The following is a 121,896-nucleotide window of genomic DNA, read 5'->3' on the forward strand; positions in this document are numbered from 1 at the left end:
TGCAGAGGATTAGATGCACAGGATGGGCTCAGTGAGCTCTTGTCTTCCCCTAACTTGACAGCTCTCAGCGTTAAAAAGGTATTGTGACTTCCTGAGGCTGCAGTGCAAGACATACAACTTTGAAGAACCCTTCACTTTTCTCGGCTTCACCTGTGTCCAGGTAGTGAAACAAGTCCTCTCAGTTTTGGATTTCCACATCTTTCCTCTCAGTGTAGACTGAACCTCCCTTAGCATCAATAATATCTCCTGTCTCTGCTGGGGTTACCTCAAAGTAGTTGCCTTGATACAACCAGGTGTACTACCATGAACACCTGAAAAAGGAAGTGGTCTCATATCAGGCTCTGTTGGCTCCTAATACCTGGTATGAATTGCTTGTCTTTCTAGCCTAGCACAGGGGCTGGCAACCTTTTCCAAGCTATGGGCCAGAAGAACCGATTCCAGCCCAGCATTGGCCAGTTGGTGTTAGTGGCATGGGGGCTTTCCCGGCACCTCTACCGAGCTACGCAGCTGGGCGCTGCACCTGCACCACTGCCGCTTTTCCTAGCTCCCCACTCCCTGGCTGCAGTGCCAGGGGAACTGCACCAGGGCTAGGAGCTGGCAGCTGCTTGTGATACTGCTGCTGCCGCTTCCCTCTATGAATCCAGCCTGTGGGCTGTCCACCGCTGACCCCTGGCCTAGTGCATTCCTCTGAAGATATTTTGGAGTGGATAGTGTCACAGGATGACCGGTTGCAGGGGTTGGAAAGAGACCTTGTTAGGTTATTGTCAGGGACGGGAGATGTTTGTTGTGTTGGGCAGAGGAAGAGGCAGACTTCTGGGCTGGTGGTCAACATCTACGTTGGGAAAGCCCCCGTTAATGGTGAGTCAGAAGCACACAGAGATAAGGAAGGCTGCCTTTTTCAGAACAACTGGAGAATCCTATTTTTAGTGGACTTGGATGCCTAAGTGACTCTGTGGAAGTCCCAGAAAATCAGTAACGCTTTTTAGGAAACAGTTAGAATCAGGTTTGGACTGGTCCTTAAAGGTTCAGGAAACAACCTTTCCCAATTTCCAGCTTTTGGCCTGGCACCAACAGCACTCCTTTAAAGTGACAGCCTCAGATCCAGACATCAAGGGAGGCACAGGGATTTCTGATGATTCACGACTGTGCTCAATAGCGCCAGGAGAAAAGTAAGAAGCAAACTCAGTAAGGATCTTACGCCTTGTACAATGTTATTCCATTTTCCTGCTGCTAACATGCTGAATTATTGGGGGTAAACTAATTAAGTCTTTGCAGGTTGTCTAGGAATGGTCCCCGAAGAGGTAATACTCTCCTCCTTTTTCAGCCATATCAGTTTGGTTAAGTGGCCAGTAATCAATGCACGACCACAATTAACACCATTATAAAATGCTCTTTTACAGCACCTGTTTCTAATGGACAGCTTGTTCACTGGTGGGTGAGAGAATTCAGCTATTCATCATGCCTGCCCAGGCTGCTGGGTACATAATTTAATCTGTTCTGAAATACCTCCTTGATTGAGAAGCGCTATGTCCATGTTACAGCTCTAATCTGCTCTGAGTGAAAGGGCTAAGTGATGCATCCTGCCAGCATGTCGCACAGTGTAAATCTGGATTCAGTGCTGTAAAGTCATTTAGTGCAGCAATAGAGTTGAATTCAGGCATGACTCAGAATCATAAAAAGTGGGGTTGGAAGGGACTTGGGAGATCATTCAGTTCAACCCCCTGCTCAAAGTAGGACCATCCCCAACTAAATCATCCCAGCCAAGGCCTTGTCTACCCATGTCTTAAAAACTCAGCTCAGGACAGGATACGGCTCTTTGACTGAGAATGCCAAAATGACTAGTGAGTGTGACTGTCGCAATGTTTGGGTGCCTGGACAGTGAGACAAGCCAGTCTTCTGTGTTTGCAAGCGCATATTTGTCCAAAAGTATGCACAGGAATTTCCACGCTAGCCCCTCTCACACGCTGTACCTAACTGGACTCGTCAAAAGTAACATCATGTTAATGTCCTCAGTAACTGTATCAGGAGGCTTTCAAGGGAGTGAGAGAAAGCTTAGTGTGTTTTCTCTTTTGGGTGAGAAATGATTCTTGCACGACTAGTTAGACCAGTTATTCTCAAGCAGGGTGCTGAGGCAATACTAGCCTCAGGAATCCTTTCAAAGGTGCCATAGCACCTGTGCAATATTAGCACACTTAGGTGTGCAAGCACCTGTATGATTCATGAGATAAATTCAAGATATTTCAAATGGGAATCCATAGTGTAAAACATGACCTGTTATGGTCTTTCTGAGTTTTTTGCACCCGAATTGCTCTATTATTTTTCCATAGTCAAGAAACAAGTGAAACTTAAGAGCTGGCATTTTCCAAGGGATGACGTAATGTCTAACTCTATGTCCTAAGAAGTATAGAGTTCAACATATTGCTTAGCCTTCCAATGTCATGCTCCTTGCCGTGGAAACTGCAACCACAGAAGATCTTTACTTCTGTATAGCATGTTCATCCCTAGATGTGTAGCTAGATCTAGAAGTAAAAAGAGACTGTGTGCAAAGGAGGACAAAGAGACTGAAGACCTGCTTCAGCAGGCACTTCTCTTGGGACAGCTTCAGTCAGTGTAATGCCATTTCTGGGTTCTAGAGAGAACTGCTGGCTGATGGGAGCAGTTTGTGCTGCAGATAGGGATGTTTAATGGTGACTGATGAATATCAGGCTAACAAAAGTATTTTCCTGGAGATCAGCAGAAGCAGCACAGCAACAGGAGACCTCCTTTCCTGTTCAGAAACGTACTGCTATCAGGATCTGGAAACTTGCAATCCCCCACCATTATCAGTCAGTTCTTAATTAATTTGGAGTCAGCAGTTCATTGTTGAGGTTCCTGTGGTGGTGGTTTGTGTTGCTATTGAAAGGGTAGGTTCACTGCACATTAGAGTGTCTTGTGTCTGAAATGAATGGTGTCTCCTAAAATCCAGTAAAGGTAAATGCAAGCTTGTAGCAATGAACAAGGATCGTCTTACTAAGAATAATGTACACCTAAATATCTACATGTATCCCTGTAACCTGCAAATCCCCACCAGATTTCATACACAATATGCAAAATCTTGTGACGGGCTAGCTGGCAGTGACTTAGCCCAGGGGGTTTGCCAGGGTAAAAGATGATTGGAGGACTTGGGATTCCCTTTCCACATCAGTCTGGTGATGATTTTGCCCAGGGGTTTTGAAGGGGCAAAAGATGATTGGAGGACTTGAGATTCCCTTTCCTCACCAGTCAGGCCCCAGAGACTCACCCTCCATGTCCCCTGATTGGCCTCTTGAGTCACCTGGAGGAGGATAAAAGGGGCAGCACAGCTGACTCAGGAGAGACCAGTGAGGGACCACAAGGAAAGAGTTCAAGGAGCTGGGCCAGCGGGGTGGGAGCAGTGGAAAGGGTCCACTGTGTTTTCTCCCCCTCCAGGTACCTAGGCCCTATACTTCTTGTCATTTGACATTTTGTATTTTGTGCCTTTTATATTTCACCAACCAGCATTGTTTGTTTTGCTGTTTGCGTTTTATATTTTGTTAACCCTGTCTTTCGTCAACTGGATGAATATGTCTAAGATTGTACGTGTCTAACCTTTGTTGAATCCTGCCCCCTCGGGGCCTTGTAGTGTCCCCTATACCCCCTGGTTTATACTGGTTATGGTCCCAGTACTGTTCTCGCATTAAAAGGTATATGGTTAAGTGCCCATTGGTGGTCTGGCTCTGCTCTATAGGGGGAGGAGAGTCCCTACACCCCCACAGCGCTTGTGCACCTGCTCTGATCCCCCCAATTGGAGAGGGGGTACCTCTTGGAGTACCGCCTGGGTTACAATTTCATGGGTTTTCTCTGAAAACTGGGGATAATAAAGTGATTAACTTCACAAAGTACTTTTCAATGTGAAGGTGACAAGCTTTTATTTATTAATTTGCCAGGGAACAGGGCAGCCCTGGCAGGTGAAACATCTGCCCTCTATAAATAGGACATACAAGCTTTAATGAGCATGACTCCATTCTCTACATGCAGCCAGACCCTAAGGGCATCCTGGGCAGACTTCTAAACAACTCTTCATTATTAGTCTTGATATATATTCTCCCTGTTCATTCATTCATTTGTTCAGTTTGTATGTCACCCCTCAGGCCCAGATTATAGCAGGGGCAGGCAATTATTTTGGGTGGAGGACCGCTTACTGAGTTTTGGCAAACCATCAAGGGCAGCATGACAGGCAGCCAGGGACAGATAAATATTAATTTTCTAAATTTGGGGGGGCCCTGCGGGCTGGATAGAATGGCCTGGCAGGCAACATCCGGCCCGTGGGCTGCATTTTGCTCACCCCTGGATTATAGCTTTGAGGACAGCCACAAAAGGGCAGAATGTTTTTAACACTACAGATTCCTATTGGAAATCTCTGGGTTTATTGTGTGAATCATGTTTGCACACCCAACAGTGCTAACATTGCATTGCTCCCTGTGGCACCCTTGAAAGAATCACTGATTTAAGATCTTACAGATCCAAACCAACACCATGGGTTGTACCTCAAAAGTTATTGGGAGCCAGTGTCCTGGGTATCACCCAGCTGTGACCAAAGCAGAACTGTACCCTACACCTTTGCTCCCAGGAGGGGGAGTGGAGGGTGGACCAGGAATGGCTGCAGCTTCATCCTGATATGCCCTGCAGGTCCTCCTTGCACACAGTAGAGGTGCTGTGGCACCCGTTGAGAACCACTGATATAGTCATTGCACTAAATCATTAAGGAGTGATTTCAGGAAGCTTTTTGATTTGATGGGACAATTTCTCTTTGTTTATAGTGTTGGCCCCCAAAGGTGTTCCAGGAGTAACTACTTCCCCTGGGTTGTAAAGAGTTAAGCAGAGGGGTGGGGCCACTCCAAACCCAGGAAAGCCAGACCTAGATAGCTACAAGGCTACTTTGAGGGCTAGCAGGAAGGGAAAAGGGAAAGAGGAGCTGCAAATTAGAGGCCATTTTGCCTGGAGCCCTATGAAAGAATTTGGAGAGTGGCGTTGCTCCCTGATACGCTCCATGCACCCTTGAAGGAGGCCCAGGGAGACTGTGACCGACTACTGCTAAAGAGTGAGTGACATTTAAAAGGCAGCAGAAGGTAGTGAGGGAGGTCAGGGTGACTGTGAAAGTCCTTGAGGCATCTGGGACAGCTTGTACTATGCACAAGGTGAAGACTGTCACCCTAAAGGGTCTTTGCAAATGTTGGGGTTTTAAGTTGCACTGATGACAAAATTACCCCTTTCAAAAGGTTTCCATGCTGGGCTTCATGCGTTATATTACAGTTTTTGTGCTAATGCCTATGGGTATAAATAAGTCCGACTTTTTGTATGCTCTTATTAAACTGAGGTATTGTTGTGGACCCTAGGCCACCGCAGCTATACACCCCCTTGCAAGAAGGATTTTCTAAGTCGTAGGGACTAAGGAAGATTCAAAACGTCTGTCCCAGTAAAACCAAACACTCCAAGAAACACAGTGAAGGATATTTTAATATGATTTTAGCACTAAATAAGTGATGACAATACAGGTAATGATTAAAAATAATATAATGCTCATTATCAAAATAATTACTCATATCTAAAATAGAAAGATATTAATCTTAAATATATTGAGTCCTAAAGTGTTAAAAAATCTCTAGATGAGCAGCCTGACAAGGAAAAGGAACTTTTTCCTAGATTTCAAAGACTAAGTTTGAAAAAATCCCTAACCTTAGTTCATCTGCAAATGAGCAGTTCAGTAAAAATCCCTGGGTGGATCTGAGCTCTATGCTTGCTTACTTTGCCAGACTGTAAAAACTTATGAAATAAAAATATTTCAAATAAGGTTAGTAGATGTTTGGATATACCTAATATGTTATCTACTCAATAATATGAAGCTGCATTATTTTAATATGGGAATCAAATGCACCTTTTTGTTGTCAAGTAGAGATCTCTTTGCAACCACTAACATAAACCTAGTTTTATTGTAGATGCAGTTTACCTGGCATAAAATCATTAAAGTAGCTCTAAGTGACCCAAAATTGATGTACTTTAACCTAGGTTCCTCTCTAAAATCTTCTGAACGATAGCATTCCCCCACCCCCTTCACCATTCCCTTAGCTTAGCTCTAGTCAAGCAAATGCTATTTTAGTCTAAATTATCACTATTTAGCGGTCAACTAAGGTCTATACAGGGTAGAGAGGGAGGAGATGGCAAGGAGGTTTAAGGTAGAGGTTTTCAAGGGGAGTGATAGCTGGAGTCCATGTTGCAGTAGATTACCAGATCAGCTGGGTAGTGTGTGCTAGGTTCTGAAGGTCCTGATGCAAACTTGAAGTGAGGAGCCCACAGAGGCGCCAAGGAGGAGCTCCATCTAGTCAGAGCAACAAACCAAGAAAATAATCTTAGTAACAACGTTCCGGATAGACTTGATGGGTGCAAAGCTTCCAGAGATGAAGCCAGAAAACAGGAGACTGCTGCAGTGACAACATGAACTCATGAGTGCTTGGACCAGTTTTGGCTGTACAGACAGGGACAAAAGACAGATAGTATTCACATGAAAGACAAAATAGTATCAACAGTGGAGGGTCAAGTCAAAGATGACACAGGCCAGAGGCTGGAGTGACAAGGAAAGTGTAAGTAGTGTCTGTAGTGAAAAAGAAGAGTCTGGGAGGGGAGATTGGGAGCTCAGTTTTGGCCAGCATAAGTTCAAGATGACATCAGAAAGGAACATCAGAAGCCCCTCTTTACTTACACATATGAATACAGAGAAGGGGAGACCCACCCCATCTCTGTCCCTGGCTGACCCAGGGCTGCAGGAGCCTCAGATGCGCTTCTATCCTGCTCCAGCTAGGGCTGTGGGGAGTGGGAGCTGAGCTCAAGTGGGGACAGCAGTAGCAGTGGTAGCATGTGGGCTCCCCTGCCTTGCTGGTCCCACCAGATGTCCCCCACCAGTTGGGGAGCAGGCATAGGGAGGGGAAACCCACCCATTGCCATTGGTGTCTACAGTGCAGCCTGGCTCCCTTTGCAGCCGTTCCCTGCAGCCCCAGCTGGAGCAGGCAGAAGCAGCAATGGCACATGGGTCTCCCATTCCTGTGCCCCAAAGCATAAGTGAGAGTGGAATGGGGGGGGACTGGAGGTCCTGCTGAGCACACAGTGAAGAGAGGGGACACTGAGGGTTGGGGATGGGGAGATTCTTACCTAATCTGGGAACTTTAAAAAATCCCTGGATGCTGCTTATGGTGTGGGGGAAAGGCCAGGAGCAGAGGGTGCAGCCACCCCCGACGTGCCAGTTTTTACTTTGGACCTCCCCCGCCCCGCTTTTAAAAAATCCTGGAACCACCTATGATGGAAGCCAATAAAGGGCAGAATTTTAAGATCTGTAAGGTGTAACCGCCAGCATCAACACATACCAAGGGATCAAGGGGTCTAAGACTGCAGTATAGGCCTTGAGATGGGCCAAGAAGAGGTCATGGGAGTTGCTACTTTAGTAACAGACAACAGCTTCAGTGCAGTGCAAAGAACAGCAGCAGGATGGACAGTCATGGGAGTAATTCCAGAGAGTTGTTGCAGACAACACCTTCAGCTTTGCCATGAAGTTTTCCAACCTTACACTATCTTTCATACAGCAAATGAAGCTGTAAATTAGCTCGGGATGCAACACATAGTAACAGGTTTTCAGAAATTGCCTCATAGGTAGGGACAGAATTGATACCCAATATGATGCATCTTTCCAAGCCAGAAAAGCGACGCATGCTGTCAAGAACGATGCCATTTCTCATCATGTCTTCTGCTGTTGTGAAAGATGCCTCCAGCCTGAAATGCCTCATTTTGTTTCTCATTAAGGATGGCAGAATTTCTAATAGCTTTCCTTCTCTCTCACTGTACAGCATAAAACAGCAATGTCTTTCCCTGAGTAACCATTTTTTTAAATATTGGAGACACTTATCAACCACGTAATGTGCTATTTGCCTCTGACTCAAATTATACTTTATGCTGTAAGAACCTGGCAAGCAGTGGCCACATTCTGCTTCATCTAACAACTCTCTCAATTGTTGACAAGGGATATTTAGCTGTGAATCTTCTTCATCTGTTTTGCCATGATATTGTATAACTGTGTTGCATTCCAGACCCCTTTAACGAATAACATTGTGAAGAACCAGGGGAGATGGGATTAAACATCTTCCTCCCACTTAAGAACTAATCATCATCAAAGATGTGGCAGGCGAGACCCCTGGGGAGCTGACCCAAGGCTGTTCTCAGTAGCCTGGTCGTGCAACCCAGGTGGCGGTGGCGAGGTTTGAAGGAGACCCAGACATGTGACGCTTGGGGAGAGAGGCACGGGAAACTACAATGAGTAATCATAGCAACACAGGACTGTGTAATAACAAGCTGTGGTTATACCAACTCCATTATATCCTGGCTCTGGTTCCTACCAGCCAAGACTTCTACAGAGCACCCTGCAAAAACCCATAACTAAAAGGGGGTAACTGGGTCATCATCCCTGGGCACTGACTGGGGGGCAGGGGTACAAAAATAGGAGCTTCTAGCCCTGCTGCTGCCAGGGCACAAAACTGCCCACTTATGTCTCTACAGAAACCAAGGCTGAACAAGTATATAACCAAATGTAAGCATAGGAGTAGGTCCATTAGGATGAGCAAAAGTTTAACAGTATGCATAGATCTGTGCCAGGGTTCGAAATCACATAAATATGTTTATATTGTTCATGGTGAAAGGGGCTGCATGTTAAACTAAACTGGAGAACATATAAACCTGACAGTGAGTGGTCATAGTAATACAGGGCCATGTAATAGCAAGCCATAGATGCATCAACCCCATCACATGATGGCTATAGTCAGGGATTCCTTACTATAGCGTTCCTTGGGGAACTAAGGCTGAACCTTCTGATTTAGCCGCTAGGCAAGAGGCTACTAGTTTGAAGTTTGTCTGTCCTCCACAGGGGCAAGTCTCCCAAATGGGGCAAAGGGGATAGTTGATTTACAGCAGAATAATTGACACAACCCTGGAGGGTGAATCTGGCCCCAAATATTTCAAGACACATGGTCAAGAAAAGCTTTCTGAAGTGTCTATACTGGCCTAAAACATGAAAACTACCCTCCCTGCTGTGACATCTTCTCAAGTGTTGATTCTGCTCTCCTGGAGGTAGCAGGAGTACAAACTAGAAATGTGGATGAGGACCAGAGGTTTTTAACACCATCTCATCTCCCCCTCATTAGTATGGAACTACATTGCTGCTGAACTATGAGCCTGCCAGCTCATACTGGAAAGAAGGTGTCAGAGAAGTAAAGGCTTCCTACAAGTTTGGGAAAGATTTCTGGCTATCAAGTTCTCCCCAGTCTTAATCCCTTTCATGTGTATTACTGTATTTTCCCTGAATCCAAGATGACCTTGAATTGAAGATGATGCCCCAATCATTAGGTTCTATACATGGAAAGCTGTGTGACAAGCAAGCTGTGTGGGGAGATTAAACAGTTTGCCCCTTCTTGTGCCTGCCCCCTTGCCACTTCTCGCCCTGCCTGTCCCCCTCTCCTCTCCCTACCAAGCTTTGCCCACCCATCTCCCTCCCCGTCAGCCTTTGCTCTCCTCCTGCCTCTGCCTGGCAGTTCCCTCTTCCCCCCAGCCTTTGTTTCCCACCCCTCTCCTTACCCTTCCTTCGAGCTGGCAGAGTCCATGCCTATTCTAGCCTGGGATATTGAGCACAGCCACAGTCTAGCCCTGATAGCAGCTGTATGGGCTGCATGCCTGTACTACATGGCTGGGCTGTAGCAATGTTCAATGCCCCAGGTGGAAGTATGGAAGAAGCCTGCCAGTAAGGAGCATGGGTAAGGGGAGGGGGTTGTGTGTGGAAACAGAAATTAAATGCGGGATGGAAATGTGGGGGAAGAGGCTGCAGGGGGCAGATAGCAGGGTACAGAAACAGATGTGGTGGGGCAGGAAGCAGCTGCACCTACAGCCCTGACCCTGAGTAGGAGCTGGAGCTGCAGCTGGTGCTGGAGCTACAGCAGTCACTTGGCCCCCGACAACCCTCATACTTGGTTCCAAGACAAGGGGCTTTTTTTTCATGCTAAATGGAGAATAAAAACTCAGAATTGAGGAGATAAAGTATCTAAATAAGTTTGGAGGGACATCTGTAATGCTTACATCACCAATTCTCTCAGGGGCTGATTCTCACAAATGTAGAGAATTTCCTTCATTTCTCACAGAAACACATTCCCTAACTTCTCAATGATTTTCAGGGTCACAATTGTTTTCGCTTTTCCTTGCAGGTGATACATAAACAGCTTCCTGGTTTTGCAGAGGTCCATGGTCACTAACTCATATTGTTTAAGAGTCAGATGGTTGAAAAACTCACAGGAAAGGTGGTCACTTAAAAAGGACCTAAAACTCAGCAAGCCAATCACAAGTGCATCCAGTAATTTTTTGATGACTTCATGGGATATGATATAACTATTGTGATACATTATTTGCAACATAACGTATCCACTATCACTAGTGTCAAGCGCATCAGGGCAGTTGGCACGATTCTCTTGGAGGCGCTGCTGGGGGGGATGTCTGTTAGCAGGGTTTTTCAAACACTTGAGATTGAACCTCTGCTTTGGTTACTTCTTTTGTTGACATCAGTCTGTGGCCGTACGGATGGACGTAATGAAATGGATCAAACAAGAATCTATCCAGCAACCTTTGGGGCTAGTCTTCTCCTCCTCTTCTACACGTGTCCCACCTGAGAGAGCTGACGATAGGGATTCAGCAGAGTCTGAGGATTATTCAAATCTGAGCGGGCCATGACGGGAGTAGGAGTCCTGCACTGCCCTGCTCGTGAGGCATCCTCAGCCCTCTGTACTTCTGTGCTAGGATACCACTGTGTCGTGGAAACACACACAGCATACTTTTGGGTCAGGTCAGCAGAAGCTTTTATTCAAAAGAAACTACAGCTGTAGGGGGGATTCCAAAGTGACATGGATTTCCCAAGCACTTGGAGAGAGTCCCCCACCAAGAGCAAAATCAGGAGGCTTATATACTTTTTAACAGTCGCTTACAACTCACGTGATCATATAGTGAAATTAGCATGAAAAGCGGCTATGACATTACTTCATTACTTCTTTGCTGTAATCAGGATGGGAACTTATGGGGGAGGCGAGGTTAGTTCACAAACCTTCTTGCACCTGGAAATCAGAGTTGTACATACGTTTTGCTATCTTCAAGACTGCGGTGAGTGAAGCAGTTGCAGAGGAGTTACAAAGAACAAACACTTTCCTTTATCTGTTCTACTGTACAGAGCCAGCAATTCTCCACAAAGCGGTTATGTCATCTTCTAACTCAAATGATCAAAGTTTAAGGCATTTATTTTTTTCTGATTCCAGTCTCCACTTTGAGTCTATTTAGTCTCACTTTAGCCTTAAACTTGCATTCTCATGAGCCCCTCTATTTCATCATGCAGCCTTTCATGTTTTCTTTCAATTTGCTCACACTTTTGTAACACCATTATTCTAGACTATGCCATGGGTTTTCTTTCCTTGCTAAAGCTTCTATTGTGGCTGAAATGTTAATTATGGCTAATTCCAATTCTCTTACTCCAAGCCACGGTATGAAGGTTCTCACAAATTGATGGAACCCTGTGTTTCTGGTAGCTAAGGGGTTAACCGCCCTTTTCATGTGATGGTTGAAATTTTTTACTTGTTCCAGATATATTGCACTATGCATTTCGAAACCAGGGATAACATGTCCAAGAGTGCATGCCCCCACCCAATTCCAGGGGAAGATTTTATGAGCCCTGTTTCCTCAGATCCAGTAAAGGCCCGGGGCAGAAAGGGTACTCAAATCTGGACAGGTGTTGTGCCATATCCGGCACTTTCGATTGATATGCATCCTATAGGGCGGACCACGTTTGGCTGCTATCCTGCTGGACTGAGATATATTACAAGAAGTAAAATTGGAGTGAATGTCAAATTCCGATCTGTTTGCAATGAGAGCAACATGAGGTTCCTTAGAAAAGTTGTAGACCATGAATCCTGTACAATTGAGAGAGGGTACTTTATCCAACAGGATTCCACTGGTGCTATTAGGGCTATAATCAAGAGTAGTTAGGCAATGAGGGTAATGTCCTACAGGTGTGGCTTTATTGTAAGCTCCGGTGTTGTTGGATCTGTAACAGAAAGGCGCCTCTACTCTTGGGGAGATTATCCAGTTAGCAGGGGCGGCCCTCCATTCCTTAGGAGCGGACCGAGGTGCAGCTAACTAGTAGTATCTAACAAAGCCACCGTTTATTTTTCCCCATTGCTGGAGGGATATTGGCACTCCGATGATTGGGATTCCTTGGTGTAGGTGCGCTGGGCTGTGAGAACATATCCAGCAGTCACTTTTATTTCCACCTTGAGCCACCGTAAGGGAGATCTGCAAGTACTAATTTTTCTCCCACCCCCCTTGGGTGATACTAAGATACCCAGATGTGATGTATCAGGATATCAGTGCCATTTTTAGAGACAGGAGGGACAGAGAATTTCAACAACAAACATAACCAGCACGAGTAAGAAAAAGAACACAACCAGCCAAACCCAGGATGGCAGCCAAAGTCTTTTTTCGTCCTCTGGACTCAGGTTACCTAAAGGACTGAGAACGTTGGCTCTTGGTCTTGATCGAGGTGGTGATCTTCCGAGTGGGAGCATTCACTTTCTTCGAGGCCGAAGATGATATCTTTGTTCTTCAACTGATGAATCTGGCTGGGCTGAGGTGTTGGGTTCAGGAGAGAGGTTACTAGCACTTGCACCCTGATGCTCCTCAGTTGCCTGAGTGAGGTCCTGAGGGTCTTTGTCCTTGGCCTCAGGGAAAGGTCCCAACCTGGGTTGGAATTCAGCTGCTTCGGGGTGCAATGGAGGTGATACCTTCTTGCAGTGTAAGGCGTGAGTCCACGTTTGGTGACCTTGGCAATGAACAGCAGAATTAGCGGTCAGAAGTACCTGGAAAGGTCCCTTCCATCTGGGTTGAAGTGCGTTTTTGCATTGATAGACCTTTACGTAGACCCAATCTTCTGGTTCGAGGTTGTGACAGGGAACATCCGGTGGTTGAGGTAAGGCTTCTTGGACCTGGGCTGCAGCCTGATGTTGAACCGGTTGTTGCTGATGTGGGAGTCTCAGGAGAGCAGGGTTCGAACAAAGGTCAGCGATATCCTCTGCTGGCTCCGGCGGTGGGGGCACCCCGGACAATGCTGGATACATCAGAGCGGTGGCCGGCGTGTAATTTGGGGGAGCAGCCAGTTTCTCCCGAACAGCTTTGAACTGCTGTTTTAATTTTTCTTGAGAGTCTTTTAGACTTCTAGTTTGAGATTCTGTCCGCCTTTTGGACATTTCATCATACCAATAAAAGTATGCGTCCCACTGGTTTTGTGGTGTCTTGGATCCATGGGACTCTAAAGCCCCTCTTAAGTGCACTATTTTATCCCGATCCAATGTTCCTTCCTGTGGAAAATGCTTCACGGGATCATCCCTAGTATCCCAGTTCCACTTATCCAGCTACTTGCAAGCCTCGGGAGAATAGTGTGTGTACATGAAGTACGCCGGAGTCCCCTTAGGGGGGACGGGAACTTGTTTAGACTGACTTGTTCCCATTTGCAGTCACACAGGGAGACGTAGGAGAGGCTTATTTAGGATGTCCGGGCCGCTCAGTGCCTTGCCCCGCAGTTTTTCACCGCCCAGACAAAAGGCTTCTGACCCGACACCAGCTCATAAAACGGAAATGGGGAGGGAAACACAAGAGGGATCCTTTCACTCCTGCTCTCGGCAGAAGCTACTGGGACAAGGGGTTTGGAAAAGACAAAATCACTCAGACGCCCTGTCCACTGGGTCACGAGGTTCCAGCTGGGCACCTTGCTTTCGACGCTACCTTTTTAGGCAGAATCGGGGCAGCTAGACCCAGCCTTAGTCCCAGACCTGGTCAGTGGCTCATTTTTCTAAATGCACACACGCACATTCATTCAATAGCCAGATAGAAAAAGACCAAATCACTGGGAAGCCCTGTCCACTGGGTCACGAGGTTCCAGTTGGGCCGCCTTGCTTTCAAAACTGCCCTGTCAGGCAGAATTGGGGCGGCTGAACCCAACCGTAGTCTCAGACCTGGTCAGTGGCTCATATTTCTAAATACACACACACACACGCGCATTCATTCAGTCAGCCAGACCTCCTCCCGCACACCGCCTTAGCTAATTAACTACAAGCCCCATGTGCTGTTGGATGAAGGTGCTTCAAACTCTTTCTCCCTGAATAAAACGTACGTTACCAGACACAAAATTGGATCCTTTACCAGACAGAAAAGTTTAGCCGGCAGTAAGGTTCAGACTGACCTGGGTCTTGTCATTACCCCTGGTGACACGTCGGCATGACGATCTTGTCTTTTCTTCTCTCTTAGGTGTCTGGTGAGAATTGAGACCCCAAGCATTCTGCTTCTGCCTTTTATGTTCAAATTCACAGCTCAACAGGTAATGGAAGTTAAATGGCTCATACTGGCCAGCCAAGTAAGGCAACGATGCTGCAGAAGCAAGATGGGTGTGAACTGCTTCCCTGGGCATGCTGGGCTTGGGAAAAACCACCAGATCCTTCCTGGCTGGGAGGAGAGCATCTAACAAGTTGACAGTGTCCCAGTAGAAGCTCCCGGGGGTTCCTCCATCTGCAAGCCCACTTTTCACCCGTTGCAGCCAAGCCCTTGGCCAATGGGCAAGGCTCCACTGTTCACCGTGACACTGGATGATTGAATGTCGCTGGGCCACCTGAGTGGCAGTGCTGAGGTGAGTCGGGCGGGGACCTGTGACAAGGTTACATGAGAGTGAGGGGGCAATCTCAACATGAGGACTACCAAGCCCGTCTGTTGGAGTGCGCGGGCCCAAGGCAAGGACACAAGAAAAGAGGCTGCAGAAAACTACAAGGAGTGAGAAGCCACTTACCTGCTCAGATAGGCAGAGGCACCAGCGCTGTCATCCCATGGACCCATCCCGGCAGATCGGGCAGGGGAGGACGCAGGGAGGAGACGACAGAGGTGGGCAAGGAGGGGAGGAGTGCAGGGCTTCACCTTCTTAGGGTGAAGCAGCACGGGAGCAGCCAGGCGAGCTGGAACCTGCAGAAGAAGGGCAGAGTCAGGGAACGCTCAGTGTGGGGTCCTTCTGCTCAACCCCGGGAACAACCACGGGGTAAGGGAGCATCCCCCCAGCAGGCAGCAGGACGTTGCTCTCACACATGGCTCAGTGGGGCTTTCTGTCCCAGCGGGCCTGGCCTGGGCCAGAAACTCTGATTCCCGGGTTGAACCCCTGGCAACAGGGTCCTGAGGCCCAGAGGTGGGCAATGAGGGGCCAACCCAGGAGATAGCTGGTCCATGCAGGGCACTAGGGCCCTGGCAGAGAGGTGGGACGGGTCATCCTGAGCGGCCTGGAGGCAGGGGGCACCCGATCATCATGTGGGCTGGTGGAGGGGCAGCCCCTCAGGCCTGGGGCTGGTTGGGGTGCAGGGGGGAAACTCACCTCCTTGCTGCCTCCGACCTTCTCCTCCTCCCCTTTGCCACAGTGTCAGCCCTGCAGGTGGGAGGCAGAGACACTGGTCACCTCCCATTCACCCCATGCCCCCAGGCTCCGGCCACTGCCACCACCCCATGCCCAGGCCTCCCCTCTCTCCATCGCTGCCTTTGTACCAGGGACTGGCCCTGGGTGTCCTGCCAGACCCACCTCCCTTCCTCCCGCTGTGCTGCCTGCGCCTAGGTCTGGTTCCTGGCTGCCGTCTGGACATACACAACAGGGACGGCTCCCAGCACAGAGAGCCCAGGCCTGCAGCGCCCCTGTCCCAGCCCTGTCCCACCTAGACACCCAGGACGCTGGAGGGACTTGCGGGCAAGGCACTTACTGAAGACACACTAGTCATACCCTTTCACTCACCTCTTCCCCTCCTGGGCTCCTGGCCCCCACCCCTTCTCCTAACCTGCGAGACCCTTCCCAGGACCAGGAACGGGCTCCTGGCTCCAGCCCTCCTTCAGCTCCCCTACTGATCCCACGCTCACAACCTAACGCTAGTGAAAGCATCATGTTTGCTGCTTGTAGGGCCACTTATGGTTCTGGACTGACTCACGGAGCTGGCTGATTTGGCTTGGAGCATGAAACATTTCTTTAGAAAAAAACCCCAAAAACTAGGCACATCATCATACCTTTCCCCCTGTCTTGTCGTCTTTGGACCCTGCAAGGCTTTGGTCCCCAGGGGCAGGGGGTCACAGCCCACGTCTACCAGGCAGAGGGCCCTTGTCTGTGTGGAGGCATCCTGATTTTGGGGGCCCTCTGCCTGGGTGCTGGCTTCCACAGTGGGGGGAGAACTTGTGTGCGTCCTGGCCTCAACCCCCTGGGAGGAGCGTTTCCGCCTGATTGCACAAGAATCAAATGTTCAGAGATGGATCATGGACTGAATTCAAGCCCAACAGGCCCTTTGATGGAAGCACTCCCTGACCTGCAAAAACCCCTGCTCCCAGCCCCGCCAGCCTGCCCTGCAGGGGGAACACTGCACGTGACACTCCCAGCACCCCCACACACTAGCAGTATAAAAAGCATCAAACCTCTCCCTGTGCCCCAGTCCTTTTGGACAGCAGTGAGCCTCTGTTTGTGTGCTCGCCACTGTCCTGGCCAGGGGTTGCCTCTGGCAGCCCGTATTGGCCAGGCAGAGGACCCTGGTCTGGTACCGGCGTGCTCGTGGCAGGGGCCCTCTGCCTGGGTGCTGGCTTCAACGGTAACGGGCAGGCACTCCTTCACGACCCCCTCCACGGGAGGCTGTTGCAAATGAAAAAACAGTGGCAGTGAGGACAAAATGCAAGCCCCTGGTGCAGTGCTGGCAACCTGGTGGAGTACGGGAGAGGGGACAGCCAGCCACGAAGCAAGGGAGGTCGGTGCAGCACAGACCCAGACCTGTCACCCCACCAGTCCCACAGTGTGACACCCACAAGGCTCACGTAGTGCCCAGCACTGCACACACACATGCCTCCCCCCACAGAGCCGGGGCAGCACCCAGCCCCTCGACTGCACGGCCTGGCACAGCGGGGCACAGCCTTGCCCTGGGCGCACACAGGTGCACACACACTCCCCGTCTCCCTGGGCAGGGGCATGCAGAGCAACTCACCTCTGTGGGGCTGTCCTCCAGAGCCTGGCCCTGCTCCCTGTGTGCCGGGAGAGCCAGCACCAGGGTGCGATTCTCCTGTTGCAGCTCTTCCACTTGAGTCTGCACCACAATCACCCCAGCCCATCAGACCATGCCCATGGCTGCACCGAGCATATTGGGCACCCAACAGCGGCACCTCCTGAGGCACCTGTCAGGCCCCACCTGTCCCCACACGCAAGGTACCAGGTCTCTGGTTCCCACTTTCATGTCCTCTGGGATATACACACCTGGCCAAGCTCAGCCTCAGCCTGCTCCCTCCCCTGCCCCACACCGCTGCAGACCTTGCCCCCCCCGGCCAACTCACCAGGAGCTGCTCTTCCCTTTGCCAAGTACTGTGGGGACAAAGCACATTTGTGGGCTCAGGGAGACTGAAGGCGCCATCCCACAAAACAGACCTTCCCCAAAGAGAGGCTCGCGCAGAAGCAGGGACGGGCCCTGGGCTTCAGCCCCGAGCCCTGTGCCGCACCCCAGGAACAGCCCGGTGCCCCCCAGCCCCACACCTACCGGGACAGGAGGGCTGCTGCGTCCTGCTCCTGTTGAGCCAGGCAGGCCCTTAGTGCCTTCAACTCCAGCTGCAGGAAACGAGAGTGTGTGGGTTAGAGAGGCCTCACGCCACTGCCTGTCTGCGCATGGAGCCACCTCTTGCCCCACCTGTCCCTCTGGCCCTGCCTTTGCCCTCCATCCCGCAGCCCAGCCCCAGGCTTGTCCCTCTGGTCCACACCTCTGTGCAGCCATCAGCCAGCGCACTTGGTCTCCTCACAGCCCCCACCCCCCTGGGACCCGCTCACCTGCTGCTGGTGGTACCCGCTGCAGGGTTTGTCCTCCTGGAGAAAGAAAGAGCGTCTGGGGCCATGGGCTCCCTTGGGCAGCAAGGTCCCATCTCTCCGTGATGCAGGGTTGGTGGGCCTCTGAGCCCCGGGGCCGGGCAGGGCTCCTAGAGCTGGGCCCAGGGATCCCAGGGGTTGGTTGTTACCCCCTGTCCCAGGTGAGTCCCCACCTCCAAGCTCCAGGTCCCCCCAGACACTCGGATTCGGGAAGGACTGTCCCTGCGATCGGGGGATGAGCCCACGACCCTCCCTTAGTCTTGGAGGTCCCCTGGAGTTGGTGGGAGACGGAGACTGTCCCCCAGAGTCCCATGTGCTGCATGGGGCTGGGAGGGGCATGGGGCACCTGGGGAGAGACCCCCACCCTCAGAGCTGCCTGTCCCACTCCTTGGGCAGGGGAAAGACTCACGGCAGCGGGGGGGTGCGGCCACGTCTGGCCCCTCACCTCTCTTGCCACCCGCATGACTCCCGGCCCTGTGGGGAGACAAGGGGCCGCCCATCAGCTGGGCCCATGCTGCTGCAGGGCGCAGGGCGACCAGCCCCTCTGGGCCACAACGCATTGGGGCACCTCCGAGGAGTCCTGCGTGCCACACGCACAGGGCCTTCCTCCACGGTGGTAGGGTGGGAGTCCGTCCGGGGAGAAGGACCTTGTCCCCTCCCCATGCAACCACGCAAGTCCCTCCACCGCTCACGCCAGTCCCAAACTCACCAGGTGCAGGGTCCCTCCTCTCCTGCACTTGTCCAACGGAGGGGACACATGAGGACCCCTTAACGGGGGGCAGTTTTCTTTTGGCCCATCCGTCTGCGCCCAGGCAGGCATCTGGTGCTGAGAGGACATGAGAGCTGAGCATCAGGCTGGGTGGCACTGAGCACCACTTTTAGGATGGGGATCCCAGAGCCCGTATGAGCACCACCTTGCAAGGGAGCAGAGGGCAGCAGGGCCATTGCCAGGAGGAAGGCTCCAAGGGCTGTGGCATGGGCAGGGGCTGCAGGGCCAGGACCTGGCCCAGCATGAGGAGCCCATGGGGGCCAGTCCTGTTCCCCTTCCCCAGGGAACTTGCTGGTGAAGAGCAGGGGGTGACAGCTGGGGGGGGGGGGGCGTGGCACAGGGCAGGGGCTGTCCAGATTGCACCTTGGACAGCGTGGGCTTAGCCTGCTAGCCAAACCCTGCCGGGAGGGGAAGCCACACAGCCCTGTGGACTCTCGTGCTGCCCAGCACTTCTGCCTCCCATGGCGGGGCACGTGCCCAGGTCTCACCCAGGTTGCTGGAGCGCAGGCGCACGGGGGGCAGCTTCTCCCGCCGGAGCATCTGCAAAGAAACACAGCCCTGAGCTGAAGGAGGGAAAGAGGAGCCGGACTGCTGAGAGCAGGGACGAGGCACGGGGCCGAGCGCTGGGCCCTTACCCAACCTCAGCCCCCGCTCACAGCTCATCACATCTCCCAAAAGTCCCCGGGACGGACCCGCATCGTGTCCCCAGGGCCAGCCCCACAGCTGAGTGAGAAAGGGCACTCATGTCTGCAACTGGTGCTCGCCTCTGACACCCGGATAGGAGGATGGGCTAAACCTAACTACCTAACTAATGCCTAAGGAACTACTAATCTAACTAAGACACAAACAAACAACTAACTAACGAACTAATGAAATAACTAACTATTGAACTATCTAATGGACTAACAAACTATCAAACTATGAACTAACTACCTAAATAACTAAGAAACTGACTGGCTAACAAACTAACAATCTGACTAGCTAAGGAACTAAGAAGCTACCTAAAGAACTAACAAACTACCCAACAAACTGCTAAACTAAGACACTAACTAACCAACAGAGATAAGGCAGGAGGACGAGGAAAGGCAAGTGGTGCGGGTGAAGCACGGGAGAGCACTGGGAGGAGCCGGTACCTGAGAGTGAGGCTGGGCATTGTGATGTCACTGGGCACAACAGCTCTTTTGCCATGGCAACCAGGGGTCTCCCTCCCACCCGGGCAAGGTGCTGAGTGCGGGGGCTGTGGGCGCCTTTGGCCTGGCCTGGCCTGGGGGTGCTCCCGTCCCAAGACGACCTGACACCCTGAGCTCTTTGGGCGCATTGTCCGTCCTTGTCCGTGTGGCCCAAGCAGTGACCGTCCTGGCTGGAGGGTCATAGCAGTGACCGCCCTGGTCCAGGGGGTCCTGGTTAAACAGTAGCCCCCTCTGATCACTGCCCAGTGGGGTCAGGGCACATCAGGGCAGTGACTGTGGCAGGGAACAGAGACCAGCTGTACCTTAGCCCCTTACTGTGCAGGGCGGGATGACAGGATCCCGGGAAGAACAAGCTGGCCGGAGCAAGGCTCAGCATGCACCTACTTCCAATGCGGCCTCCCCTACCCGGCGCTGCTGGGCCTGGTCCCGGTGCAGCGCGTAGACAGTGCCCTGTGCTACACATAGCAGTAACACATCTGGAGGTATACATGCATGCACACTGCCCCAGCCCCCCAGTGACACTTGCATGCACACACACGGAGCAGTGACACCCTTGTGCACATACAAACAGATGCGCCCTGCCCCATCTGGAAATCCAGAGTTGCAAAGGCCTCCGAAACCTCCACCCCTGCTTCTTTTGGAGAGAAATAGTTCCCATTCCTTAGACTCTTACAGGAGCCCCCCAACATGATTCCTCGTGGGGGTTTCCTCTTGCCCCTGCTCAGATACAGCTCAGCTCCCCAGCACGGTGCAGTCACTAGGAGTGGACTTTCCTGATGGTGCTCTTGCCCCCGTCCCCACCCCCGCCCCCAGGAAGGGGATGGGGCGAACACGTGCAGCTCAGAGGGACACTCCCTGGGCCCTTTCACTCCACATGGGGAAGGGGGAGCAGGGACGGGCATGCTTATAGATTTGGCACAACCGAATGACCAACTCAGGACGCTGTGGGGTCCTCACATGAGCCCAAGTGTCAGGGATGGGCCCAACGATAGTGCTTGCTGTATGGCATGGGTCCCAGGGATGGAGCACTCACTCAGACCTCCATGCCTTTGGGGTCTGTCCACGAGTCACCTTCAGCTGAGACCAGCAGGGTGGCAAACAGCTTGATCTTTATTAGGAACAGGATTAAGCAACTCACAAGCTCACAGCTTGCAGGGAGAACTACAACTACCCACCAGCACAAACCTCACCTACAGGGCATCATGGGGAGAGACTGGGTCATCCCACTGCTGACCCCTTGAAGGGACCTCCCATATACCACATCCCCATCCTTTACTCAGGGAGCTCCCTCTTAACTACTTGGATGTTCATCAGGTGCTACTTTAACTGGGAATGTTTCAGGATCATGACGCCAGAGGTTCAGCTCTAGCAGTGGGCTCTACCCTTTACTGCTATCCCATTATGGTCCATGTCTTTACAGAGCAGAAAAATCCCAACAAAAATGGCAAGAAGCCTTTAGCGTGAGACAAGCCATTACAGCGCTGGCTAGCTCTGGCAAAAAGCCATGAAAGTGAAACCGCTTTAGCATTCTTTGAGGCACATTTTATTTCTTAAAGACATTTTTCATGTTCTAAGCCAAATCAGCCCAGTGAAGTCCAAATCAGTGAGTCAGTTCAGAACCATAAGTGGCCCTACAACCAGCAGGCCCAAGCCCAGAGGCTTGGGGTTCAGATGCCCCCAAGATTCACCTGCCCTCAGCCTTATGGCCACAGAAGCAAGCGAGGGAGGAGCCTCCCATTTCCATAAAGTGGACTTTAAGCCCTAACACGTTGGCGGGTACTAAACCATGCCAGAAGAACAGTTATCCCCAGGAACACTTAAGGAAAACTGCCTTCATGGACCCAGATCCATGGCATTTCCCCTGCCAGGAGCAGCCTCTCTGCAGTCTGCTAGAGCACCCCATGTGCTTCCCCCTTCCTGGGATCTCTGCCTGTATCAGGCCGGGGAGCTGGACCTCAGAGGGCAAAGCTCCCTCATGAACCATACCTGCACAGAAAGAGGAATGGGATCTGCCATCTGAAACCTGAGCCTGTTCCAGCCTCAGGAAGGGCTCAGCCTCCTCTGGCAAGTGGAGGGATAAAAACCCTCAGGGAAAATGGAAAGCAAAGACTGGGTAAATGGGCAGAAGGATGTGCTATACCAAACCCAAGCAGCTTCTTTACAGTGAAGCCCTTAGGTGAGTCCATAGCAATGCGATGCTGTGGCTAGTAAAGCGACCAAAATGCTGGCTTGCATCCATAGATGCTTCTCAAGCAAATCCCGGGACATCATTCTCCCCTTGTACTCGGCCTTGGTGAGGCTGCAGCTGGAGTACTGCGTCCAGTTTTGGGCTCCACAATTCAAAAAGGATGTGGAGAAGCTTGAGAGAGTCCAGAGAAGAGTCACATGCATGATCAGAGGTCAGGGAAGCAGACCCTACGATAACAGGCTGAGAGCCCTGGGGCTCTTTAGCCTGGAAAAGCGCAGGCTCAGGGGTGATCTGATGGCCACCTATAAGTTTATCAGGGGTGACCACCAGTATCTGGGGGAACGTTTGTTCACCAGAGCGCCCCTAGGGATGACGACCAGGTCGAACGGTCATAAACTACTACAAGACCATTTCAGGCTGGACATAAGGAAGAATTTCTTTACTGTCCGAGCCCCCAAGGTCTGGAACAGCCTGCCACCGGAGGTGGTTCAAGCGCCTACATTGAACACCTTCAAGAGCAAACTGGATGCTTATCTTGCTGGGATCCTATGACCCCAGCTGACTTCCTGCCTTTTGGGCAGGGGGCTGGACTCGATGATCTTCCGAGGTCCCTTCCAGCCCTGATGTCTATGAAATCTATGAAATGTCAGAAGGATTTGCAGCACTAATAAATTCTCCTGTCTTTTTATTACGTTACACACTGACTCAATGGTGGCTTTAGCTAACACACACATGGGTGAGATGAATTCTTCCCCTACGTGTGCAAAACTGTCCATGTGGCAGGGTCCATCAAGTGACTGATCTGTACTGAAGGTCACAAATGTGGGCACTTCTATTTGGAGCTGATGTCACTGTGTGCTCTCTCCATTTGGAAGGCAAGCATTTCCCAATCATTCTCACTGAACCAGTCCTGAGGTTTCTTTGTGAGGAAGCCTTGACATTTTTGGCACGCCTCACGGATGCCTTTCTTGAAGCTCTTGCTCTTCCTCGAGTGAGCAAACCCGAGTCTGCAACCTGAAACCTGACATTTTCTTCTTATCCATTGGTTTGAAGCTTGAGGAGTTGTGGAATCACACATACCTTCTCCGTGTATCCCCCAATATTTACCAGTGTTTGCTTTAATGTTTGAGCAGAGTTTCTTGCATAATCAGGCATGGCTGCGGGATGGCTCTTCTCAGTGACTCTGTACAGCGTAGGGTGTTTGCCTGTGGCTATTAAGAGGACATTGTGGACAACATGCTGGTTCTCTGACAATCCAACATCAACAGCTCAGCTTCTGGAAAATATCAGTAGTCTCTGGGAAGTCTCCAGAGCTTTCCTTTGCTCTTTTATTAAATCCTCCACGTCCTGATATTCTGAGAACAGTTCTTGGCTGAGTTTTTCTGGACTGTATGTTATCCCACTAGAATTCACTAGGGTTTCAGGAGAGAGAGGGAGAGAAAGAGACAGTGGAAAACAATAATAAAATAACATTAGCATCTTTCCAAGAAAGATGTATGTAGGACTGGAAAAGCCACCGCGGTCATAAGCCCAGGCATCTGTAATCAAGGGCAATTAAGATATTACATCCAAGAAGATCTACACTGTTATCCTCCCCACAGATAGGAAACACCATGCGACAGAATATGACAAACTAAGGGTCTTTAGTGTTAAACAATAAATGCCTCAAAATTGGCAATGTGTCAGAAAAGGAGAGCAGAAATGACAAGGCTCTTACCAATGCCTTGGGCCTGTGCAATGGCAAGGAATTTTTTGGGCCAGTATGTCCATACTAGGGATGTGAATGTTTAAATGTTTACCCATTCACATATTGATAATCGGTAACACCTTACTGTTTATCGTTTGCCATGGGGTGGGAGCAATCTGGCAGGGAAGGGGCAGAGGAAGAGGAGTGTAGTGCCCTGAAGGTGGCAGGGCAAACAGGAGGGAGGGAAAAGCATGGAGGAGGGGAGAGGGGACTAGTACCTAGTATAGCCGGGAAGTGGCGGGAAAGCTGCAAAATAGCAAGGGAGGAGCCACCACTGCAGGGGCTGTCAGAAAGTGAAGTCAAGCTGCTGCACCGCTCCAGCCCTTCTGCAAGCTCGGGGGGCGGTGTGACTGGCCACACATGCCACAGCCGGGGCTGCCCCTGCGGCTGGGCTGGGCAGGGCTGAGGGAGCCACTGTGGGCCAGATACAATCCCTTGGTGGGCTGAATCTGGCCCATGGGCCATATTTTGCCCACCCCTGATTTACAGCCTCAGGGTTAAAGCCAACAGTTTGTGATTGGAATATATAGTAGTAGTCTCTTCTCCCCTTCCCTTTCCTTCCCTTGCCAATCATCCAGCCTCTCTTAATTTCCAAAAACTTTTGAAACATGCTCACTCCACTGTACCTGCAAAAAGATGCTTTTGCAGATCTTCCAAACAGCTGAGGCCTTGCTTTAAATAGATTGGTTTGGCCACCGGAGGTGCACCTGACACACTTAGCTGAGTCATGAAGTCTGCAGCCAATTTGGAAAGATCTAGGAAAAACAATTAAAATTCATGTTAACACCCACTTTTCATTGCCTCAATCCAATCACCACTGGAAGGTCAAATGCCCAAATACCTAGTCCTGAATATCTCAGATAAGAATCCTGTCTCTGGCAATAGGAGCTATATAAGCCAAGGGTTACTCCTCCCAAGGGAGTCCTGTAACCACTACGCTACACAGGCAGGCTCCCTTTTGCTTATTTTTCTGGCCCCATGACTCTTGGCTGTCTATTGGTCCAGCTTCATCTATCCCAGGGGTTCTCAACCTTTTTTGTATCAGGACCCATTTGTAAACATTGATGGCCTGTCCTGACCCAGTGCCCCTCCTCCTAACCCACTGCCCTCTGCTGTCAGTCCGCAGTGTGTGGGGCAAGGGAGGCCCCAAACAGCCCCTCGTAGGCTGGAACTCTGCCAACTTGCAGGGGAAAAGCCACAGTTTCCCACATTTTTCTCCTTGAAAGGAGAATCCATTTTTAAAGTTTGTTGATCCATTTTTAAAGTTTGTTTCATATATTTTTGTGACCCAGGTTGAGAAACAGTGATCTATCCTATTCTGTAGTCTAGTGGTGAGGGCATTCTCTAGGGAACTGGATTCAAATCCTCTAGGGGTAAAGAAGGCCTAGAACTCAGGTCCCTACTTCTTGGGTAAATACTGTAAATACTAGGGTATTGGGCTCCACCTGTAACCTGGTAGTTAGAATGCAGTGCGGTTGATTTTAGATCTGAACTGAATACCTTGTAGTTGATTTTAGATGTAGGTTTTTAATAACTCTGCCTAACTTCTGGGTCCTCTCTGAGGCTGCAGGCAGAGTTCATGCACCTCCTGCAAGTGCTAGAAAAATCTCAAGTGGAAGTTAGGCTTGCAAGTGGCTGCTTCAGGTCAGGTCTCAGCAGGCTCACTGGCCTGAGTAAAGACACTTTGGGAACTTTGCCCTCCAAAATGGAAATGTATAAGGCATATGAGCACATAATGAGTGTTGTGCATGCTGGCACAAAGTGACTTTGAATCACTGCTTGGGATGTAGGTGGGCAAAGTATCCCTTATGTGCATAATGAGACATTCTGAATCCAGCCTTAGATGTAGTCCTCTTCACTTGACTGTAAATACATCTCAAGGCCTTTGTGTGCCTCCTCTCTTAGGGCTCCTATACATGTGCAGAGAGCCTGCTCCAATGCATTGGAGCAGACTTGATTAATAATCGAGACGTTAATTCCATGCTCTGGCAGACTCAAATTAATGAGCTCCAGCAGACGCTAGCATCATGTGCATCAGCATCTCTGTGCTGAAAAATGGCAGTGGGGTACTTTGAACTAAAGCTCATTCAATGAGTTTTAGTTCAAAGCGCCCTGCCACCATTTTTTAGTGTGGAAATGCTGATACACGTGATGCTCGGGCACTTTTAATTAGCACAGCTCGCTAATTAAAGCACCCTCCCATGCCTTCCAGAGCACGTGTAAAAACGCCCTTAGTGCCTGAACTAAAATCAGTAGGAGGATTCCCATTGATTCCAATGGCATCTGGATCATAGATCACTTGAAAATGTCCCACAGGTTGGGTTGTGGAAAGAAAATCCTACTACTTGGAAAGACATAAAGTCGAACTCCTCGTGCCTGGAAGATGTTTGCCTTCCTGTTTACTTGTACCTAAGTTGAAATACTGTGGGGCCCATACTACTGTATTCTCCTAAATCCACAAACCAGGTCCCTAGTGCTTCTCATACAGCTTGGCCTTTTTATGTGGCTACTCCTTTTTTTCTATTTAATTCAGGTTCTTAATCAGCCCTCACCCACAATGTTTGTCAGTGCTTCATACATGTAAAGCCCTGCACATGTCCTTGGCAGGATAAAGGCAGAGTTTTTTAGAGCCCTTTATATTATCATTTCAACAACAGACATCTGAAAGGTGGATCACCACCCTAGAAGCACGAAAGCCAAAGATCAGGAGGAATTCGCTATGAGACTTTCCTTCTTTCATAAGACCTGGGTCAGCAGCCACCATCATGTCTGTCCATTCCGTGACTCTCAGTCTCTTGGCAAGCCGGGCCTTCACAATCCATGAATCAGGATTGCATGAAAACACAACACAACAAAACAGCTCAATTTTCACAGCACAAACATAACCGTATTTTCTTCTAGATGCATCATATACATCCAAGATTTTGATTTCATATTTCGCTTTTCCCCCTGCTTTGCAGAAATGATAGATAGGCAAATTCCCGATGCCATGAATTACTTCCATTCGTAACCTGTCAACATTCACATCCTCTTGACATCCAACCACACTGTCCTCTTATCATCCGCTCCAATAATTAAATAGCCTTATGTGTTTGCAAATGCAGATACATAATTTGGAAGAGTGCTTTTAACATATTTCAAGACATTCTTTGTTGCAAAGCCTTTAAGTTCAATATGCGTAGACTCAGTGAATGGCAGCAGTTCATCTCTTTCAAAACATTTAGCAGTAGCTTCAAGTATGTCATTTTTCTCCTGCACATTAGGTTCCAATGTTGCTTGAGTTTTGCTCTATCGGGCTCTCTTGGCTGTTGGACCTGTCTCTTCTTCATATCTTTGCCTAGAATTAGCTTTCCTCACCTCAAGAAATTCAAAAGCTTCATCTGGTTTCAGGCTAACAACAAAGGCGAGAGATTTTTGACACAATCCAGAATTTAGGGAGCAAATATGTGGCTTCAAGAGAGCTGGGGCAGATGACAACTTCTCACTGCTCCAAGATTTAATAAAAATCAGAAATTTGCTGTTTTGCTGCATATAGTTAAAATATTTTGTCAAATCTGGAGATTTAATAACAGTTCCTAAAGGAGGTGTCTATATCCAGTCCAATGCCATAATTTTTGTAGTTGTAATCCTCATTTTCAATCTCTAGTGTTATCACACCACCTCCAGAATTTAATAGTGCACACGCTGCTGGGATAAGGACACTGTTTTGTGTCCTTATATGATCACCTGCCATTTTTTTCCTCTTCTCACCCAGAGTTACTTTTCCTACATCTACAACCACATCAGGATAGTCTGTATCATAAATACGCAGCGGTTTCTCCTATTGGGTCATCCTGCTTCTTCAACAGCCAGAACTTTCAGAAACCTTTGGAAACACATGGTTATAATCAATACCACATCTTCACACTAGATACAGTAATATGGACTCTAAGACTCTGGGAAGAATTTTCAAAGTAACATCAGAGTCTTATGGGATGGACATACAAACAACTTTGAGGTAGGAGGGAGCAGGGCTTTAGTGCACATAAGCTGTTCTGCAATAATGGCACATGTAAACAGCCTTACCCCGTGGTAAATGGAATTTAAATGTGGTAGCTTAGCCCTCAGTGAAGGAGGGCTAAGTAATCCAGTGGTATCTCCTATCTCAGGGGTTCCCAACGCCGTGGGCTGTGGGCCGGTGCCGGACCGTTAAGGGTTGGCTGCTGGTCTGCAGGAGGGTTGGCTGCCAGACCAGAAGTGACCACGGACTGGCAAACTGTGGACTGGAAATGACCAGCATACTGCAGACAGGCAGCCAACCCTTTTTTATACTGAGCCATTTCTGGTCCACTGTTTGCCGGACCTTAGCATAAAAAGGTTGGGAATCCCTGTCCTATCTCTCCAGAACATAGACTCCGATTTCTGAAAATAAAATAATACCAATTTAAAGTACATGCCAACACAACTGTAACTCTGCATTTTGGGGTGGGCAATGTGCACTGGAAATTATCTGCATGCACTCCAGCAGTATTCAGTGTGTTAATTGTAACTGCCTTGGGAGTGCTGTAATTATAATGTGGAGTGCAATGGGAAAACTGTCTTCTGGGTTGGGAAGGGGGTGAGACCTTCTCCCCTTAATCTCTGTGTGTGATCAAAGCAAAGGGGTATATGTATACAATGAGTGATCCAACATGCCTCCTTTCACCACTCCACTGTATGGTTGGGGTGGCCAATTTGTGATAGGTGGGTCCTATGTGGCATGGACAGCCTCTATGCAGAGCATGCAGCACATCAGGGAGGGGACAAGGGCAGGAAGCAGAAGGCAGCGCTGCGGAGAGAACTGTTAGGGTGACACTATTTGGATCTTTGGGAGTGCTGGATTTGCAGCTGAATAAAGGCTTCTTTCTGTCTCAGCAAAGCTGCAGACCACAAGGCAGAATGATATATTAAAAGTAACACTGCAGATGCTTAGGCAAGCAGTTTTCTAACAATGTCCTAGTGTTGTAAGTTCATGGTGTAAGGAAATAAGATGCAGCCCACCAGCTATTGTTAGGAGATAAAGCCAAAGCAAGACCTTGGAGATGAAGCAGAAGTCTGCAAGAAACAGCAATTGACCGAGAGAAGCTGAGTTCACAGTCTTACGCATGCGCTCATAGCAAAAAGATATGTAAATAAATGAAATGCATAGGCAACCTTATGCTAATGAAGTAAACCGTAAACACAGGCAGAGCTTGAGATAGGAGGAGATATGGGTAGAAGAAAGGAGGGGCAAAGGTGGAGTAAATGTTAATGAGTATAAACCAAGATGTATAAATGTGAAAAGAACTAATGTTTACTGCAGCTCCCTGGTATTTTTTGGGAGCTCCCCCGAAGCCGTCTCCATTCTGAACAAAGCTGTTGTCGTGCAATGCGTGCTGGCGTTTGCTCCCTGCTTGCTCTCTGAGCAACTGGATCCACCCTGTCTCCCTAGTCATTGGGCACCGCATGGAGTCGGGGTCTCACAGGAACAGGGAGCACAGGGCAGGAAGCAGAAGGCAGAGCAGCAGATCAGGCATGGTAGGGGATTGGAGCAGCACTAGGGGAGCATGCGGGGCTAATTTGTGGCACACCTGCCAAAAACATTGCCCCCTGTGGTATGGGGCAGTGGCTGGCTACTGTATGGACTGTCAGCAATTACATGGGAGAAGGGTGTGATATGTGGGTTTAACCAAGGGTATGTGAAAACCTAGTGCCAGGTGGCATCTTGTACCCCAGACTGAAGCAATGGGGCAGTTTAGCAGGTACTGGCAGTGGCAGAGTGCAGACAGGTCCTATTTAACATGGCTCAAAGCCATGCAAGAATGGGGGGCCTTGGGCCCTTCCCATCGCCTGAAAAACGAGGGGCTGGCAGCCGCCCACCCCGGCTGTCCTCGCGTGTGCTGCGCTGCGCTGCGCTGCGGGGAGGACCGCGCTCTCGGCGCGGCTCGGTTTTCTCCAGTGATCTTTTGGAGTTTCCTTCCCAGGGTAACAGAGCGAAGAGCAGGCGAGGCCGGGGCTGCACGACACGACTCCGCTCCCCGGGGGCTGTCCAGCCCGGCGCCCTCCAGGGAAGCTCGAGACGCGCGGGCGGATGCCACGGCGGAGCGCCCCAAGGCAGGAGCCCGGAGCACGGGGGCTCCGCAGCCGCTGCCCCGGCATCCCCGCGCCAACAGGCCCCAGCGGCGCGGGCGGCGCCAAGCCCGAGCCGCGTTGCGGACACCCGCGGGGTCAGGCGTCGGGCGGGACCGCCACGCGGGACAGGCCGCTTCCCGCGAGGCGCTGCTGGGGGGGAGGGGACGCCCCGCCCCGGCCTGGTCCGGCCCACCTCACCCGCGGCTCCACAGCCCTCGAACCGCCCGCGCCGCCGCCGCCGCCGCCGCCGTCCCCCCCGCGGTCTCCAGGTCCTCCCGCCGCCGGGTCACGGAGAAGGCAGTGCGCGTGCGCACCCCTGCCTCAGGCCACGCGCTCGGCTCAGCCTGGCGTTCTGGTGCAGTCAGGTGATCCGTGCGGGGCGCCGTGATTGGCTGCTGCGGGGAGGGGGCGGGGCAACCGGCGGCGGAGCGTGGCAAGGTGGCGGTGTCGGGTCGGGGCGGCTGCTGCGGCCTGAGGTGGGGCCGGGCCGGTCGGGACTGCAGGCAGTGCGTTTAAAAGTGGACCTAACCAGAAGCGTGCTTGGGTTAGCTGGAAAGAAAAAGCAGAGTTTAAGGATGTAGACTTGTTGTGTGTGTAGTTGTAGCCATTGGGAGTGTGGGGAAAGTTGGGCCACAAGTCTCAGATAGTATGTATGTGTTTTTAAAATATTATGGGTCTCTTCTTGCTGCCCCTTGCCAGTCCTGGTGAAATCTACCAAAGGAGGAAGACCCATGCACTTTTCTCACCTTTGTCCTTCACATGACTTCCTCTTGGGTTTATATGATGGTTTATATGATGGTTGCCTAGTTATTTCCCTTGCAGCGCTCGGGAAGAGCTGCCTCTTGTGAGTCCCAGCTCCTGTCTCCAGGCTGGCTGGGCCTCACCTGAGCTTCCCCGTACTCTTATTTGGTTGGGAAACCAAATGATATGAAATACCTAGGGAAATTGCCTTTGACAGCGTGTGTGGGGCAAGCTCCAGCCCAGAAGGCAGCAAAATGTCTGTTCACCCCAGGGACGGGCAGCCTTAGACCAGGTTGCACTTGGATGGTGGAAGCTGTGCTGCTAACTAAAATAACAGTCAGATATTGTTTGGATCTGCTAACAGTGTTGTGAAGGCACACGCTGTGATTACATTTAAATACGGGCGAGCTAATTTAATGACTGCTAATGACACTTGCAGGTACGTGAGCAAAAATAATAAGGGACTGAAGTGTTCATCTTCAAGGCATAAAGGTCTCCTTGGATGTTTAGCAAGGAATTTTCCTCTGGCATTGCACAGTCAGGTGGGTGCGTCTTGGGTGTCTGGCCTTTCTCTGAAGTACCAGGGGTTGGCTGCTGTTCATTGCCAGACTACATCAGCCAGCATTTCTGGCCCACACTGCCAAATCCTGCGTGTAATATAATGAAACTGAAGCATGGGAAGAAATTTACATTACATCTCTTTTGGATGGTGTTAGGCCTTGTGGCCTTGTATATAGCAAAACATCTGAATCTTCTTTCAACTGGGCTAAAATCCTAAGCAATGTGTCAGCAAGAAGATTGCAGTGGAAAGTAGGCTGGGCTTGTTTGATAATTAAAAAGACTGTGGCAGCTTCCTCTCTTGGAACACTTACAGTTTTGCTTGAAGGGATTGTTGCCAAGATTGGTAAGCTTGAGGGGTTTACATTTGATTTGATCTGGGCAATGCTATATTTCCATGTTTTTTCTAGGTGTTTCCAGGCTTCATGAATCAAAATACTCTGTCCTGCAGTAGACTTGCACTTGGCGTTGTGTTTAGCTCAGCCGAAACAGACCTGGAATGAAAGTAAATTGCCCTGATCACTATCATCCTGTCCTAACTGTTGAGTTAAGGACAGGTAACGCAAAAGGTACAGTACAAGCACAATCTTTAAGGGGCACAGGGAGATAGAGACTAACATTTGCCTTTCCCACACTGAGGCATTTGGACATCACAGTCGTGCCCAGAGTGCTCCCTCGAGAGCAGACTGAAACTAACCAAGACTTGCTTACTGCTTCTCAGCTGCTGCTTCTGTTAACTTTATGGCTGAACCAAGAGCAGCAGCATTAGTCTAATCTTAGGGGTGGAAGAAAAGAAACAATCTTTGAGAGGAAGAGACGCGCTAAGATGCAGGGTGTGTCTAGGGCAGTGGTACTCAACCTTTTTAGATTCAGGGCACCCCTTGTTAAATTTGGGGCACCCGCCAGCTCTTACCTTCACTTGTTTCTTGATGGGAAAAGTAGCAGAGCAATTTTTTGCAATAGAAGAACTCGAAAGACCACAACAGGTCAGAATGGTTTTGATTTTATGGGTTCCTATTTGAAATCTTGTGAATTTTACAGGTGTTTTTACACCTAATAGTGCAGCGTGCCATGCAATATCCTAAAAAGAATCTAATGGCACCCCAGGGTGCCACGGTACCCTGTTTGAGAATCACCGGTCTACGATTTGGAAGATGAGGTCCACAAATGATATATGGTGCTGTGTTGCTGTTCCATGCCAAATGTGTTCCCATGATTTCTGGGGCTGCAGTGTCTGTGTGCTCCATGGAAGCAAAGCAACCAGACCTTAGGAGAAAGAGATCTTATTTGTTTACTAGCCAATACTTTAAGCCAACAGAAAAAGGAAACAGGCTCAGTATCTTACTGTAGGTTCTTAATTTGTTCCTCTTTAGCTAGGCAGAGTCATTGAGAAAGCAGGGATATCCCAGGAGATGTCTTTAACCCAGAAAAAAAGGAAGAAAAATGAAATTGGGGTCAAGTAGGGCGTATTGCTCCAATATAGCAAGAGAGAAACAAAGGGAGGAGAGAAGTGTGCAGAAAGTGAGAAAGAAGATCAGGCAAAAATTGAAAGGAAAAAAGTGATTATGGCATTGTGGGGATAGATCGGATTTCAGGTTTTTGGTTGTTACCCTGATGTAATAAAATAATCAAAAGCAATAAGATCTCTTCCTCCAGTGGTCATTTCTTTCTCAGCCCATGGTTGCAAGTTTGCGAGAGAGTCAGTTTCCTCATCCAGCTGGCAGCAGTCCCATTTAAGAAAAAGTTCAAAATGGGTCTGCATTCATGGGAAGTTGGGGCAGCCCATCTGATCTCTATATTTTGTTGTTAATCAACTTAGCTTGGTGGAAGAAAAAAAAAGTGAACATCAAAGTCATTCTGAAATTCCTACAGCAGTAAATGAATGTGTGCTCCTACAGTCTAGTTTTCATGATCAGCCTATCCACAGTAGCTGCTGAATGTGAGACAATAGCACTACAGAAGAGGTTCCCAATCTGTGGCGCGGGTACTACTAGTGATACACAAACAACCCGTAAGTAGTACACGTTAACAGATTTATTATAAGTAATTTATATGACAAAAAATTTACTGGTGGTGCTTAAGGTTGAACTGAAAAAATTGGTGGTGGTAAGGCTGTATCATTTTAAATTGGTGGTGCTCAATCTATCAGAGTTTGGGAACTGCTGTACTACAGTAATAGGTCAAGGTGTCTGTGATAATGAGGGTGGAAAATGTTGGTGTAGAGAGCGATGGAGAGATTTCAAGCTTCCGTAAGGTTACTATAGAGCAATTTATTTTTCTTAATGTTGGGGGATTGCCAGTGTCATCATGATTCAGGAAACAAAGTGATTAAACAGCCTTGTGGTGTGTATAGAAACTGTTTTTACAGTCCTTTGTGTGGTGCTGCAACTCCTGAATATACCTGTAGGGGGAGTCCTACTTTTTTTTCTGTAGAGTCTGCCATTGTTTGAGAAGAGTCGTGAAACCTGGATTTCTTGCTTTTAGGAATCAAAGCCTTCTTTGATACTGTCTTTTTTTTTTGATACAGAATATATATATATTCTGGAGAGAGAGAGAGATGGATGTATCTCTATAAAAATACTCTGTGATGTCATTTGTTGGTGTAGTGTGAAGATTGTGAAACTTCTGGGGAATACATCTGCAGAGCAGCTATCTTCTATTATGTACTCTGGCTAAATTACGGTTCTTTTAATGCATGGCTCACATATTGGGGAACAGTGGCTACAGCGTTTGTCCAAATGTTCCTTGTTCTTGCAGGTGTTCTAAGGAATTGGAACCATGACAGACTCCAAGTATTTCACAAATAATAAAAAAGGTGAGCTTTAAACTATTCTAGTGTATTGGAGGCTCCTGGGGACACTGAGTGCCTATTTTAAAATGAGGTTTTTAACTCCATACAACAGAGTTTGTGCTTTCTTATGTGCTGTGTCCCCATTTCTCTTCTTAGTCATCCAGAAGCTGTTCAAAAGTAGGCCATAAAACAGTTCCCGAACACCCAGCCCCCTCCCACATGATGTCAAAAGACAGGATTGATGAATTGAACATGCTTGCAGTATGCAAACAAGGCAGCCCCACTTACCTTTTCTGGCTCTGTATTACTTTCTGGAAGGTCAAAAACAGAACTTTGGGATTTGAAACATACAGCAGCCTTTTATAGAGATTTATATACACGGCAAAGTGGTCGGGACTGCAGGCAGTGCATTTAAAAGTGGACCTAACCAGAAGCGTGCTTGGGTTAGCTGGAAGGAAAAAGCAGAGTTTAAGGATGCAGACTTGTTGTGTGTGTAGTTGTAGCCATTGGGAGTGTGGGGAAAGTTGGGCCACAAGTCTCAGATAGTATGTATGTGTTTTTAAAATATTATGGGTCTCTTCTTGCTGCCCCTTGCCAGTCCTGGTGAAATCTACCAAAGGAGGAAGACCCATGCACTTTTCTCACCTTTGTCCTTCACATGACTTCCTCTTGGGTTTATAGTAACTATGTTGGCTGCCTAGTGATATACTATAAACTGTGTTGAAAAGAGAGGTTTTTTCTGAGTAACTTGATTCATGGGCATAAAAAAGGCATAATGCACACATCAGGGTAGCTGTGGACTTCCTCCATCATTGTGAAGTCATTTTTTCTTAGTTTAACTTCTGGCATAAAGGACTAATGGAAATTATGGAACATTCATGCCAAACCCACTGAACTTGGCCTTTTCTAGTCCCAGTGGGCCTGTCGAACTAATCCTACATTGGATGCTGCCAAGATCAAAGTCCTGATTGAGGGGAGAATGTTGGTTTGATTATGTCGTCCATAGCCCCTCTACAGTGACAGAGTAGCTAGATGTTTCTGTTGACCAGTTACTAGTAACTGTGTGATGACATTGATGTCATTATGCTTCAGAGTCAACACACCCTTGGATCTAATGGAGTTCACATCTTTCTGAGAAACAACAGCACTCTCAACTTACTTCCCTTTGACTGAATCTGCAGGTTCTCACTGAGATGATTATACGAGGCCTCAGAACTGTACATCCTTACTCAGCGCAAAGGGAAAATGCTGGTGATGCATACCGACCGGTTCAGTCAGGCTCCTGGGCAGGATCTCAGCCTGTTTATGATCTGGATGTCTTTTTCAGGTAGCTGGCAATATAAACAGACACCCCAGCATTCCTCAGAACAATAATTTCATTCCTTTTCAGGAGCCCTGCTAGTGAATGCTACCAAGGAAGAGAATGTACCTCACTGTAAAATACTGTGTTCATTTATAGCCCTGTAGAAGTAATTCATAACAACTCGGCAATCTTCTAGCAGCTAGTTTTGCTGCTGCTGTTTCCTATGGAAACAGTGGCTTGCTATTACCTGGGCCAATCAGCCGATGAAGCAAGAGGGCCAGCATCTCTGCAGCACTTTCCTTTTTGATTTTCTGGCCTTGCCTAATTTAAAACTCTTGGCACCCAGTACATTCATGACTCAGATGGAACAAATGGCTGGGCCTGAGAACCTGAGGCAATGCTTAATGAGAAGAACAGGATTTATGCACCTCTCTTCTCTCAGCAACCCTGGCTGCTGCACCCTGTTTCCAAACATGCCAGCCCACTAGGCTTCCTTAAAATTGCCGTTTGGATTAGAACATTTTTAAGGATATTTGTTGCATCCTTAATTTAAAGGAGCTGGCAAAAAATCCCAAGCAGGCTCCTTTATCCAGTCTGTGGTTTCATTGGCCTGTTTCATTGCTGGCTCATAAACTTGACCTACAGTAGTCCCTGACACTAACAAATCCAGTTCCTCGTGTATTCTTTATTGTTTTCAACTCCCTTTTCCTGTTTTGTTTGCCTTTAGAGAATTGTGCTCACTTCCTTCACCTGTAGTTTGGCATGGTGGAATCAACAATAACACATCATACCCCCAGGGGACTGTTGTCACATGCTGATTTATCTGTTCCTTTTCCTGTTTAAACGGTGATCAGGAAAAGCTGGAAAACTAGGGTGGGAAATGTTTCTTTGGTTTCAGAGCTGCCCGCTCGGATCCAGGAGTCTCATCCACATACCTACTAGAGGCCCAAAGAATATCTTCTCTGTTGGCTGGTTCTGTATCTCTGCTAATCGTTAAGGGAATAGGTACCTGTCACATTATTCAGCCCTCATACTGCAGTTGTAGGTTCTGTAGAAGACTCCTATGATAGATGGGACCATACCGTATCAGTGGTATATGGGAAACAATGGTTCAGACCTTGCAATGTAGCCTTGAAAGAGGTGTTTTGTCCCCAAAAGCTCATCTCTGCAGTTAGCCTGGACTTCTGCCATTCTGTGTGTCCTTATCGGATAGCTTGTATCCAGTGGTGATGCTGCCTTCTCTGTGTTCCTGCAAACCATCTCCAGTTGGAGGGAAAGTTATTTCCCTTCCCAGGCCAGCTGGATTCTATAGATAGATACTGTCCAAGCAGGTTCAGGAATCTGGTGTGGATTGAGGTTTACTTTATGGCTGCAGGGATCCGTCCTCAATTGATTTCTCTACACGGTAACAGCCGGAAGAGTTAATCTCACAGAAGGTCCTTCAGTCACTTTATGGATGGCATCAGGAATCCAGGCCTTGCACTTCCCCGGGTTTCTGTGCTTGTTAGCAGTAGTTCTCCCTTTTTTAACCTTGCATGTATTTTTCTGTTGGAGTAAAATTGATGCAGCTGTTCCTGCAATGTCTGTATTGCACTGTGACCTGTGTCATCTGCTGTTTCCTCATTTGTGCTTTGAGGAAGCAAATGATGATAACTAAAGGTAGGACAGTCCAGGGAAAATAATTAGCTGAACTGAGCCACTGTTTCTTACATTTTCTGTTCCAGGATGGCCTCTCTCTTCCCCCAGGTTTTTGTTTGATCCTTGATATGCTTCAGTGGCTAATTTAGAGATGCTGATCTAATGTTCCTTGAAAGTGGCAAGTTTTGATTGTACTTCATTACTTTTATTAAACATTTTGAAGCCACATCCTCCATATTATTATTACTGCAGCTCTGAAGATTGCCTTATCACTGTATCATAACCTCCATACATTTTGCAGGCCCCATGTGCTACTGCACCAATTCTCTGACTGTAGCGGACTGAAAAGAATGTCCTTAGGATACCATCAGCACTGCTCTTTAACTCAACAGGTTAGCTCAGTTAATCTTTCCTTCTTCTTGTCACAGGCTACCTCAGCTTGGATTGGAAAAGTCCAGTAATCAAATTGGCACACACATGGTGGTTTTCTGGTTTCCCAGTAGCCAATGAATCACTTGCACTAGCCTAGAGGCAATGGCATTTACTTTTCACCTGTAGTGGTGGCACAAATCATTCTTCAGGGAGCCCTAAAGCTAGCCTTTCTCTTCATCTGAGCTTCAGGCTGTTGTGTCCCTTTACAGGAGAGATCTTTGAGCTCAAGGCTGAGCTCAACAATGAAAAGAAAGAGAAGAGGAAAGAAGCTGTGAAGAAGGTTATTGCTGCCATGACTGTAGGGAAGGATGTAAGGTAAACGCTGCTTTTGCTCTTCCTGGTGGTCTAACTTCAGCAGGTCCAGTCCTCCCCTATCCTACCTGAGGATCTTTCTCTCCTGAATTGGGGTAAAACGAACAGCTTAATCTTGGAGGGGCTGGCAGAACCAAAGGGCTTTGCAGGTTTGGGGTCTGGGTTCTTTATTAGATCAATGGGAACTAGTGGCAATATGGGGGAAATTTTATCTGTCTTTGGCAGCCCTTTTGCTTGGTTCAGACCAGTTCTCACTTGGTGATTTCGTGAACAGTGATTTAATCACAGAATGAAAAAGTAACCAGTCCCAGATAAGCCAAAAGCTGTGTAGTTGTTTAAAACCTGTTTGTAACTCAGCTATTTTAGATGTCCTATCTGAGCTGACATTTTCAAATCAAGTTGTTAATCCAGAATTTTTTTTAAAGTTTTAAAAAGGCATTGTTTTTCAGATACCTCTTAGCTTGTGATAAAGTCATTAAACTGGGCCTTTAACACTTAATCGCGCTTGCTAAAGGGAAACCTTTAAATCAAAGGCAAATGACTGCCAATATTTTTCTTTTGTAGCAGCTGAAGTGACTTGAGTCAAGGCTTTCTCCTGTCAGCTTCTCCTAGATCCTGCAGTAAAGTCATAATAGTCCTGGATTCATGGTGACATAGTCTGTTGCCAGGAAAATAAATGTAAGGTTCCAGGTTTAGCAGCATGACTTAATTGCAGGATGAAGGAGCAAATGAAGCGTTGGAGGGAAGCATCTTTCAGTTAGCCAAAGACCTTAACCTTTAGATTCTCATAATGGACCTGAGATATGGGGATCCAGTATAACCTCTGAGTTTCCTCTGCAATGCGACTTACTAGTTGCCATTTGGTATTTATGTAAGACTCTGGTTATTGCAGTTTTAATTTCTTAATCGTTTTAGATTTTACCAGCCTGAAATTTGCTATATAGGTTCCTCTAAACAAGGCTCCTTTCTCAGGCAAAAAAATCTGAGGGTTTATTTGTTTCCTGCTGTTGCCAGTTAACCCCCAAAGCTGGGCACATTAACATTATCGTCTTGTTCTGTCAACTTCCTAATTGGATCCAATTTTGTATGAGCACTTTATTTTACCTGCTTCAGGCACCAGTTTAATCCAGGAGGAGATTAAATGATTAAACAGTTACAAAGTCCCCTGCAAACTGCTTTTGAAGAGGAGAGTGACCTCTAATTTGAATATAGAGTAGTTATAACAGAATATATGGGATATGTTCCAGCGTTCCCCTGGCCTCAGTCAATAATGTTACCATGTAGTCAGGAAGCTCCCTTTCCCTTTGCATATGGTAAATGTAACTTTTCTCTCCCTTTGCCCCGCTCTCATTTTATCGAGCTCTCTCTTTCCTGATGTGGTGAATTTCATGCAGACTGACAACCTGGAGCTGAAGAAGCTGGTGTATCTGTATCTAATGAACTATGCCAAAAGTCAGCCAGATATGGCTATTATGGCTGTGAACAGCTTTGTGAAGGTAACATGGAGCAAGGCTCATTAGAAGGCTCCCTCCTATGGTTCTTGTCATTGTGCCTGCTTTGGTGTGTACTGTTTATCACATGTAGTGTGTGGCTTCGTGCTCGAAAGTTGCTGGACTGAATTGGGATTGTATCTAAGGAAGCAAAATTATCAGAGTGGACCAGACCAATGGGCCCATCTGAAATTGTTCCCTGTCTCCATCAGTAGGCAACACCAAGTGCTTTAAAGCAGGGGCAAGAAAAGTTCAGCCCACGGTCTGGATCCAGCTGGCAGTGGACTCCATTTCCTAACAGTGCCTGCCTGCATGGCTGGGGCTGATTTCCATGGAGACTAGAGCAGCAGTCACACTGATAGCGGAAGGCCAGGGTTTCCATGGAGACCAGCCCCAGCAATGCTGGCAGAGTATGTGGCAGGGCAGGGAGCTGCTCTGGGGCTGGGCTGGGATCTTGCAGCAGTGACGATGTGGTCTGGAGCCGGGGCAGAGCCATGATCTGCAGCCTGCATGCTCTGGGCTGGGGAGTGTAGGCAGTGGATTGTGACTCTACCTCGGCTCACAGATTTTCCCTTTTAAAGGAGACAATCACGGGACACCATGGGTTTCCCCTTGCAGGCAGGCAGAGTTCCAGCCTACAAGGCTGCTTAGGTCTCAGGGGAGTGGGAGAAGGGTGATTGGGGTCAGGGGACCATGTTCATGTGCACGCACAAACATGCACATGGATCAGAATGCAGACAGGCAGCATGGTAAAAAGCAGCTCCCTGGAAGTAAGTTTATGGGGTGGGGGGCATAGGCGATGTATGGGAGAACATGTGCCTCCCCCTTTCAGGTTTCTGCACCCACAGTGGGGCTTGGGGCTGCCTCCTGGCCAGACCAGCACTGAGCAGGTGCTGCCTCTGCAGTGCAGTGGGCAGGACCTGGCACAGGAGGGTGGAGTGGGACAGGGAGGCTCAGTGCTGCTGCCGCTGCTGCCACTAGGAGTGCTACACCACCATGGCCACCAAGGTGTGAAGTGTCCCCTGCCCACCAGGCAGCAGTGGGGGGCACAACTCCATGGTGCCGCCACTGCAGCACCTCACCTTGGTGGCCATGGCACGAGCATATCAGGACTGCTCAGTGCCCCAGAGCATCGGGGGGGACAGTTGCAGCTGGACCCGTGTCTTGGTGAGTGAAGGAAGCAGGGGGAGCTCTAATTTGCTATGATAATAAAAACCAACATCAAATGCCAAAATATGTAGGTATTCAGAATTTATCTTATTATAATGATTGAGGTACTGGTAGGCTTCCAAATTGCTTTAAAATTGTAAATATATAAATAAAACATTGTGTTCAGCTGATCCCTATATATATGGTTGCGTTTCATTTTATTGCGGAAAAACGTGGATTTGGGGTTTTTTAATTAGAGACTTTGTGATTTTTTTGCTTCCTGTCAGGCGCAGCTCTGGCTCCGTCCCCTCCCAGGACATGGAGCACATGGAAGCTCTGGCTCCTGCCTGACCACACAGCAATATCCTGGGGCCAGAGCTCCTGCTGCCACTGCTGCATGAGCAGGCAGGGACTAGAGCTTCCATCTACTCCATACCCAGGAGGGAATAAAGCTGAATCTGAACCTGACAGTAAGTGGTGGGGGGGAGGGAAGGCTGTAGAGATGAAGGCTGTGAGGAATGGGGCGGGGTGGGCCGCAAAGGTAGAGGCTGTGGGGAGTGGGAGGTAAAGGACAGTGAGTGGTAGGTAGACAGGGCAGGCAGGGGAGCAAGGGGCACAGGCATGATGGAGGGGGCAGGCTGCAGGGGAGAGAAGTGGTTGGAGGCAAGGGGTGGCTTGATCCCCTCTACCATATACCCCTTGTTGCTGCTTTCCATGCTGCAGCAGTGAGGGGGATGAATTTAAGGCAACCCTTTGATAATTAGATTCTATACATGGTGAATTATAACAGATTTATACATTTTCCATATATGGAATCTAATTTTTGGAATGGGTCACTTTAAATTAAGTTGTCTTAGTTTTAGATAAATCTGGTAAATTAGAACATGTCTGAGCTTCTAGCATGGCAGTAGGGGGGTGTCTGTCCTTCCTGGTTACAGGGAGGAAATCCAGTTCAGAATGGACTTCTGCTTTCCTGGCTAATTAAATTTTAGATGAGACTCAGCAGACTTCTAGGGCTGTGCACTCTTACCCATTACACCTTAAGCCCTTGCTTCCTTTATGACAAATTAGTGAGTAGATCTAATACTTTGACCACCTTTTTCTTTGGAAGGAAATGTTTTATCTCTGACTTCCCCTTCAATGTGCTACAAGGAACAAGGGTTGGTCAAATGAAAGTGTGTTTGAGATAATTTATGGTAAGTCAGCATTTCAGCTACAACTTGTCATCTCCGGGGTCTGTAAGAAAATAGTCTCTGTACGTTTTAAGCTCAGCCCCTTTTTGGTGCTTTTCATTGATAAGGGATTAAATAATTAAAGGATGTGTGTCATGCTTTTGTAAACTAAATTTTGGAGCACTTTCTTGACTGTATAAATGAATTATGTTTGATATGCTAGAAACAGACTGAAGCTAATGCTTGAATTTCTAAAATCAGGGTTTGAAAGTTGCACTGTCTGAGGCATTGAACCTGCTACGTGCATTTCTGCCTCTGAAAAGTACATCTATGTTGATATATCTTTAACTAGGGTCTGATAGATCAGATGGATTACTGCTGAGTCTATAAAATCTCAGCTTCAAGGCAATGCTGTGTAGAACTCTGTTTCTAGACCTGATGGTCTTCAGGAAGTTTACCTTAATGAAAATCGCCATGAGTTAATTACCATCTTTCACCACTTGAATTCTCTGATTTGAGCAGTGACTAGAATCACAGATGTGTTAATGTGCTGTGCCATCTGAAAGCCAAGAGTTTCTAGCTTTCAGGGTGCAAAAACATTTCTCCTTAGTTAGCAGTTCCCCAGATTTGGCTGTAAAGTCATGTTAAAGTTTTGGATGGAGAAAAGCAAGTAGCACAAACTGCCAGAAGTACAAACCATTTTGAACTTGTATAGAATGTTTTTGGAACCTGTAAACTTTCCTGGGGTTTGGCTTGGACTAGGGCAATTATTGCTTTACTCTAACGAGAGACCCATTATCTGGGCAGGGTAAGAATAGAATATCCTAATTCCAGGGCTAGCCATTCTAGTGCTCACTAATATCAGTGGTTAGTACTACAAAACCCACTTATTGCAAGTGCTTCCCCTGCAGGACTGTAAAGATCCAAACCCACTGATCCGTGCATTGGCAGTCCGTACAATGGGATGCATTCGTGTGGACAAAATCACAGAGTATTTGTGTGAACCACTCTGCAGGTGTCTAAAGGATGAAGACCCTTATGTACGGAAGACTGCAGCCGTCTGTGGGGCGAAGCTGCATGACATTAATGCCCAAATGGTGGAGGATCAGGGGTTCCTGGATTCCCTATGTGACCTGATTGCAGACTCCAATCCCATGGTAATGTATTTGTCCCTCAGTGTCTTCTCCTATATTTGTAATAGGGCATGTAGTTGGAACTATTATTTTGCTGTCCAGTTCATGGATGTGTTAACTGGAGATTATTCAAACCTTGAAAAGAACAGAAAGTATCTTGTTCTGTAGGTCTGATCAAGGCCTTACCTTGTTTGGACATGCCCTGACAACTAGGTTGGGTTCCAGTCCTTGCATCCTGTGTGCTTCAAGGCTCTAGGGCTTGAACAGCTTGTAGATGCTGCCCATGGCTCAGCTGGGGTCTCTTGGTATGCAGAGCCTTGATTTAGCATACCTTCACCCAAAAGCTAGAACCTATAATCCATCTATTTGTCACCCTGCATCTGATGCTGACCCATCTGTAGCTTAAATGCACGCTTTCCCCAGGGGCATTCTAGGCTGTGGTTTAGCCCTTCAAGGGTAGCTGATAGTAAAAGCAAACATGAAGACACATTTGTTTGCGCGCATTTGTATGCACACAGGTGGCTTAGCACAAGGATTCTGAAAGCACCATTGATCATTATTAAATAACCTGAAAAATGCACAGATCTATGAACCCTGCATGCATTTTCCATGCTTTAGCTTCCTTACCACTCTAAAGTATGTTGAGGGCTGAGGTCAGGTCCTCTGTGGTGATGTGGGATCCTTTTGTGATGCTCCCAGTTTGTCTTCTGAACCATGGAGTCCTTTCAGGTCACCTCCTTTCTGGCCTTGCCTGCTCCTACTGCTAAACCAGGATTTTGCACTACAGAAAACATACTTACCTATTCCTCTCTCCTGTTCAGTACTTTGTGTGAGGGTCATCTGAGTTCTTTATATACTGTTTCTTTATTACTTCTGTCCCATCATTCTGCTTGGGGGGGGGAATATCGATTCTCCACTAGCCCCAACAGAGGACCATGGTCAGACTGGTTTCCCTGTTCTATCCATCTCAACATGTATCTGGTTTTGGTCAAAGCATAGTTGTTAAGCTAAATACTCTCTCCATGGACCCTTGTCTAATGAGTACAAGCCACAAGTGTCCTCTGCCGGGGGGGTACACATTCACGAGGCTTTCATAATCCACCAGTCCCATGGCAATCCCAGAGGTCGGCCAAGAGCACCCTTCTGCAAATACGGAGTATGTCAAATTTGCTTGGCAAAAATGTGTCAGAGGTTGTTCTCTGCCATTTTTCCTCAACTCTAGAACTCTTCCTTTTGAGGTCTGCCAGAGCCCAAGCCTGGACATGTTTTGGAAGCACTAGAAGACCTTTGCATTTGGTCAGGCATTTAGCAAGCAAAGCCATGCTGAGATACTCTTTAGTGGGTTTCTGTTTTATATTCCCCTTTTAAGTTGTTTTGTGTTCTTGCTCTTTTTTTTCTTGTCAGTTTCCTATTTTGTTCTCTTACTGTGAGTTGCCTTGAACCTTTATTGGGACAGGTAGCATATATATTGCATGCATAAATAAATAATAAATAAGTCTGCATAGTAATGAGTGCACAACAACTTCATCACCACAGCCAGAATGCCTGAACTTACAGTAGGTTCTTAAAATTATTGCAGTTTGTCCTTTCAACGTATACCCTCATTTTCTATACCTTGGTAGATTTCTTGACTATCTTCCATGGTTGAAATGAAATTTTGGTTCACCTGGTACCTCTTCTCAGTATATCAAGCACCCTTTCCTTCCAAACAAATGCAGCAAAACTGTGTTGTAGATCCACATTAAAGTAAGAGAAGCATCAACCTATATGAGTTGGAAGGGTGATGGTGATGAAGAATCAGTTCTACCACAAACCTGCACTCTGGCTTGGTGGCAGCTGAGAAGCAGGGCTAGCCACTTGTCAGTTGTGGCTGCATTTGTCTTTATTAAAGTGGTTATGAACCAGTGTCTGGTTCTTCAGTGTAGCTGAATAGGAGTGGCACTTTAACCAGCCCATGAGTCAGCTGCCTCTTAAATCTGGCTGAAACCTTGGAATTGATCCCTCCTCTTCCCCAGTTAATGAGAAAAGCCTGTATTTCATAATTATAGTCTCTGTTTGTAATCAACCAGCTTTCGAAGGCAGATGGTAAAATTTACTGTGACTCCTGTTCTTTTCCCATACCCAAAGTTTTAGTCCTGGGAAGAGAGGAACACCACAGTATCAGTGTCATGCAAGTGACACACTTCCCTTTCAGCCGGGGCTGGAGCTGTAATGAGTGACTCATGAGCAAGTCATCTCTGATCTCCATCATAACAATGGCACTATCTGAAGTGGAGTCCTCAAGGAGGTTGAGGAGGCCCCAGGGGCTCTCTAGTGCTCTCTTCTGCCACCCTAAAAGCTGTTGCTCATTTTCAGTAGTTCTTAGATCTAAATGTGTGTGGGCTGGGGTTAGTTTTTCCAGCCAGGTGGGACATCCAGGTTTAAGACTGTATTGCAGGAAAAGCAACCAGGCTTTCCAAGTAAATGCAGAGCCTATGCACAGGGAAACAAGTTGTAAGTGAGAAGCACAGAGTAATTTGATTTTAGGTGTGAGCCAGCAAATAAGCACAAAGAGAAGGAAGGCTTTATCAATACAATGACAGCCATGGTAACAAAAGCAAAAGGTATTTGCCCTTGAGAAAGGGAGAAGATTGAGGTGAGTTTGAGAGTCTTGCTTCATGGAATATCATTTTAATGGTCTCCTGCTATTCTCCCCAGGCTCACTTTACCCATTGACTTGGCTGCAGTGCAAGGGAATCATGTATCCAGGTAGATTCATCCCTAAAATTTCCCTGACCTTTAATGTGAAGGTACTTGCTATATAGGTGGTTTGAGCCTGAAAGAAGGCCCTGCACTCCTTTATTGCTCTTTTAGTTCAGTGTTCTTTAGCACAGTTCTGTTCCTTTTTAATGGATGCTAAAGGCTTTGGGTTCAGAACCTGTAACTTGTTCATATTATAATAAAAGTAAAAAATATGCCCTGCCATGAATATGGTATCGTGGCCCTGACGGTTCGGTTTGAAATAGTGTTCAAGAAGAGACTGTGTCATCCTCAGGTTTTAATTATTCCAGGTAAGATCACTATCTGAGCGATCTTGGGATCTACACTTAGCTCATTCAGGTACCACTGTTTTCACTTGCAAGGAGAGGTGCAACACTGAGGCTTAATTGGGGCACTTAGGCTTAGTTGCTTCAGGCAGAATGAAGAGTTCATTGAACTCCCTGTGGGCACTGCCCATTTTAGTGCTTCTGAGCTTGAGGGAAAAAATGTAAGTGATTAATTGCAACATGGCCAGACAAGGTTCCTTGGGTGAATTTGATATCTTTTATTAGACCAACCCAGATAGTTGGAGAATAGTTATTAAGCAAGCTTTCGAGTTCAAAAACCCTTCGTCAGGCTAAGGAAGTTTTAGCAGTTGGTGTGTGCTCTTCCTGGATGGAATGAAAAGTAAAGAAGCCAGGGGCTGGGCTGGGGAGTCAGGTGCCAGGCAGATTATAGTTTGGCTTCTTTCTTTTTCATGTTGTACAGTTTCCATTTCAGACGGCTGAATTCGATATCTTCCATGTTGCAGGGGTGTAACATGGGCACTTATAAAATCAAATTGCTGAACAAGGGCAGTGGAGTCATCTATACAGGTCACTAGGTGTTAAACAGGTAATCCCTCTTTGGTCGTTACTTATAAGCAGGGATCCTGGTTTTCCCTGATTAAAAATCACAAAGTCTCTGCTAAAACCCCCAAAATCCATGATTAAAATTAAAGGTGCCCCCACAGCCCCTGCTCCCCCAGCCTTGCCAGCGGGGGCCCCCAGCTGTCAGGGGTATGGGCCTGGGTCCGCAGCACCCTGCCCCCCCCCCGCTGCGGGCCCAGGTGAGGTGGCTCTCCGCTGCTGCATGCACTCCCAGGGGGTAGTGGGGACTGACACGCCCCCCCCCCCAGATCTGTACTTGGGGCAGGCACAGGCTGAGGCTGCTGCCCAGTCAGGTGGGGTTTGGGGCCCGGGGCTGCAGTGCGCAGCTGCAGGGCCCCAGCGGGGAGCAGGACGGGGCCGTGGGTAGCTTGTCCAGGGGAAGTTAAGAGGGAGGGCCAGTTCCCCACTGCCGTGCACACTCCTGGGGCTCAGGGGAGACCCATGCCCCCTAGATCTGTACCCAGGGCAGGTGCACGCTGCGGGGTCAAGCTTCTGCCCGCTTCCCTTCCCCAGGGCCTCTGGAGCCGGTGCCCACGACCCGGTGCAGCTGGGGATAGCAGGGCTGCATGGGGGTTCCTTGCCACTGTCAGCTGCCATTGCCGCCCCCCCCCGCACTACCCTGACACAGCAGCTGTGCACACAGGAGGTGTATCGCCAGGGCGAGGGGGGGGCAGTGTACAAGGCTGGGCGAGGAGGTTTTCCACACAGCTCCTCCACTCCCTGCCACACCGGGTCATGGCGGGAGAAGCGGTGCGGCAGGGAACAGTAGGTCCCCTGCTCACCACTGTTCCCCAGCCCTGCCTAGCTCCCTCCCTACAGGGGCCTGAATTCCCCTCTTTCCCCCTGCACTTACCTGCTGGAGCTGCTCTGCAGGCTGCCTGAGGCCACACGCATGTCTATACATGTGATGCCCACTGTCTTTCCACCTTCTTCCCGCTCCCTCCCAGCTCCCTGCAGGCTGGAAGTCTTCCAGCCTGCAGGGAGCTCATTGCAAAATGGCAAAATCTGTGGGTTTCTCTGGTAAAATGAGAAATCTGCGTTTGCTTCTGGTAAAAGGCATAATCCACAGTTTACTCCATTTTTTGTGGAAAATGGAAAACCCAGATCTCTGCTTATAAGTGAGGAGGGGCAAGCTAGTTTTAAAACATCATCCATTCCCTGAGGGCTATTGTAGCAAAGTCATGGTACAATTGCTCTATCTAGGAATCTGTGTGCAGCCGATGCCAGATTTCAAATACTTATGAGGAAAAGTTTCGTGGGGAAAAGCCTCTTACAAAATTCAGTACTGGAAGAACAACCTAATGAATTTTCTTTCCCCCTCCCCTGTCAAGTTTGCAAAGCAGATCTTGCTGTCTTCACTCCCTGTTTATCTACAGTGCAAAGGAGCAGAGATGGTTTTTCTCACCTAGCTGGTGAGAACTGCAAATACTAAGGAACTCTTTAGAGGCAAGATTGCTTTGAAGTCAGAATGGGAATTTAGTAAATAAACTACTTTTCCTTTAGCTTTCTGCAGTTCAGGGGACCTGTCCTCTTCAATCACACTTCTTGAAATACTTTTCCCTTCCTTAGCTACTTGTAACACCTTTATCCAGTCCTAGAACTGGGTAAAGATTAGAGAGGAAAAATCCTCTGCTTTTATTTTATATTGTTTGTACATTTGATAACACGTGGATAGTGTCAGTTTCTCTGTAGTGCACACCTTTAATTAACTTTGTCAGGATGAAGAACAACAACATCTTCCTTGTGCCTTTTGGCTGAACAGAACTTCTTATATTAGCCTTTTTTTTTTTAATCCACATAAAATGCACAGGGGTGTATATGCTGGCAGTTTTTCTGTCACAATTGTGCTTTACTTTTCTAGCTGCATTTTACTTCCATCATCACAATGATCTTTAGCTGGAGAGAGACTGTAGATATTAGAGCCTTAGATAACATCCATCAAATCCTGCTGGGCCCAATAATAGCGCAAGGGAGGTTTTTTTTTATGTTTGGATGCTGTATTTATGCAAAATGATGTTGTCACTTGTGTGTTTGACCTGGTACATCAAGTGGCACTGGGATTTTTCAGAGACCTTCAAGGGAGAGATTTGGGCATTCACTGAATTTCAGTGAGTTAAGTGCATAACTCATAGGCCCCTTAGAGAATCCCAGGCTTTGTCCAGCTGTGGCAAGAGCTCAGAATCTTAAATTCTCCTTTAATGGCTTGAAAGAGTGAATGGCATGGAAACAATCCCTTCATCAACATGTGGGTGTTTGAATGATGAAGGGCTAGTTTGGCCCAGCCGTTTAATGCCATCTGTATGTTCCATATCTAATGTTTTAACCCCCTTACAACACCTTCTTCATATAAAACAGTGTCTTGAAATTGAGAGGTTTGGGATTCTATACAGCTAGATGTTGGCTCAGAGAGCTGCTTATGGCAGTTTGGAGTCCTAGGGTGCTGAAGTCCCATAAGGTTACTTTTCAATGAGGAAAATCAGAGTTGCAGAATCGGTCCATAAAAAATCCAGGCTTGCCCTGTATGTGTGACATCTGCTCGCTGCTGCCTTCCGCAGGCTTCCTGGCTGTCCTGGGGGTAGGTGGATTGATGACTTCAGTCATGACAGGCAGTGAGTTTATATGAATTAGTGACTGGAGAAAATCAATGCTTGTATTTTTAATAAGGTTATGTGAACTGTTGGAACAGAGATGGAGGTTTGGGATGAATAGTCCATCCTTTACAAGACACTTCCACTGGGCTCAGTTATGCAGTAGATCCGTCCATCAGCTGGGATTCTAAAGGAACCTGTTTCCGCCCCTGGGCCATCATTAGTACTTTTGATTAAAGCTGGTGGACAACAGCTTGAAAAATCCCTCAGTAGATGATCCTTTAAGTATATTTCCTAGGGATACATGTAAGATCCCTTATGTCTGATAAACTCTAAATGTAATTCCAGCAGGAAGCAAAGAAGGTAAATTTCTTCAAGTTTTTATGTTGGAAAGCAGGGGGACATAAAACTGTCACTGATTTTTGGCAGCTTGGGAGTACCAGGTTTGATGGACTCTGTTTGTGGTGATCATTTCCCACTATTCTATGTCCCACAGCTGTTTGTCATTTGTGTACATATCAAACCATACAACTACTGACTTGCCCAGAATTTCCTGCAATCAGTAATAAATCAGGGCAGGTGGTGAAAAGCCAACTTTTTTTGCTCTTTCCAGCCAGAGAAGAGAAGGTTCTTACTGCTCTTCTTGTGCTCTTTTTAGAGGAAGTAGAACTTAGGTGTTTGGCTTTTACGGGGGCAAGGCTGGTAGCTGGGACTCCCCCTAGATGTTTAGGGGACCTGTCAACTGAATGATCTCTTTCAAGATGTGTGTGTTTTTTTTTCCCATTCTGCCCTGAATTAATACCAGGCTTTCACATGATGTTTGCTTGGATACACAGTGCCCTTTCGAGGCAGCTGGTCCTGTCCTTTGAAGCATAAGGAGAAGACCTTTTTTCCTATGTTTGATTACAAGGCTGCATGTGGAGTAGCCCAAGAAGATATTTGCTTGTGGTCTTTTCAGTTTCACTGAGAGGGGACAATTTTTTTAGCAGGAATTAATAAGGCTTTGCCTGTCCTCCCTCCTGAATCCAGCACCTTGACCAGAACAAACCACTGTGGTAAATTAACCTTCAGCTGTCATGAATGACCATATCTGTTTCTAAAGCATTTACACTACAGTTCTGCATTAAGTTAAGTGAAAATGGGAAAAGTATCAAAGGCAATGATTGTCCCATTTTTCTGGGTTAACCGCTTCAACCAGGCTGGGGAATCTTAATAAATCATCTCACCTACCATCCAGCAGAACAAACCTAGAATAGCCTACCTGATCCCAAGGAGGGTTAAGTGGAGCGGGTGTTACCTGTCATAGGTATCCTCCAAAAATTCAACAAGGCAGCAACACAAAACTGATTGACACATTCATTCCTGGCAGCCCTCTCTGGTTTTTGGGGTGTATTCATAGGAAGAGTGTTGATTTGAGGAGCAAGGTCAGGGAGGGGTGCAGAAGGCATCTAGTGTATTTATTTATTTATTTATTCTGTCATTAGTTGTACTTTGTACATCCTTATCTTTTAACAATGACCAGGGTGAGAATTTATCCATTTCCAAGGGCAGAAGGGTTGTCTATATAACATTTAACCTCATTACAGTCTTTTATTAAAGGCATCAGTTAACCTGACTAGATATATTTTACCAGCCTCCTGTGATGGGGTCCACAGGGATTTTGTCTGTATCTGCTATAGATTAATATATTCATTTCTTTCCTATTCAGAAAGTCCAGCTCATCACTGCTTTCCCCAATGTGAAATTAAATTGGTTGTGTTGCTGTGAAGCTGATCACCAAGTGCTATATAAAAAAATACACCAAATAAGTGTCATCTTTGGGTAAACACCAATATTTACTAACAAGCTCCTTCTCTTTGATCTTGGGCTTTCACTAGGTGAAAGCAGGCCTGACTGGAAATTTTAAACAAAGAGTAGCTATCCAAGTACAAACAGCCTCTATCCCTGCAGGATATTCTCTTTCATGTACAAAGGTGTACCCAGCTGGCTAGAGCCCTTTTTTCTTAACTCATTCATGTTTTCTTGGGAACAAAAAAGTCTTCCTCTTCTTTTGATGAGATGTGAGAATGCAAAGCAGCTGCCATTTCGCATAAGCATAATGTTTAGCTTACGGCAAGAAATCCTCATTTCTAGTGTGTATTGGGTTTTTCTTTCCGGGGAGATGGTAAATATTTCTTCAAGAGAAGGCAAGAGGGGTATAGGATGGAAACCTCCTCTTTAATGATACATACATCCAGCATGATGGGTTTTTATTGTCTCTAATCAGCTGCCTCTCTGCCACATGGTACATCATTCAAGTTGGTTGCTGCATAGAGTAATAACTCCATCTGCAGTCTGCTGATTGCTGGGTAATTGAGCAAAGACTGGGATGTGCATTCCTACCAATCCAAATCTTCCTTATTTTTCTGTTGTCTGGCTCTAAATTACAGTGACCTTGTTAGCAGCAGACATTTGCCCTTACAGTAATATTTTGTTATGAAGGAGTCATGCGGCATTTAGACTTAAGTGTTCAGGTGCCACACTACTAATATAGAAATCCATAAGAAGGAATGCATGTAGATGTGTGCAAATATACCCTTAAGCTGGGCATCCTAAAACTTCACATTTTTGTTATTCTTTAAAATGTAATAGCCCATTTGACTTAGAAGGCACTGCCTTTTGAATAGGTTTACATTGTGGCCTTTCAGCCTTTGTAGTAATCCTTTTTCCCCCTCTCCCCTCTGACTAAGATGGGCAACATCTGGCTTTTCTTTTTGATTTATTCAGAAGCTGCTCTGTAGCGCTTATTAGGGTAGCTTCTCAGCTTTGCAGACCTGAATTAACTGGAACTCTCAATAGTTGTCTGAAGCGGAGAAAGAAATGACTCTGTTCACAGTCATGTGAGGTCCAGAGTACCTGGTGCTTGTCCAGTGTCCTCCATGAAACTGAAGAGAACCCAGGTCCTTTCCCAAACCTGTTGCTTGATCGCAAGACAACTCTTTTCTTTCTCTTTACTGCCCACCCCCTTGGTTCAGAACCAATGTGAGAATAAGTATGGAATTCGGAGAGTCGCCAGCTTAGAAGTATAGACTCTTTCTGGTCATTTTCAATCTCATGGCTTCCTTTGTTATACTAATAGCTTTGTGTCAGCTTGGTTTAGGAAAGGCATCTCAACTACATTTGCCTTATTTTCCTGAGACAGTATCTTCATTTTTAAAAAACCTCAGTTTTAATGCTCTAGTGTGCAGGGTTATGTCACCTGAATTCAGTATAATTGTGCTACTTCCAGAGATGGCAGATCTTACTGGGTCTGTTAGTATTGTTAATGAGAGAGGCTGGCACTTAATGGAGGAGCAAAAGGTAACTGGGCTCACCTGGCTCTGACTATTGGAGTATCTTCAAACACTTGTAATAAAGCTCCTGGTTTCAGTGTCATGAAATCTACTTATTACTGTTAATGGTGATCCTAGTTCATATGTTCCTAAGGAACTGTTCCTTGGTGTGCACAAGATGCTGGTACTGAAGTTTGTTCTTGCATTTTGAAACCCTGTTGTAGATGGGCTAATCACCAGCCTTTTCAGTAGTCCTGCATGCAAAATGGTCTCTGGGTTGTCTCCATGGCTATTAGAAAGTAAACCACAAGATGGCAGTCTTTTAAAGTAGAACATGAACTCCATTTGGACGAGAGAAGATCTTATTCTATAATTACTTCTCTTGGGGTTCAGGACATAGAGATGTTTGACTTTTTTCAGGAATTGGAAAGGTAGCAGGAAAGCACAGTATAAAATGCATCCTGGCCCATATCAACCTTCTCGCTTTTAAACCCAACAGTATTTTTCTGTCCTGATATTGGTCATGTTGCTACCATTGGTAACTTTTAATCTTCAGAGCAGTCTCTGTAGACAACTTCCCTAGATTCCATGCGTCTTGGGCTCAGTTGGCCTCACTCTTTTTGATTGGTGCCTTCAGGATGTAGTATTGCATGTTAGTCTTGCACATTTCTCCTCTTCAGGCTGTAGTAACACTTGGTACCATTCTCCTAAGTGTGGCTCTGGCAGTGTGACTGAGCACCACATGGCAGGGTTCCACATTTGCATCTAGGCTTCCCATGGGGTTAGGTTACTAGAAGAAAAATGTTACGTTCTAGGCCCTGCAAACCTAGGTTCTTGGCTTAGAGCCGAGTTCGTTTTTTAACACACCACCATCAGGCCAAGCTAGACTGTCAGTAATATATGTGAAACCTTGTCCTCAGGTTATACAGTTAGTGACTCCTCTGCCAGCCCATTATCTTCAGTCACCTTCTTTTCTGTCCTTGTTATTCCATTGTTTGAAGCAGGTGTTGATTCCCAAGAAGGGTGGAAATCCAGACTGGACTCTGACTTGTGTTGGACCAGATGAGCTAAAAGGAATAGAATGTCTGTAATCAGCTCTAACTTCTATCCCAGGGAAAATCCTCGAATAATTAATCAAGGAATATGTATGCAATAGGCTTGCAGAAGGTGGGATTCTGAACGACAGCCAGCATAGCTTCGTCGCCACGCTGGCTCGAGAGAGTCCAGAGAAGGGCCACCCATATGATCAGAAACTTGCATGCCAAGCCATATGAGGTAAGGCTGAGGAGGGACCTGGGACTCTTCAGCCTGAAGAAGAGAAGGCTGAGAGGGGACTTGGTAGCAGCTTACTGCTACATCAGGGGTGTATATCAAGGGCTCGGTGAACAACTGTTTACCAGGGCACCCTTGGGGAAAGCCAGGAGTAATGGCCACAAACTCCTGGAAGACTGTTTCAGGCTCAACATTAGGAAAAACTTCCTACCACAGCCATGGTAGGAAGCCTGTGGAATAAGCTGCCTCCAGAGGTGGTGCAGTCACCTACCCTGAAGATCTTCAAGAGGAGAGTGGACAGTGACCTTGCTGGGGTTATTTGACCCCACTTGTCTTTCCTGCTTGGTTCAGTGAGACTGGACCCAATGATCTTCCGAGGTCCCTTCCAGCCCCTTCCAGTGTATGAATCAGAGCAGATGCGCAGTGAGTGTGTTAATGACAGGGTTCTTTTGTTAGTTTCTATTCACCAGTAAATATCCAGCTCATTTTGTTACAGAATACATGCATGACAAGCACTGAAATGTTCAGTGGCTGTAACAGCACCAAGATAACAACAGCCAAGTGAGTGTGCAGGAAGGAAGGAAGCTTATATTGCAGGCCTTCTGAAATAGGGATGGTCTTTTGATTTTGTGCTTGTTTGTGCAGGGCCTAACACAATAGCATTTTTGTCCATGAGTAGGGCTCCTGAGCTGTACAGTAATACAAATACTAAATTGTCTTGGCTGGAGGTTGATGCAGACAGCTTGGCTGATGGGAGAAAACTGGCTGGGATTAGACACTATGCAGTTGGGACACCATTTTCCTCCTATGCAAAAGCACCCTCTTGGTTTCTAATCTCTTTCCTTTGCCAGTACCTTTATGATCAAAGAATTCAGGAGTTGTGCTGATATGCTGAAACTCCTGTATTCTCTTGATGAGCATAAAGAGCAATTATAAAACCAAATGGTTTCGCAGAATATTACTTTTGCTGGGGTGATGCCGTTGTCCTGATTCTTGGCAGAGAAGAAGCGTCTTTGCTTGTGACGGTGAGCGGAAGCTGCTGGGAGGGGCTGCAACTGAGGGGACTCTCAGCCTGGGCAGCTGCTAACTCTGGGTCCTGGCAGCTGCAGACACTGGGTCCTGGCAACACATCTGGTGCTGGAACCCAGTTGGCTCTCGACAGCTGCAGGGTCTGGCTGCAGTCTCCCAGCCCCAGGAGTGTGTGAACCCTTGGGGCTGGGAGATGGCAACTGCCACTGTCGCCCAGCCTCCAGGATTTAATGCATCCCCCAAGGCTGAGAGATGATGGCAGCCATGATCTCTCAGCCCTGGGGTTTTCATGCACCCCCAAGGCTGGGAGCCCCTCAGCTTATGGGGCCCCCAGCCACAGGAGTTTGTTTCTTGCTGATGCAGGAGGAGCCTAGAATCAGGCAATAAAGTGTGATGAGATCTAATATGCAGTTCAACAATCATGTCTCCTGCTATGCATGTGTGGCATAGCAGGAGGCGTGATTGTATGGATTACATATTGGATCCCCATTGTGCCTTTACCTGCACTTGTAGAGGGGCCCTGAGTCTGGGCACTCTTGAGAACTGGATCAAAGAAGCTTTAGTTGGTGGGACTGTTTTCCTACAACAAAATGAAAGGGTAATTGTTGCACAGGTAGGCATACCTGTGATATATTTAATCTGGATAAAACAAGGAATTGTGAACATATGGCCTTGTGAGCTAGTGAACAGAGCATCTATCTGGCCCAGCTGGGCTTGAACTGTTTGCTGCCCCCTGCCAGGATATCTTTTCTGCTGTCGTCAATCCATCATTAACCTTATTCAGTAGATTAAAGCTATGACAGTTGTAGCTGCCTGTTTGGCAATCACACCTATGTTTTGCTGTGGGACCTAACCCTCAGCATGCTATTTGGACACTTTATTCCATTTAATACCTTATACAAGTTCCCCTTTCACCACAGAGTTTCTCCTGACAAACTATATGAGTAAGCTGAAATAGTACAAGCTAATTAGCAAACTTACCAAGCTATAGTATAGAACACGTAATTAGACTCATTTTGTTGTGCCTAGATCTTCTTCTGGCATTAATGGTGTGTACTGAGAAGAAAGTGCATCCAGGTCTGACAGCTGTGTAGGTGCTTTGAGCTGGTAAACCCATCAGGTTGATTTAATTGATCCGGTCTAGCAGCCTAGAGCTTATATCACTCCTAGATCAAGTTACAAACCCATTTAAGATGGGCTGTTACCACTCTGGTCCTTTTCTCTTTCCAGCTATAACCTTTACTTCCTTTTGGTGATCTCCTGGGGAGGTGGAACTCAGTAGTGTCCGTTTGATCAGTTCAGTTAGTTGATCTCTTTAGGGCAAGAGAGGGATGGTTTTTACCTCTCCTCCCCTCCCCTTCTCCACCCCGTCTACTGGATGGTACAGTTTGTGCAAGCACTGAAGATATTCTTGTGTAGTAGGCTAGATTCTATCCATAAAATAATAGGTTATAAGCTGGTGATATGCTCTTATCCCCCCATACTGATGCTCCAGAGATTTGATTCCTATTGACTAGTTATTAAATATTAAAGGTAAGAAATAGAACACTTTGTAAGAAAACAGTAATGGCTACGGAGTCCCAGGAAGACCTAAAGTAAGTGGCTTTGCTCATGTTCTGACCTGTTTCTCATAGCAAAGAGCAGAGGGACCTTTTCTTGCTCCTGCTGTACTTGAAAACAGCCTGGCATTTGGGGTCTGTTTTGAATAAGCCACCTATTCCTAAAGGATGACACTCCAGGATCAGAGAACGTGCTGGGATTGGCAAAGAGTTGCAATGAGGAGTGCCTCTGTTAAGAGGTTTAAACTGAGCAGCAAGCAGATATGAGTCAGGCAGGTCATCTAGTCACAGGGGTATGCTGTGAAGCACTCGGGTGCAATGGACAGAATGGGGGGTATATATTCTGAATTGATTTAAATTTTAACAAATGAGGGTTAATTTTGTATTAAACAGGAATTTAATCCCATACATTTACACAGTGTTTCTTATCCCACTGGATTAAGCCCTGTATTGGAATGCACAAGATATGGATGCAAATTCCAGCTCTGCCACTGACTTGCTTTGGGAATCTGTCAAGTCATGTGGCCTTCCCTTCCCCTGTTTTCCCAATATATTAAACAGGGATGATGATTCTGATCACCTCTATGAAACTGATTATGGGGGGCTGGTATGATTTTTGCAGAAGAAGCTGACTCCCATCTCCTGGGTGGCTTCGTGCTATCAGTCTTCCCTGCAGCTAGCTTTTTGTGCCATGTAAGAGCTGCCTTTGTCAGGCAGAGTTTGGGATTCTGCCTATCCACCCATCTCTTCTTCCAAACTGGGGATTTGTAGGAAAATTTTGCATTGGAATGTGCTGCTTGACAGAGGCTGAGATTTGCAGTTGGTTCTCTAATGCCAGTGCTTCTGTGCCTGGTGTGCCTCTTGGGCTGTTTGTTTTGATGCTTCTTGGCTATGCCTGAGCAGTGTATTATTAATTCCTGCCTCCAGACCACTCTGGATTCTCTTCCTCCTTCCAGCTTGTCTACTGCAAGATGCCTAAGATTGGAGTTCCCAAGCTGCTCCAGCCTGGGATGAATATCCTCACACTACCCTTCCTGAAAGGGTTGGTTGCAGTTGCTGGTGTGAAAAGTGAACGATGATGTCCCTTGTGATGGACACTGGCTCCATTGTCATTTTTTTCTTGGCAGCATGGAGCATGATCTCATCTTACCTCATATTGGGCTTTGCAGCAAGGGAGAGTTATACCATGGGATTTGGGATAGAATAAGGAGGTGACTCTTTATGGGCAGCTCTTCCTAAGTGTTGAAGAGCCTACATGGACAAAGCCACAAATCTCCATCATAGGTGATGGCATCAACCAGGTGATACTGAATGGAGGAGGATGCATATGGTGGGAAGGGCTTTGAAGCCCACAACTTATGTTTGATACAGTAGAGATTGGGGAAGCCACTGGAAAAGAGACTGGCATGGTCAAAGCAGTAAGCTTGGAAGACTCTCTTCTCAGAATACCCAAGAATCTGAGAAACCAGCCATATGGTTGTATTGCAGGGCAAATAAACTGGAGTTTAAACTACTGGTTCTCTACCTGGGTACCACAAGATGCTTATGCTACAGGGTGGCACACAATATTAGAAAGGTTAGGTGTGCAAATATATACACAAGATTCACAAGATAAACCCAAAGATTTCCTGTAGGATTCCATAGTGTCCAACACATTCTGTTCTGCTCTGGTCCTTCTGAGTTGTTTGCAACAGAAGAATTGCTAAACTATTTTTCTGTTGTCAAAAAGTGAGTGAAAGTGAAGAGCTGGTATTTTCTGAGGGGTGCCTCGATTCATAGATTGTAGAGTTAGAAGGGAACACAATGGATCATCGTGTCTGACCCCCTCCCCCTGGCAGGAAAGAGGACCGAGGTCAGATGACCTCAGCCAGGTGACTATCTAGCCTCCTCTTGAAGACCTCCAAGCTAGGTGATAGCACCACCTCTCTTGGAAACCCATTCCAGATCCTGGCCACCCTTACTGTGAAAAATTTCTTCCTAATATCTGACCTAAATCCACTCTCAACTAGTTTACATCCGTTATTCCTAGTCACTCCCTGGGGCGCCTTAGTAAACAGCGCTTCCTCTATTCCCCATTGACCTCCCCTAATAAATTTATAGGCAGCCACAAGATCTCCCCTCAGCCGTCTCTTGTGAAGGCTAAAGAGATTCAGCTCTCTCAACCTCCTCCCGTAGGTTCTATCGCGAAGGCCACTAATCATGCGAGTGGCCCTCCTCTGGACCCTCTCCAGATTCCCCACGTCCCTCTTGAAGTGTGGCGCCCAAAAGTGGACACAGTACTCCAACTGCAGCCTGACCAGTGCCGCATAGAGGGGGAGCATCACTTCCTTTGTTCTATTACTCATGCACCTGCTAATGCACAACAAGGTGCGTTTGGCCTTGTTGATGGCCTCATTACACTGCTGGCTCATGTTCATTTTGGAGTCAATTATGACTCCAAGATCCCTCTCTGCCTCCAAGCTGCTGAGAAGGACACTCCCCAACCTATAGGTGTGCTGGGGGTTCTTCCTTCCCATGTGGAGTACCTTACATTTATCTTTATTAAATTGCATCCTATTTCTCTCTGCCCATTGATCCAACCTGTCCAGGTCAGCCTGAATCTGCTCCCTGCCCTCCGGTGTACTAACTTTGCCCCATAACTTGGTATCATCAGTGAACTTGGAGAGGGTGCTCTCCACGCCCTCGTCCAAATCGCTGATGAAGATGTTGAATAATATCGGTCCGAGGACCGAACCCTGCGGGACCCCACTGCCCATCTCCCTCCAGGCCGAGACGGAACTATCCACCACCACTCTCTGGGTGCGGTCCCTAAGACAGTTGGCCACCCACCTGACCGTGTAGGTGTCCACTCCACAGTCCACTGGCTTCCCAATGAGGATAGGGTGCAAAACTGTGTTGAAGGCCTTCCTAACGTCCAGGAAGATGACATCAGCCTCGGCTCCCGTGTCCAGGCAGTGTGTGACCTGGTCATAGAAGGCTACAAGGTTTGTCAGGCAGGATCTACCTGTGACAAACCTGTGCTGGTTTCCTGCACAAATGTGTTCTTTGATTATTTTCTCTAGCATTTTCCCAGGAATAGAGGTAAGACTGACTGGTCTAAAGGTACCTGGCTCATCCCTTCTCCCTTTCTTGAAAATGGACACCACATTGGCCCTTCTCCAGTCCTCAGAGACCTGGCCAGAGCACCACAAGTGCTGGAACAGCTGTGCCAGCGGCTCAGCTACGACACTGGCCAATCCTTTCAGCAGGTGTGGATGGAGGTCATCCAGGCCTGCTGACTTGTACCCATCCAGCTCCTCCAGGAGCTCCTTAACTATTTCAGAACTAACCGTAGGCGGACTGGTGCCATGTGGACATCCGTCAACGATCGAGGTGGGGGAATTGGCTTGGTCGGTACATAGAAATACTGAAGTGAAGAACTCATTGAAGAGCTCTGCTTTTTTCCTCGTGTCAACCACCAACTGTCCTGATTTGTCCTGCAGTGGCCCTATGTTGGTCTGAGCTTTCCTTTTGCCCGCTATATACCTGAAGAAGGACTTTTTATTGTCCTTGATTGTTGAAGCCAGCCTGAGCTCAAGCCCCGCCTTGGCCTGTCTAACTGATTCCCTGCAATAGCGTGCCAGGAAGATCTATTCCTCCTTGGTGGCTGCTCCCTGCTTCCATTGCCTATACTACTCTTTCTTTGCCCCCAGACTCTCCTGAAGTTCCCTGTTCAGCCAAGGGGGCTTTTTTGCCCCCTTACCTCCCTTCCTACGTAATGGGATAGACTCCTTTTGAGCCCCAAGGATCACTCCCTTGAGATACCTCCAGCCCTCCTGGACCCCCATTTGCTCTATGTTCTTGAGTTGTATCCCCTCACTAACTAGCCTTCTAAGCTCGCTAAAATTAGCCCTTCTGAAGTCCAACACCTTAGCCCCACTAGTTACTTTACCCATCCTTCGCTGGATAGTGAACTCGACCAAGTGATGGTCACTATCTCCCAGGCTACCATGAACTCGCCTGTTCCCCATGAGATCATCCCCTGTTGCTAAGACCAGGTCAAGCAAGGCACTACCCCTGGTGGGACTAGACACCACCTGGGTTAGGTGGAGGTCCTGCACACAGTGTAAGAACCTCCATGAGCGGCTTGTTTTGGCTGTCTGCTCCTCCCAGCAGATATCTGGGTAGTTTAGATCTCCCATGACCACCGCCTCTCTCGCCTGCATGGCGTCTGCTAGCTGCCTGGAGAATACATCGTCTGGTTCTTGATCCTGACGAGGAGGCCTGTAGTAGACCCTCGCAACCAAGTCCTTTTCCCCGGCCCCCCCTGGATCCTGACCCGCAATGCCTCAGTGTTCCCCTCCTCCACCCCCGCCTTAATGGTGGAAGACGTATACTGCTCCTTAACATAGAGTGGCTATGTTAAGGAGCCCTTCTTAACATAGAAAGGCTACCCCCCTACCTTTTTTCCCCACTCTGTCACGCCTATACAACCTATACCCCTCAATGTCTACCGCCCAGTTGTGTGTAGAATCCCACCATGTCTCGGTTAGTCCAATTAGGTCATACTGGGTGCTAACAAGCAAGAGTGCGAGCTCCTCCTGCTTGTTCCCCATACTCCTGGCGTTTGTATAAAGATATTTTAGTCCCCCAAAGGGGCTCTTGGTGCCCCTGTGTCTTGATGGCATGTGTTCCCTTTATTACTTACCTGATGTGGTCTGGTGCCTTGTTTATGGCTTACCAACCCCTTAATACTTACCTGGTGCGATCTGGCATCTTGTTTGTGCTTTACCAACCCTGGGCTCTCTTCGACCACCGGTTCCCCGACCCCCGTCGAGCCTAGTTCAAAGCTCTTCGGAGGAGATCAGCCAGCCTGCGGGCGAACAGATACTTACCTCTGGGAGAGAGATGAAGATCATTTCCCAGGAAGCCTCCTCCCTGGAAGTTCTGGTTATGGCTGTAGAATCCAAAGCTCTCCTGAAGACACCAATTCTGGAGCCACTGGTTGACTTCCGTGTTGCGGGCACCCTGGCGTCTCCAGCTGTTGCCAACTGGAAGGATGGAAGAAAATACAACCTGTGCTCCAGTCTTCTTGAGGTTGTCTCCCAGTTCATGGAAGTCCTTCATGATGCGGTCAGGGCTGGTCCTAGCCGCACTGTTGGTTCCCACATGGACGAGGACCATGGGGTAGTAGTCAGAGGGCTTAATGAGAACAGGAATCGCCTCAGTGATGTCCCTGATCTTAGCTCCAGGCATGCAGGAGACTTCTCTCACAATAGGATCTGGTCGACAGATCGGCCTCTCCATGCCTCTCAGGATCGAGTCACCCACCACAATCACTTGGTGTTTCTTCTTCTGCCTGGGCAGTGATCCCCCAGCCTGCCCAGTAGGGGCTACAGGGATCACCACCTCTGCAGGAAAATGCTCCTCCTCTGTCTCCTCCACGGTTGTCAGAGCCCTGTATCTGTTCCCCACACGCAATGGGGAAGCAGACACCAGGCCCTGCCGCCTGGATCCAGAGGTGCCTGTCCTCCACTCCCCTGCTGCAGACTCCTTGTGTGGAGTTTCACCTGTGGGCATCTGGAGCTGTAAGGAATGGAAATACCCGTCAATCACGGCCTCATCATCCCTGATCCCCCTTAGCCTGCTCACTGCCTCCTGGAGTTCCCTCACTTGCTCCTCCAAGGCCCCAAGGTGGGCACATGAGGGACAGGCGAGGGGGCTCCCCCCCTTCCCTGATGGCAGGGTCACCACCAGGCCACCCCTGCAGACAGGGGGGCAGGGCTCAGTCTGAGCAGACACCTCAGAGGAACCACGGGTGGGCAGCGCCACCTGAGCTGCAGCTGCCTCCTGTGCTCTTACCTTAGCTGCTCTTACCTTAGCTGCTCAGCTTCAAGTCATCATCGCTCTTGCTAGGTGCTCCTACTTGTTGCTTACTCTTTGGGGGCCGCCTCGCGCGAACGCCTGCGCAAACGCAGGTGCGCCCTGTTCACCGCCCGGCTCAGCAAAGAGGGACCCAGGGACTTCCCCTCCGGATCCTCTGCAGCTGCGTCAGCTCCTGCCCCACTTACCTTTGGGGGGTCAGCTGCTGCTGCCCCCACGGTTGCTTCTCAGCCTCCGCCACCTCAGGTACGTTGCAGGGGACACGTGTGCTGAGAGTCCGCACATGTGCCCAGTCAGCCTCCTCCCCCTCCTACTGCACCCAACTGCAGTCTAAACAGGATAAGAACCACTGATTTAAATAGTTGCAGTGGGGGGCTAGGAATCATAGGAAACGTCACAGTTCCTAGCTTGGCTGCATTTTTTACCTCCTTGTGCCCTTTAAGGTTTCCCCACTAGCCATCTCCTCTCTTGGGCTGAATCCTGCCATTCTCTCCCTGCTGACTGGGGCTTTGGGTTGCATTGCCTCAGTAGGTCTGCCTTCAGCTCAGCCTCTGTAATAATGCTCTCTAAAGCAGTGACTGGGTTAACCAAGACCAGGCAGCTGTCATAATGCCATGCAATAGTTGTTCAGAACAAAATAATTTCAGAGAAAACACAAGTGCATGCTTAACTTAGCTTACCTTCCATAGAGTGACCCCAGCAGGTTTAAAGTGTTTCAAGTCTACACTGGCTGGTGTTACGCCTGTCAGTTCTTGGATGGAGTGTGTCAGTTTTACACGGCTCTCTGCAAGAACCGTTTCTTATCCTACTCTAGGATTACAACTTCTGTCAACCCCGCAAAGATGCGTAACATTTATAGCATTAAGACAATCGTCTGTGCATATTTCATGATTCCATAGCATCTGTTTCAGCAGACACCTCATTTATAAAGGTTAACCGCCGGATTCATCCATCATAAGCCTGTCGTCTTCCGATTACTGAGCAATAATTTAACACCTGCTCCCAGTATCCAGCTCATTTCCAAGCTATGCTCATTCTAGGTTGTCTAATACCCATCAGAAGGCTGCAACCCTTGAGTAGGTTTTACCGTATGTCTGGCCTGTGTGTTTTGGAACAGAATGGTCCTCTCTAGCTGTTTGCTAGAGCAGACACTTGTTGCAGTGTATTCCCTTTTTTTCAGCTTGTGAGTTTTCTCCCCGATGTGACCATCTATGCTGTTGCCTAGAGTTTACATTTTTGTGTTTAGTGTTTGGTTAGAGCAGGGGTGGGCAATTATTTGGGCTGGAGAGCCACTTTGGAAGTTTTGGTGAGCTGTTGTGAGCCAGCGCAGCAGGGGGATAATGCTAGCACAGGTGGAGTAGGGGGACAGGCAGGTGAGTGATCCTTTCTGGCCCAGGCCCATCCACCTGGCACCGGGTTGGGGTGCCCAGGCAGAGTGGCTAGGTCCAGCAGCAATGACAATGAGAGTGGCATTGGCAGCTGAGGGAGCTGCTGCTGGCAGCACTGCCAGGAAGCTGAGGCTGGCTGCTGAGCCACCATAGCCCCACTGTGCACCCAGGAGCCACAGAACCAGCTTCATGTGCCATGGCCTGTCCTGTCCCTTGTACCTGGGCTGGGTGCTGAGGGACCTGCCATGGGTCAGACAAAATCCCTTGGTGGGCCAGATCCAGCCCTCAGGCCTTGTTTTGTCCACCCATGAGTTAGAGCCAATATACCAGGGTCGGGTAATTATTTCAGCAGGAGGGCCACTTAACGAGGTTTGGTGATCTGTCGAGGGCCGCATGGGTAGTCCCGCCCCTTGACAGTTGCCCCGCCCCTGGTCACCATATTGGGACAGGAAATCCCGCCCCCTAATCACTGACCTTTGCCACCAGAAGTCTGTCCCCTTGCCCCCCATAAATTCTCCTTTTGGGAGGGGAGGGTTACCAACTTAGAACCAGAAAAAAAAAATCTGCTAAAAGTCAAACATCTATTATAACATATTTTAATTTTATTACAAAAAATATTTTTTCATGTGGGGGCGAGGAATGCAGCCTGCCCGGCCCGCCTCTATTGTGGGGGCTCTGTGCTGCGCGCCTGCAACCCCCACACTCGCACAGCACTGGGGGAAGACCTGCGCTGGAGCTTCCCCGCCCCTTGCCCTGCAGGTCCCGGGACTCCGCCAGGAGTGGAGGGCGTCCCACCCCTGCTTCCCAGCAGAGTCCTGGAACTTGCACAGCAGGTGATGGGGAAGGCTGCCAGCTCCAGCCCGGGTCTTCCCCCAGTGCCGCATGAGTGCCAGGAGCTGCATGTGTGCTGCATGGAGCCCCTGTGATAGAGGTGGGCAGGGCAGACTGCACTCCTCACCCCCACCCGCAGCGCTGGCCAAAGCCGCATGCTGCTGGGTGCCAGCGCCTACGTGGAGCACAAGCACCCTGAGCACCCCCACCTGCTGCTGCTGCCCCGAGGGGGGGCTGTGCATCATGTAGGTGGTCCCCACAGCCCCCCCACCCTCCCTAGCCAAGCCTGCATTCCCACCGCACCCCTGGGCGCAGGCTGTGCACTGCCGCCAGCCCTAGCTCCATGCTATGTGCCTGCACCCAGCTGCAACTCCTCCTGCCTCCACCTCTACCCTACATACTGCCTGGAGTGAGGGGGACACTGGGGAAGCCTGTGCGGGCCGGGAGCGATCCGCGGCCCTTTTTGCGCACATGGGCTGTGGCCGGCAGCCTGGGCACGCGGGGTTGGAGAGAACGCACGGCGATGGGGTACACGCACGCTAGAATCAGTCACCGACGCGTAATGGTTGATTGAAAAGATTGTTTACTTACACCAGAGATGGTAGTGGTGTAGGCTGGACAGGTCTCCAGGCACAGCTCCCGCTTAGATCCTCGCTAGAGGACCACGACAAATTCAGTTGCTCCCACGGAGTTGGTTAGGCTCCGCAGGTCCGGTTCGGTTAGGTTCGAAAGACAAAGGGTTCCCCGGAGTTACTTAGGCTCCGTGGGTCCGAAATTTACCTGGAAGGGATACGTCTGGGATTGCAGTCGGCGACGGGGAGAGGCTAGAAGCTCCGTAGGTTCGGTTCTAATGCCTGCTTAGGGGAGGCGCGCCAGGTCCACAAGGGTCCGCAGCGCTTGGAAATCTTCACACCGAGTCTCTCTCTCTCTCTGACTCTACATCCGACTCTCTGACTCCCCCTCCTCCGGCTTGGGCGGAAACTACCCAAGCCTTTTGTACGGCTAGCAAGCCAATCGCTAGCCGCCACTTGTGCCTATATTAGGAATTGGCCAATAATATGGCGCGAATCCTAATACAAATGGCGGGAACTCCTTTGCAGCGTGTATCACTCAAATGCAAAAGAAATGCACCCTGCAAAGAAGCTGTAATTTGGCGGGAAATCCCCTGTTGCACCAGAGTTATCTCCCGCAGCAGAGAACTCTATTGTGCAAAGAAAGCTACAGATCTGGCGGGAAAATAATTTAGCGGTGCTGAAGCGCACACAAACAAAAAACTACAACTTTGGGTTGTGACAAAGCCAAGCAGATATCCCCCAGGGTGGCTGCAGCAGTGGCAGCAGCCCCTCCTGGAAGCTGCCGCTGGCTGGGCCAGGCCCTTCCGCCCACGAGGGTGGGAGCAAGGGTATGTTGGGGGGGGGGGGTGTATACAAGGGTGCCTCACTCCCACCTGTGTAGGCTGAAGGGCTAGGCAGGGTACAGTTCATTGGTGGCTGCCCATAGGCTGGAGGAAAGTCCCTGGTGGGCTGGATCCAGCCCACAGGCCATATTTTGCCCACCTCTGCTGTATATTGTGGGTGAGCAAAATGGGAGATCCGGTTGGTAGCTGGACTCCATTTCCCAGCAGCTCTTGCCCACACTGAGCTGGCCAGTGTCCATGGAGACCCCACGAGCAGCGGGGCTGTGATGGCCCCCGTGCTCACAGGGTTTCCATGGAGACTGGCCCGAGCAGCACTGGCAGGGCACGCGGCTGTGAAGGGAGCTGCACCTGGGGCTGGGATCTTGTGCAAGCAGCAGATCTTGGCTATGCCCTGGCTTTGGCCTTGCGCTGTCACCACTGTAAGATCCCAGCCCTGGCCCCAAAGCAGCTCCCCACCCAGTTGCATATCTTGTCAGCAGCACTCGGGCTGGTCTTCATGGAGACCCTGGAAGCAGGGCCCCGTCACTCCTGGGGTTCCCGCGGAGGCTGGCCAGAGTGGCATGGGCAGGGGCTGCTGGAAAATGGAATCCCCCGTGGGCCTGATCCGGCCCATGAGGCAGACTTTGGCCACCCCTGCTATATATACCAGCAAGCCTGCCTACGAGACAGTGGTCATCTCTGCCACTGAATGGCACCAGGAAGTCTCTGCAGAGGAAATTACCAAGTGCCTTGTTTGAGAAGTGGCAGACAAACCTTGATAGGGTGTGGAGGACATTTGCCTGAGTAACCCAGAGAGAGAAAGATGGGGAACTGTCTCTCTGGGCAAGGAGGGGGTAAAAAGACTGCTAAACGGTCTGCCATGAGACTCCTTGGAGAAGACCCATCTGGGAATTCTCACTCTGCCTGTAGTGCTCAGAGCCACCCTGCCTAGGAGCCGCTGTCGCTGCTGGAATCCACGTGCGCGGCCTAGACAGATTCTCTGCATCCTGCCAAGAGCTGTGCCTCAATCTGACTTCCAGAGTAAATCTCACTTCCCGTCTGACTGCCAAGGTGGCCGTGTTCCTGAATGGGAGATGAGGAGGGGGAAGCGATGTTTCAGTTTGACAGAAGGTGGCATTTTTCAGCTCCGCCTGGTAGGAATGGGAAATGCTTAAAAATAGTTTAAAGAAGGCAGGCTGGTAAAACTTAGCACACATCCCCCCTCTTCCCCTCCCCCCCACACTCTACCTCATACAAAAAAATTATCTCATTGTCACTAAAAGGTTAAACTACAGGATGAGGGTTTTTATTCATTTGTTTGGTTTTTTTAACCATTTTAAAATGGGGAGCACTCTTCCAGCCTAGATTGAGGACCAGTCATTTACTCTCCCAAGGGCTGTAGACGTTACGATGCAGCAGCCCGGGAAAGCGACTGTAAGTTAGAGGATGGATGCCTTGCCCAAGGGCCCAGAAGGGAATTCTTTGTCAGTGGTAAAATTAGAAAATGGCACTTATTAGCGTCCAGTTCAGACCAGGAATAGCGTCACCAGGAAGGGAACAGTAATTGGTCTTTTTAAAATTGATACATGTTACTAGCCTAAAATGGATAGAGGGCAGTCTGACCTTAATCTAAGCTATCTGGCCACTCAGGACGCATATGCTGTTTACTCAATTCCACATCAAGGTTTTTTCCCCTTATTTAACATGGTGGGAGGGATCTTGGAATAGAGTATGAGGTGGCAGGGTGCAGACAGCGGCTAGAGCCGTAACTGCTGCCTGCCCCTGCATTAGCTTCTGCACCCTGTGCAGCCTCAGGCCCCTGCCCCCTGGCTCCTTCCTCCAGCAGGCTCTATTCCTGCTGCAGTCTGGGGTACGAAGCACAGCCCAGCGTTGCCCCACAGCAGTGGCATGGAGCTGGCACTGCTGCTACAGGACTGAGCTGGGCCTCTGTTTCAGGCTGCAGCTGGGACAGACTTGTTAGCACAGAGCAATGGTAAACAGGAGAGGGGCGGAGAAGCTGTGGGGGGGAGCCAGGGAATTGAGGTTGTGGGAGGGCCAGGCACAAAGTGTAGGGTGAGTTGCTGGGAGGGATTACAAGGGCAGGGGCAGCCCCTGCTGCTCACCCTACAACCTGCCCTCTGACTGCCTCTTCCACTGCCTGCCCTATTACCACAGCTTTCTCTACTGCAGTGATGGTGGGGACAAACAAGATAATCCTTTAATAATTAGATTCTACACATAGAAAACGATAGCAGAATTTCAATGTATACAATCTAACTATTGGAAAGTTTTCTTAAATTTGGGGCCATCTTGGATTTGGGTAAATACAGTAATATTTTTAACCATTGTACAGGAAGCAAAGTTAAGGTACCCCATTGCTGTGGAAAAGGGTGTAACTAGTATGAGCAGCAGAGCCTGTCACAACTCTCAGTACAATGTGTAGGTGCCAATTCAATAGTCATGTTAATAGTGTGGGTCTTATGTTTGAGGGTCCTTATGATTGCTCTCCTGTTTTACCCATCACCCAAGTGCAGAGTTAACGAGCATCATTGTAACTCTGCAGTTAATAACATATACAGGTCAGTCTCATCATAAGTGCATTTAACTTGTGTGAATTCAACTATACGTGTGAATTCAACTATACGTGGGGTGGGAGGGGGAGGCGGGGCTTGAGTTTGCACGCGTGCCTGGAGCTGTGGCCGGGCGGCACGCAGCCATCCCCACCACGCGCTGCGCTGCTGCTGCCGCCGGCCACACAGCTCTAAGCACGGCTCCGTGACAGCGGCGGGAGGCTTTGGAGGCAGAGACAGTCACGGCTGGCACAGTAATATGCGATTTCACTATACACGATTTTCGCCTTACGCGCTGACTTTGGAACATAACCCCCGCGTAAGACGCGACTGACCTGTACATACCACATGGTCCCCTAGGCTTCTTGGGGAGGCAGAGCTGTTCATTGCTGCTGTGAGGAAAGCTCTTTGCTCTTTATGGAAACCAACCCGTCATCTCTCTTTGGAGCTGCTTAATCTGGTCACCTGCTTTTCACCATTTCTTTCTTATTTTAATGGTATAGTAAGTGGAAGATTCCTGTTCTGAAGCAGCAGAACATTATACTTCATTAAGTACATTACACACTTGGTTTAATTTCCATTTAGCATTAAATGATAAAATAATCTGATTGCTTATCTTGCTCAGCATTCTCTGCTCCCTCTGCTTCCCCCCCACCCCCCCTCCATCAAAGCTTTTCTGTGTAGGTTGACAGAAAAACACGTGTTCTGGCTTCTACCCACCCCCTGCCTCCTTGTGAACATAATTTACTCTGCCATTTGAACTGAGCTGAGGGCCGGAGCTGCTGGAGGGGATAATTCACAAGCCAGAATTGCTCCTTCTGCAGGTTTCTCAAGGACTTGGTCTGGTCTAATACATTTGCTGCATAAACCCTGTTTCAGTGTCTGTCATGCCCCATGTAAACTTATATTTACAAGCCTGTAGTGTGGTTTTAAGACAGGTTGTCAAAGGAATGTAGTAAAAACTTGATACCCAAGACCCAAGGAAATGCCTTCTGAGAATCTGAATCCTTCAGGAAATCCCAGCTGAAATTTATATCCAAACCCATGTTTGCAGCTCCCTTGGAATATATTGAAATGAGACCAGCAAGGGCTGATTTTAAATCAGAATGATTTAAGTTGCTGACTTGATCATAATTTTTCAGCAAGCAGAATACCTTGATTTTGAATGGTCAGCTTAGTATTGCTTTAAACTTCTATTCTTTTTCCAAAATAAATTATGTTTGATTGGTAAACATTAAACAGGTTAAATTCTTAACCTAAGAAATACCCTTTAAATTTAGTATTTTTTTGCTGTCTAAGATGCAGTTTACTTAAGTAATTATATTGCATATTATGCATTTATCTGGGAACTTTTTTTCAGGTTTTATGGCAGAAAAATGTGAATTATAAATTTGTTTTTTTTATATACTCGATGCTTAATATTTTTTATCAGATCTGTGGTATACTTGGACGGAAATTTGGGATAGAATTCAAAATTCAAAAACAACATTTTAAAACTTTATATTTTAAAAAACTTTCAGTACCTGTGCCAGATACTTTTTCTGTAAGTTAGTTTATCCAAACATATCGTGCATTTCAAACTAATTTACACTCAGGTGTAAATAATCCCAAATTATGTTGAAAAATGTGGTAGCTTTTCTCATCAGTCTCATTGCAAGCTTTTTTTATAAGTCCCCAGCTTTTCATTAAATCAGAGCAGTGTTGGAAGTCAGGATTGAGAGCCCTTTCTTTGGTTTTGTGGCAGGAGGATCATTAAAGAAATTAATTTATTTTTCCTCATAGAGGCTAAGGAAGCTGGGCTTATTTAGTCTAGAAAAGAGAAGACTGAGGGAGGATTTAATAGCAGCTTTCAGCTACCTGATGGGCGGTTCCAAAAAAGATGAAGCTGGACTGTTTTCAATGGTGGCAGGTGACAAACAAGGAGGAATGGTCTCAAGTTGCAGGAAGGGAAATTTAGGTAGTGGTCGTTTTGTGGGAGTTTTCTCATCAGTCTCCTCATCACAAGTTTTCTATAAGTCCCCAGCTTTTCATTAAATCATAGCAGTACTCATGAAGAGGGTAGTAAAGCACTGGAGCAGGCTACCTAGAGTGGTTGTAGAATCTCCATCCTTGTCTAGGACCTGGCTAGGCAAAGCCTTGGCTGGGATGATCCAGTTAGAGATGGTCCTGCTTTGAGCAGGGGGTTGGACTAAATTACCTCCTGAGGTTCCTTCCAACCCTAATTTTCTCTGATTTTTGTTGCAGTTGCAAATGTATTTACAGCACCTAGATCCCCTAAAGATATCAGTACATAGACACTAGTATTGGGGACATTCTGGAATCTGGTGTGACTTTGTATGTTAAAAAGTCGGTAGGGAGACTTGTTGGCTTCAGAAGCTGCCTGTTGCCTTTCAAACTGAATTAATTGGGTGTCATGCATATCAATATGGGAACCAATGGTTTTATGATGAGGACTGTTTTCTTAAACATTTTTCATTTAGGGGGGAGAGTGACCTTTATGGAAGTTAAGGCCAGGAAGAGCTTCATAACCTGGGTAGATATTTGACACCTGGAGTTAGTTGGAATATTTTGTCTACTTTACTTGTTCCAGCTGTGTACTTTGTATTGCTACCTCTTTTTGGCTGACATGGCCAAAAGTAGCATCACAAAAGGCAGTATTGCTGGAAGGACTCCATTCATTTGGACAACACCAACCAGCCACACCTATAGCCAATTTAGGACTTCACCCTTTTTTAAAAATATTTTTACTACAGAGTTTTTCTCCCTGCACCATCTGCTGCTGCAGTCTCTTAGTGCTCCCGTGGTATATCGGCAGCTGCCTCCCAATAGCACTGCTGATGTTCTCTTTCTGTTCCTCCCTCAGAGACAAAAAGCATTTTAGCAAGGACTCTCCATGCTTTTGGCAGACAGTGAAGAACAAATTGCAAGTTCTCAGGCTACTTTGGGTCCCCTGTGAGCTAAACCGGATAGTGCCATCAACCCCAATTCTCAACCTGTGCTAAGCCCCCAGATCCCAGCTATACACCCCAGTATGAGTGACACACAGGCAATGAATTGTTCTCATCTCTCTCTCCCAGGTGGAGGCGAATGCTGTGGCTGCCTTGTCTGAGATCAGCGAGTCGCATCCTAATAGTAACCTGCTGGACCTGAACCCACAGAACATTAACAAATTGTTAACTGCTCTAAATGAATGCACCGAATGGGGCCAGATCTTCATTCTGGACTGTCTGTCCAACTATAACCCCCAGGATGATCGTGAGCTCGAAAGGTATGCTGGGTCATACCCTTCACATGCAGCTAATGGCCACATGTCTATGCTGCCTCTGTGTCACATCTGGCACCCCTGCTGAGAAGTATATCTTGGTTGCTCACCCCTGCTCAGCATGAGTCGCATCCAAAAAGGAGGCAGGGTAGAAGATTTAGAGCAACCCTAACACACCTTGGCACCACTCTCAACTGCTCTTTCTTGAGCATGCTCCTTGTTGGATGCTCAGGGTTGTGCCAAGGCCTCATCTCTGGTATTTAACTGGACCAGCATGGGGGCAGTACAAAACAAACCCAGTGTCCCATCTCTTTGAGGCTGTATGGGCAGGCTTGATAAAACAGGTTTTTACAGGCTTTGAATGGCAGAAATAGATTTCACATAAAGTACTTCAAAGGCATGGGTGTTTGGTACTGCAGGCATCTACTAGGACCAGTTACCAAGCTGCATAGGCCTACCCTCTCCTATCAGGCCATTACTGGTATCTTGTTCTCTGTATTTTCCTTAAGGAGCTGGACATAGTAATCTCTCATCCCAGCAATGGATTAGTGGAGACTAGCCCTACTGTAAGAACTGGCCAATGCACTTTACACAATACATAAGTTTTAGTATTGTTCCTTAAAAGAAAAAAATGATTTTTGCTTTGTTTTCCTAGATTGCATGCCATGAAAGCCCTGGAAGGTGTTTTAAAAATAACTTATTTTTTATATTATGTCAGGTTTCTTATAAACCGGAAGTTCTTATGACTAGAAAACTAAGCTAACATCACAGGGCGGGAAATAAACCTGAGGAATGACAACTAGGAAGGGATCTTTGTCATGTGTTTAAAACTCTCTCTTTGGTTCATACCTATAACTTCAATGCACAACAGAGAATAAAAGGAGTTTGTGCTAGATTCAGCACCATCAATTCTGGTTAAGATCACAGTTAACACTACTTGAAAACCTGCCTTTTGGTTCTCTGGCAAACCACGGAAAGGCCAGGCTCTGTCCCTGATATTTGAAGGGTGGGAGGAAAAGGTTGGGGGAGAGCATAAAGTCAAAAAGCTACAATTTTTTTTCTTAAAGTATTGAAAAAGGATGAAGGCTTGTGTCTTTAAAATTCTGTGCAGGCCTCCTTTTGATGTGCTAGGTTTTGTTCAGTGGCTGTGTTTTTGCAGCAGAACAGCTAATTCCATCTTAAATTGTGCTGGTTTCTTCTTTATACCAGATGTTCTAATATCTCCTGTGCCTGGGCCCAAACTCAAGCTCTTAATTATCTCTAAAACCCTGCAAAGATCTCCAAGACACTATGCCTGAGTTACCTTGGCTTCACCAGAATGGTGCTGTCGGTTTTAAATCCTTTGAAAGGCAGTGTTTGAAAACAGGTGGAATGTGTTTGTTGCACCTTTCTGTGAAGCTTGACCCTTGACTCCTTAGTTCAGAGTTGCTGGGTAGTCCTGACTTCTTGAATCCTGCCTGAACTCTGATAGGATAATTCCTCCTTATACAGATTTCCCTCGATTTATGTGTTACATGTGTTCCTGGAAAACTGTGCATAAATTGAATTTGCATAAAGGGAACCCAGTGTACAATATAAGAAATAGGGATACATTCCCACAGTGGTGAGGGAGGAAGGGAGTAAGGCTGGGGGGGATGGGACTAGGGAAGGAGCGGGGGGAAGGTTGTGGCCGCTCCTGGGGCTGCAGCAGGGAGCAGAGCAGAGGAAACTGTGAGTGGGCGTGGGATGCAGGGGGTGCGTGGCTTAGCTTTTGCTGCTACGCACATCCCAGGAGGGCCGTGGGCTGGGGGGGCTGTGCCAGGCTCTTTCCAGGGGACACACGGCCCCAGATCTGTGCGCAGGACGAGGACAGGCTGCTGCTGCAGGCTGGAGCTGGTGACGGCCCCATTTTCTTCTCAGTGCTCGCTGGTGGTGCTGGAAGGGCAGGTTGCGGGGGCTATGGCGAATTTTGAGGTAGTAGCAGGTCCCCTCCCAGCGCCGTCAAGCTCCAGGAAGAGCCTGGTGCCGCTGCCGGCCCACCCGGCCCATGCCCTGCACCCACTTACAGTTCCCTCTGCTTTGCTCCCTGCTGCAGCCCCAGGCCTCTGCCTCTCCCCACTTGCCCACTGCTGCAGCCGCCCCAGGAGCAGCCAACACCAGCTACCTGCAGTTGCTGGGCTACACCATGCCCCAACCCCCCAGGGGCTCCACTTTTCCCCACTCACCCCAACACCTGCTGCAGTAGCCCCAAAGCAGCCGACAACACCACCTGCCTGCACCGTGGCATGGCGCAGCCCAAGAGCTGGCGTGAGTGGGGACAAGTGGAGCCCTGGGGGGTTCGGGGCACAGTGCAGCCCAGCGGCTGCAGGCAGCTGGTGTCAGCTGCTCCCAGAGCAGCTGCAGCAGGGGCTGGGGTGAGTGGGGCCTTAGCCCCATGGCCCTTTCCCCTCCCCCCACAGACTTACCTGCTTTGGGGGGGGTGTGCCTATGCTGATCGCATAAGAGTGAATTTACCTCACATATAGTGAATTTGGGGTATAAAAAGGGTCATTGTATAAGAGCTAATTCACATATACAGAACCCGCATAACTCAAGGGAAACCTCTATAGCACTTTGTTTCATAGATTTCCAGGAGTTTTACAAAGAAGGTTGGTATCATTTCTATTTTTGGGGATAAATGCTGAGCGGAAAGTCTTGGCAATGTGAGCAGTGACACTTCCTTGTTCTGTTCCTTCTGTGTTCAGGAAAACAAGACTTGGATGGTTCTTTGTAAATATGCACCATTGCATGAAACAAACACCTGATTTCAGCCGTTTCTCTTCTGAACAGAAACAACTTTGTGTCCTCAGTTCAGGTGAAGTCTTATGGAAGGAGTTCTGAAATAATCTTAAAAAAAACCATTTCTTGTGTTTCTTCTTTAGCATTTGCAAGAGGGTGACTCCACGGCTGTCTCATGCCAACTCGGCAGTGGTGCTCTCTGCAGTGAAAGTCTTGATGAAGTTCCTGGAGCTCTTACCCAAGGCCTCAGGCTACTCCAACATGCTGCTAAAGAAACTAGCTCCTCCGTTTGTAACGCTGCTGTCAGGAGAACCTGAAGTTCAGTATGTTGCTCTGAGGAATATCAACTTAATTGTGCAGAAAAGGTAAAGACTGGAGTGCTGCCCTCCTTGGGTGCAATGAAAGGGTGCTGGTTGATATGTACAAGCTTACTTGGAAGACTTAAGCTCTAGATGCATCTGTGATGAAATGGTTGACTAGTTGTCACAAGAGTGTTCAGCCAGTAAGACTTTTTTTAGTTTTTGGTTTTTTAAGTGGATGATCTAGGACACTATTATTTTCTTCCTTTTCCTGTTATAGTGACAGCCAGAAGGACCCTTCCCTCCATGCAGTAAAGTAAAGAATCTAAACCAATAGAAGGGATTCATGAACATGGAGCTCTGCTGAATTAGAGGGCATGTGGTTGGTCTCTTTGAAACCAGTCCATTCTTGTGTACTCTTCAGATAGACGGTGGCAGCTTGAACTGTACATTTTGAAAGCATCGCTCTGCCACTAGAGCTTTGTGATTTCTTTTTGAACAACTGTTCTCGCATCTGTTTGCAAATCTGTGCTGAACTGATATCAGTGAATTCCCAGCAAAAACTGAAGTTGATTTAAAAACTAAACTACTTGTGTGTGAAATAGGAAGCCGTTTAATTGTCAGGCTTGGGTTGATTCTGTTGCATGTGTTCTCCAGGCCTGAGATCTTGAAGCAAGAAATCAAGGTGTTCTTTGTGAAGTACAATGACCCCATTTATGTCAAACTGGAAAAGCTGGACATCATGATCCGCCTGGCCTCTCAAGCAAACATCGCCCAGGTCAGCTCCTCAAGGTGCTTTTAGCCCTGCATGCATCCTTGGGATGGCAAACAATGTGAGGGAGGATTTATGTACAAATTGATACCTCCTTAAATTGTTCTCAACTAGTGTGCAAGAAATGACAGCAAATCAATGTTCCCTTCAGCACAGTATATTGTTTAGTTACTTAAAAGCAGGAGCAGCACACCTGTTAATTGGGTTTTACATTTTTGTAGTTGGGTCTCAGCAGAGCTGAGGTTAAAATTTAGGAAACTCTTGACTGTTCATGCTGTGCATCTTCTCTGTCCTGTTACTACATTGCTGAAATGCCATGGTGTGTCCATTCTCTTTGGCAATATTTGTGAGCTCAAAGAGCCAGTCTGCATGAGAGAGCTTTAAGAGCAGCGAGCAAAGAGAAAGCGGGCACAAATTCTCCAGACAAATGTTTTTCTTCTTTTTTGCAACGCCTTTGTGACATAACCAATTCACATCAGCTCTTTCATACACATGGAACATATGAGAAACAAGAATATAAATGCTCTGCTGGGTCAGACTACAGATCCATCTAGCTCAGTATCTCGTCCCTCATAGTAACAGAGTCAATTCTAAAGGGAAGAGTTTAAACAGGACATACAGTATCTCAAATGATCCCTCCCCTGCGCCTCTCTCTTCACTGCTTCCAGCATTCAGGGTCCTAGGTTGTCCTGACTTTGAATTTGTACTCTATTGCATTAATACCCACTGAGGGACCTATCCACCATGAATTTGTTCAATCCCCTTTTGAACCTGGTTAAATTATCAGCTTCCGAATGAGGAGGAGCAGATGAGTTTGAAGTAGTAATACTATACAATAACACATCCCATTTGTATTTTAAATATCTCTAGGACTAAAAAAAAAAGTCAACCCAAAATTTTCCCATGAAAGAATTGCTTCTCTTAGGCAAAGTGTCCTAGAACCTTTATGCATCTACCCGCAAGGACTGCTGTTGTGCCCCAGAATTCATGCATCTCCGTGCATCAGACTGATAGGCCAGGGGTGTGCAAAATGGCAGATCTAGCTGGTAGCTGGACTCTATTTGGTAGCAGCCCTTGCCCACATGGCTGAGGCTGATCTCCATGGAGACCCCAGCCACAGCTCACTGTGATACCAAGGCTACAGTTGCCATGGAGACCAGCCCCAGCTGCACTGGCGGGACGTGCGGCAGGGCAGGGGGCTGCTCCGGTGTCACTGGGATCTTGCAGCAGGGGCAGCTTGGTCAGGGCCAGGGCAGAGCCACAGTCTCAGCCTGCATGTTCTTGGCAGGCGTGTGTAGGCAGCAGATCGTGCCTTGGCCCTCGCTCGGGACCACACTGTCACCGCTGCAAGGAGCCAGGGCAGAGCCGTGATGCGCTGCCTGCGAGCTCCTGCCCAGTGGGCAGTCTGCAGATCACAGCTCTGCCCTGGCCCCCACCAAGCTGCCCCGCCACAAAATCCCAGTAGCTCCAGAGCAGCCCCCTGCCATGCGCCCTGCCAGCACAGCTGGGGCTGGTTTCCATGTGGCCAGGGGCTGCTGGGAAATGGACTCCACAGCCAGCCGGACTTTGCACACCTCTGTGATAGGCCTATAAAGGAATGGACAGCACTAGCTCCCTTCTCCCCTTTTTCTCCTATACTCTCTGGTGCTGCTTCTAAATAAAGGATGGATTGTGCTAACAAGTTGGTCAAGGAAATTTGAAAATAGGTCAGATTGTGTCATTCTTCTTTCACCCACAGTGAAGTTGATCTTGCTGCTTCATTCTAGGCAGCCCTTCTCTAGGTGGAGTTCAGAGTTTGAATCTAGAGACTGCTCCTGGAGTTAAAGGAGTATATTCATTTAATACCTGCACCTACAGTTATGGAGGGGACATTTTAGATTAAGTTTAAATATAAAACTTGAATTGCATTTACTGCACTCTCTGCCATGGGGACACTATAGCTCCACTTACAGTCTAATAACCAAGCTTGGTTAGAAGTGAAAGAGTCATTGGAAATGTTACCCTTCACTCCCTGACCCAAACAATTCAGGTTTTGTGTGATGCTGCCCAACAGGTTCTGGCAGAACTCAAGGAATATGCTCCTGAGGTGGATGTTGACTTTGTCCGTAAGGCTGTGCGAGCAATTGGACAATGTGCCATCAAGGTTGAGGTAAGTATTTGGCATTTGTTTCTAGACTTCGCTATGACATGTGCAACAGCACAATTTTTGAGCTCTTTGGCAACGCTGATGTATTTCCCTCCTCTACCCTGCATGGTGGGGAAGGCTCCTTATCCCTGTCTTAAAGATTAAATGACTTGCTTATGGTTATACATGGGTCTGTGCCAGAGTCTAAGATGGAACATGAAAATCGTGACTTTCAATTCAGTGCCTTAGAGGGGATGGTCTTATGATTCTTTTGGATCTTGAGGTTGTGGCGGATGCTTAGCTGATATAAATTGCCATCACTCCACTGGCTTCAGTAGAATAATGACAATTACCCACAATGGCTGTGAGCTTGCATTTGGGGAAGGGAAAAGAGAGACCGTGTTTATTGCATAAAAAAGCAGAAAAATGTTTCTCTAAAATGGTCGATGGCCCCAGATGCATTTGAACAAGAGCTTGGAGAAGTGTTGAAGATTTGTTATTTTTCAGTATTCAGATTTGAAGTCCCCCATCCTCGTCCTGCCCTTTAGATCATTTAGTGTTCAGATCATTTTGTGTTAAAGGTCTGTAAAACTTCTAGATTTATTTCAGTGTTCAACATTCCTTTTCAGTTTAAAGGCAGAAACTATTTTCAAAGGAAAACAGTAGGCAATATCTTAGTTTACTATTTTTAGGCAAACTTGTACTTCTCAAGGGTTGGACAGATCTATGAAGAGAGCAGGGACTTGTGGTGTAAAGTCCTGGCTTGTTAAGTCACTGTAGATAAACTCATGCAAAGTACTATGTGGACACTTATGCTTCAGGTTAAATCAAACTTGTTTAAATTTAGCTCAAGTCGCTGTTGACTTTGGGAACAGATTTAAACAAACCCAAAACAAACCTGCCTTAAACTAAAGTGTCCGCACACAGATTTGCACCATTTGCTTTCTTCTAGGGGATATGGTCCATTTGCTGCCTCCTGCCTTGCTGTCACCTAGTTCCTCTGGTCTGAATAGATTTTGGTTGAAGATTTTTACCTCTGTGGACTTCCCGCCACATGTCAGAGGCAGCAGAGGAGGTGATCTCCTGCCAGCCCATTTGCATTTCTAATTTTGATGAATCTTTTCAAGTCAGATAATGAGAAGGAGACTGTTTAAAAACCAGCAACAGCAAACAATTGGGCTCCTGAGGCAGAAAGTGCTACCTCTGCAAAGGAGCTTGAACAAATTTGGAGGTGATGCATTTACAGGCTAGTATTCTCCAAATCTCTTACTTGAATCCACTCCAGTCCCTCCACATCAGCAGTTGAGGAGCTAACCGGGCCCTCTGATTTCCACAGAATCAGGTTGCTAAGATATCAGGATGCTATAGGAGGCCTCTTGCCTGCCCTCACACATCAGGTCTCATGAGACTCATGTCCAGTATATGTAAGGACTTAATAAGATGCCTAGCTTATTTTCAGTGATAATTCTTTACCATATTACCATAAAAATGCACGTCCTAATAAACAGTTAATTTTACTTTTAGCATCTTGTGAAGACTTTGCTTTTGAAAATTAAGGTCTGTTTATTTCTCTAACGATAGCTTGAAAAGAAGGCAATCTCAAAACAATCCACTATAGCATGTAAGAGGACTCTTGTCTCTGGGTTAATAGATACCTGTTCCCAGGGCAACAGAGTTTATTAGAGGCCATTTCCTTCATGGATTGTAACTAATGGAGGAATCTCCTCATTCTCTGAGCCGTCAAAGCTCTCAAGTTTTCGATGGCTTAAAAATCTTCCTTTGACACAGGACAGAGCCAGCAGGAGCTCCTGATGGAAAGTTCACAGGGAACCTCATCTCCGCCTGCAGGAATCCTGCCTTTCATCTAATTGTATCTGTTCTAGGAGTAGATTCATGAATATATTTGTATCCACTGCGATTAGAGGCTGGGAGCAAATGCATTCCTCTAGTTTGGGAGCACGTGCATTATCTCTCAGGAGTACAGGGAATTGTGTATTGGCTAACTCTCAGCAAGGCAAAAGAGAAACATGCCACCTGCAGCTATCGTCATAGGGATACAAATGAAGCATCAGCCCGGCCCCAAAACTTTCCATCAGGTTAGAGTAGACAGGCTAAACAAGACACTGAGTGCAAGTAGCAAAGCTAATGTAGTAAATACAGTAGGTGTGGGGGGTGTGGGGACATGGCAGGAGGGGTCAAATCCCATTCACAGTAAGACTTCCTCTGGAGAGACGTCAGCAAAAGTTCTCAGATAATTGCAGGAGTGGGATCTTTACAGTACAATTTACAGAATTGGGCTCACCTTTCCTGGGCTGTGTTTGGTTTCTGTAGAACAGCAGCAATTTTGAATACCCCCTAGCTGGAAACTGCTTCTTTTCATATTGGCTCGGTTTCTACCTTTGCACTGCACAGTAGTCTGCCACACACACACATCATTTCTGAACTGATATGTTTTTGTATGGAGTCTGCCTGCAGAACCCTCTCAAATGCCTGTCCTGCAATAATAAACTCCCCCCATATGGCGAGATGCATCTTGCCAAGAGTCAAAGTAGAATTGCATGTCCTTCCATAGCAATTCCCTTATAAAGAGCTCCTCATGGTACAGATCAGTACTGTGTAAACATAGGATATTATCCCTGGCATAAGAGAGCATTCTGCAGACTGTTCAATGGGTCAGAATTACCCATATTAATTTGCTTGTCCTGTTCCTGGTGCAGTTCTCAGCACTTGGACAATGAGGTTTCATCAATTTCACTTTTAAGTTCTCATGCCCCGCTGCATTGTTTGGACTGCAAGCAAAAATATTTCTAATGGCAAGCTAGGCTTTGTGCAGCTACTTTGAAAAGAAATCATACTGTTTTAGTACAATTATAACCCATGTTCCTTTAAGGTCAGGTAGGAAGAATGAAAAGTTCACCTTGTTTGAAATCAGGGAGCAAAGTGGAGTTGTAGAACTGCTTCATGTCCATCGTTGCTATTGAACATCTGGGAAGAGATGAAATAACTCATCTGGATATGTCTTCCTTACTGGCTGAGCCTGTGGAACTCATTGAGATCCCAAGTGAACAGACAGCCCAAAAGTCCATCTGCACAACATTTGTAGCCTGGAGACCCTGAGGCTTTTCAGCTTCACAGTCCTCAAATGATGGCTTCTTACACCTCAAATCATGGCTTCCCAAGCAAGCAAGAGAAGAGATCAGAGCACCCTGTTATCAAGGCAGACACCTTTCAATTACAAGGTTCCAGGTTGTATTTTTCTTGCTGTCTTAATGGTGTGACACACACTGAGCAGTGCTGAGGAGGACACCTTTGCTATTCTGTGTGCCTCTGTAAGAGACATTTCTAGGTAGCCTTTTGTTTTCAGTGCAAGGCCAGGACAAGTATGCAATTAAAGGTGTGCCCCTTTTCTACCTCTTCCTGTTGCCAGTGCTGTCACTGAGTAGGATGCTACACTTGGAAAAATGTCGTTTTCTTGGCTGGGAGGAGGTTCCTGGTCACTTGAGCCAAATGTCACAGACTTGATTTATTTGCTGCCTGAGGTTTGTCCATGAGATTTTGCCAGTTCTCAAACTGAGCTTCTGATTTTGCTGTTTAATCCCCTTTGTTCCTCCTTACCACCCCCAAGCACTTCAAGATTGAAGGGGACTATTAGCTCACTCAAGTCTAAGATCCACCTACGTAGATATTGTCTGTACCCTATAATGTTTGTGTCTCTCTACTGAATGCTCTGTGAATATATTTATGGTGGCTGCTTATACACTGCCTTGAGCAGTCTGTTCCTCAGGTTTAATCATTGGCTATGTAATGAGGCTTTATATGTACTCTGCTAACACCTCATTCTAGGCCCTGTTGCATCTGAGCCATTTATAGCTCTTGGGTGTGGCATCCTTTGCTAGTACCCCTCAGAGCGTTGTCTTCCTGATTTTCCTATCTGCTAATGAATATAGCTCTACTACCTAGATATTCTGTTAGCACAGAGAGCATTCTAGCATCCAGTCTTACCCTGTAATGGTGCTTAAAGCTAAGGTTTCAAGCCAGTTAGTCTTTAAATTGTTCTAGCCATAGTTAATCTAAGAGAGGTCTCTGGCCATAGAGTTAGTGAACCCACCCCATAGATACTGAAGCTGCTGTTCCATAGTTCCAAGTTTGCTTTGTGGTGCTAATCAGCAGGGAGCTGGGTTTTCTGTCTCCCACAGAAAAACGTAGTAAAACAAGGATTTCCCTCCTTACTGGAGTAAAACATGGGTTTCTCATTTTAGCAGAGAAACCCAAGGATTTTGCAGTTTTGCAGTGAGTTCTCTGCAGGTTGCCAGAGTTCCAGCCTGAAAGGGGCTGGGAGGAGCAAGAGGAAGGTGGTTAGGCAGGGGGTGCCATGTCATCGGTGGTGGCAGTCCCTCAAAGTCGAGGATGACATCCGTTAGGCTTGATGGGTCCTCAGGTGACTGAGAAGCCCAATTCTGGATGTGTACATTCTTTTGCAATGGGGCATGGTGTTACACGGAGGAGTGGGATTCACAGTCCTGGGTTGGTCTCCTTGTCCTTCCTCTACCGCTGCCATTTCACCTGAGTATCGAATTGTTGGGCCTCAAAATGGTGTGCACCTTGGTGGACCAGATGGCTCCACACCGAACAGTCAGCAGCTTGCTCCTCCCAGCTGTTGATGTCAATACCTATGTGCTTGAGGGCAACCTTGAGCATGTCTTTGTACCATTTCCTTCAGTCGCCCTTTGAGCATTGGCCAACAGAGAGCTGGGAGAAGAGAATCTGGCGAGGGAGGCGGTTCTCAGACATCTGTACGCGGTGGCCTGTCCATCAGAGTTGATTTCTCAAGAGCAAGGCTTTGATGCTAGTGGACGCAGCTTTGTGGAGGACACTCGTGCTGGTCCAGCGGTCCTCTCATTTGATCCCTGGGATTTGACACGGGCACCACTGGTGAAAGCTCTCGAGGGTCTTAATGTGGCGTCGGTAGACAGTCCAGCTTTCACTGCAGTAGAGGAGGGTGGTCAGCACGACAGCCTTATAAAGCAGGAGCTTTGTTGACTTCCAAAGGTCTCTATTTTCAAAGACACATTGCCGCCGTCTTCAAACTGCGACACTGATGCGGCTGACCTGATGGTAGCCTGTTGAGAGAGGTGGCTGTCGAGATACAGAAAGTGCTCCACGTACTCCAGAGCCTCCTTGTCTACGTAGCTAGCACAAGGGATGTTCAGCTGGCTTGGGGAGGGTGGGTGGAGAACCTTTGTCTTGGCAACGTTCAGGAACAGGCCAAGTCTCTTATATGAAGTGTCAAAGAGATCTAGGGTCACTTGCGCATCCTGTGCAAAGTGACCCATCACACAGCAATTGTCTACAAACTGAAGGTCATGGAGGTCCTTGGTGGTGAGTTTCGTTTTTGCCCAGAAGTGCCCAAGATTGAAAATCTTCCTGTCCAGTTGATACTGGGTACTGATGCCAGATGGTGGATAACCTTGGATGAGGTGGATGATGACAGACAGGTAGATGGTGAACAAGCTGGGGGTGATCGCGCAACCTTGTTTGACCCCAGTCTGGGTGCAGAAGACATTGGTTTCAGATCTTCCACTCAGGGTAGTGGCAGTCATATTGTCACGCAGGAATCTCAGTATGGTGACAGACTTCAGCGGGCAGCCAAGGCATTGGAGGATGGTCCACACAGCTTCACGATTTAAGGAATCAAATGCCTTGGTCAGGTCAATGAAGGCAAGGAACAGTTCTTGATTTTGCTTCCGACATTTTTCTTGGATCTGCCTGGCAACGAAAACCATGTCTGCAGTGCCCCGGGATGGTTGGAAGCCGCATTGGGTTTCTGGAAGGATCTCTGTGGTGATGGGATGAAAGCAGTTCAGGAGGATGTGGGCCAGGATATTACCTGCAGTGGACAGGATAGAAATCCCCCTGTAGTTCCCACAGTCAGATTTGTCTCCCTTCTTGTGGAAGGTCATGATGATCGTGTTCTTGAGATCCCCAGGGATGCCCTCTTTGTCCCAAAGGTGGAGGATAAGCTGGTGGAGTTGTGATGCGAGCCGGAAGCCACCAGCATGGTAGACCTCTGTGGGTATACCATTGGGCCCGCAGGCTTTGTTGGTTTTCATCTGTTGGATGGCCCGCTTCAGCTCTCCGATGGTTCGTGGATCACCAAGGGAAACGACCACAGGGTGTTGCGGGATGACTTGGAGAGTCTCCTCTGATACGGTGAACTCCTGTTCAGGAGGAGTTCGAAATGCTCCTTCCAGCACAAATGGATGGCATCATCATCCTTGAGGAGCCAGGAGCCATCCTGTGATCGGAGGGGGTTTTGTCCAATGGAGCGGTGTCCATAAGTTGTCTTGGTAGCCTGGAAGAAGTTATGTATGTCATGCTGGTTGGCGTAGCTCTGGATCACGCGCACCTTCTCTACCCACCAGTTGTTTTTCATGTCGCGGATGCATCACTGGACCTTAGCCTTCAGCTGGTGGTACACTGCTGTCTTTTGCCGAGTTTGTGGATGGCTTTGCCAGGTGATGAAGGCTGCATGCTTCCACTTGAGGAGATTGCAGATCTGAGTGTCATTGGCGTCAAACCAGTCCTGGTTCTGTTTCATTGCGAACTCAATAGTCTGGGCGCAGGCGTCTTGGACAGCAGACTTGAGTCTGTCCAGTGTGCCTGGATAGAGATGTTATCATTGCTAGGGACTTGCTCCGGTGTACTATACAACTGGGCCTGGAACTCCTCCCACTGTAGAGGGGTACCAGCAGGGCTGTGCAGGCTGTGGGGAAGGTGTGGGGAGTGAGGGGCACCAGCAGGACTGTGGGGGTTGTGTGGTGCCTTTAATTTTAATCATGGATTTGGTGGGTTTTATTAGAGAATTTGCAATTTTTTTATCAGAGAATATGCAACTTTTTTATCAGGGAAAACCAGGATCCCTGCCATTTCTCCCTGTAGCTTTTACATTTTTCTCTTCCCCCAGCACATTGTACTAGTCCCCCTTGAACTTCCTTTCAATCCTGAATACTGACAGGCAGCTCCTGCAGGGTGCTAGCCTGTTTTGTGTATTGGCTAGCAAGGGGATGCAGAAGTATTAATGCAGGTAGTGTCTGTTAATATCACTTTTGCATGTGTGCTGACCACTGGTTGGATATCATGTCAGAATAAAACCTTTTTTTTTCTTGTGACAAGCCCTTGAGTTAAAGGACATTGTCTTTGTCCTGCAAAGTTTTGAATATGCCAGCACTAAGCTCCTATCTGCAAACTGTGCATGTGCTCAGGGCTGCTTGCTAGCCTTTGCCTCTGTTTTGGGCTTAGAAGTACACCTCAATTTTCAGATCATATACAACACGTGGGCGGTTTATTTGCTTTGCCTTGCGGCAAGTTGTTCCAAGACTACCCATACTGCTTTTCTCCTCAGCAATCTGCAGAACGCTGTGTGAGTACCCTGCTGGACCTCATCCAGACCAAGGTCAACTACGTTGTCCAGGAGGCTATTGTTGTCATCAGGGACATCTTCCGCAAGTATCCCTACAAGTAAGTGAAAGTATTTCAGGCCTAAGGACCTGAGCAGCTAATGCCTTAAAGGACAACTGCCCCTATTTTGCTCAGTGCCCTGTAACTCAAAGCTCCCATCATTTGTGTAACTTCTCCAACTTTAATGGATAAGGTGGCTCTCTTTCTGAAAAGTGGACTATTCTAATCCAAGAATGTGGTACCCTAGTGTTGCTAATAGATTGCTCTTTGACACAGTATGTGTTTGAGTGGGAAGAGTTTTCCTCCATACAGATGTTTAGTTTTCATTAAGTACAAGTTAATTAAAATCAATAAAATTCTGATTATGGTGGTTACATTGAAACACTGACCTATCTTACAGCATTAGGCTCCTGTAATTGCTAGCGTCTGTCAGGTGATTTTATAAGCCACCTCCAGCAGAAGGTTCACAAGCTTAAAAACATGTTTCATCTCCCAAGAGCTCAGGGTGTTGTTTCAAACAAACTCCATTTGTTAAATGTTACCATGGGCTTAGCCTTCTGTTTTCATAGTTTCATAGTTGGTAGGGTTGGAAGGGACCTGAGGAGATCATGTAGTCCAACCCCCTGCCGTGGCAGGAAAGAATACTGGGGTCAAACGACCCCGGCCAGATGGTCGTCCAGCCTCCTTTTAAAGACCTCCAGGGTAGGAGCCAGCACCACTTCTTTTGGAAGTTGGTTCCAGGTCCTAGCCGCCCTGACAGTGAAATAGCTCTTCCTAATGTCTAGCCTGGAACTACCCTCTGCTAGCTTATGTCCATTGTTTCTTGTAACTCCCAGGATTGCTCGGGGGCACAGAGATGCTCTCATTGCCTGTTGGTCCCCCTTGCCTAGTTTGTAAACGGCCACTAGATCCCCTCTTAGCCTTCTCTTTTGGAGGCTGAACAGGTTCAGGTCCCTCAGCCTCTCATTGTATGGCCTGCCCTGCTGCCCCCTGATCATGTGGGTGGCCCTCCTTTGGACCCTCTCCATATTGGCCACATTCCTCCTGAAGTGTGGCGCCCAGAACTGGACTCAGTACTCCAGCTGCGGCCTTACCAGTGTCGCATAGAGGGGGAGAATCACCTCCTTGGACCTGCTTGAGATGCATCTGTGGATGCACGACAAGGTATGGTTGGCCTCCCTGACTGCGTCCCCACGCTGTCAGCCCATGTTCATTGTGGCGTCAATGATGACTCCAAGATCCTTTTCTGTCTCAGCACTGGGAGATGTGAGGATAGATGAGTAGCAAAGGGTATACATACATCTTCAGGCCTCTGTGGCTAATCCTGCTGCCAGTTGCAGGGAGACTCATTACATGCCATAGAGGTACCCCACCAGAGCTGTGTGCTGATGCCAATATTAATTTTAGTGCTAAGCTATTGGGGAGGTATTGATACCCTGGTTAGAAATCCCAGCCAGGAACAGCAGCCAGTGAAAAGGCAAGACCTGATAAAGATTCAAGAGAAGCGACTGAGCTTATTTGACTTGTTGGAGCAAAGATACCTTTTATTAAGGAGACAAATATGGCAAGTCTGTGTCTTGAGTTTTATCTCCTACATAGTCTTGCTGCCTAAAAGAGAAAGAGGAGCCTTTGGAATCTTAACTAAGTGGGCATCATTTATGAAGATGATAGTGTCATTGGAAACATTTTTATCATATAACTCATCTCCTTGCTGTGTGCCATTTTATAGCTCGTAATAATGTAAGTTGTCATGATTTTGATCAGATGGCTTCACCCCTAATGGCATGGCATGGGTTAGAGTGCTAGTTCCACAGTGTCGTGATTTGCCCCCAGTAATCAGGCTTTGTTCTGGTAAATCAGGTATGAGAGCATCATTGCCACATTGTGTGAGAATCTAGATTCCCTGGATGAGCTGGATGCCAGAGCTGCCATGATCTGGATAGTGGGTGAATATGCAGAAAGAATAGACAATGCAGATGAGCTGCTGGAGAGCTTTTTGGAAGGATTCCATGATGAAAGCACCCAGGTAAAGCTGTGCTCTCCACCCCCATCCTTCAAGGTGATATGCAGTGGGTGTACATGGCTGACCATAGTATTACTAGAGCTAATTGGAAAACTTCAAATGTTTGGCTAAAATTCAAGGACTCTTGGGAGGCTGTCCTTCAGGATCCCCTGCTTTCATTTCCCTCTGTAGACTGGCTCCCTGGTTTGACTGTGTCTTGCATAATACACCATAATATGTCCTCTAAAAAATAAAACAGGTGGAAAGCAGTGCATGATGGGAGTTTCCATATGTAGTATATAATGGGAAATGTTACTTCTGTCAGGGAAACCAGGACAAATGGGGACACAAGGATATCCCAATGTGAGGCCCCTGAAGGTGCTACAACAGCAAAACATTTTGTGGCTTGGGGCCATTTTGTTTTCTGACAAAAATATCAATGTTATGGGAAGACCTGACACTTCATGCAAAATTTCATTTAGTTGAAGACCCAGTTTTCTAGAGGACACTCTCTGTTGAAAACTTTCAGCCAGTCCTGAGTGTGAAATTGCATATTCCAAGGCATATTACATCAGGCGTGATCCTGACTGACCTAGCTATGCTGGCGTAGTGGGGACTCAAATTATTCTGACAAAACTTCACTGTTACTAGTTTAAATCTGGTTCGCTAGGTTGGAGGTTGAAATAAGCTAACACCAGCTACAGTGCAGTCTTGCCATTATGAGTTGATGGTAGGAGCACTTTGCCAGTATAGCATGTTGGTATTCCTATTGGGGTAATGCACTGCTAGTGTAGCCATGGCCTGAGGCTAAGTCTAAATGGTCCTCTCTGCCATTTGCAGAAGAATTCAGTAGGCTTGTTTTGTGTCTTACTGGAATACTGAGTTAGTGCATCAAGTAGGTAGTTTCTTTTGCTCTGAGGAAAGGAAAGACTTACATATGCTGTCCTAGTTGGCTTTAACACCCCCTCCCCCCCATGTCTGCTTGGGAGAGGTGAACAATGAAGTAACTTATAATGTGGTCATCACTGACCCCAACAGCTTGTTAAGACAGCTTGAGATCTTAATGCAAAACTACAGCAATGGAAGTATAAAATAAAACCTGTGATTTAAAAAAAAAACCCATGGAGCTGTTTAACTCATTGGGCAAAAGGTTCACATGCTTTGTGCTAAATCAGTATTCTGTATTTGCATGTGATCTGTGCAGTTTGCATTAGCTTCTAGCCAGTTAAAATGAGACAGTAGCATATGCTGGTATGCAGGGTTCTGCTGTGTTGTTTGGGTTTGGACAAGGCAGTGTTACAAGCTAACCTCACATTGTATCTTTGAGTATCTGCATACTTTTATGTTCCTTTCCTAACCTTTGTTGTGTTCCTGCTTTATCTTAGGTGCAGCTCACTCTGCTGACCGCTATAGTGAAGCTGTTCTTAAAGAAGCCCTCAGAAACGCAGGAGCTGGTTCAGCAGGTCCTAAGCCTGGCCACACAGGTATGCCAAGCTGTATCCAGTAGGAACCCAGGTGGTCCAAGCATCATGATGGTGGCAGACAGTACAGTGTGCTCTGCCTTGACAATGCCAAGGGAACTAGATGTGCCAAGAGACAGGAATGAAGGGTATCTACAGCATAACCAGTTCCTCCACTCTGAGTCAAAGGGCTGTGACTTTCAGTGTTTGGGTTTTCCAAGACACTATTGCTGTGGTGTAGTTGCTGCTTAATTCTTCTTCAACCCTTGGTCCTACCCTGGTTTTGTCTCTGTGATGTGGAACACGAAGCATAGGATGGGTAGGTTCCATAGAGATCCAAAGAATCTTCTCCCTCAGAAAGATGGCTTGTAGTTAAAATCAGAGAGATGAAGTAGAAGAGAAGAGATGTCGGGACTGGCAAACATTTTGTAACCAGCGGGCATTGGATCAGAACACTAGCAGTGTTTTGAAATCAAAAGAACAAGGCTTTATTTTGCTCCCAGGCTGCCAACAAAAGTGGCAATGTTGTTGGACATTTTTAATACTGGATTTAGACCAGCTTGCATGGGCTGCTGAGCAGAGATCCCCTGACCTTGGATCCCTGTGAATCTGAACCAGATTTGAACTGACAGCCTGAAGTCCTGCAACTCCAGATCGTTAGAGAGGATTTTCCTCTGACAGGAACAGCGGAGGCCTCAGCTTAGCTCTCTTGCATTCACTGGGGCTAGTCGTCCAGTGCCCTTTGCACCCTCTCTTCCAAAGACCTGCTGCATTGTACAATTAATATAAAATCCCTTCCAGCTTTCAGAGAGTTTGTTCTTTTTCCAAAATGTTTTAAACTGCCATCATCTGGTCTGCTTTGCTTTAAGAAAGGTCACAGGCACGGTCTGCTGGCATTTAGAATCCTCACCTTGATGTGTGGAGCCACTGTTAATGCCATCAAAGAATGGGGTAAAAGTTAGGTTTGGAGCCTGCATAGCAGCAGAGACAAAGATGCCATTAGGCAGTCCCTGAACTTTATGCTTGGTTGGGTCTAGGATACAGTGTATCATTATAGAGAGAGCCTGCAAAAGAAATGTGCCAGGCATTAAACCCCACTCTGCTGAGTCACAAAACACTTAAGAGCCTAGTATGATCCTAGGGTGCCATTTTTTCCCCTCTTGTTTGTCACAAACCTTAATTCAGTCTGGCTTATTGCATATTTCTATGAATAATAATGCAATGCAAGTTGCATAGCAATAGGCCCTTTAGTGTTTTAGTGCTCTGACCTCTGATTCAGAGGTAGAGATACTGTTATTTTTCACTTTAGCATGAGAGTATCTAAGCATGTATTTCTAGCCATCTCTAATTTGAGGGCTTAATGTGTGTCAGGAGAGATCTCCGGAACAAAATGGAGGTGAGATTGTAGCATGTGGTGTAGGGTACCCGTGCTAGCCCAAATCATCCAGCCTAGATAACAACCTCCCTGAAGACAGAGTAGGAGAAGGAGGTGAGGAGAAAAAAAAATCTACTTTTGTCTATTCCAGCAGGTGTTTTGAGATTTGAAATCTTATAAAACCTGGTTACATTCAGTTGGCTATAATGCTGGAGAAGCATTTAGACTTGAGTACGGGTATGTGGGGTGGGGAGGGGTGCATTTGGGGAGGGATGTGTGATTGTGTGTAGGAGATGGTGTGGTTGTGGTGCTTGTGGGAGAAGGGGTTTTGGGTATGGCGGGGTGTGCATGGAAGCCTGCTGCACCCCCCCCCCCCCCCCCCCCCCCGCACACAGCCCCGTGAGCTGGTCAGCATCTGCCCCACAACAGCCTAGAGTCTGTGCACCCAGCCCCACAGTCCCAGCCCCATCCCACACCCACTCTGGACTCACCCCAGCAGGAGCAGACCAGCCAGAAATCCACATACACATCCCTGACCCCAGCCTGCCCCGTGCCTGCTCTGCACCGCCCACATGTGGTATATCCTGCTGCCCCCTGGACACACAGCAGGGCAGAGGCGGCTCCACACCTGGACTACTTTTCTAGACAGCCCAGGTGGCGGTGGCTCCTTCCAGCTGCTGCCACCGCTGGCCCCAGGCCTGTTGTACTGGTAGGAGCCTATATGTGTAGCCCTGATCCAGCCTGCCCCATGCTTGCTCTGGACTCATGTGCCCAGGCTCAGCAGTGGCGGCTGCCAGGCAAAAACTGTTCCTCAGCGTGGGGGAAAAATGGCTCCTCCCCCTCATTGCTGCTGGATCCTTCCTGCTGCAGCTGCCTGGAGCCCGTGTTGGGTTTCCCTGCATCTTCAGCACCACGTCTGGGCTGCCCAGTGGGGCAGCAGTGACAGAGCAGTTGAGACACAAGGCACCCCGGCAAAGGCTCTAGGCAGCTGCAGCAGGAAGTACCTGCCTGGCAGCCGCCACTGCTGATCCTGGACTGGTGAGTCCCAAGTAGGTGCAGAGTGGCTGGGTTGGAGTTGTGCTGCTGGTTCCTTGCTCGTACCATGGATCTGGGGCCAACAGCAGTGACTGCCAGAAGGAGCCACTGCTGCCTGGGCTGCCTAGAAAGGCAGTCCAGCCACAGAGCCACCCCAGCCCTGCTGCGTGTCCAGGGGGCTGCAGTACATGCCATGGGTGGGTGGTGCCTGGGCCAGGCAGGGCTGAGGGACCCACCACGGGCTGGGCAAAGCCCCTCCATGGGCCAGATCCAGCCCACAGGACGTATTTTGCCCGCCCTTGGCTGAGGGTTTGCCGCACTTTTTGGAAGAAGCTCTTGCAGGCTGGAACTCTGCCAGCCTGCAGAGAGCTCTTTGCAAAAGTAGAAAATCTGTGGGTATCTCCATTAAAATGAAAAATCCACTTTTTTTGTCTGTTAAAAGGGAAAATCCACAGTTTTTCCCATTTTTGCATGGGAAGCAGGAAACCTGGATCCCTGGTGATCAGCGCCTTTACTTCCATGGGTAGCTTAAATGTCCAATATAAAATTACTCCTTACACCCCAAAAATACTGGAGCTTCTTGTTTCTTTTCCTTTGGAAGCTAGGCTTTTATCTCTCTTTTTTAAAACAGCTTTTCATGCTGGTACAGAATTATCTACAATAAAAAGGATGTTACTGACAGCTGGAGGCCTGAAAGACTGAAGGATATCTTTAACAATGAGAGTGTGTGTGTGTGTGTGTGACCTTTTATGCTCCCTTTCAAAAGTGTATGTAAAGCAAACTCTTACCAAATTAGCCACCTATCCTGTGGCTTTATGAGCCTTGTCCTACCAGTGCCCTTGTAATCCTCAGTCATTGTCTTTCATGGCACAGTATTATGCATCTGCTACTAGTATGTGGCTGAATGAGGAAGTCATTTTGATCCCTCTATTTATATTTATGGTAGGATTAAATAAGGACAATTAGAAGAGCACATTTGGAATGGAGTGGAGGGAGTTCTAAACCCTGAGGTCTGTTGTACTTGATTATCTCACTGGATCCCTTTTCTATTCAACTAGATGTTTTCCTCTTTGACTGGCTATTTAGCTGAGGGGCAAGAAGCCAAACTCTAATTTTTGTTTCAAATGTTGCTGTTTATGACAAGTACTTCAGTCAGTAGCATTGTCTTCAAGGTTGTAGTTTCATTTCCAGTAAAACAGAACAAGGTTACTGGAAGAAAAAGAATGTGACTGCAGCAAATAAGCCTGCTTCAAATCCCTGGATGAGACTCTGTTTTCTTTTAGGATTCAGACAACCCAGACCTGCGAGATCGTGGTTATATCTATTGGCGCCTTCTCTCCACGGATCCTGTGACTGCCAAAGAAGTGGTTTTTATCAGAAAAGCCACTGATTTCTGAGGAGACTGACCTGATTGAGCCAACACTGCTGGATAAGCTCGTCTGCCACATTGGGTCATTGGCTTCTGTGTACCACAAACCACCCAATGCCTTTGTGGAGGGCAGCCACGGGATCCACCGCAAGCATTTGCCAATTCACCATGGCAGGTAAGCAAGGAATAGCTACGTTATTGGCCTTCCCTGCTCTGAGAATGTGAATTAGGGAAGAAATAATAAAAAAATTCCCCCAGCTTTGTTTTGAAAAGTTTGTTAACTTTTCAAAAACAGAACGGGTAGAAAAAGTGCTAGGTCAGGTCATTGAAGTTTGGCCTGGAGTAAAACTAAGATAAGTTAAAGCTTAAATAATGCTGTGAAAATAGAAAGGTTTTGGTTTGTTCTGTATGTTACAAATTTTCTCTAAAGACAAAAAATACAAACCGAAGAGCAGACTGGGCAATAAGCTTGTGATCTGAAATCAAATAGTAAGTGCACAGTGTACTGGAATCCTTGTTTTATAGCGGTTCTGTTCAACTGGCAGCCCACAGGCTGTGTGCAGCCTGTGAGGGGTTAAATTGCAGTCTTCAGGCTCAAACCAGGCAGCTGCTCCTAGCAGCCAAAGTCTCTGGGCTCTCCCTCCTCCTGCTCTTGCTTCAGAAGGCAGTGCAGTGCAGCACTGCATGGGGAGCTGATAGTCAGGCTGGGCTGTGCAAGGGGAGAGGGAAATGGGAGGTCGAGGGGGGAAGCATTGTATTCCCTATGGTATGTGAGGTGGCTTTTGGTGCAGTGATGCTGGGGAAGTGCCCATGAGTGCATGTATTGCAGCAGTATATAAAGGAATTGTGCCTCTACGGTGTAGCAGCTTCGGGGAGGGATTCACAGAGCAGTTGGGGGCCTCGTGTTGCATGCCTGTGCAGCCCAGTTGTCCATCCGTGGCTTGCCTGCTGCTGTAGCCTGCACAGTGTGCAGCCCCCATTGGTGTGGCTTTCAGTGGCTTAGAAGTTGGACAGCCCCATGTTACAGTATTTCATTCCGTTCCATGGTTCCTTCTTCAGGTGAGTTATACTACTTGCTAAGTGCATCAGTTACAGTTGCAGCTCTTTTTCCAGTTGAAGGTATAGTGTCAATGTAATGTGTACCAGAAACCCTGGGAAGTCATTCTTGAACCACTGTTGGTTTATTGTTTGTCTGATTGTTTTGCTATCCTCTTGCAAATCGGTATAGACAGTTGTGCCTTTGCTGTCTCCTCATATCTCCCTTCCATAGATACAAATACTCCTGATGGCTAAAACACTTTCCATGGCTTTGGAGCATTATGAAGTTTAGTAGCTTTTCCTCTGTCTGAAACTTAGTCTGGCTGCATTGACCAAAGGCCTGCAACCTCAAGTTACACTCAGGACTTCTGGGGCTTCTGCAGCATAGTGCAATGGAAACAGAAGAACTATGTCCTGCTCAGGGGCCAAGAGCAGAATGGGCTAGCTCAGGCCAAAGGTGAGACCAAATCTCCATCTCAGGCTTGGCCAACTAGCTCTCCTGTTCATTGTTATTTCAGGTCAAAGCTGGTATCTCAGGTTTTTACTAGCTCAGATGAGTTCTTCACCACTTCTAGAGCACAGAGCTTAGGGATTCAACACTGGCAGATGCTGTCCAGATAGCCAACGGACTCCCTTTGATTTTCCAAGTACCGTATAGCTATTGCTTATATCACTGCACTGCTCTAATATCACGTTACTTAAACATCTGTTAGCTGGGCCAATATCCTCTATACCTCAATCCGCAACAACGTGAAGAAGCAACCAGGGGAACAACAAACAGTACTTTGGAGAGAGTATTAACTTTCAGTGCTGTGCTCCTGTGCTCTTTGTAAATTAAAGGCAAATGGTGCTATTCATTGGCAAATTAGATTTCTTCTACATGAGCTCAGCTTAATAAAGAGATGTCCTTATTGTGATTATCAGCCTTACTGCCTGATAAAAAGACATGTTGATCAGGCTTTAGGGGAGGGCCTTCTTTGCAGCAGTATTGCAGTAAGCCAAATTATGGCTTTCAATTTCATATTCACAATACTACTCCTCAGAGGCAGTGTTGCGGGGAGACTGAAATCACTCATTGCATGTCCTCTTGCTCTGCGCAGGGAAATTGACTTGCATCTTCCGGATGCCAGCAATACTTGCATGTCTGTTCACTTGGATCAAGCTAAAACTGCCAGTGGAAGACAGTGATTTTTAAAAAAAACTTGGGTGGGATCTTAATTTCTTTTGTTCTGAGGAGACGAAACTTTTCGGTGGCAGATTCTTGGGATAAGTGCTTGCTTAAATTATTGATTCCCCCCCTTCCCCCCCTCTCCCCCACCATACGAATGGTATAATTAAAATGGAAGGGTTAAGTGTTGAACTTCTGGGCGTAATCCTGCAAGAAATTACTCATAGTTGTGTTGGCAGTGTGAACTTTCTCCTATGCATTGTCCTCTAAAGGTAGTATGTTGGCCTTTAACTGCTCCAGTTCTCAGCTGATAAGAAGTTCTCAGCTACATGGGCTGCTCAACCACATGAGCTGCTTCCAGGTGCTCTGCTCTTTCTATTCAGGCACACCAGTTGTCATGAATTAGTGGTACCTTTTTGGGGTTCTGTGATGAAATCCCAAGAGTCAGGGGAGTAGGTTGAAAGCCAGCGTTTTGCCTATCAGCTGTGGAAGGTCAGACCCTTTTTTTGCTTGTGGGGATTTTTCTTTAGAGTGATATTATCTTTAAATACCATGCTTGCTCTTCTCTTAGGATGTTTATATTTCAGTCCTTGGTTTGCAGCCACCAGCAGCTACTTGTCTTCCAACAAGTTTTTGCTGCTGGTGTTCTGGGAGCAGCCAAAGCTGGGTCCGATTTAACTTTGGCTTAAGGATTCTGGGAGCTGTGCTGATGTTCTGGGAAAGCCCAAATATATTAATTCAAGAGAAGATCTGCTGGTGAACAGGGATTGAAACATTCTCCCTTTCATTGTTCTCCCAGGGCAATAAAAGAAGGGAAACATGATAACTTGTCTGTATTCTTAATATATGGCCATTCATGATTCTTTTTATTCTTTTGAAAGCTGTCATGCAGATTTCTCATTGGCCTTGGGGGCCGCTAGAGTTTAAAAAAACAAAAAACGAAAAACACACACACACACACACACAGTCTTTGAAGAAAAGTGATTGTGCATCTCCATTAGAGAAGAGAAAGGGCGTATAAGTAGAGGAGAGGTGGAACATTAAAGTGTCATCGTATACAGGAGGAAGGAGACTGAAGGAAGGGGTTTGACCCTTTGGCATTGCTGTAATACAATTTTACTCATGTCCATTGTTCATAAAAATCATCCAGGTCACACGTTTTGCTCTTACTGGGGATTGAGCTGGATCAGGGAAATTGCTTTCAAGTGAGCATTTCAGCATATTCAGTATGTAAAAGCCCTGCTACTAAAGGTGGAAGCATGAAAAAAAGTCAGCATTAACACTATTAAGGGACTAAATTTCATTCCAATAATCTTTTTCTTATATCTTTTTCTGCATTCACCAAAGTGACCAACAGCATGTATGCAGTTTCCAAAGGTATCTTCAGACAAATCATGGCAGTATCAGGAAGGAGGATCAAGGCTACTCACAAATTAGTAGGGTGGGATCCCTACAGGAATGTTCCCATTTTAAAACACCTTATCAGAATATTAATTCCAGGAGAACTTCCTTAAAACCCCCTGATGCATGTGCAGTAATACTGCGTGAAAATAACTTGCTCCCTTACTGCAGACAGTTGGGAGTGTGGGGGTAGGAGAAGCATAAAGTGAATCTAAAATTGTATAGCTTCTCTGAATATAAAAATATTGTAATGATGCACAGGAATTTGAGTGGCCACTATGGCACTTGCAGTCCACCTGTCATGTGTGTGTGTGTGCATCTTGTGTGTGTGTGTCCCACTACCTTACATTGAAATAATGCCAGCTGGGTTGAAAAAAAGGTCTAGAATACTTCACAACAAGTGAAAGTTATATGCTGGCATAGGGCAAGTTATATTTCATGCTTTAGCAAGAAAGCTAATTTCTAGAGAAAGAAATTTGTCCTTTTCCCATTTGTGCCTTGTGTCTGAAGCTTCAGACTGTTGCGATTGCTAGAAGGAAGAAAAGACAGTTGAATAACTTGGTATGTCCCATGTGTGTTGGCTAAGGAGATAATTCGGCTAACCCAGGGACACCTTAAGCAATAAACACTAACCACCAATTCCCATTACTTGTTGCCTCCAATTGGTGATCATAAATCATGTGTTTTGGTCAGTCGCCAAAAAAACAAAACACCATTGCTTGGAGCTGTACCATGTCGCTGTTTGTGGGTCATTTGTATTTTTGGCAGTCATTCATGGGTCTTTGTTCTGCAGTTTCTCTTCTCTGGAGCTCCAAAGGCTGCAACAAAAGTGACTAAATATTCTACCTTATTTATTTTCTGTTTGCCCACAGCACTGACGCAGGAGACAGCGCTGTGGGAACCACTGCCACTACCAACTTGGAGCAGCCTCAGGTTATCCCATCTCAAGGTGACCTTCTGGGTGATCTTCTGAACCTTGACCTGGGCCCCCCAGTGAATGTACCCCAAGTGTCCTCCATGCTGTGGTGCTGTGGACCTCCTTGGCGGAGGGTTAGACAGTTTGGTAAGGAATGTACTCTTTCTTCCATTTCAAATGCTGTACAGTAACTAAAAACATTTGTGGTCTCAGCGGTTGGCAAGACCTTGGGTATTCATTCCCTTTGTGCTGAGTGCCCGCTACTGGGACCTGAAGAGATTCAGAGATTACTGGGACCCTCAGCAGCCAGTGTTACTTCTGTGCCAGTTCACAGCCAGGTTCTTCCTTTAGTAAAGAATGCTACCACACAACTTAGATTCCCATTGTAGATCGATAGGACTATTTCCTGCTTTCTCTCACTGGGAAGCAGGGGTGGAGGATTGAAGAGCCCTGTCAGTTCCTAAGGTGTCCGAGAGCATTATAAAATACACCAGTTCCCCTTCTAAAGGGCTTTCATGGTGCCCTCTTGTTCCCAACTCAATTGAATTTCATTACAAGCTCCATCTTTATAGCCTGCACCATCCTATTTGTGTATTCTCCAGAGCATGTCTTGCTTTAAGTATCGGTGACATCTTAATTGCAGTTAGGCCAAGAGGAAGCACTCTGCTACTCCACATAGTCCTGCCCTTCACCACAGGCACTCACAAGGTAGTATTCTAATATTAAAAGGGTCAGGCACCAGAGAATGAATAAATTCATTCTGCCTCTTGCCTGGGGAGGGCAAGCTGGGCATAAGCTGTCATGACCGAATCAGAAGGGGGAAAATTTATTATGCAACTGAATAATAGGTGCAGCGGGTCTTAAATCTGTGGCTGCCATTCAGTAAGAGAACAGATCACTGAATACAGTAGCACATTTAGCCTTCAGCACTGTGAGTCAGGCCTCTACCATCAGCCAGCAGCTTTGGAGGAGTGGGAGGCTGTTTGTACAGCTGGACGAGCCCCGATGCAACAAATCCTTATTTGTCAGCTTCTCCATTCATTGTAGCAGTCTTGCTAAAACAGACATTAAATACAGAGCCCGACTTGTGGTGTTTCACAAGCTGATGAAGTAAAAACAAATCTAACCCTCCCTAGCATTGCTATTCACAGAGATCAGATGTGCTCAACTTATTTGATCTCTGTGCTGTTTGAGCAGCAGTTCATGCACCTGAAGTTCACATCAGTGGAACAGGCATGCTAGTCCTTGGCTGCAGTTCTCAGCAGCATGTACTGTATAAGCCCAGCAGCGGGAGCTCAGTTCAGTGACCTCTGATGAAGAGAGAGACAGCCACTGCTGTGCACTGTAACTAATTTTATTTCTTTAATTACATTCATACAATTCAGACAACAATGTCGTGTGACAGCTTGAAAGAGGCATTTGAGCCATAAATCCCTGTAGAGACACCTTCATCTCTGGCTGCAGAGACAAACCTTCTCTATTAAATGTCGAGGCACTTGGTTGTTGGCCAGAGACCTTGTGGATGAGAGTAACTTAAGGACAAAAATGGGTTAGATAAGTCATGTCCAACCTTTTAGCCCCATGTGGTTGGACAGTTGGGGTAGGATCAGTGTACAGGGTGGATCCAGTTTGTGTGCCCAAGCTGCAGCAGTCACTTGGCCCCCCACAACCCTCATACTTGGTTCCAAGACAAGGGGCTTTTTTTCATGCTAAATGGAGAATAAAAACTCAGAATTGAGGAGATAAAGTATCTAAATAAGTTTGGAGGGACATCTGTAATGCTTACATCACCAATTCTCTCAGGGGCTGATTCTCACAAATGTAGAGAATTTCCTCCATTTCTCACAGAAACACATTCCCTAACTTCTCAATGATCTTCAGGGTCACAGTTGTTTTCCCTTTTCCTGGCAGGTGATACATAAACAGCTTCCTGGTTTTGAAGGGGTCCATGGTCACTAACTCATATTGTTTAAGAGTCAGAAGGTTGCAAAACTCACAGGAAAGGTGGTCACTTAAAAAGGACCTAAAACTCAGCAAGCCAATCACGAGTGCATCCAGTAATTTTTTGATGACTTCATGGGATATGATATAACTATTGCGATACATTATTTGCAACATAACGTATCCACTATCACTAGTGTCAAGCGCATCAGGGCAGTTGGCACGATTCTCTCGGAGGCGCTGCTGGGGGGGATGTCTCTTAGCAGGGTTTTTCAAACACTTGAGATTGAACCTCTGCTTTGGTTACTTCTTTTGTTGACATCAGTCTGTGGCCGTACGGATGGATGTAATGGAACGGATCAAACCAGAATCAATCCAGCAGCCTTTGGGGCTAGTCTTCTCCTCGTCTACTTCACGTGTCCCGCCTGAGAGAGTTGACGATAGGGATTCAGCAGAGTCTGAGAATTATTCAAATCTGACCGGGCCATGACAGGAGTTGGAGTCCTGCACTGCCCTGCTTGTGCAGCATCCTCACCACTCTGTACTTCTCTGCTAGGATACCACTGTGTCGTGGAAACACACGCAGCATACTTTTGGGTCAGGTCAGCAGAAGCTTTTATTCAAAAGAAACTACAGCTATAGGGGGGATTCCAAAGTGACATGGATTTCCCAAGCACTTGGAAGGGGTCCCCCCCAAGAGCAAAATCAGGAGGCTTATATACTTTTTAACAGTTGCTTACAACTCACGTGATCATATAGTGAAATTAGCATGGAACGCGGCTATAATATTACTTCATTACTTCTTTGCTGTAATCAGGATGGGAACTTATGGGGGAGGCGAGGTTAGTTCACAAACCTCCTTCTTGCACCTGGAAATCAGAGTTGTACATACTTTCTGCTATCTTCAAGACCGCGGTGAGTGAAGCAGTTGCAGAGAAGTTACAAAGAACAAACACTTGCCCTTATCTGTTCTACTGTACAGAGCCAGCAATTCTCCACAAAGCGGTTATGTCATCTTCTAACTCAAATGATCAAAGTTTAAGGCATTTATTTTTTTCTGATTCCAGACCCCACTTTGAGACTATTTAGTCTCACTTTAGCCTTAAACTTCCATTCTCATGAGCCCCTCTATTTCATCATGCAGCCTTTCATGTTTTCTTTCAATTTGCTCACACTTCTGTAACACCATTATTCTAGACTCTGCCATGGGTTTTCTTGCCTCGCTCAAGCTTCTCCTGCTGGCTTTCACGCAGCAGAGGATCACTTGCACTAAGACATAAAACATTGTCAGCACTATCAAGACAAACAATATTCCATACAGGATTTTCTTGCCAAGGGCCCCAAAATCTGGGAGCCAGGAGATTAGCCAAGACCACATTACTTCTAGACCCCAGTCAGTATTTTTTGAGGCCGCTTGATGTAGGACCCTTAACTGATTTCGAATTTTACGAATGTCGGTTTCTATTCGCATGTCCTGATTGACATAGACACAACAGGTGGAGTTTACTAAGGCACATACTCCTCCCTGGGATACTAATAAGTAACCTAAGGCTATGTGGTGTTGTATAGTTACTTGTGAGATCTGGGAGATCTCTTCTTGCAGAGCCTGAATTGCATCCGCAGTGGCATTTCCCATAGCTTCAATTGTGGCTGAAATGTTAATTATGGCTAGTTTCAATTCTCTTACTCCAAGCCACGGTATGAAGGTTCTCAGAAATTGATGGAACCCTGTGTTTCTGGTAGCTAAGGGGTTAACCGACCTTTTCATGTGATGGTTGAAATTTTTTACTTGTTCCAGATATATTGCACTATGCATTTCGAAACCAGGGATAACAAATCCACAAGTGCATGCCCCCACTCAATTCCAGGGCAAGATTTTATGAGCCCAGTTTCCGCAGAGCCAGTAAAGGCCCGGGGCAGAAAGGGTACTCAAATCTGGACAGGTGTTGTGCCATACCCGGCACTTTCAATTGATATGCATCCTATAGGGCGGACCACGTTCGGCTGCTATCCTGCTGGACCGAGATATATTACAAGAAGTAAAATTGGAGTGAATGTCAAATTCCGAACTGTTTGCAATGAGAGCAACATGAGGTTCCTTAGAAAAGTTGTAGACCATGAATCCTGTACAACTGAGAGGGGGTACTTTACCCAACAGGATTCCACTGGTGCTATTAGGGCTATAATCTAGAGTAGTTAGGCAATGAGGGTAGTGTCCTACAGGTGTGGCTTTATTATAAGCTCCGGTGTTGTTGGATCTGTAACAGAAAGACGCCTCTACTCTTGGGGAGATTATCCAGTTAGCAGGGGCGGCCCTCCATTCCTTAGGAGCGGACTGATGGGCAGCTAACGAGTAGTGTCTAACGAAGCCGCCGTTTATTTTTCCCCATTGCTGGAGGGATATTGGCACTCCGATCTTTGGGATTCATTGGTGTAGGCGCGCTGAGCTGTGAGAGCATATCCAGCAGTCACTTTTATTTCCAGCTTGAGCCACCGTAAGGGAGATCTGCAAGTACAAATTTTTCTCCCACCCTACTTGGGTGATACTAAGATACCCAGGTGTGATGTATCAGGATATCAGTGCCATTTTTAGAGACAGGAGGGACAAAGAATTTCAACAACAAACATAACCAGCACCAGTAAGAGAAAAAACACTAGCAGCCAAAACCAGGATGGCAGCCAAAGTCTTTCTCCGTCTTCTGGGCTCAGGTTACCTAAAGGACTGAGAACGTCGCCTCCTGGTCTTAATCAAGGTGGTGATCTTCCGAGTGGGAGCATTTACTTTCTTCAAGGCCGGAGATGATATCTTTGCTCTTCAACTGATGAATCTGGCTGGGCTGAGGTGTTGGGTTCAGGGGAGAGGTTACTAGCACTTGCACCCTGATGCTCCTCACTTGCCTGAGTGAGGTCCTGAGGGTCTTTGTCCTTGGCCTCAGGGAAAGGTCCCAACCTTGGTTGGAATTCAGCTGCTTCGGGGTCCAATGGAGGTGATACCTTCTTGCAGTGTGAGGCGTGAGTCCACGTTTGGTGACCTTGGCAACGAACAGCAGAATTAGCGGTCAGAAGTACCTGGAAAGGTCCCTTCCATCTGGGTTGAAGTGCGTTTTTCCGTTGATAGACCTTTACGTAGACCCAATCTCCTGCTTTGAGGTTGTGACATGGAACATCCGGTGGTTGAGGTAAGGCTTCTTCGACCTGGGCTGCAGCCTGATTTTGAACTGGTTGTTCTTGATGTGGGAGTCTCAGGAGAGCAGGGTTCGAACAAAGGTCCAGGATATCCTCTGCTGGCTCTGGTGGTGGGGGTGCCCCCGGGCAATGCTGGATACATCGGAGCGGTGGCCGGCGTGTAATTTGGGGGAGCAGCCAATTTCTCCCGAACAGCTTTTAACTGCGGTTTAATTTTTCCTGAGAGTCTTTTAGACTTCTAGTTTGAGATTCTGTCCACCTTTTGGACATTTCATCATACCAATAAAAGTACGTGTCCCACTGGTTTTGTGGTGTCTTGGATCCACAGGAATCTAAAGCCCCTCTTAAGTGCACTATTTTATCCCGATCAAGTGTTCCTTCCTGTGGAAAATGCTTCACGGGATCATCCCTAGTATACCAGTTCCACTTATCCAGGTACTTGCAAGCCTCGGGAGAATAGTGTGTGCACATGAAGTACGCCGGAGTCCCCTTAGGGGGGACGGGAACTTTTTTAGACTGACTTGTTCCCATTTTCAGTCACACAGGGAGACAAAGGAGAGGCTTATTTAGGATGTCCGGGCCACTCAGTACCTTGCCCCGCAGTTTTTCACCGCCCAGACAAAAGTCTTCTGACCTGACACCGGCTCATAAAATGGAAATGGGGAGGGAAACACAAGAGGGATCCTTTCACTCCTGCTCTCGGCAGAAGCTACTGGGACAAGGGGTTCGGAAAAGACAAAATCACTCAGACGCCCTGTCCACTGGGTCACGAGGTTCCAGCTGGGCCCCTTGCTTTCGACGCTACCTTTTTAGGCAGAATCGGGGCGGCTAGACCCAGCCTTAGTCCCAGACCTGGTCAGTGGCTCATTTTTCTAAATACACACACACATTCATTCAATAGCCAGAGAGAAAAAGACCAAATCACTGGGAAGCCCTGTCCACTGGGTCACGAGGTTCCAGTTGGGCCCCCTTGCTTTCCAAACTGCCCTGTCAGGCAGAATTGGGGCGGCTGAACCCAACCGTATTCTCAGACCTGGTCAGTGGCTCATATTTCTAAATATGCACACACGCGCATTCATTCAGTCAGCCAGACCTCCTCCCCCACACCGCCTTAGCTAATTAACTACAAGCCCCATGTGCTGTTGGATGAAGGTGCTTCAAACTCTTTCTCCCTGAATAAAACGTACGTTACCAGACACAAAATTGGATCCTTTACCAGACAGAAAAGTTTAGCCGGCAGTAAGGTTCAGACTGACCTGGGTCTTGTCATTACCCCTGGTGACACATCGGCATGACGATCTTGTCTTTTCTTCTCTCTTAGGTGTCTGGTGAGACTTGAGACCCCAAGCATTCTGCTTCTGCCTTTTATGTTCAACTGCACAGCTCAACAGGTAATGGAAGTTAAATGGCTCATACTGGCCAGCCAAGTAAGGCAACGATGCTGCAGAAGCCAGATGGGTGTGAACTGCTTCCCTGGGCATGCTGGCCTTGGGGAAAACCACCAGATCCCTCCTTGCTGGGAGGAGAGCATCTAACAAGTTGACAGTGTCCCAGTAGAAGCTCCCGGGGGTGCCTCCATCTGCAAGCCCACTTTTCACCCGTTGCAGCCAAGCCCTTGGCCAGTGGGCAAGGCTCCACTGTTCGTCGTGAAAATGGATGTTTGAATGTCGCCGGGCTTCCTGAGTGGCAGTGCGGAGGTGAGTCGGGCGGGGGCCTGTGACAAGGTTACATGAGAGTGAGGGGGCAATCTCAACATAAGGACTACCAAGCTCCTCTGTTGGATGCATGGGCCCAAGGCAAGGACACAAGAGGAGAGGCTTCAGAAAACTCCAAGGAGTGAGAAGCCACTTACATGCTCAGACAGGCAGAGGCACCAATGCTGTCATCCTGTGGACCCATCCCGGCAGATCGGGAATGGGAGGATGAAGGGAGGGGACGACAGAGGTGGAAGGGGAGGGGAGGAGTGCAGGGATTCACCTTCTCAGGGTGAAGCAGCATGGGAGTATCCAGGCGAGCTGGAACCTGCGGGAGAAGGGCAGAGTCAGGGAACGCTCAGTGTGGAGTCCTTCAGCTCACCCCCGGGAACAACCACGGGGTAAGGGAGCGTCTCCCCAGCAGGGAGCAGGATGTGGCTCTCACACATGGCTCAGTGGGGCTTTCTGTCCCAGCGGGCCTGGCCTGGGCCAGAATCTCTGATTCCCAGGATGAACCCCTGGCAACAGGGTCCTGAGGCCCAGAGGTGGGCAATGAGGGGCCAACCCAGGAGATAGCTGGTCCATGCAGGGCACTAGGGCCCTGGCAAAGAGATGGCACGGGTCATCCTGAGCGGCCTGGAGGCGGGTGACACCCGATGATGATGCGGGCTGGTGGAGGGGCAGCCCCTCAGGCCTGGGTCTGGTTGGGGTGCAGGGGGGAAACTCACCTCCTTGCTGCCCCCGACCTTTTCCTCCTCCCCTTTGCCACAGTGTCAGCCCTGCAGGTGGGAGGCAGAAACACTGGTCACCTCCCATTCACCCCAAGCCCCCAGGCACCGGCCACTCCCACCACCCCATGCCCAGGCCTCCCCTCTCTCCATTGCTGCCTTTGTACCAGGGACCGGCCCTGGGTGTCCTGCCAGACCCACCTCCCTTCCTCCCTCTGTGCTGCCTGCGCCTAGGTCTGGTTCCTGGCTGCCGTCTGGACATACACAACAGGGATGGCTCCCAGCACAGAGAGCCCAGGCCTGCAGCGCCCCTGTCCCAGCCTTGCCCCACCTAGACACCCAGGACGCTGGAGGGACTTGCGGGCAAGGCACTTACTGAAGACACACTAGTCATACCCTTTCAGTCACCTCTTCCCTTCCTGGGCTCCTGCCCCCACACCGTCCTTCTCCCAAACTGCGAGACCTTTCCCAGGACCAGGAATGGCCTCCTGGCTCCAGCCCTCCTTCAGCACCCCTCACTGATCCCACGCTCACAACCTAACGCTAGAGAAAGCATCATGTTTGCCAGCTGTAGAGCCACTTATGGTTCTGCACTGACTCACAGAGCTGGCTGCTTTGGCTTGGAGCATGAAACATTTCTTTAGAAAAAACCCCCAAAATCTAGGAAGGGGGGCAGGGGGTCACAGGCCACGTCTACCAGGCAGAGGGCCCTTGTCTGTGTGGAGGCGTCCTGATTTTGGGGGCCCTCTGCCTGGGTGCTGGCTTCCACAGTGGGGGGAGCACTTGTCTGCGTCCCAGCATCAACCCCCTGGGAGGGGCGTTTCCGCCTGATTGCACAAGAAGCAACTGGTCAGAGATGGATCATGGACTGAATTCAAACCCAACAGGCCCTTTGACGGAAGAACTCCCTGACCTGCAAAGACCCCTGCTCCCAGCCCGCCAGCCTGCCCTGCAGCGGGAACGCTGCACGTGACACCCCCAGCACCCCCACACACTAGCAGTATAAAAAGCATCAAACCTCTCCCTGTGCCCCAGTCCTTTTGGACAGCGGCCAGCCTCTGTGTGCTCACCGCTGTCCTGGCCAGGGGTTCCCCCTGGCAGCCCGCAGGGGCTAGGCAGATGGCCCTGGTCTGGGTACCGGCGTGCTTGTGGCAGGGGCCCTCTGCCTGGGTGCTGGCCTCCACGGTAATGGGCAGGCACTCCTCCGCGACCCCCTCCATGGGAGGCTGTTGCAAATGAAAAAACGGTGGCAGTGACAACAAAATGCAAGCCCCTGGCTCAGTGCTGGCAACCTGGCGGAGTATGAGGGAGGGGATAGCCAGCCACGAAGTAGGGGAGGTCCATGCAGCACAGACCCAGACCTGTCACCACACCGGTCCCACAGTGTGACACCCACAAGGCTCACGTAATGCCCAGCACCACACACACACATGCCCTCCCCACATAGACCCGGGGCAGCACCCAGCCCCTCGAGTGCAGGGCCTGGCACAGCAGGACACAGCCTTGCCCTGGGCACACGCAGGCGCACACACACTCCCCGTCTCCCTGGGCAGGGGCATGCAGAGCAACTCACCTCTGTGGGGCTGTCCTCCAGAGCCTGGCCCTGCTCCCTGTGTGCCTGGAGGGCCAGCACCAGGGCGCGATTCTCCTGTTCCAGCTCCTCCACTTGAGTCTGCACCACAATCACCCCAGCCCATCAGACCATGCCCACGGCTGCACCGAGCATATCGGGCACCCAACAGAGGCACCTCCACCGCCAAGCTCGGCCTCAGCCTGCTCCCTCACCTGCCCCACACTGCTGCTGGACTTGCCCCACCCCACAACTCACCAGGAGCTGCTCTTCCCTTTGCCGAGCACTGTGGGGACAAAGCACATTTGTGGGCTCAGGGAGACTGACGGCGCCATCCCACAAAACAGCCCTTCCCCAAAGAGAGACTCGCGCAGAAGCAGGGATGGGCCCTGCGGGGAGACAAGGGGCCGCCCGTCAGCTGGGCCCACACTGCTGCAGGGCGCAGGGCGACCAGCCCCTCCAGGGCACAATGCGTGGGGGCACCTGCCAGGAGTCCTGCATGCCACATGGGCAGGGCCTTCCTTCACAGGGGTCGGGTGGGAGTCCGTCCGGGGAGCAGGAACTTGTCCCCTCCCCATGCAACCACGCAAGTCCCTCCACCGCTCACGCCAGTCCCGAACTCACCGGGTGCAGGGTCCCTCCTCTCGTGTACTTGTGCAACGGAGGGGACAGATGGGGACCCCTTAATGGGGGACAGTTTTCTTTTGGCCCACCCGTCTGCGCCCAGGCTGGCATCTGGTGCTGAGAGGACATGAGAGCTGAGCGTCAGGCTGGGTGGCACTGAGCACCACTTTTAGGATGGGGATCCCAGAGCCTGTATGAGTGCCACCTTGCAAGGGAGAATGGCAGCAGGGCCATTGAAAGGAGGAAGGCTCCCAGGGCTGGGGCATGGGCAGGGGCTGCAGGGCCAGGACCTGGCCCAGCGTGAGGAGCCCATGGGGGCCAGTCCTGTTCCCCTTCCCCAGGGAACTTGCTGGTGAAGAGCAGGGGGTGACAGTTTGGTGGGGGTGGCACAGGGCAGGGGCTGTCCAGATTGCACCTTGGACAGCATGGGCTTAGCCTGCTAGCCGAACCCTGCCGGGAGGGGAAGCCACACAACCCTGTGGACTCTCGTGCTGCCCAGCCCTTCTTGTTCTCATGGTGGGGCACATGCCCAGGTCTCACCCAGGTTGCTGGTGCGCAGGCACACGGGGGGCAGCTTCTCCCGCCGGAGCATCTGCAAAGAAACACAGCCTGAGCTGAAGGAGGGAAAGAGGTGCCGGACTGCTGAGAGCAGGGATGATGCACAGGGCCGAGTGCTGGGCCCTTGGCCAACCTCAGGCCCGCTCACAGCTTCTCACATCTCCCAAAAGTCCCCGGGACGGACCCATGCCGTGTCCCCAGGGCCGCCCCCATGGCTGAGTGAGAAAGGTCACTCATGTCTGCAACTGGTGCTTGCCTCTGACGCCCGGATAGGAGGATGGACTAAACCTAACTACCTAACTAATGCCTAAGGAACTACTAATCCAACTAAGAAACAAACAAACAACTAACTAACAAACTAATGAAATAACTAACTAACTATTGAACTATCTAACGAACTAACAAACAACCTAGCAACTAACAAAATACCTACCTAATGAACTAAGAAACTAATTAGCTAACAAACTAACAATCTAACTGGCTAACGAACTAAGAAACTACCTAAAGAACTAACAAACTACCCAACAAACTGCTAAAGTAAGGAACTAACTAACCAACAGAGATGAGGCACGAGGACAAGGAAAGGCAATTGGCGCGGGTGAAGGGCAGTAGAGCACTGGGAGGAGCCGGTACCTGAGAGTGAGGCTGGCCATTGTGATGTCACTGGACACAACAGCTCTTTTGCCATGGCAACCAGGGGTCTCCCTCCCACCCGGGCAAGGTGCTGAGTGCGGGGGCTGTGGGCGCCTCTGGCCTGGCCTGGCCTGGCCTGGGGGTGCTCCCGCCCCAGATGACCTGAGCCCCTGCACTCTTTGGGCGCATTGTCTGTCCTTGTCCATGTGGCCCAAGCAGTGACCGCCCTGGCTGGAGGTTCACAGCAGTGACCGCCCTGGTGCAGGGAGTCCCGGTTAAACAGTAGCCCCCTCTGATCACTGCCCGGTGGGGTGGGGCTGGGAACACAGAGCCCAGCTCGGCCTCAGCCCCATCTGCAAATCCAGAGTTACAATGGCCTCCGAACCCTCCACCCCTGCTTCTGTCGGAGAGAAATAGCTCCCATTCCTCTTGCCCCTGCTCAGATACAGCTCAGCTCCCCAGCACGGTGCGGTCACTAGGAGTGGACTTTCCTGATGGTCCTCTTGCCCCACACTCACCCCCGCCACCAGCAAGGGGACGGGGGGAACTTGTGCAGCTCAGGGGGACACTCCCTGGGCTCTGTTACTCCACATGGGGAAGGGGGAGCAGGGACGGGCATGCTCATAGTTGTGGCACAGCCGAATCGCCAACAGGACACTTGTGGGCTCCTCACGTGAGCCCAAGTGCCAGGGATGGGCCCAACGATAGTGCTTGCTCTATGGCATGGGTCCCAGGGATGAGGCACTCAGACCTCCATGCCTTTGGGGTCTGTCTACGAGTCACCATTTGGCTGAGACCGGGGGGGTGGCAAACAGCTTGATCTTTATTAGGAACAGGATTCAGCAACTCACAAGCTCACAGCTTGCAGGGAGAACTACAACTACCCACCAGCACAAACCACACCTGCAGGGCATCATGGGGAGAGACTGGGTCATCCCACTGCTGGCCCCTTCAAGGGACCTCCCATATACCACATCCCCGTCCTTTACTCGGGCAGCTCCCTCTTAGCTACTTGGATGTTCATCGGGCGCTACTTTAACTGGTGTGGAAGAAATCAAACTTCACGTTGTGGTTGTATTAGAATTGGCAGAGCCATCTAGGTTTATTTAAAACTGTACTAGTGATCACAGGGAGAGTTCTCGAACTCTGACCTCTACGAATTTACAAGCATATTTATACTTTAGACAGTGAGAAAAGATGCAGGGTTCAGACAAAGCAACCTGGGGAGAAACAAAGATGTTGCTCATTCGTTTGTCACACGTAAGCCGTTTACTTATTTAGAAAAAAACACTATGTTTTGGGAACAGTTGTCAGCTTCTGGTTCGGCGGAAAGGAGGAGGTTAACATCTGCACACAGACAAAATAAGGCATGAAGGTTTCTCCTTATCTTAGAACATTTTAAAACACATAGCATCAGCGTCAGCACCTTTTTTCTTCTCTTTCTCTCTCTTCTTAGTCAAGTAAGAGGCCTGGTTAAACTTATTTCCACTTTCCCCCCTTTTGGGCCTTTTTGGCCCTACATATTAGATATTTATAGCCATGAGCCTTTTAACTTCTAATTTTTCTTTCTTTTTACCTTTTCACTATTTTAACATACATAACACAAAAGTCATCCAATTAAGGGAGAAAGCAATCATGGGCACCCCTGTCGTTGTACTAGGAGGCAAGTGGGGACATACCCAACATTTAGAAACATTTAAATCCTTTGCATATTGATAAGACAGTTGAAGAAAAGCATTTTGGTGAGCATGCCAGTGTGGGAGTGATCTTTTTGACCTGTTTTGAAGTCTAGTCTGATTTACAAAGTTTCTTTTAGCTGCTGAGTCTTTAAGTTCATATAAGAGGATCCAAAAGGAAAGACTGAGAAGTACCCAAGTCACAACTAACCAACCCCACCTCGGGAACCAGGAACTATGAAGAGGCCTTTTTCCTTTCCCGAAGGGCATAGTAGTGTCGTTGGGGTACACTTTCTTCATTCTGTAGTGGTACATCCCCTTCGCTCTGTAGTGGCAAATCTTCTTCACCAGTAGGCGCTTGGCTCACTACTGGTCTTGAGCTCTCCTGTTGGCAGGCGCTAGGCTCACTACCGGTCTGTGGAGGCTGATTACGAGGTTGATATGGAGGAGACTCTAAGTCTAACAGGGCTGATGTTTCCTTAGTGTGTGAAGCATGGATCCACGGTTGGAGTCCTTGACACTTTATTGCATTGTTGGTTGTCAGGAGTCCCTGGAATGGGCCTTTCTAGCAGGGTTTCACCGATGACTTCCGTTGATGGACTTTTACATGAACCCAGTCAGGAGGCAGGATGGAATGGCACGGCTCATCTGGTTCCTAGGGGAGAGTTGCTTGTACCTGTGAATGAAAAGCCTTAACACACTTCATTAGTGCCATACAGTAGTCTAGAATAATATCATCAAGTAAATGTATATTGCAAAAGTGGGAGGCAACAGGTGGTGAGGCAGGGAGCCTCGTGGGTCTTCCCATCAGGATTTCATGTGGGCTAAGTTTGGTGTTTCGATTGACAGTAGATCTCATAAGGGCTATGGGAAGTGCATCTGGCCATTTCAAGTGAGTCTCAGCACAAATTTTGGCCAATTTTTTTAAAAGCCATTTTGGCGTTCCACTTGATCGAGGCCTGTGGATGGTACGGGCAATGAAAGTTCTGCTGGATTTGCAGGACTTTGCAGACTTCTTTCATTATCTACCTGTCATATTGAATGAAATAGTTTGAATGTTTGTAATAGTTGCCCATTAGCCAGTTTCAGGAAGAAGACAAGATTTATCTCCTTATCTAGATCATTGTTTTGGTCTACGTGCAGAAGTTCCTGACTTTGCTCAGTCTTAACTCTTGAATTTTATCTTTAAGAGGCTTTTAACAAAGAGAACCTAACAATGACCCTTAAGCAAATATCCCGAGTTCCGAGAGATCAAACCCTAGGGCCTTTTGACAAGATTGGTTAAGAAAAGGTCACTTGCAGTGGTATGGAAGTTCCCCAAAGTAATTAAATTGATCAACAAAAGAAACTAATTACCAAGCAAAGAATCTGTAAAGTAAGATCCGAGCCCAAATTTGGGAGTGATGACAGGTTTGGGTAGGATTGGCCCAGGATGGCAACTCACTCAATAAAAACTGTAACTTACTCTCCCAAATTAGAGGTGACTATACTTGCAGAACAACGAAGGAAGAATCGCAAGTGTAGGCCAGATCAGACTGATCACCTGAACCACCCTCTCCGTGAACACGAATCTCTTAGTTCACGCTGAAGCTGCAGAGCGCCTGAAAGGGACTGAAAGAAGGGGACTTAGTCCTATCAGTATTCAGGCCAGCCCATTGAACCGTACTGCTGAGGTGAGCCCATTGAACCGTACTACTGAGGCCAACCCATTAAATTGTACTACTGAGGAATGAAAGCATATTTAGGTATTTGGCTTCTTGGAATTCTAGGATTGTAAGTATATTATGAAAATAATAGTATTGATTCAAATTTAACTTTTAATTGTAATTGTAGTTGTTTTTGTAATACTATTGTCGTGGAAACACGCAGCATACTTTTGGGTCAGGTCAGCAGAAGCTTTTATTCAAAAGAAACTACAGCTGTAGGGGGGATTCCAAAGTGACATGGATTTCCCAAGCACTTGGAAGGGGTCCCCCCCCAAGAGCAAAATCAGGAGGCTTATATACTTTTTAACAGTTGCTTACAACTCACATGATCATATAGTGAAATTAGCATGAAAAGCAGCTATAATATTACTTCATTATTTCTTTGCTATAATCAGGATGGGAACTTATGGGGGAGGCGAGGTTAGTTCACAAACCTCCTTCTTGCACCTGGAAATCAGATTTGTACATACTTTTTTGCTGTCTTTAAGGCCGCGGTGAGCGAAGCAGTTGCAGAGGAGTTACAAAGAACAAACACTTTCTCTTATCTGTTCTACTGTACAGAGCCAGCAATTCTCCACAAAGCGGTTATGTCATCTTATAACTAAAATAATCAAAGTTTAAGGCATATATTTTTTCTTATTCCACACTATTCTTATAGCATTGTTTGGGAAGGAAGTACATTCGGAGCATTGTTTCTGATATATGTAATTATTGTGTTCTTAATGTCTGTGGTATTTCTTAAAGCTAAGCAGTGTTACATGCGTAGCAAAGAATTCTAAAATAAAACTGTGTTGTATGAATTGTGTGTAATCATTGTGAAAATGTGCAATCAACTAACTACTCCCCCAGCCAGTGCATCAAAACGAATCAGTAAATTGTGTGGGATTTTCTCTGTTCCATAATGTGGAATCAGAAAAAATATATGCCTTAAACTTTGATTATTTTAGTTATAAGATGACATAACCGCTTTGTGTAGAATTGCTGGCTCGGTACAGTAGAACAGATAAGGGCAAGTGTTTGTTCTTTGTAACTCTTCTGCAAATGCTTCGCTCACCGCGGCCTTGAAGGTAGAAAAAAAAAAAAAAAAAGTATGTACAAAGTAGATTTCCAGGTGCAAGAAGGAGGTTTGTGAACTAACCCTATCTCCCCCATAATTCCCATCCTGATAACAGCAAAGAAATAATGAAGTAATATTATAGCCGCTTTTCATGCTAATTTCACTATATGATCACGTGAGTTGTAAGCGACTGTTAAAAAGTATATAAGCCTCCTGATTTTGCTCTTGGGGGGGGACCCCTTCCAAGTGCTTGGGAAATCCATGTCACTTTGGAACTCCCCCTACAGCTGTAGTTTCTTTTGAATAAAAGCTTCTGCTGACCTGACCCAAAAGTACTCTGTGTGTGTTTCCACGACAATTCCTGGTGCCGTGACTCGGATCCAGAACACAGGCTGAGGAAGGAGGACCGCAGGCTACCCCCCCCCCGAACCCTGAGGCGCCAAACTTGAGAGGTAAGAGACCTAATTCAAAATCTCTATTGGGGTTTCGGAGGAGGACTGCCTGTAGGCTCCCAACTTGGCCGTGGTAACTGGATCTGAACCTTGTTAAAACAGGTCAGTCTGAACCTTACTGCCGGCTAAAATTTTCTGTCTGGTAAAGGATCCCATTTTGTGTCTGGTAACGTACGTTTTAGGGAGAAACTGTTTGAGGCACCTTCATCCAACAGCACATCGGGCTTGTAGTTAATTAACTAAGGCGGTGTGGGGTAGGAGGTCTGGCTGACTGAATAAATGTGCATGTGTGTGTGTATTTAGAAATATGAGCCACTGACCAGGACTGAGACTACGGTTGGGCTCAGCCGCCCCAATTCTGCCTGACAGGGCAGTTTTGAAAGCAAGGGGGCCCAACTGGAACCTCGTGACCCAGTGGACAGGGCTTATTGAATGAATGTGTGTGTGTATTTAGAAATATGAGCCACTGACCAGGACTGAGACTACGGTTGGGTTCAGCCGCCCCAATTCTGCCTGACAGGGCAGTTTTGAAAGCAAGGGGACCCAACTGGAACCTCGTGACCCAGTGGACAGGGCGTCTGAGTGATTTTGTCTTTTCCAAACCCCTCGTCCCAGTAGCTTCTGCCGAAAGCAGGAGTGAAAGGATCCCTCTAGTGTTTCCCTCCCCATTTCCATTTTATGAGCCGGTGTCGGGTCAGAAGCCTTTTGTCTGGGCAGTGAAAAACTGCGGGGCAAGGCACTGAGCGGCCCGGACATCCTAAATAAGCCTCTCCTACGTCTCCCTGTGTGACTGAAAATGGGAACAAGTCAGTCTAAACAGGTTCCTGTCCCCCCTAAGGGGACTCCGGCGTACTTTATGTACACACACTATTCTCCCGAGACTTGCAAGTACCTGGATAAGTGGAACTGGTATACTAGGGATGATCCTGTGAAACATTTTCCACAGGAAGGAACATTTGATCAGGATAAAATAGTGCACTTGAGAGGGGCGTTAGAGTCCCGTGGATCCAAAACACCACAAAACCAGTGGGACGCGTTCTTTTATTGGTATGATGAAATGTCCAAAAGGCGGACAGAATCTCAAACTAGGAGCCTAAAAGACTCTCAAGAAAAATTAAAACAGCAGTTAAAAGCTGTTCGGGAGAAATTGGCTGCTCCCCCAAATTACACGCTGGCCACCGCTCCAATGTATCCAGCATTGCCTGGGGCGCCCCCACCACCGGAGCCAGCAGAGGATATCCTTGACCTTTGTTCGAACCCCGCTCTCCTGGGACTCCCACATCAGCAACAACCGGTTCAACATCAGGCTGCAGCCCAGGCTAGTGACCCATTAGCTGAAGCTCCTTCAGTAAATCCATCCACGGAGCTTAATAGTCCGGACTCATCCACCATATCTGCCACTCAATCATCACCAGTGTGGCAATTTACTCCTGGGTCACAACCCACCACAGGTGTATTTAGAAGAATGGGAATAGGCATGGAAAGATCTCCCATCAATCTGAGATCCCGAACTGCACAAGTTTACCCCCTAAGACAAATGCCAGGCATTGGCAACGATGGACAAAATATAGTAACTGTGCATGCACCCTGGACTCCAGGTGATCTCTACAATTTAACTCAAAAGTTCCCAAAAATCAGGGAAGACCCAGAAAAATTTCAGGAAGAATTGCAGACTGTTATAAATTGTTATAATCCAACATGGGCTGACATTAATCAGCTCATGCGATCCATTTTGCCCAAGGAGACTATGCTACGTCTGTACGCTGCCTGTACTTGGCCAGATCAAAACCCAGGGATTGGCCAAGACTTTATTGACAAGAGAAATGCTTTGGTTCAGGCAGTTCTCACAATTTGCCCAAAAAAGGCAGACTGGACCAAAATAAATACCTGTAAACAAAACAAAAATGAACACCCCAGTGACTATTTAGAACGCCTCAAACAGGCATTTGAACGATACTCAGGAATGGATAACCCAGTCGGAAATGCTAAACAAGCAATAGTGGCAGCATTCGTCCAGGGACTTAACCCTAAAATTGCTGAGAAAATTCAAACAGTAATTATTGGCTGGGAAACTAAAGATTTGACCGAAGTCCTTGCTGCGGCTAACCATTTTCATAACAAATTGGAACGGTCTAAAGACAGTGCCGAGTTTAAGTTAATGGCCTTACAGATTTCTCAGTTGCAGGGTCCAGGTAGAGGAAGGGGACGAGGACGGGGAAGGGGAGGCCCGGGTAGATTCAGGGGAAGAGATAGATCCTTGAGCCCACAAAACCCAGGCTATGGGAACCAATGTCATTATTGCAAGCAAGAAGGACATTGGAAATCAGAATGCCCCAACCGCCCCGGCCAAGGACCCAGACCCCAGCCCCCACCTCCACTTCCTGTCAATTTTCCCAGTGTTGAATAGGACAGCCTGAGGGACAGTGACATCATTGCTCCTTTGCTTGCTACTGACCAATCTGGTCCGTTTGTTGAATGCCTTATTTCTGGTAAACCTGTCTCCTGTCTTGTCAACACCGGAGTGTCCCGCTCCACGCTAAAGGCTGCTGAGTTTCCTTTTCTACCTTATTCTCCTGAAACTGTAAATGCTGTCGGTATAGGCGGACAACCTATCCCACATCCCGTCTCTGAACCTGTCTCCATCTCTATTGGCCCTTTGTCTGAAAATCATGCCTTTCTTCTTAGCCCCTGTGCACCTGTCAACCTTCTTGGTAAGGACTTGCTGTGTAAACTGGGATGCGTGATTTATTGTAGCCCAGATGGTGTTTACCTTGAGGTACCGGAACATAGGGAAACCGAGCTTGTGGCTTTGCTAACCCAGGAGTACTCTGATTCTGACACTTCCTTCTTGCAAGAGGAACTGTTGGCACGAGTACCTCCACAGCTGTGGTCCACCCATGCGAATGAAGTGGGGCACATGCTGAGTGCTGAACCAGTGCATATCATCCTGAACCCTGCCAAGCCACTTCCTCGTGTCCCGCAGTACCCCATCTCAAAGGAAGCTGAGGAAGGGATCAAGCCTGTCGTTTCCTCACTCCTTGAGCAAGGGATTATTGTCCCAATACGCTCCCCTTGCAACACACCTATCCTACCTGTCAAAAAACCTGGTAAAGATACGTATCGCTTTGTGCAAGATCTTCGAGCTGTAAATGCCGCTGTGTTACCCGCTTTCCCCGTGGTCCCTAACCCTGCCACTATTCTTTCCTGTATCCCTTCAGATGCTACATATTTCACAGTAGTGGATCTTTGTTCTGCTTTTTTCTCTATCCCTGTTCATAAGGATAGCCAGTATCTGTTTGCATTTACTTATCAGGGATTTCAATATACCTGGACAAGACTCCCTCAGGGATATACAGAGTCCCCAACCCTGTTTTCCCAGATCCTAAAAAAAGATTTGGATCCTATCACGTTCAAAGGGGGGTCCACCCTTGTTCAGTACGTTGATGATCTATTGTTAGCCTCGCCCACTTTAGAGGCCTGTGAGCAAGATACTTTGACACTCCTCACAGCTTTAGCTCAGAAAGGCCACAAGGCCTCAAAATCTAAATTGCAGCTCTGCAAGTCTAAGGTACATTATTTAGGGCATGATATCTCAGCAGGAGAACGACACCTTTCCCCTAGTAGAGTTGAAGCTATCCTCAACATTCCCAAACCTATGACTAGAAAACAGATGAGGGGATTCTTAGGTGCAACGGGTTATTGTAGACAGTGGATCCTGGGTTATGCTGCTTTCGCAAAACCCTTGCAAGCATTCACTCATGATACCACCCCGGAACCCCTCCCTTGGACTCCTGAAGCCGAACAAGCATTTGTGGTCCTTAAGCAAGCCCTCACTCTTGCTCCTGCTCTTGGACTTCCTAATTATAAGAAACCCTTTACCTTGTTTTGTCATGAACGGGAAGGAATCGCTTTAGGAGTACTCACTCAGCTGCATGGTGAAAAGCATCGCCCAATTGCATATTACAGCTCTGCCCTTGATCCCGTAGCTGCGGGACTTCCTCCTTGCCTCCGTTCAGTTGCAGCTGCTGCCTTGTTGGTTGAAAAGGCAGATTCTCTAGTTTTGGGACACTCTTTAACCGTTGCAGTTCCACATGCTGTGATGGCCCTTCTGCTCAAGGGCAAAACTCAGCACATTTCCAATTCCCGTCTTACTAAATATGAGAAACTTCTACTGTCAGCTGCAAATGTAACCTTAAATCGCTGTTCAATTCTGAATCCTGCGTCACTTCTGCCTATTGCCTCTGATGGTGAGCCTCATGATTGCCTGTCTATCACAACTCAATTGTTAACCCCTCGAACTGACCTCAAGGACATTCCTATCCCGAACTCTGACCTTGTTTTGTTTGTTGATGGTTCCTGTCTTAGAAATGATGCAGGCAAATTAGTTGCGGGATATGCAGTATGCACTCAGTATGCTGTTTTGGAAGCCTATTCTTTACCCCAAGCTCGTTCTGCTCAAGTTGCTGAACTCATTGCTTTAACACGTGCTTGCATTCTTGCAAAAAATCAAACCACAACCATTTATACTGACTCTAAGTATGCTTTTGGTGTTGTTCATGATTTTGGACAAATCTGGAAACAAAGAGGGTTCCTCACTTCATCAGGGACCCAAATCAGTCATGGTTGTTATGTAAAAGCGCTCTTAGAAGCTGTTCAATTGCCTCTTGCTATTGCTATTGTTAAATGTAAAGCTCATGAGAAACCGTTTGATGATGTCACACGAGGAAATGATCTGGCAGACCGTTCTGCCAGAAATGCGGCCCTTTCTGGCCCACAGGCTCCTAACTCTGTTTTTGTTTGTTTTTCAGCAGACCAGTCTCCTTTGGCTAGCCTTTCAAGTCTGGCCCTTCTTCAAAATCAGGCCCCAAAAAAGGAAATAAATGACTGGCTGCGTGCAGGATGTTCACTGCACCCCGACTCTCTCTGGCGCTCCCCGGACGGCCGCCTGGTGGCGCCTAGAGAGCTTTTGCCACATCTTGCTCGTTTAACCCACTCTGTGGCCCATACGAGCAAGGGAGGAATGATTGCTACAGTACAAAGAAATTGGTTTGCCCCAAATTTTCCTTCCATGGCACAACAGTACTGTAGCTCCTGTCCCATCTGCTTAGCTCACAACATTGGGCAACGGGTAAAAACGACACCCGCAGCCCATCCCCCTCCATGGGGACCGTTTGTAAATCTGCAAATTGATTTTGTGCAGCTACCTAAGTGCTGTTCTTATGAATACATTCTTGTTATTATTGATGTGTTCTCTGGATGGGTGGAAGCCTACCCATGCGTACGTGCTGATTCCATCACTGTAGCAAAGAAATTGCTCAAAGAATTCATCCCTAGATTTGGATTGCCTCTCACAATAGATAGTGACCGTGGCACCCATTTCACAGGACAGATAGTAAAAAACATCTGCCAAGCACTCAACATACAGCAACACCTACACTGTAGTTATCATCCACAGTCAAGTGGTGCTGTAGAACGTAAAAACTCTGATTTAAAAACGCGCATTTCGAAGATTTGTGCTGAAACAGGCCTCAAATGGCCTGATGCACTGCCCATTGCTCTTATGCACATTAGAAACACTGTTAACAGAAAACATGGCCTAACCCCTTATGAAATACTCATGGCACGACCCATGAGGATGCCAGCTACACCACCTGTTGCCCCTCACCAAACAGACCTACAATTAACTGATGAAACTGTACTAAATTATTGCAAGGCATTAATGAAGTATGCCAGGTCTGTTCATTCACAGGTCCAAGAAGCCTTACCTCAACCACCGGATGTTCCCTGTCACAACCTCGAACCAGGGGATTGGATCTACGTAAAGGTCTATCAACGGAAAAACGCACTTCAACCCAGATGGAAAGGACCTTTCCAGGTACTTCTAACCACTAATTCTGCTGTTCGTTGCCAAGGTCACCAAACGTGGACTCACGCCTCGCACTGCAAGAAGGTATCACCTCCATTGGACCCCAAAGCAGCTGTATTCCAACCAAGGTTGGGATCTTTCCCTGAGGCCAAGGACAAAGACCCTCAGGACCTCACTCAGGCAAGTGAGGAGCATCAGGGTGCAAGTGCTAGTAACCTCTTCCCTGCACCCAACACCTCAGCCCAGCCGGATTCATCAGTTGAAGAACGAAGATATCATCTTCGGCCTCGAAGAAAGTGAATGCTCCCATTCGGAAGATCACCACCGCGATCAAGACCAAGAGCCAACATTATCAGTCCTTTAGGTAACTTGAGCCCAGAGGACGAAGAAAGACTTTGGCTGCCATCCTGGGTTTGGCTGGTAGTGTTCTTTTTCTTACTGGTGCTGGTTATGTTTGTTGTTAAGATTCTTTGTCCCTCCTGTATCTAAAAATGGCACTGAAATCCTTATATATCACACTTGGGTATCTCAGTATCACCCAAGGGGGGTGGGAGAAAAATTTGTATTTGCAGATCTCCCATGCGGTGGCTCAAGCTGGAAATAAAAGTGACTGCTGGATATGCTCTCACAGCCCAGCACACCTACACCAAGGAATCCCAATGATCGGAGTACCAATATCCCTCCAGCAATGGGGAACAATAAACGGCGGCTTCGTTAGACACTACTCGTTAGCTGCCCATCGGTCCGCTCCTAAAGAATGGAGGGCCGCCCCTGCTAACTGGATAATCTCCCCAAGAGTAGAGGCGCCTTTCTGTTACAGATCCAACAACACCGGAGCTTATAATAAAGCCACACCTGTAGGACACTACCCTCATTGCCTAACTACTCTAGATTATAGCCCTAGTAGCACCAGTGGAATCCTGTTGGGTAACGTACCCTCTCTCAATTGTACAGGATTCATGGTCTACAACTTTTCTAAGGAACCTCATGTTGCTCTCATTGCAAACAGATCAGAATTTTACATTCACTCCAATTTTACTTCTTGTAATATATCTCGGTCCAGCAGAATAACAGCTGAACGTGGACCGTCCTATACGATGCATATCAATCGAAAGTGCCGGATAGGGCACAACAACTGCCGAGATTTGAGTACCCTTTCTGCCCCAGGCCTTTACTGGCTCTGCGGAAACAGGGCTCATAAAATCTTGCCCTGGAATTGGGTGGGGGCATGCACTCTTGGACGTGTTATCCCTGGTTTCGAAATGCATAGTGCAATATATCTGGAACAAGTAAAAAATTTCAACCATCACATGAAAAGGGCGGTTAACCCCTTAGCTACCAGAAACACAGGGTTCCATCGATTTGTGAGAACCTTCATACCGTGGCTTGGAGTAAGAGAATTGGAACTAGCCATAATTAACATTTCAGCCACAATGGAAGCTATGGGAAATGCCACTGCGGATGCAATTCAGGCTCTGCAAAAAGAGATCTCCCAGATCTCACAAGTAACTATACAACACCGCATAGCCCTAGATTACCTATTGGTATCCCAGGGAGGAGTATGTGCCTTAGTAAACTCCACCTGTTGTGTCTATGTCAATCAGGACATGCGAATCGAAACTGACATTCGCAAAATCCGAAATCAGTTGAGGGTCCTACATCAAGTGGCCTCAGAAAATACTGACTGGGGTCTAGAAGAAATGTGGTCTTGGCTAACCTCCTGGCTCCCAGATTTCGGGGCCCTTGGCAAGAAAATCCTGTATGGAATATTGTTTGTCTTGATAGTTCTGATAATGTTCTATGTCTTAATGCAACTGATCCTCTGCTGCGTGAAAGCCAGCAGGGGAAGCTTTAGCAAGGCAAGAAAACCCACAGCAGAGTCTAGAATAATGGTGTTACAAAAGTGTGAGCAGATTGAAAGAAAACATGAAAGGCTGCATGATGAAATAGAGGGGCTCATGAGAATGGAAATTTAAGGCTAAAGTGAGACTAAATAGTCTCAAAGGGGGGGGCTGTGGAATCAGAAAAAATATATGCCTTAAACTTTGATTATTTTAGTTATAAGATGACATAACCGCTTTGTGTAGAATTGCTGGCTCGGTACAGTAGAACAGATAAGGGCAAGTGTTTCTTCTTTGTAACTCTTCTGCAAATGCTTCGCTCACCGCGGCCTTGAAGGTAGAAAAAAAAAAAAAAAAAGTATGTACAAAGTAGATTTCCAGGTGCAAGAAGGAGGTTTGTGAACTAACCCTATCTCCCCCATAATTCCCATCCTGATAACAGCAAAGAAATAATGAAGTAATATTATAGCCGCTTTTCATGCTAATTTCACTATATGATCACGTGAGTTGTAAGCGACTGTTAAAAAGTATATAAGCCTCCTGATTTTGCTCTTGGGGGGGGACCCCTTCCAAGTGCTTGGGAAATCCATGTCACTTTGGAACTCCCCCTACAGCTGTAGTTTCTTTTGAATAAAAGCTTCTGCTGACCTGACCCAAAAGTACTCTGTGTGTGTTTCCACGACAATAACCCACTAGAGACACTGCCCAGTAAAATGAGTTCCTGTATCAGAGTTTATGGATAAAGGAATACCAAACCTTGGAATAAAGTCTCTGAGCAACTTTTTGCTCTCACTGATGGTATCAGCTTTTGCACATAGGTAGTTTTCTACCCATCCAGAGAACTTACATACAATAACAGGACCATATTCATAAGAACAACATTGCTGCATTTGAATAAAATCTATTTGTAAATTTACAAATGGCCCCCAAGGTGGGGGATGTGCTGCCTTTTTTTGTTTTTACAGGTTTTCCCACATTATGGGCTTGACAAATAGGGTAGGTATAACAGTATTGCTGAGCCACAGATGAACAAATTGGAGCAAACCAATCAAGCTTAACAGCTTCTATCATCCCCCCTTTGCTCACGTGTGCCATGCCGTGGTGTATGCAAGCAAGAGAGGGAAGAAGGACTGTTGGGGCAACCAGGCAGCCGTCCAGGGAGCACCACAAATGGTCAGGGTGTAACAAACAACCAGCCAGTCTCCACGTATATTTTTCTGGTTCTGGAGCCTGATCTTGGAGGAGGGCAACGTCATGAAGACTTGCCAATGGAGACTGGTTAATTGAGATAGACAGAAACACAGGTGTAGCCTGAGGAGTGGAAATAGCCACAGCTTTGGCAGTGGAGTCTGCCAGAGCATTTTTACATGTAACATTATCATAAGGTTTGTGGTGAGCTTGGCATTTAATAATAGCAACAGCAGAAGGTAACTGTAAAGCATTTAACAAGGCATTTACATATGGCCCATTACTAATTTTGGCACTTCTTGACATGAGGAAGCCTCGTTGCTTCCAAAGTTGACCATAATTGTGTACAATACCAAAGGCATAGCGAGAATCGGTGTCAATATTAACAGAGGTACCAGAGGCTAGGGTGCAAGTCCTGGTAAGGGCCACAAGCTCAGCAACTTGAGCTGAATACACATTGGGCAAGTGATGGCTTTCTATAACATCACATTGGGAACATACTGCATATCC

General features: G+C 47.8%; 1 long non-coding RNA gene and 1 pseudogene across 5 annotated transcripts; one reads left to right on the forward strand and one right to left on the reverse strand.

Moving 5' to 3' along the window:
- Positions 1 to 12,115: 12,115 nt before the first annotated feature.
- Positions 12,116 to 30,366, reverse strand: LOC132244721 (uncharacterized). 5 transcript variants are annotated; one of them, XR_009456466.1, is made up of 14 exons: positions 30,235 to 30,365; positions 26,460 to 27,772; positions 24,534 to 24,662; positions 23,268 to 23,572; positions 19,271 to 19,322; positions 18,723 to 18,839; positions 18,459 to 18,487; positions 17,978 to 18,013; positions 17,694 to 17,761; positions 16,594 to 17,521; positions 16,195 to 16,401; positions 15,521 to 15,571; positions 14,951 to 15,120; positions 12,116 to 14,811 (listed from the first exon to the last, which is right to left on the reverse strand). It is a non-coding gene; the product is annotated as an uncharacterized LOC132244721 (long non-coding RNA). The 5 variants fall into 5 exon arrangements; XR_009456463.1 differs by having other exon boundaries at positions 18,423 to 18,487; positions 24,534 to 27,772; positions 30,235 to 30,366; XR_009456462.1 differs by having other exon boundaries at positions 24,534 to 27,772.
- Positions 30,367 to 30,491: 125 nt separating this feature from the next.
- On the forward strand, positions 30,492 to 111,782 carry LOC132244897 (AP-2 complex subunit beta-like; annotated as a pseudogene).
- Positions 111,783 to 121,896: the final 10,114 nt, after the last annotated feature.

The sequence above is a fragment of the Alligator mississippiensis genome, chromosome 14, assembly GCF_030867095.1.
Source record: "Alligator mississippiensis isolate rAllMis1 chromosome 14, rAllMis1, whole genome shotgun sequence".
NCBI classification, from domain to species: Eukaryota; Metazoa; Chordata; order Crocodylia; family Alligatoridae; genus Alligator; species Alligator mississippiensis.